Genomic DNA, 134,688 nt, shown 5'->3' on the forward strand with positions numbered 1-134,688 from the left:
TGTCCTGTCCCTGCTGCTGCCTGGCAGAGGGCACTAGAGCAGGCCATCTGGCCATCCTGATCTCATCTACATCACTAACAGAAGTATAGAGAGATGGGTTTTATTATAAATATTTTTAGATTTACCTGCCGCCATATAATGTTGGTCACAACTTACTAGTGCTGAGCGATATGTCGTTACATAGTTTAGCGCAGAAAACATGCTAATTAATTACAATGACCATAATCCATTGCGCGCCCGCATACTTGTCCGGTCTGTGTGGAGTAGACAGGGAGACTGACTGAGAGAAGAGAGTTTGAAGTTCATGTCAATGCTTAAATCACATCAGAATAACATAATAAAATGGAATTCCCCTTTTAATTGCGCATCTAGCAAGAGAGGAATGTGTCAGTCTAGCGATGTTTCTGCTGTCAGGCCTACTACTGCAGCACATGTCATGGCACAGTTTGTAAAACAATGGCCACCCAATTGATACAGATCATCATGATATAGTTCTGTCAGCTAGGCCTAATTATTTGCAGTTAACATTTAATTGAGAAGGTTTTTGTGAAATTCTTTGTCTACCCACATGGCGGTTATCATTAGCATCAATCAATGGCTACATATAGAGTGGTAAACAAACAATGCACCAAATAGACAGACATAGACAAACGTGCTGGAAATGTATTGGCAGAGGTTGTTACTTTTGCAGTGGCTAACCAGGGGTGAGATAATGTCACTGTGGCTTTGATTGGATAGTAGCCGGGAGATTTATGTTTTTGACAGTTTGCGATGGAACAAATGAAGAAATGCATGTACTTTCAGAATTGATTGGCGAGCCACTCATAGGTGAGCCACTCATAGGTGAGCCACTCATAGGTGAGCCACTCATAGGTGAGCTACTGGTAGCTCGGGATCTATCTGTTGGAGACCCCTGATCTAAACTGTTGATAGTTGGTATTCAGCAGTCATAAAAGTGTACCTTATTTACTTTGAAGAACTATTCAAATTGTGATTTTTGTCAGACAGAATAGGCTGCAGCTCTATAGATATGAGATGATGACTCGGAATTCAATTTTAAAAAAGTTGTAAAATAAAACAAATATTTTATTAAAGTCATGTGAATAAATGATGGTTAATAAGTGAATAGCAGGTAATGGGCAGTCACTATCATCATGGGACTTAAGTATTAATTGTTTTATTCTGTGGTGTTACAGAATTCAATATATATTCATAGTGCATTTAAAGCTACAATATGAAACTTTTGGGGCGAGCTGACCAAATTCCCATAGAAATGTGAGTTATAGATCAGTCATTCTCATTGAAAGCAAGTCTAAGAAGCGGTAGATCTGTGTGCATTATTTCAATGCTTCCCGTTCTTAAGTTTTGTTTTTGCGTCTTTCACCTTCGGTTTTGTACACCAGCTGGAAATACAATATTTTGGGTTATGGAAAAGATATTTCACAGCGGTTTAGAGTTATGTACACTTAGGTACAATGATTATCTACAAGAGCTTGTTTTGTCACAAACTGAAATTAAGCAAACTATTAACATTTTAGCAACCAGGAAATGGTGGAGCAATTTCTGCATAGTGCACCTTTAACGTCTAAAGAAAATTGTTGAAATCGAAAACTGACCACAAATCACTAATTGCTCAGCACAACTACTTGCGTATGTACAGCACCGGTCTAAAGTTTGGACACACCTACTCATTCAAGAGTTTTTCTTTACTTTTACTATGTTCTACATTGTAGCATAATAGTGACGACATCAAAACTATAAAATAACACACATGGAATCACGTAGTAGCCAAATAAAGTGTTAAACAAATCAAAATCAAATTATATTTGAGATTTGAGATTCTTCAAAGTAGCCACCCTTTGCCTTGATGACAGCTTTGCACACTCTTGGCATTCTCTCAACCACCTTCACCTGGAATGCTTTTCCAACAGTCTTGAAGGAGTTCCCACATCTGCTGAGCACTTGTTGGCTGGTTTTCCTTCACTCTGCGGTCCAACTCATCCCAAACCATCTCAATTGGATTGAGGTCGGGTGATTGTGGAGGCCAGGTGATCTGATGCATCACTCTCGTTCTTGGTCAAATAGCCCTTACACAGCCTGGAGGTGTGTTGGGTTATTGTCCTGTTGAAAAACAAATGATAGTCCCACTAAGCGCAAACCAGATGGGATGTCGTAATGCTGTGGTAGCCATGCGGGTTAAGTGTGGCTTGAATTCTAAATGAATCACAGACTGTGTCACCGGCAAAGCACCATTACCCCTCCTCCTCCATGACTGTGACTACCTCATTAAGAGGGTTGAGAGAATGCTAAGATTGTGCAAAGTTGTCATCAAGGCAAAGGGTGACTACTTTGAATCTCAAAGATGAAATATATTTTGATTTAACACTTATTTTGGTTACTACATGATTCCATGTGTTATTTCATAGTTTTAAGGTATTCACTATTATTCTACAATGTAGAAAATAGTAAAAACAAAGAAAAACCCTTGAATGAGTAGGTGTGTCCAAATGTTTGACTGGTACTGTACTGTATGTAGGTTTAGGTACATTATGATTACTGCGTTAATAGAAAATACTTTAACCTTCCTCTACTGGTTAACAATCATACTACAACATCTTACACCGTCCCAGTGCTGGACCACAACTTCTCATTTATTACATAGTTGAGCCTTTTAACACATAACAAATGGGCAACAGGATGTAACTACTCTAGATGTTACTAATCAGCTGTACTTTATTGTTTTAGTTCCCCTCCAATGGAAGCAATCATATCCATATCCCTGCCTTGAGTGTGGACGGCCTGTCGACTCCTGTAGTGCTGTCGCCAGGCCCACAGAAACCATGAGGAGAGTCCTGGAGTCCTTCCACAGTCCTGTGGACATTGATTCCCCAGTTCAGCCTATGGGACAGAAGGTACACTCCATGACCAAATCAAGTACTCCAAGCCAGAGTGCACTCATGAGTGGCGATCTGGTGTCCGGAGTGCTGTTGAATGAATGATTTTTTTAGCAGTTGGAATCTGCATTCAAAGAACCTCATGACGGGCTAGCCCAGAGGTTCTGGATCAAGGCCGAGAGGTGGTGTTGGCAACTTTGAAACTTAGAGGGGCTACTTTTTTTTTCTTTTTTTGTTGCCAGATAAGGAATTTTTGGTGCGTCTCTCTTTCTTTGTCGATTCAGATTTTTGCCTCAAATTTAAATTGATATTATATATATATTTAAATATATTTTCCTGTTTTATAATTTCCCCCATGACAGGGCACTTGACTTTATAGATTAAACTTTGTCCATGAAAGCATTATGGTAGTGCTTGCCCATTGCTTTACATGTAATTGGTTTCTTATTCTCTAGTACTTTTCAAATGACCAGTTACATGAAGAAGAGATGTAGTGGTACCATACCAAGTGTTTTACTTGCAGATGAACTTGGAAGGCATGTTGATGCTTGATGCTGTTTTTTTTTTAAGAAGCCAAGTCATGTGAACATTTTATAATCATGGTGAAGAAATGGCGCTTACCATTGATAATCTCATGGCTGGATTGGAACTTTTATTCTGGAAAAGTCTAGCTTTTTACATTTTTAACATGAAAACCAGAGAACTGGTGGATGTGTTTTAACGATTCAGATGAATACATTCAAATGTACTGTTTATTTTGATGGAGAATCAGGTGTGATCACGTTCTGTTGTTATGTGAATTTGATAGTCGGTCATGTTCACTGTCCATTCCAGGTTTTCTTTTAGGTTTAATTACTAGTTAATTATTTTGATGCCAAGATGGAACATTGGTTCTGGAGTATCATGTGAAACTTCACCAAAGACCAGCTGTATTGATTAAATCCTATGTCATTTTAGAGATACAGTGGTAGCCTTCATTCATGCAAGGGCTATAACACCTTATAATGCTACCAAAATCACACACAGAATACCCAGTTTACTTTCAAAATGGATTTAAAAAAGACTAGGTTTGCTAGCATAATTGTATATAATCATTATGCGACATGGTTAAAGACCAAGTATAACTTACAATAGATCAGGTTATCATTGAAAATAAAATAGTTAAGCTTTTGATCAGCTTTGATTTAATTGAGTTTTTACTGAAAATAACTTGGTTGATTTATAGAGATATTTGTCCACTGGCCATTTTTACATTAGCAAACAATTGGAAATGTTGACACAATTATTTTTAATTTATTTACACAATGCTTATAGCAAAAAGCTTAAAAAGCTTTGTTGGTTGATTAGCAATTGGTGTCCAACAATTATTTTTGTACATTAAAAGAGTACATATGTTACTCTTAAAGAGTGCATTTTATAAAGTTCTGACTCATGACATTGTTAGCTCAGTTTGCTCCTAGTTAAAGGAGATGCATTAGTATCCTTAACAACAGTCCAGCTTCACACCAAATAGCCTTTCCAAATATACTTACTGTACCATCTAATGAAGTAGTGTTAGCCTTCTAGAGTCAGTGGACTACAGTAACTTGTTATTGGCAGGGCTCTTTTGGTCTGTTACTGTACTGGAGTCTATAATGTATATCTGAATTCATTAATAATATCTGAATTCATTTAATCGTCTTTTGTAGTTTGAGAGCGTGTAATTATTGTCTAATCGGGGGCTTATTCAGGACATATGAGGCTTTTTGTTTTACTGTATTTTTTAGTGTTATGTCTACGGACAATATCTGAAATTGTATTTAATGAGGTGATTCAATCAAAACACACCTAGTTGCATTTGGTATTTCATTTGTAATGTTAGATTGGGATAGTTTAAATCATAATTGTAATGTGTATCTAAAAAATATATTTAAAAAAAAAATAGGAGTGCCTCAAGAATAAGGAATTGAACCCAACTGTTAACCAGTTAGTGTTTTGGTTGAACCCTCTCCCCAGAATGTAATGTGTGTCTCTTCAATCACTGCTCTGTGACTGTTTGTTTCTCTGTGAGCCTGTCTAACCTCTGGTTTTAGTTACAGGTGCCCAGCAGATCCCAGGCAATAGGCTTCATTCGATTACTAAGCAACCTTTAACCACTCAAAAGCACTTCAAAATAATCCTAGTGGATGTTTGGCTATTCTAAGTACCTGCTTCACTCCCTTACCCTACTTCTAGTCAAGTAAAGACTGTTGGCCAGTGATTTCATGCATAGCACTTTACCTTGAACTTAACATCACAATGTCAAAACCCTCTTTGAGGGACTGACTTTTTTCTACTTCATTCCTAGTCACAATTGGCAAAACAATTAGCTAGTATTGGAACGGTGTGTGCCACTCTCATCAAATCAGTTACCCTTCACTGTTTGGTGATCAGTCATTCATACACGTAATCGGTCACTAACGCCGATGTCATGGTGGTACACTTACCACAAGAATATGCCTTGTTATTATTCATCATGACATGGGTCTAAAAGTCATTTATAACGCTGATCACACTATTGCAACTGAACGGTTAGAAACAACAGTTCTAAATATAGATGCAATCTATTCTATGACAATGCGCTTAGCAATGCCTTGTTGGCTAGACTGTCTTTTTGTGCAGAGTGTATTTAACAACAAAATTGTAAACATCACGGAAACAAGAAGATTATAAATGCCTCTGTATATTTTAACATCCTACGCCCCAGTCTGTAGCTTTATACATCTCAGGCTGTGTTCTGTTCATGATATTGCTGTCTTTTAACAGTTGTGTGCTAATATTATTCGATTGTATTACCTGGGACTTAAAATGTACTTACCCCTTCTAATTCAAAAACTATAGTTTTGATAGTTTGTGTGTAATATTATGTGTCCGTGGTGTAACTCCAGTACCTTGTTGAAACTTCTGCCTGTGTATTGCTACAGTACTGGTGATACATCCTGCTCTAGCCTAGCATGTTTGTGTTGTGTAGGCAATTGAATGAAATGTGTTTACTATTGTCCAGTCACTTTTATGACATGAATGTTGATGGATTGCTCAAATACCTGGCCTATTTCTCAGTTTGACAGCTGGGGGATTTCCCCAGACCCATGGGCTGACAGTTTAAATCAGACGGAGCAACAGTGATGGGATAGTGATGTCATAGGTTAGTGAGGGATAAATGGCAGCATTTTACAGAAGAGAGAGACTGCTACTGTTTGCTCAGTGTTGGGGCAAAAGCCTTTTGATTAAAAAAAAAGTTGTCCGTTTTGGTCACAAATTAAAACTATTCTTGGAAATACAAGCCTAAATGATATACCTAAGAATACAGTATGTTTGTCTGCATATGAATAATTGTCTATACAGAAATGTATTGCTTTTGTAAATGTGTTATTGCAGTTTTATCACGTAGATACAGCGCTCTGCTACGTCTTCTATGATAAGAGGATCTGACTGTTGTGTGCTAGAGTTTATTCTACTGCATATATGGACATAAGCCTTGTAATGTGCTGTAAATATGTTCTACAGGCATCTATGTTTAAGCTCTTCAGATATGGATAACATGAAAATACTCACTTGATCCTTTCTTCATCCCAATTTTCAGATGGCACAAGACCCACTGGGCACAGACGTCAGTTCAAAGTCTAGTTTCGATTTACATTTGGTTGAGTTGTCAACTAATGTGAATTCAACAACAAAAAAATCACCATGTCATTGGATGTTGGTTAAAAGTTGGTTAAAATAAAAATTAAATGCCCTTTGACCTTTTGCAAATCCAATCAGTTTTTCACGTTGTTTCTACGTCCTCACAATGACGTGGAAGTGGAAACAATGTTGATTCAACAAGTTTTTGCCCAGTGAGGAGGAGGAGGAGGTTGTTCATCATGTGCTTGTCTTTAACATACTGGCCCTCTTTGTCCCAGTTCCATAGTCTACACATTTTAGCATTTTGCTGTCTCAACTCTCCTGAAAACTGTTCAGAAATCAGTTATTAATGCGAAGCAAGTTTAGCTGAACTAATAAACTATGATATCCATCAAATGTAAAATGGATATAAACGCACCAGGCCATTCTGAACCCTCTTCAGACTGTTAATAATATATAGCATGTATGAATTTGATCATTCTTTTTTGACTACCATGCAAATGAATTAGCCAAAGCCTTAAAGTTAAGTTTTCAGACAAATGGAGATGAGGAACATTTGGGTGTTAGGTATCCATTTATGCAAGTGAGGGATTTTTTGAAACGGGTGAGATGGATATTGTGAAGAAAAGCCATTTATTGGAACATATTTTCACCTACCAGAAGTGGGGAAAAGTATGAGCATCTTGAGTTGCTTAGAAGTTCGATAAACTTCAGTATTTGAGTTCACCACTTCTTTCACCAGCAAAAGATGTATTGATTGTCTTTTTTCAAATGAGGGATATTTTACTCTGCTCATGAGCGCTATAGTCTGAATGCCACACAGACAGGCCCACATTGTCTATCATCTCATTGTAACTTAAATGCTACATACAGTACATTTGTGTTTTTAGGTTGTATGAAAAATGCAGTTGTGTTTTCAAACGTTCTGTGGCTCTCAACTCTGACCAGAGATTTGAGCTGCATTTTGTTGTCTCTTTTTGAACGTTTCTGAAACATTATGGATCTACAACCTTGACATGTACTATTGTGTGATAGCTTTGTCATTGTGTACAGTTTTTTTATTCAAGAATGTTTAGGGAAACCTAAAACACTGTATATATGTTTGTGAAAATTGTCGTATCTCTTGCTGAAATAAGTACCCATGTCTTTGAGGTATTGGCTCTTGTTTGTTTCTGTCGCGTTTGGTTTCAGATGCGTGTAGCCTTTTCCCTTCCCCATGGGAGTGATTGTCTCTGGGGGTTTATTTACAGAGGGGAGGGTTTGCTTTTATTTTTTTGGAAATATCCAAATATATTATATTTACTGGAAGAGAGAGAGAGAGACAAACTATTTTTTATCTACACACTTCAATTTGTTTGTGTAAATGTTATAGATATTATTCTTGTTTTCTAAAAACAGATCTAGAACTAATATTAGGAGTTAATAAAATCCTATTTTGTTCTGTACGAGGTTTTGTTCTTCCTTTCTTTGAAATCACGTTGATGCTGTTTGTTTCTCTGAAGTGTATTGCAGTTTGAAGTACACCTCAAAAGTTGTATTTTAAATGATGCACAATGCTGAAAGGTGTGTGGAGTGACAGTCAAACTAGTATGCCAACACTGGAACTACACTCAACCAAACAGCATATGATCCTTTTCAGCACCATGTACGTTTCTTCTTTCTGAAATGACAGAAACCAATAATGCCCCAGTTGGGAGATATTCTTGACACCAAAACTTTACAACAAATGAATAAACATCTCTGAATATCAAAATGCAGCCTCTTAATTTAGAAATCCAACCACACTCATCCTTCCTGTTTTTGGTTGTGATAGCATCAGATGAAACCTGTGAGGGATTTAATACACAGTACTATATCCCTCAAAATATTCCAAAAGCACTCCCTGAAGGAGCTTCCGTCGCTGGTGTCATCATCCCTCTGGGGAGAGCAGGTCCTCCAGAGTACCAGGCTAGGTATTAATTAAAGAGGAAAGCAAGCAGAGGCACAGCAGGACTTTCACACAATGTACTGATTAACCAAACCCCAGAACACTCCCAGAAAATGTTCTTTGATAACACTTGGCTGGAAGTTGAGAGGGAATGATGGACGACTATCTGCTCTATATAGAGGTGGGCGGTGGAGAGTCTTTATTACAGAGGAGTTGATTAGGCGAAGAAAATGAGGCAGACTCCCTGGCCGTCTGCAGGCAGGTTGGGAGACGACTGATGCAGATGGTGAGATAGCTGATCCTTGTCATGGATCACAGAGCTGCCAAATGTTTCATTTCACCAAACTGATGGTCTTGTCTGGGCTCTGCTGCTGTTCAATGTTTATTGCTACACGCCCTCTGACCTCTTGGTAATGACACTTTGGCTTGTCATCAACACTCATTAACTCTTAATTACTCTACTGATCAAAGAGAGAAAAGTCACCTTTATTCGATGAGGTGGCTTTTCAAAACGTATCCTAACCAAGATGACTATCAAACTAAATGACTATTGACGTGAGGTGCAACCTATTAAAGGCATTATTTTATCAAAGTGCATAAGAAGTGTGTGAGATGTGAGGGAAGACAAGCTGATGGTTGGCGCTCGGCCAAGACTAAAATATTACCATCCCCTCTTCTTGTAAGAGATCTAGGGGTCTTAAAAAACCTTTGGGGTCATCTCATGCAAAAGTCCATCCTCCGTACAGAGACGTATCTACAGTCCAGAGACGTATCTACAGTCCAGAGACTTATCTACAGTCCAGAGACGTATCTACAGTCCTACAGTCCAGAGACGTATCTACAGTCCAGAGAAGTATCTACAGTCCAGAGATTTATCTACAGTCCAGAGACTTATCTACAGTCCAGAGACGTATCTACAGTCCAGAGACGTATCTACAGTCCAGAGAAGTATCTACAGTCCAGAGACTTACTACAGCCCAGAGACTTATCTACAGTCCAGAGACTTATCTACAGTCCAGAGACTTATCTACAGTCCAGAAACTTATCTACAGTCCTGCAGTCCAGAGACTTATCTACAGTCCAGAGACGTATCTACAGTCCAGAGACTTATCTACAGTCCAGAGACTTATCTACAGTCCAGAGACGTATCTACAGTCCTACAGTCCAGAGACTTATCTACAGTCCAGAGACGTATCTACAGATTCCAAACATAATAATGACAACATATTGCTGGTACATTCATAAGGGTAGAAACAAACAAGTAACTCATACTTCATTACAGTGGAATTACAATTTTACCAAGACTTACTTGTCAGTACATACCTGGTAATATGTGAACCATAAAATAAGGTGCAACCTACATAGGTTTCACAACTGACAAGCAGAGTGAGGGTCTGTACCAAAGCTACAGTACATTAGTAAGTGACTGGTGCCAACTGCTAACATTAAAACCTATTCCTCTAAAATGACACAGAACGTACTCTGACCTAGATATAATGGTGGGCGGCTATTTAAAATCTCAAATGGTCCCATAAAAATTCTGTGAAATGAGCCTCTCTGTACCCTAACAGTCCCTTTATCCATCAGAAGCAGACTGTATTTCAAACCAGTTCAGCAATTTTGTCTCCTTGAACATATTGAATTGTATTAGCCTATTTTTTAGCACTTTGTCCTTCACTAATGAGTAAGGTTACCACTAAATGCTGTGGGTCAAGACATAGTCCTAAGCATAATATGCTGAATAGGTACAGTAACACAGAGTGACTGCAATAGAAAGTTCACAAAATGCTGTGGCACCATTACAGAATTACAGTACAGCATCAGTGAATGTGTTTTGACTCAGTCCTCGGGCAGTGAATAGACAAAGACCACATGATAGAAATCTAGACTACTAAACAGACAGAAAAGCTAAGAGCTATATTAATTTGCATGCTTCTTTCCTGGTTAATGAGAATAATAATTCATATTAATTAATTACATTTCTATAGCACTTTTCATAGAATCTTAAAGCGTTTCAAGAGCAAAAAACAAACAACCAATATATCATGACAGGTCGACCAATAGAGGCCAAGTCTTTGAAAGCGGCATCCTCCGAAGATAGAGAGGGTCAGTTCATGGCTTGAGAGAAGGGATCTGGACAGAGGATGGTAGATGATGTTGTAAGAGTCTGGGAACCATCCTGACTCATATAGCCACTGGATTTCTCCTATTCCACTCTGTGTAACACCACTTAGGTGAGGCCTCAGCAGCTCTGGGCGCCAGAAAGATCACCACACTAAGTTCAGAATAGTAGCCAGTCTTCCTCACTACGAGCCCTCTGCCTCACCACTGCAGTATGCCTCCATCTTGCATTCCTCTCATGCTTCAGGCGACTCCTCAAATGATGTTAAACCAGAGGACAACAGAGAGTGGTGGAGGAGAGGAGAGAGGGCAGAATTCAAACACGTCAACCGTCTGTTGATGAGTCAGCACTATGCTCTAATGCTGGATCAATATCCTGACCTACAGTAAACAATAACAATTATAATACAACAATAACTAGCTCAACTAGGCAGAAATATACATGACATCACAGATGAAATCATAAAAAGGAAAAAAAAAATATCAAGATGAGCTTTGAATTATTACAAGTAAACTGTTTATAAAAAAACTGATGAATGTAACATCTTCAGTTAGTTTTCTGGTTTATATAACATTATTTTATTTCAAATCCAATGAGTTTGATTCCTCTAGCATTCAACATAGCAATGCTATCACTTCTCTGTCTAACTTGTATCATCCTACACTACACTAGTGTCATGTCTTTACTATCATTAACTGAAGACTGATCGTTTTTATCAAAGATTCTCTGTAATTAGTTACTGCACGATCAACTGATTAATCACGTAACTAATTAACTAGGAAGTCGGGGCACCAAGGAAAAATATTCAGATTACAAAGTATCTGATCAATTAGTCTTCGAATTAATGAATTATTTACTGTACCTCACGTTAGTCTCATTCCAAACGTCGTAAATTGTTGGTTATCTGCACGAACCCAGTCTTCACTATGAGTCATCCATACATCAATTGTCTTAAATCATTTATTTATTACTAAGTCATTCACAGAAATGCATAAACAAACAAACAAACAAGGTAAATGTAATGATAGGAAAATGCGCCCTAGTGGGCTAAACCGGCATGGCGGCTTGTTAGACAAAAAGGGGAAGTGGGGGTCGACTAATAAGTCACTACAGAGTGATAATTACAACAATTAAAATGTGAATCCTTTACACATGAACGCTCACTCATTCGAGAACAATTATAATCAATACATATATTTAGTGTGTCGTCTTGGTCGCTGTTGAAAAGTTTGTGTCTTTCGTTGAATTATCCGTCTCTCTCCCTCTCTCTCTCTGTCTTGGTTAGAGGGGATAGTTCAAAGTGACATTTGTTATAGAATGGATGATGTCGTTGTTCGCGTTCAATGATACCGAATTCCTAGCTGCAGACTAGCAATTAGTATCAAAGACTTGTTCTTATTCTGTCGGTATCAATAGTCTAAGAGTTTAACCACGTGGTATGGTTCAAAGATTCAGCAATGGTCTGCAACCTTTAGCCATCTCGTAATTGAGGTAAGCTCGGTCTGCTGATATTTTCTCAAAGTTGGGTTTTATTCGGAATGGCAGAAAAGGGGCTGTCCCAGGATGTCTGACCCTAACTGGGCTCAGGGGCGGTCCTCTGATTTAGTTCAAATCAAAAGGGAATTGTATTTTTCTTCATTAAACAGTCCACAATCATATTACACCATTATACAAACAGTATCATACTCACTCATTCATCTTATACAACAATTAGATGTAGACCTCATATCTGAGGCTATTATATAAACAGCGTTATGGTAATGTGGCCACACCGTCTCCCATGAGCTTCCCCAAGTTGTGACAAACGGACCAGTTCGTAGCTGGATTCTTCACTGATCTTTTACACTTTCTCCGGAACATGAAATGTGTTCGTACCTCAAGTTCTGTGAGGTGGAAGGATTTCCTTTGTCTTCTATGAAAGTTTACCCTCTCTCTACTATGTGGTCATGTGGCAGGGTCTTCTCAGGAATTTACGACCTCTGACCACAGCAGCCTAGTTGAAGGAGGCATGGGGGGGAGGCAGGGAGAGGGGGATGTTGTTGCTATACTCAAAGAGGCCATGTCATGACACTAGAGATACATACAGTGCCTTCAGAAAGTATTCATCCCTTGACTTGTTCCACATTTTGTTGTGTTACATCCTGAATTCAAAATGGATTAAATTGTTTGCTTTTTCTTACCCATCTACACACAGTACCCCATAATGACAAAAATAAAACATGTTTTTATACATTTTAGTAAATGTATTTAAAACGAAATACGGAAATATTCCATTTAAATCAAATCAAATCAAATCAAATTTTATTTGTCACATACACATGGTTAGCAGATGTTAATGCGAGTGTAGCGAAATGCTTGTGCTTCTAGTTCCGACAATGCAGTAATAACAAGTAATCTAACTAACAATTCCAAAACTACTGTCTTGTACACAGTGTAAGGGGATAAAGAATATGTACATAAGGATATATGAATGAGTGATGGTACAGAGCAGCATAGGCAAGATACAGTAGATGGTATCGAGTACAGTATATACATATGAGATGAGTATGTAAACAAAGTGGCATAGTTAAAGTGGCTAGTGATACATGTATTACATAAGGATGCAGTAGATGATATAGAGTACAGTATATACGTCTACATATGAGATGAATAATGTAGGGTAAGTAACATTATATAAGGTAGCATTGTTTAAAGTGGCTAGTGATATATTTACATCATTTCCCATCAATTCCCATTATTAAAGTGGCTGGAGTTGAGTCAGTGTCAGTGTGTTGGCAGCAGCCACTCAATGTTAGTGGTGGCTGTTTAACAGTCTGATGGCCTTGAGATAGAAGCTGTTTTTCAGTCTCTCGGTCCCAGCTTTGATGCACCTGTACTGACCTCGCCTTCTGGATGATAGCGGGGTGAACAGGCAGTGGCTCGGGTGGTTGATGTCCTTGATGATCTTTATGGCCTTCCTGTGACATCGGGTGGTGTAGGTGTCCTGGAGGGCAGGTAGTTTGCCCCCGGTGATGCGTTGTGCAGACCTCACTACCCTCTGGAGAGCCTTACGGTTGAGGGCGGACCAGTTGCCGTACCAGGCGGTGATACAGCCCGACAGGATGCTCTCGATTATGCATCTGTAGAAGTTTGTGAGTGCTTTTGGTGACAAGCCGAATTTCTTCAGCTTCCTGAGGTTGAAGAGGCGCTGCTGCGCCTTCTTCACAATGCTGTCTGTGTGAGTGGACCAATTCAGTTTGTCTGTGATGTGTATGCCGAGGAACTTAAAACTTGCTACCCTCTTCACTACTGTTCCATCGATGTGGATAGGGGGGTGTTCCCTCTGCTGTTTCCTGAAGTCCACAATAATCTCCTTAGTTTTGTTGACGTTGAGTGTGAGGTTATTTTCCTGACACCACACTCCGAGGGCCCTCACCTCCTCCCTGTAGGCCGTCTCGTCGTTGTTGGTAATCAAGCCTACCACTGTTGTGTCGTCCGCAAACTTGATGATTGAGTTGGAGGCGTGCGTGGCCACGCAGTCGTGGGTGAACAGGGAGTACAGGAGAGGGCTCAGAACGCACCCTTGTGGGGCCCCAGTGTTGAGGATCAGCGGGGAGGAGATGTTGTTGCCTACCCTCACCACCTGGGGGCGGCCCGTCAGGAAGTCCAGTACCCAGTTGCACAGGGCGGGGTCGAGACCCAGGGTCTCGAGCTTGATGACGAGCTTGGAGGGTACTATGGTGTTGAATGCCGAGCTGTAGTCGATGAACAGCATTCTCACATAGATATTCCTCTTGTCCAGATGGGTTAGGGCAGTGTGCAGTGTGGTTGAGATTGCATCGTCTGTGGACCTATTTGGGCGGTAAGCAAATTGGAGTGGGTCTAGGGTGTCAGGTAGGGTGGAGGTGATATGGTCCTTGACTAGTCTCTCAAAGCACTTCATGATGACGGAAGTGAGTGCTACGGGGCGGTAGTCGTTTAGCTCAGTTACCTTAGCTTTCTTGGGAACAGGAACAATGGTGGCCCTCTTGAAGCATGTGGGAACAGCAGACTGGTATAGGGATTGATTGAATATGTCCGTAAACACACCGGCCAGCTGGTCTGCGCATGCTCTGAGGGCGCGGCTGGGGATGCCGTCTGGGCCTGCAGCCTTGCGAGGGTTAACACGTTTAAATGTCTTACTCACCTCGGCTGCAGTGAAGGAGAGACCGCATGTTTTCGTTGCAGGCCGTGTCAGTGGCACTGTATTGTCCTCAAAGCGGGCAAAAAAGTTATTTAGTCTGCCTGGGAGCAGGACATCCTGGTCCGTGACTGGGCTGGATTTCTTCCTGTAGTCCGTGATTGACTGTAGACCCTGCCACATGCCTCTTGTGTCTGAGCCGTTGAATTGAGATTCTACTTTGTCTCTGTACTGACGCTTAGCTTGTTTGATAGCCTTGCGGAGGGAATAGCTGCACTGTTTGTATTCGGTCATGTTACCAGACACCTTGCCCTGATTAAAAGCAGTGGTTCGCGCTTTCAGTTTCACGCGAATGCTGCCATCAATCCACGATTTCTGGTTAGGGAATGTTTTAATCATTGCTATGGGAACGACATCTTCAACGCACGTTCTAATGAACTCGCACACCGAATCAGCGTATTCGTCAATGTTGTTGTCTGACGCAATACGAAACATGTCCCAGTCCACGTGATGGAAGCAGTCTTGGAGTGTGGAGTCAGCTTGGTCGGACCAGCGTTGGACAGACCTCAGCGTGGGAGCCTCTTGTTTTAGTTTCTATCTGTAGGCAGGGATCAACAAAATGGAGTCGTGGTCAGCTTTTCCGAAAGGGGGGCGGGGCAGGGCCTTATATGTGTCGCGGAAGTTAGAGTAACAATGATCCAAGGTCTTTCCACCCCTGGTTGCGCAATCGATATGCTGATAAAATTTAGGGAGTCTTGTTTTCAGATTAGCTTTGTTAAATTCCCCAGCTACAATGAATGCAGCCTCCGGATAAATGGTTTCCAGTTTGCAAAGAGTCAAATAAAGTTAATTCAGAGCCATCGATGTGTCTGCTTGGGGGGGGATATATACGGCTGTGATTATAATCGAAGAGAATTCTCTTGGTAGATAATGCGGTCTACATTTGATTGTGAGGAATTCTAAATCAGGTGAACAGAAGCATTTGAGTTCCTGTCTGTTTCTTTCATCACACCATGTCACGTTAGCCATAAGGCATACGCCCCCGCCCCTCTTCTTACCAGAAAGATGTTTGTTTCTGTCTGTGCGATACGTGGAGAAACCCGTTGGCTGCACCGCCTCGGATAGCGTCTCTCCAGTGAGCCACGTTTCCATGAAGCAAAGAACGTTACAGTCTCTGATGTCCCTTTACATAAGTATTCACACCATTGAGTCAAAAATTTGTAGACGCACTTTTGGCAGCGATTACAGCTTAGAGCTTTCCAGACCTGGATTGTGCAACATTTTCCCATTATTCTTCAAGCTCTGTCAAATTTGTTGATGATCATCCTCGCTAGACAACCATTTTCAGGTCTTGCCATACATTTTCAAGTAGATTTAAGTCATAACTGTTACTCGGTTACTCAGAAACATTCACTGTCTTCTTGGTAAGCAACTCCAGTGTAGATTTAGCCTTGTGTTTCAGGTTATTGTCCTACTGAAAGGTGAATTCATCTCCCAGTGTCTGTTGAAAAGCAGACTGAACCATATTTTCCTCTAGGATTTTGACTGTTCTTAGCTCCATTCCGTTTATTTTTTATCCTGAAAAACTCCTCAGTCCTTAATGATTACAAACATACCCATAACATGATGCAGCCACCACTATGCTTGAAAATATGGAGACTGGTACTAAGTAATGTGTTGTACTGGATTTGCCCCAAACATAACACTTTGCATTCAGGAGAAAAAGGGAATTGCTTTGCCAATTTTGTTTCAGTATGACTTTACTGCCTTGTTACAAAAAGGATGTATGTTTTGGAATATTTTTTATTCTGTACAGGCTTTCTTCTTTTCACTCTGTCAATTAGGTTAGTATTGAGGAGTAACTACAATGTTGTTGACCCATCCTTAGTTTTCTCCTATCACAGCCATTAAACTCTGTAACTGTTTTAAAGTCACCATTGGCCTCATTGTGAAATACCTGAGTGGTTTCCTTCCCCTCCGGCAACTGAGTTAGGAAGGATGCCTGCATCTTTGTAGTGACTGTGTGTATTGATACACCATCCAAAGTGTAATTAATAACTTCACTATGCTCAAAGGGATATTCAATGTCTATTTAAAAAAAAAAATCTCATCTACCTATAGGTGCCCTACTTTGCAAGGCATTGGAAAACCTCCCTGGTCTAAACAACTTCCATATACACTGAGTATACCAAATATTAGGAACACCTTCCTAATATTGAGTTAACCCCCCCCCCCCCCCCCCCCCCCATTTTGCCCTCAGAACAGCCACAATTTGTCAGGGCATGAACTCTGCAAGGTTTCAAAAGCGTTCCATGGGGATGCTGGCCCATGTTGACTCTGGCCCAATGCTTCCCACAGTTGTGTCAAGTTGGCTGGATGTCCTTTGGGTGGTGGATCACACACAGGAAACTGTTGAGCATGAAAAACCCAGCAGCGTTGCAGTTCTTGACACACTCAAACCGGTGTGCTTGGCACCTACTACCATACCCCATTCAAAAGCACTTAAATATTTTGTCTTGCCCACTCACCCCCTGAATGGCACATATAAACAATCCATGTCTCAATTGTCTCAAAGCTTAAAAATTATTATTTCACCTGTCTCCTCCCATCAGTTATGCTGATTAAAGTGGATTAACAGGTGACATCAATAAGGGATCATAGTTTTCACCTGATCAGTCTATGTCATGGAAAGAGCAGGTGTTCCTAATGTTTTGTACACTCAGTGTAAGTCAGTACATACAGTACCTTGTAATACACTACATGGACAAAAGTTTATGGACCCCCATTCTAATTAGGAAATTTGGCAATTTCAGCCACACCCATTGCTGACAGGTGTATAAAATCGGGCACACAGACCTGCAATCTCAATTGGCAAACATTGCCAGAAGAATGGCCTGTGAATTTCAAAGTCATTGGATGCCACCTTTCCAACAAGTCAGTTTGCCAAATGTATGCCCTGCTAGAGCTGCCCCAGTCAACTGTTAGTGCTGTTATTGTGAAGTGGAAACGTCTAGGAGCAACATCGGCTCAGCAGTAAAGTCGTAGGCCACACCAGCTGACAGAATGGGACCGCTGAAGTGCGTAGCCGGCGAAAAAAATTGTCTGTCCTCGGTTGCAACACTAACTACCGAGTTCCAAACTGCCTCTTGAAGCAACTTCAGCACAATAACTGTTTGTCGGGAGCTTCATGAAATGGGTTTCCATGGCGGAGCAGCCGCACACAAGCCTAACATCACCATGCGCAATGCCTAGCGTCGGCTGGAGTGGTGTAAAGCACTCCGCCATTGGGACTCTGGAACAGTGGAAACGCGTTCTCTGGAGTGATGAATCACCATCTAGCAGTGCGACGGACGAATCTGGGTTTGGCGGATGCCAGGAGAATGCTACCAGCTCCAATGCATAGTGCCAACTGTAAAGTTTTGTGGAGGAGGAATAATGGTCTGGGGTTGTTTTTCGTGGTTCAGGCTTGGCCCATTAGTTCCAGTGAAGGGAGATTTTAACTCTACATCATGCAATTACATTCTAGACGATTATGTGCTTCCAACTTTGTGGCAACATTTTGGGGAAGGCCCTTTCCTGTCTCAGCATGACAATGCACAAAGAGAGGTCCATACAGAAATAGTTTGTTGAGATCGGTGTGGAAGAACTTGACTGAACTGCACAGAGTCTTGACCTCAACCCCATCGAACACCTTTGGGATGAATTGGAACACCAACTACGAGCCAGGCCTAATCGCCCAAAATCAGTGCCCGACCTCGCTCATGCTCTTGTGGCTGAATGGAAGTAAGTCCCTGCTGCAATGTTCCAACATCTAGTGGAAATCCTTCCAGGAAGAGTGGAGGCTGTTATAATAGCAAAGGGGGGACCAACTCCATATTAATGCCCATGATTTTGGAATGAGATGTTCGACAAGCAGGTGTCAACATACTTTGGCAATGTAGTGTATGTGAACCATAAAATAAGGTGCAAACTACATAGGTTTCACAACTGACAAGCAGAGTGAGGGTCTGTACCAAAGCTACAGTAAGTGACTGGTGCCAACTGCTAACATTAAAACCTATTCCTCTAAAATGACACAGAACGTACTCTGACCTAGATATAATGGTGGGCGGCTATTTGAAATCTCAAATGGTCCCATAAAAATTCTGTGAAATGAGCCTCTCTGTACCCTAACAGTCCCTTTATCCATCAGAAGCAGACTGTATTTCAAACAAGTTCAGCAATTTTGTCTCCTTGAACATATTGAATTGTATTAGCCTATTTTTTAGCACTTTGTCCTTCACTAATGAGTAAGGTTACCACTAAATGCTGTGGGTCAAGACATAGTCCTAAGCATAATATGCTGAATAGGTACAGTAACACAGAGTGACTGCAATAGAAAGTTCACAAAATGCTGTGGCACCATTACAGAATTACAGTACAGCATCAGTGAATGTGTTTTGACTCAGTCCTCGGGCAGTGAATAGACAAAGACCACGCGATAGAAATCTAGACTACTAAACAGACAGAAAAGCTAAGCGTTATAGTAATTTGCATGCTTCTTTCCTGGTTAAGCCAGAGGACAACAGAGAGTGGTGGAGGAGAGGAGAGAGGGCAGAATTCAAACACACAACCGTCTGTTGATGAGTCAGCACTATGCTCTAATGCTGGATCAATATCCTGACCTACAGTAAACAATAACAATTATAATACAACAATAACTAACTCAACTAGGCAGAAATATACATGACATCACAGATGAAATCATAAAAATGTTATCAAGATGAGTTTTGAATTATTACAAGTAAATAAAAGACATGAATGTAACATCTTCAGTTAGTTTTCTTGTTTATATAAAATATTTGATTTAAAATCCAGCGAGTTTGATTCCTCTAGCATTCAACACAGAAATTATATCACTTCTTTGTCGAACTGGTATTATCCTACACAACCAACACTAGATGCGGACAGCATTAAATACATTTCTCTATGGCATACTGGAATTCACTTTGAGAATCTCAGTATCAGAATGACTCTGAAGTCCTAAGGCATTTGGATGTTTCTGTGTCACTTGCAACGTGACTGTCCCAGAGTGACAGACTGAGGCCGACCAAGCACAATAAAGTCCCGACCCGGGGGAATTAATATTTGCCTTCCTAATCCAACTTAATCCCGGATTTCAAGGGATGTGATTGTTTTTCATTCAGCGCTGGGGAGCTGAAAGACAGACACACAGGTCTGAGGTCTCACACATTAACCAGAGTGTGTGAAGGAGCCCTATAAACACAAACAACTTATTTGCTCTCATGACTGTGTACACTGAGGTTGAATTATCAGAGAGAGGTCTGTAATTTCATCATGGTAATGCAACAAAGATATTTCAACCCGAGATAGAAATGTACATTTTGAACATATGACCTTATCATACATTTGATATGTTCAGTCATTTCAATGATTATTTAATGTAGAATAATAGTGAAGACATCAAAACTATGAAATAACACATATGGAATCATGTAGTAACCAAAAAAGTGTTAAACAAATCACAATATATTTTATATATGCGATTCTTCAAAGTAGCCACCCTTTGTCTTGATGACAGCTTTGCACACTCTTAGCATTCTCTCAACCAGCTTCATGAGGTAGTCACCTGGAATACATTTCAATTAACTTGTTAAAAGTTAATTTGTGTAATTTATTTCCTTCTTAATGCGTCTGAGCCAATCAGTTGTGTTGTGACTAGGTAGGGGGGTATACAGAAGATAGCCCTATTTGGTAAAATACCCCTTTTTTCACCTTTATTTAACCAGGTAGGCCAGTTGAGAACACCTTTATTTAACCAGGTAGGCCAGTTGAGAACACCTTTATTTAACCAGGTAGGCCAGTTGAGAACAAGTTCTCATTTACAACTGCGACCTGGCCAAGATAATGCAAAGCAGTGCAACAAAAACAGCAACACAGAGTTACACATAAACAAACATAGTCAATAACACAAAATAAAAGAAAAATAGACATATACATATACATATACACATACAGTGTGTGCAAATGTAGAAGAGTAGGGAGGTAGGCAATTTAGCATTAATACTGGAGTGATAGATGTGCAGATGGTGATGTGCAAGTAGAGATACTGGGGTGTAAAAGAGCAAGAGGATAAGTAATAATATGGGGATGAGGTAGTTGGGTGTGCTTTTTACAGATTGGCTGTGTACAGGTACAGTGATAGGTAAGCTGCTCTGATAGCTAATGCTTAAAGTTAGAGAGGCAGATATGACTCCAGCTTCAGAGATATTTGCAATTCGTTCCAGTCATTGGCAGCAGAGAACTGGAAGGAAAGGTGGCTAAAGTAAGTGTTGGCTTTGGGGATGACCAGTGCAATATACAGTGGGGCAAAAAAGTATTTAGTCAGCCACCAATTGTGCAAGTTCTCCCACTTAAAAAGATGAGAGAGGCCTGTAATTTTCGGTACACTTTAGGTACACTTCAACTATGACAGACAAAATGAGAAAAAAAATCCAGAAAATCACATTGTAGGATTTTTTATGAATTTACTCCTCCACCGCAGGAGCCTCGGTCTGGCTCTGATGCCACGGTGCCAGGACCGGCTGGTAGCCCAACACGCACTGAAACGGTGACATGTTGGTGGAGGAGTGGGGGAGTGTGTTCTGGGCCATTTCAGCCCAGGGGACATATCTCGCCCACTCCCCTGGCCAGTCCTGGCAATACGACCGCAGAAAGCTACCCACCTCCTGGTTCACTCTCTCCACCTGCCCATTACTCTCCGGGTGATACCCCGAGGTCAGGCTGATCGAAATCCCCGGGTGACCCGACGAGGGTAGACTATGAGCCCACCAAATCAATTGATCACGAACAGCAAGCGACACGTACCTATGACCCTCCGGGCACTGTGGAGGCGCAGGCTACCCCCTTAGCGCTCGCTCGATGTCCGCGTCCACCTCCCATACTACCGGTGCCACCAGCCTAGCAGCCGGAATGATGGGAGCAGGATCGATGGACCGATCCTCGGTGTCGTAGAGACGGGACAGCGCGCCGGCCTTAGTGTTAAGGGAACCTGGTCTATACGAGATCGTAAATCTGAATCTGGTGAAAAACATGGCCCACCTTGCCTGACGAGGATTCAGTCTCCTAGCTGATCGGATATACTCCAGGTTGCTGTGGTCAGTCCAGATGAGCAAAGGGTGCTTAGCCCCCTCAAGCCAGTGTCTCCATACCTTCAGGGCTTTAACCACAGCTAACAGCTCCCTGTCCCCCAAATCATAGTTTCGCTCCGCCGGCCTGAACTTCTTAAAAAAAAAAAGCACAGGGGCGGAGCTTCGGTGGCGTACCCGAGCACTGTGAGAGCACGGCTCCAACCCCAGCTTCGGACACGTCCACCTCCACTATGAATGCCAAAGAGGGGTCCGGATGCGCCAACACCGGAGCGTCGTTGAACAGCGCCTTCAAACGGAGGAAAGCTCTGTCCGTCTCTGTCGACCACTGTAAACGCACCGGCCCCCCCTTCAGCAGAGGTAATGGGAGCCACCACTTGACCAAAACCCCGGATAAACCTCCGGTAGTAATTGGCAAACCCTAAGAACCGCTGCACCTCCTTTACCGTGGTCGGAGTCGGCCAATTACGCACGGCCTTGACACGGTCACACTCCATCACCCCCCCCCCCCCCCCCCCCCCCCAAAGTGGGAAATGCGATAACCCAGGAAGGAAACGGCTCGTTTGGAAAACTCACATTTCTCAGCCTTAATGTACAGGTCATGCTCTAGCAGCCCCCCAAGTACCTTGTGCACCAGAGACACATGCGCGGCGCGTGTGGCGGAGTAGATCAAGATATCGTCAATATACACCACCACACCCTGTCCGTGCAGGTCCCTGAGAATCTCATCTACACAGGATTGAAAGACGGCTGGAGCATTCTTTAACCCATACGGCATGACGAGGTACTCATAATGGCCAGATGTGGTACTAAATGCGGTTTTCCACTCATCTCCCTCCCGAATACGTACCAGATTATACGCACTCCTGAGGTCCAGTTTCGTGAAGAACCGCGCTCTGTGAAATGATTCCCCCGCCTTAGCAATGACAGGTAGTAGGTAACTAAAACCCACCGTAATGGAATTGAGACCTCGATAATCAATGCACGGACACAGATCTCCCTCCTTTTTCTTCACGAAAAAGAAACTTGAGGAGACGGGTGACGTGGAGGGTCAAATGTACCCCTGTCCCAGAGCTTCCGTGACGTATGTCTCCATAGCCAACGTCTCCTCGTGACTCTTGGGCAGTGCAGCGTTTACCTGGAGGTTTATTGCGCAATCCCCCTGTTGATGGGGTGGTAATTGGGTCGCCTTCTTCTTACAGAAGGCGATAGCCAAAACGGCATACTCAGCGTGAATGCGCCCGGTGGAAACCTGGTCTGGACTCTCCACCATCGTAGCACCGATGGAAACTCCTACACACCTGCCTGAACACTCCTCAGACCACCCCTGGAGAGCTCCCTGTCTCCACGAAATCCTAGGATTGTGACTAGCCAGCCAGGGAACCCCTAGCACCACCGGAAATGCAGGTGAATCAATAAGGAACAGACTAATCAGCTCCTTATGATCCCCCTGCGTAATCATCTCCAGTGGAACCGTGGCCTCCCTGACCAGCCCTGACCCTAATGGTTGGCTATCTAAGGAGTGCACGGGGAAGTGGGATCTATCTGTACTAACGGAATCCTCAACCTCTGGGCAAGTCCGCGATCTATAAAGTTCCCAGCTGCGCCTGAATCGACTAGCGCCTTATGCTGGAGAGAAGGAGAAAATTGGGGGAAACAAATTAATAAAAACATGTGACCAACAGGAAGCTCTGGGTGAGTGTGGTGTTGACTCACCTGGGGTGACCGAGAAGTGTTCTGCCTGCCCTCTCGACTCCCAGATGGACTCCTCCAGCACCGACCGGAAGTGTGCCCTCTCCGGCCACAGCTGGTGCAGGAGGAGCCTCCTCCTCCGGTCCCCCTCGATGCGGCCCCCCCTAACTCCATTGGAATGGGAGCGGGAGGGCCAGGAGGTGGAAGAGACAGGACCATTTCAGAACGTCTGTGAGCAGCCAGCAGATTGTCCAGACTGAATGACAGGTCTATGAGCTCGTCCAGGATGAGCGTGGTGTCCCGACAAGCCAGCTCCCTGTGGACGTCCTTTCTCAGGCTACACCTGTAATGGTCTATTAGGGCCCTGTCGTCCCACCCCGCCCCAGCGGCCAGGGAAGTAGGGAGACCACTCCTCTCCCATTGGTCCATCCTCTCCATCATCTGATCCATCGCCGATCCGATGCGATGGAGGATGGACGTATGATGAAGGACACGGTCCTCCATCGTTGGGGTTGCTGCTCCTGCTGACTCCATAGTTGATGGTGTGGGCTTCTGTTAGGTTTCGAAGAGTGATGGGTGTGGAGTCAGGCGCAGAGAGCAGAGAATTCGGAAAAAACATTTATTCCGCAACAATCACAGCAAACAAAAGAGGGTAACGCCGAAGACAGGCGTAAAACATTCCAAAATGTACAACACTGGTACATACGCTGTACAGCGGAAAATCAATGACAGGACACTCCTGAACCAAAACCAGCAAACAAGCCCGCACAAACACAGGCGGGCTAACTGAACTTAAATAACCCCAACCCAAAACCCCAAACAAGGAACAGGTGAAACCAATTAGACCCAACAAAACGAAAAGGGGAAAAGGGATCGGTAGCAGCTAGTAGACCGGTGACGACGACCGCCGAGCGCCACCCGAACGGGAAGGGGAGCCACCTTCGGTGATAGTCGTGACACAAATAAGTAAAGAGAAACAACAGTACATCATTACATTAAGACATCAAAGTTAGACAATCCGGAAAAAGTCAAGAATTTTTTAAGTTTCTTCAAGTGTAGTCGCAAAAACCATCAAGCGCTATGAGGACTTGGATTAGCTAACACAATGTGCAATTTGAACACAGGAGTGATGGTTGCTGATAATGGGCCTCTGTACGCCTATGTAGATATTCCATTAAATATCAGCCGTTTCTAGTTACAATAGTCATTTACAACATTAACAATGTCTACACTGTATTTCTGATCAATTTGGTGTTATTTTAATGGACAGAAAATGTGCTTTTCTTTCAAGAACAAGTACATTTCTAAGTGACCCCAAACTTTTGAATGGTAGTGTACATGACAAACAGTCTTCTGTAAATGCAATCCTTGGATCCTTAACCTCGATGGTACTACCTGGTTTAAATAAAGGTTAAGAGTGTCTGGGATATTAAATGGGTTTTGGGGATAACAGGCTTGGGAATCAAATATCTAATTTCATGTCATATCTAATCCTTTTGGATTCTTCTCAATCCACTTTGCTATTGTCTAGTTTTCATATCACTTACTGACCTCAGATAGTAATTTAATTGCTTTGGAATGTTGAAATACAGAGATGGTGAATAAATAAATCGTTGCAACTATTGCATGATGTATGAAACACATGGAACCTAAATGCATGACAATACATAGCCCCATATTAAACATACAATACCTAAGTAAGCAATATTATACTTTTAAGTAGGTAGGTAAGTAGGTAATAAAAAATGTTACATTCCATACATGATAAAAATAAAGGTAAAGATGCCATGTTTTTGTAGAATTGCTGGAAATTAGCTTTAAAACTTCAACAATTTCTCTCAGCCTCATGGAAAAATGTGTAGAATAGCAGGTTGGATTAAAAGTTTAGAATTGCCTGTCCATGGTATCTCTCTTGCCTGTGAGTTGTAGATCTTCATCACCAGTGATGAAGGAATTGGATAGATGCCACAGCTACACAAACTGACATGCAGGTTGTCATTTAGTGGCTTGGTGGAGGAAAAACCGTCTGAAATGGAAACAAATGGGTCGCTTTGACAGTGCATGTTCGTCCTTTAAAGAACCACTGCTATATGTCAACAAAGGATTAGCGGTTGCTATGTAGACGGTGTAAAGAGGAGAGTATGATGAGAACGCAAAACTACAACTCATATTTCATTCTGTAATATATCATTTGAACATTCATAATTTGATACAATAATGCAAGGTAAGAAAAGTACATAATAAATCCTAACAATATCATAATCCACCAATAACAATACTGCCATCAAAAATGCTCTGTGTTTGTGTACATAATAAATTACATTGTGTCTCTGTATCATGTTTGGCACATTACCTTTATACTGGAAAACATGACCTCACTGAAACTATTTCTCGTTTACAGAAAGTGAATGACCTAATCGATGACCGAATCATAACATGACTTACAATTCTGTCTCATTCTTTCTGGCGCATCGGTAAACATTAGGGCAGGATGAAAACTGAAGCATTACATCATTGTTTGAGCGAAAGCACGATAGCCTCCTCCATGTGATTGGAGGATACTCGTGGCCCAATAATTCTATTGGCTAATGATAGTAAAACAGGCGGACTTTAGCGACGTATTCTGTGGAGCGCGCATAGTGCTTCAAATACAGTGAGGAACGTCGGGCCAGGTTATAATGCACTGATGTTATGATTTTACAGAAGTCGGTTATTCTATTGTAATGCGAGCTTCGAGATAGCGAGAAAGGTTCAAATTCAACATCCGCAAGGTTATTACGACCGAAGATGTCGATATTGGTCATTTAATTTTCAAGGTGACAGCGAAATTCTTGTAACCAAGGAGTGGAAGACATCGTTCAATTGGAAGCCGCCTGCATTTGGTACAGAGGTAAGGGCGTTATCCAGTTACAGTAGACTACAGTAGACTAGCCTACTCTGTTCCTCTCCTCAGTGTGGCAATTTAGAAAAAGTTTCAAAATGCTTTATTTGATTATAATATCACATTTTGTCCGAGTAGCCTATGTATCTATCACATCCCTCTCTGTCTGTGACTGTGTGGTTTAGGTTACGGTGATACTCAAGTTTACCAATAATGTTGCCTCACAGTCAGCCTTTAACCTTGGAAATGCTTCTTATTAAGATTATCAACCATCCTCCATATTCATAATCTTTGCATGCATGTTTATAGGACAACACAAAGTAGCCTAAACATATTATCATAATGGAATGTATGTATTTTCTTTGCAGGTTTATAGATCATGCTCATCATTCCGATATGTTGTTGTACATTTTCTGGATTATACAGGTGCCCAAAATAATAAACAGCAACTACCTGGCTAGATAAATTAAAATACGTAAGACCCATTTTGAATGAATGCTTTCAGTTGTGCAACTTACTAAGTATCCCCCTTTACGGTATCCCATAAATAAGTAGCCTCCGGTAAGGTTAAACTGCTGCAAGTGATATACAGTATCATGATATGTAAATATTATTTTATTTCCGATCATTTGATTCAAAATTATATGCTTTGGCTGACAAGTCCAGAGGGTCTGTACCTAGGGCTCATTAAGCGTCTAATTGTATCTTATTTGACAGTTTAGAGCTTCAACTTGGGGAGCTATTCCCCAAAGGCATGGATGGTTATTTTGAAGAATTCATGCTCTTGACCTCCTTTTGCAACACAATTAGTTTTACTGCTTCTTGACTTCTTGAATGTCCCCCACCTAAATTGTTCTCCACAAATATAGGATCTGCAAAAAACAGGGCCGGATTATCGCATTTGGAGCCCCGGGGCACCGACCACCAGGGGTCCCCCACCAGATTATTATATATATATATATATTTTTTTAAATGTGTGTGTGGGGGGGGGGCCTTGCAAATAATTTTTTTTATAAACTTCCAAATTGAAGCCCATCCCCACCCCTCAGTTGTTGGAAACTTGGTCTGAAGTTAAAAGTGACTGATAAACTTACCCTTGCTCAGAGACATATTGGACCCAAAGAATGTGCATTGGACAGTATAAAGGATCTTGCAAAAAAAACGTAAATCATCATCAGCATCACTTTTCAGTGTTAGGGCTGCAAAAGAGAACAGATGCCACCAGATCTTTAATGCAACTCACGCTAGCTTCTCTGAGATGAACATACTGAAAGGGCAATCAACTGCTCTTTGATATCTTGCAATTAGGCCCATACAGTATATCTAATGAATCGCATGCTGTGCGAGACCCATGCATGTACTTACAGGCATCGTGCTGGAAATACAGTTGAATACGTTATTCACTCTCAAATATAAGTAACTGCCAAAATAAAGGAAACATCAACCTAAAGTGTCTTAATAGGGCGTTGGGCCACCATGAGCCAAAACAGCTTCAATGCACCTTGGCATATATTCTACAAGTGTCTGGAACTCTATTGAAGGCCTGCGACACCACTCTTCCATGAGAAATTCCATCATTTGGGGTTTTGTTGATGGTGGTGGAAAACGCTGTCCCAGGCTGCTCTCCAGAATCTCCCTACAGTAAGTGTTCAATTGGGTTGAGATCATTTTATACATGACCCTAAGCATGATGGTATGTTAATTGCTTAATAAAATCAGCAACCACACCTGTGTGTGGAAGCACCTGCTTTCAATATACTTTGTATCCCTCATTTACTAAAGTGTTTCCTTTATTTTGGCAGTTACCTGTATATCTATTTTCATCCTTCAAGTGGATGAAATTCAGGAGACACATGCCCCCTCAGTTTCAATGGGATTGAGGCCTCCTCATGTACTTACCCAGACATCATTGCAACAGGAGTGGGGCCAGAATGGTTGGTTGGTTGGTTGCTGTAGCTTTACATAATACAGTGAAACACAGTGAAGAAGCTCTGTGCATCACTTTGAGGAGATAATAAATTAACTTCACAGACTAAATCATTAACAGTCGACTCTGCACTGTGGGAGGAGAGTGCGTTGGTAGCTTTTATGTCCCAGAACAAATGAACATGAAAGCGCTCCAAGGCATGTCCTTGAGCAAGCCTTTTCTCCCCTGAGTGATGCTTTTTCATTCTAACTAGCCAGAGTAATATGTCTATTGATGTGTATCACTAGCTCTGTCTTAGCAGATTCACACTCTCACAGTAGACAACGCATCAGATATACACAGGGAGAGGGAGAGAGAGAGAAAGAGAGAGAGGGAGGGAGAAAGAGAGAGAGAGAAAGAGGGAGAGAGAGAGAAAGAGAGAGAGGGAGGGAGAAAGAGAGAGAGGGAGGGAGAAAGAGAGAGAGAGGTCATTGCAGCAAGTAAAATGGATCAGACTAAAATCTTAGGCTGCATACTAGTATAACCCAATACAGCATGGTATTAAGAGTGTTGTTTGCATAAAGCCTATAGCATGAATTGATGATAACATATTATGTTCCCTCTATGCTGAAATACAACTACCTGTACTTGAAGTGCTCTGGAAAATAGTGGAACAAAAAGTGGATAATTAGGAAATTGTTTCTGGTATCTCCGGAAATAATGGAGTGCTATGCTATGCATCTGTGGAAGTTTAAATGTCCTTTAAAACAATGCTTTAAAAAAGGTGTTAAATATGCACTCTCAAACGTTGTAATAATTTCAGCCAGCCAAAAAGGGTCCCCGTTTTTTGTGTACTACATCATCAAATTGTGTAACTACGTATGTTACGAATTCCATTCGTACTATATATTATGAATTTGTTGTGCTTAAGATCCTGGGGTGCATCTTTAAGTGATTAAATGGATCAATTTGGATTTTTTTTAAAAGACAGTGAATTTGAATAATGAATGCAGTCATATTTTAAAGATGTTACAGGTTTTTGATTGTTCATAACCTTAATACTTAAATTCAAGTTAACCCCAGGGGTTGAATATCCATTAGTTTGTTCAATAACTGTGAGGTCATTTACTGTGCATTTGCATGAAGACTGCAAGAAACGGTTAAGAATTACAATTTCAAGCATTTTGGAAAAATGCTTTCACCAGTGGTTCTTTTCAGAGACTAATTTTATGCATTTTCCATTTGTCATGTGCACATGTTCCAAACACCAACTGCAGTGACCATGTGTTAGATATTAAAAGGGGTAGAGATCATTTTCACGCTGCTCTGAATTACATAGTGCCAAAATCATTTTCACAGAAAGCATTGTAAGAAATTAACATATTTATTTTCCCACCAGGACCAGTGTTGATTCAGTCTGGCTGAGCTGAAATAAAATTATGATGAAATTAGTATAAAAACCTGTGCAATTAATTTCATTATCATTAAATGAGACATCCCACTGGGCACACACTGGTTGAATCAACGTCGTCGCTTTTTTGCTCAGTGCAAAAAAGGCAAGGCTGAAAATTAAGAGACATGCCTGCAGCCCTATCAATAATTCATAAAGCAGACATAAATGTTTTATCGTCTCCAATACATTTGCAAATGTGCAGAGATGTTGTATAACATTCAGGATTAGGGGAAAGAACATGTTTTAGAAGGAGCGAGCACAAGAGAGGGTATAATTAGAACTGCCCCCTAGTTGTGATGTCATCATACATATGTGTGGCTTCTGAATGACAAGGTAGATGACCAATACTGTATGATACATTGTCACACATTTCTTGCACTGCCACAGCCATTTTACATTATATAGTGATTTAGTGGTGGGCAACAGCGATATTATGTTCATTTGTATAATGTATTTTTTTTTTTGCGATTGATCTTTCATAAAGCACAGGCTGGTTAGCCAATAACTGTCACTTGAAAGCAGAGCTAGTGTATGTTGGGTTGATTTAACAAACAAAACAACTCTCCCCTGCCTGTAAGTAATGAAGTAGTAGCTCAACTTCACAATGGTAGTGTGAACATCTGGCGCGGTAATCTCTCTTAAATTAAAATGTGAGCCATGCAAAGCACCCTGCCTGGTCATGGCCCTGAGTGGCTCAACTTTGTATTAAGGGGAAGCATGGAGTCTAACATCTGTCTAAGGGTTGTGTTTCTAATGCCAGAAAGGGCTTTTCAGATACTTAGTTATTATCCCTCATTTCAACATGAGAGCACCTAAACAAGGTTGTTCATCGCAGCATTCAGAAAAACAATAACAGACCTTAGTTCCCAGCATTCCGTAAAATGTATAATGTCAGGTCTGGTGCAAATTGTTTATTCATGAGGAGGACTGTTATTTATTAACAACAGGGTGTTGTTGTCTTCCTACGACATTAGCTTACATGGTTACCAGTGCATTTAAAAAATATGAAATTACACTTGTAAAGCAAAAATTGGAGTGAGAGGTAATACATAGTGATTAGTGGTTAATTTGTTGTTTTGTGAGGTTGTCATATTAAATAGCCGCGTCCATCAAAATGAGACAGCTGCAAGCATCTGATGCCCTAGGTCTAGGAGCACAGTTGACAGCCTAAAAATAACACTAGACCTTTGGACAATTTATTAATATACTGTCTGGATTGGACAGACACATCACTCACGGTTAGGAGAGGAGGCAAGAAGTCATGTCTGAGTGACAAAGGATTGGAGAATGATGGGGACTGAGCATCCTGTTGACAAAGGATTGGATAATGATTGGGACTGAGCATCCTGTTGACAAAGGATTGGATAATGATGGGGACTGAGCATCCTGTTGACAAAGGATTGGATAATGATGGGGACTGAGCATCCTGTTGACAAAGGATTGGAGAATGATTTGGGACAGAGCATCCTGTTGACAAAGGATTGGAGAATGATGGGGACTGAGTATCCTGTTGACAAAGGATTGGAGAATGATTGGAACAGAGCATCCTGGATTGGATAATGGATTGGATAATGATGGGGACTGAGCATCCTGTTGACAAAGGATCCATTGTAGTTGGGTTCTTTAAACATGGCTAGAGGGGTTGATAATGATGGGGACTGTTGTTGGGTTCTTTAAACATGGCTAGAGGGGTTGATAATGATTGGGACTGTAGTTGGGTTCTTTAAACATGGCTAGAGGGGTTGATAATGATTGGGACTGTAGTTGGGTTCTTTAAACATGGCTAGAGGGGTTGATAATGATGGGGACTGTAGTTGGGTTCTTTAAACATGGCTAGAGGGGTTGATAATGATGGGGACTGTAGTTGGGTTCTTTAAACATGGCTAGAGGGGTTGATAATGATGGGGACTGTAGTTGGGTTCTTTAAACATGGCTAGAGGGGTTGATAATGATGGGGACTGTAGTTGGGTTCTTTAAACATGGCTAGAGGGGTTGATAATGATGGGGACTGTAGTTGGGTTCTTTAAACATGGCTAGACGGGTTGATAATGATGGGGACTGTAGTTGGGTTCTTTAAACATGGCTAGAGGGGTTGATAATGATGGGGACTGTAGTTGGGTTCTTTAAACATGGCTAGAGGGGTTGATAATGATGGGGACTGTAGTTGGGTTCTTTAAACATGGCTAGAGGGGTTGATAATGGGGCGAGGTATGTCTGCCTGGGTAGTGATATCAAAATGGAAATGAAGGAAAATGTACAGTGATACTGGAAAATGTACAGTGATACTGGAAAATGTACAGTGATACTGGAAAATGTACAGTGATACTGGAAAATGTACAGTGATACTGGAAAATGTACAGTGGTACTGGAAAATGTACAGTGATACTGGAAAATGTACAGTGATACTGGTAAATGTACAGTGATACTGGAAAATGTACAGTGATACTGGTAAATGTACAGTGATACTGGAAAATGTACAGTGATACTGGTAAATGCACAGTGATACTGGAAAATGTACAGTGATACTGGTAAATGTACAGTGATACTGGTAAATGTACAGTGATACTGGAAAATGTACAGTGATACTGGTAAATGTACAGTGATACTGGTAAATGTACAGTGATACTGGTAAATGTACAGTGATACTGGAAAATGTACAGTGATACTGGAAAATGTACAGTGATACTGGAAAATGTACAGTGATACTGGTAAATGTACAGTGATACTGGAAAATGTACAGTGATACTGGAAAATGTGCAGTGATACTGGAAAATGTACAGTGATACTGGAAAATGTACAGTGATACTGGAAAATGTACAGTGATACTGGAAAATGTACAGTGATACTGGTAAATGTACAGTGATACTGGAAAATGTACAGTGATACTGGTAAATGTACAGTGATACTGGTAAATGCACAGTGATACTGGTAAATGTACAGTGATACTGGAAAATGTACAGTGATACTGGTAAATGTACAGTGATACTGGTGTCAGAGTACTGGCTGCTGATTGTGCCTCTGATCCAGATAGAGGTCTGGTTGTTGTGTTCTCCCAACTGATCCATCCCTCATACTGTACATCCTGCTGTAAAAGCATTCTCACACACACTATTTTGTATATACCTACATTTCTATATTTTAGTTACACCCACTGATCTTTCAGCTCTGTGTCTATCCTGTCCTCCATTTGCATGTTCCAGTGTTCCACCCGTTAGAGCCCGTTGAGGTTTTAGAGATAAGGAACAGCTACGGAGCACCAGCCATTAAGAGCAGCCCAAGGGTTGGTGCCTTTGCTACTTCCTGTCAGGTTGCCATGGCATCAGGCAAGGTGGCCCTGTTTCCTGCCGCCCAGAGGAACTGTGGGGGTTACGTCCTAAGTGTGCCCCTGTTCTCTAATGTGATCAGACAGGCGTGGTGGAGACTGTCACACTTCCCAGCCAGACAGGGGCCCCAGCCCATCGCTGAGTGCTGCCAGCTCAGCGAGTACCACTCTGAAACATCTCCCAATGTAATATTAGGACTGGAGCTTGCCTCCACTGTAGCCTCCTCCATCAGATATATTTTAAAGCCACTAACCGTGCTCGGCTCTGCCCCTCTGCGGCTTAGCTTTCTCTGATGCAACTCTCCAGGGAGTCAATTTGTGTGCAGCGCTTGAAAGGAGCTGGGTAATTATTCCCATCTTGTTTTCATTTTCGTGTCTTTTCATTCTGGTTCTATTGGTGTAACTCTAGTGTGTCAATGTACCGGCTTTGTTCAGAAGATTTCAAACAAGGCTTTGTCATGCCAACGTTTCCAAAGGCTGAGCAAGAGAATATGTCTTGGGAGCGCCACAGAATACTCACACTGTGTTTTTGTGATTTGATTTGTTACCCACTTCTTTTTCTCCCCACACTGTACTTTGGTGAATAATTGAATGAGACTGTGGGTTTGCTGTCTCTTTGGTGTAAGCCACTGACAGCATGAGGTATGTGTCTATGGAGGTTTGTGGAGAAACAACAGATTTGGAGTGGGTTGACAATCGACCTCTTGACAGCTATAATTTAAAAAAATCATAGTTAATACATTGGATGTGGGCTAGAGTAGTCCACATGTTACTGGGGTTGAATGAGATACTAATGTTTTGTGCTGATGAATAAGTTACATTTGAGGAAAGGCGTCTGACCTAAATACCAAAAATGCCCCAGTCTACCTGTGCATCTCTCACATTTTAGAGCTATTTCTCTCATAAAACATCAAGATGGTTGAGCGTAGAAGAAACATCAAGATGGTTGAGTGGAGAAGAAGCAATTTCCTGACATTACGTCAACAGAGCTTGATGCTTGTCATCTTAAGGCATTCCAATCGCACTCTGCCAAAGTTAAAATCCTCTTTACTGTGAGGTCATTGGTAAACAGAGTCATTCTAATGTTTGGAGAAATCGGTGTGTGTTGACATTTCCCTATTGAAGCTGACTGGTAGTTTTCAAATAAGCTTTTTTGGATAGCAATATGAACTTCAATATGGCAGGTATGCTAGGGAGGCTTCAGTTCCATTAGTACGATACTGAGGTATTTAAAACAAGCAGTGGAATCAAAGTCTGTAATATAGAATTTAGGTGCCAGTTTTCAACATTTCACCCTTTTCTGGTTTCAGGTTTTCTTTTCATGTTGGTGTTGTTTCTGACCAGTGCGGAGGCAGAAGGGAATAACATTATTTAGCTTCCTGAGCAGTAAATGCTGTTCAACCCACTGATTCATTGTGTAACAATGCCTATTACCTGTCACCAGCCTCTCACTGCCTGCCACAGAACCCACAGAAACTAGTGGAGAGAGACATGGAGGCACACGTCTCAACGCCACACATAAACTGATCCTAGAGTTATTGTAACATGTAAATGATCGTCACAAACACATTACATTATTAAAAAGCCACATTCAAATTGGATATACACAGCTACCGTATTGATTTCTACATTTAGTTTCCTCAGGGTTAGAAGATAGATTTTGTGTCACAGATAAGAAAACAGCCCAATGTCTGCTGTGCCATGTGGAGGTTCGGTTGAATTTACTGTGGGTTCCATAAGCTGATGGACACCTTAATGCCTTTGGCTTGACAATATGTTTTCCTGCTGGGTCAGGGTGATTTACAGAGTAACAGGAGCTCTGAATCATTCATACTGCCCCAGTCTTCACATAGACTTTTATTTCTTATAGTTGTGGCCCCCTGAAGTAGCACAACATCACAGCTTTAAGGAAACCTTGTTTTCCACGACGTGTTCTACAATTACCATGAACGTTAAAAAGAGATAACTATGCATCACCCGTTTAAGTGGGCTGCCTCAGTATTTTTTTATTGATTTATTTGCAGGTGTGTCGTAAAACATAAACAAATACCTGATAGATGTATCTTTACCTTAAATAAATAACAATTTTCAAATAAATGATTGTTGACTATATTTACATGTGAAATGCATTATTGTCATGCAATATTTTTTACAGTATGTTTTATAATTTCTTCTTACAGGATTAAAGCTCCATCGGCATAGCAGAAGAAGTCACAGTTTAACCTGGCCCAGGGTTAACAGGGTTACCTCATTCTACTGCAACATGGGAGGATCTGGGATCTGTGCTCGGCTGATGATTGTCTTTCTAATGGTGATCTCATGCCAAAGTTCAGAAGCTAGTTCTCCCTGCCCAGCGCAGTGTGTATGTGAAACACGTCCATGGTACACACCTCAATCGGTATACCATCAGGCCAAGACGGTGGACTGCAATGAGCTCCATCTTAGTGGGGTCCCGTGGAATATTTCAGGTGACACTCAGGTGCTTCTCCTCCAGAGTAACAACATCTCCTCTGTGTCTGTGGAGCTCCAGAGTCTAGTCAACCTCACAGAGCTAGACCTCTCCCAAAACCACTTCACACAGATCCAAGACATTGGACTGCACAACCTGACCCAGCTTGTCACTCTCTACCTTGAGGAAAACCAAGTAAAAGAACTGCAAGATTTCTGTCTGAAGGATCTTGACAGTTTGGAAGAGCTTTACATCAACCATAACCAAATCTCCTCCATTGGGCCTAAAGCCTTCTCTGGGCTCAGAAATCTCCTGAGGCTCCATCTCAACTCCAACAAGCTGGTGGCCATAGACAGCCACTGGTTTGAGTCTCTCCCTAACCTTGAGATTCTTATGATAGGGGAGAACCCCATCCTGGGGTTACAGGATATGAACTTCCACCCCTTGTCAAAGCTGCACAGTCTGGTGCTGGCTGGCATGGGCCTCAGGGAGGTCCCGTCGGGAGCTTTCCAGGGGTTGGAATACCTGGAGAGTCTGTCCTTCTTTGACAACAAGCTGACAGCAGTCCCCAAAGATGCCCTCCGGGTCCTACCAAATCTCAAGTTCTTAGACCTTAACAAGAATCCCATTGGCCGTGTTCAGGAGGGAGACTTCCATGATTTCCCCCATCTGGAGGAGCTGAGTCTGAATAACATGGAGGGCCTGGTTGCCATTGAGAGGGGGGCGTTCTCCAACCTCCCAGAGATGGCAAAACTGGAAATTTATAACAACCCCCATTTAGCTTATATTGATCGTGCTGCTTTCATTGACATGGGCGGCCTGCGCACTCTGTTAGTCCACAACAATGACATCAGCCTCTTGTCACACGAGGTTTTGTCCTCTTTCCCTAGCCTGGATGAAGTGAGTCTCCACAGTAACCCTCTCAGGTGTGACTGCCTCTCTAACTGGGGCCCAGTCCTGGGGAACCAGTCCACCCTCAAGTTGCTGGAGTCCCAAATCACCCTCTGTGCCTCCCCTCCCCATTTGGTTGGCCACGCCCTCCAGGAAGTGGTCACCACCAGCTGGAATGTTGTCAGCAACACCTGCCTCCCTCACATCTCCCTGCACACATTCCCCCCACTGCTCAATGTCACTGCTGGACAACCCCTGACTCTGGACTGTTGGGCTGTTGCTGACCCTGCACCTCAGTTCTACTGGGTGACGCCAACAGGAGACAAGGTGACCTCAGAGGCTGTCTCTGCAGTCATGGTGGACGGCAGGAGCACAAAGAAACACAGACTGCAGGAACAGGGGGCTCTGGAGATCCTCCAGGTTGAGCCAGCTGATTCTGGTCTGTACACGTGCGTGGCGTGGAACACAGAGGGGGCGGACACGCGTAGTGTGTCAGTGTACGTGGAGAAAGGAGACTGGCACGGTGGCAGGCTGAATGTCGGGGGGCACACAGTAAACACCATAATGGCCCTGGTGGTCCTGGCTAAGATCATCCACTCCCAGTCAGTGGTCCTGGAGTGGAAACTCTACCCTCCTCACTTCCACAGCCATGAGGCATCTCAGCCCAAGTGGTCCAGCGCCACCATGAAGATTGACAACCCTCAGATCAGCTATACAGCCAAGGTTCCGGTTGATGTGCAAGAATACAACCTGACTCACCTGTTGCCCTCGACAGAGTACAGAGTGTGTCTGACCATGTCAGCTACAGAACAGCAGACGCAACACTCCTGCATCAACGTCACCACCAAGGAGGCCAGTTTTGCTGTGGAGATGGTGGCCCAGCCCACCAATGTGGCCCTTGCAGCTGTCATGGGCTCCATGTTTGCCATCTGCATCATGGCCCTGCTTGTATTCTACATGGGCCGGCGTATGAAGCAGAAATCCTGCCATCACTCCCTGAAGAAATACGTGCAGCATGCCACCTCCATCCCCCTGAATGAGCTCTACCCTCCCCTGATCAACCTGTGGGAGAACGAGACTGAGAAGGAGAAAGAGGGTCCAGTGGATCCCCAGAACTCTCAGATTGACACCTCAAAGACATACATGTGGTAATAAAGGTCAAAGTGCGTAGATGTAAAAGAGACATTTAACGACGTTTATGTACTGTACTGTATGTAATCTTAGTTACTGCTCAATCTTGAGATTTAAGAGTAAGATGTCATTGTGAAAGATAAGGTATTTTTAGACTGCAGATCTCTAGCTCAAGCACACTTAGTTGTCCCGTTGAATAAGGATCCTATTGTAATGCAGTTATGTTACATAAGGAAATATGCTGAGTGGGCCAGGTTTGAAGTATCCATGGCCAAACACACCTCCACAGAAGTACACTGTAACATCAAGCATGTAAGATATTTTATTGTTTATTTAATTCACTTTCTAGATTATATTTAACTAAATATGAAACGAAACCATAATACATTTCTGCCAGAGCACTTAGGTCAAGACCTGTTCACTGCTGCGTACTAATTCCAAATCACTGTTTAGGATTTTTTGCATGTCTACCTGCATGTTTTTCCTGTGCTCTGAGTATTTAGTCAAATACCCCTTCTCTCCTTTCCCTTTGAAATATACAGGTGTAAAGCTGACAACAAAATGTTTATTCTACTTGGGGGTCGTATCCTGTTGTTCTTTCTTCTTTAGATGATTACTCCTAACACAACGGACCCTGTTTCATAGCTTTAAAGGTGGACTCGGCGATATGACGTAGATGGAGAAAGTAAACAGCATAGTGGGTCAATTTCCGCAACAACTAAGAGCGTTGAAGCGCGAGGCTCAACTTCTCCGCTTATTTTGGTGCCATGGCTACCACGCTGTGAACCCCGTGCACATGCGCATATACTGTGTGTGACTGTGTGAGAGCGAAGTCTTGCTCATATCTGCGGTGCAGCTTGTGGCAACGTAATTTCACGGAGTCTACCTTTAACAGTTCATGATCATACAGGAAATAAATGCCATTCTTGTCTGGCATTGCATTTGTTGTCCATTTGTTACTGTTAGCCTGCACATGAAGAAAAAAAACAGCATTTGAATGTATGTTTATTTATTTGTTTGCTAACTTGTTTCATATATATTTATTTTCTCACATTTTATAATCGAAAAATGTGCATTATAGTTAACCTATGCAGGATAAATGAACACTACCCTCATGTTCTTTGACTTGTTCATTACCAGACCGAGATCATGATGAAGTCATGCAGAGTTGAACCTTTATTAAGTTTCTCTGCATGGACAGCTAAGGGGTATTAACAACATGCATTTTCCTTCACACACAATGCAACATTTAGTGCTATCTACTGTCTATCATGGTGGTTAATTACCACATACACGTGATTTATTTATGTTCTATTAAAAATAGATTTCTAGAATATAGCAATTTAAGGTTGCACACAATGGCCAGTTACTGCATGAGTTTGCACTATATTTTGTGGACTGTTTTTGACTGTTTTTTAAACCATGCCATACAGTACAAGTGAACCTATTTAAGATGGAATATTTACTCACAATACAATGCACTTAGTTGTTGGACTATGCTCATCCAAATGTCTCCCCTGTACCAAAATATTTCAACCAAGATTCGACAGCTTGAGCATATCTGGAAAATGTCTCCAGGATATACTGCTTTTTAACTCATAGATGTAACACAATATTTAGACACATTACATGGTTTTGCATTAGATGTAGGAAACTGCTTATTTTTTCATTTAATTTTATAACCTGATGAAACATCCAAACATTTTATTTATGTGCTTATTTGTTTATATATTGATTGATTGATTATGAATATGACACATATTAATCAAAAATCAGTTTTTTATATATATATATATATATATATATATTGAGCTATTCAAAAACATTAAGCCAAGGAATAACATTTCAGACACAATACATTTATTGTGTGTATAGTTCCATAACTAAGAGGCTGAAAATATCTTTTGATCTATCAAAATGCTGTATGTAGCAAAAGGCTGACTCTCAAAATGAAATGTTATTGACTAAAGCATGCCCTCTAGTGGCATTAGGTCCTTAATCAAAGTACAGTGTAACGTTTCAAATGCTGTAGTCTAGAATTTGATTAAACTTGACAGTGAATTGCAGGGTATTTTGTAATATAAAGCAATCTTGTTATATTTTAATTAAACCATTAATATTCCTCAACACTTTAGACGTATCGGTCTGTGCTTCTGTAGTTAATGGGAGATGACTGTGAAGAAATGTATTTCTTGACATGAATAAAATCATTATCCCATTTATTTGAATTTCCTGTATCCATTTTTTTTTTGTTACGGGAACATTCTTCTCTTGTAGTATGAAAGAGAAAACGTTGCAAATTTTAGAAAATGATAGGCAGAATCTACTGCACACCCACAGCTGATTAGTGAAGGTGTTGTAGGCAAAAGTGAAGAAACAGCAAAAAGTCTCTGCACACTTCTAGTCAGATGCAATTTTCTTTAATTGTGGCTTAGCTTTCGGTCAGCTGACCTTCATCAGCTGAGCAACAAGAATCTGAATGGAAATGTGAAGACTTTCCTGTTTCTCAAGTTTTAGTAAAAAAATCTTATAAATCAAATCAAATGTTATTTTTCGTACACATATTTAGCAGATGTTATTGGTCACATACACATATTTAGCAGATGTTATTGGTCACATACACATATTTAGCAGATGTTATTGCGGGTGTAGCGAAATGCTTGTGTTCCTAGCTCCCACAGTGCAGTAGTATCTTAACAATTCACAACAATACACAATACACACAAATCACTGAAGACTCAAATCACTGGAGACTCATATCTCCCGCATTAGCTTTAAGCACCAGCTGTCAGAGCAGCTCACAGATCACTGCACCTGTACATAGCCCATCTTTAAATAGCCCATCCAACTACCCCATCCCCATACTGTATTTATTTATTTATTTTGCTTCTTTGCACATTCATCTTCTGCACATCTACCATTCCAGTGTTTAATTGCTATATTGTAATTCTTAGCCACCATGGCCTATTTCTTGCCTTACCTCCCTTATCCTACCTCATTTGCACATACTGTGTATAGACCTTTTTTTTCCTCTACTGTATTAATGGCTGTATGTTTGTGTATTCCATGTGTAACTCTGTGTTGTTGTATGTGTCAAACTGCTTTGCTTTATCTTGGCCAGGTCGCAGTTGCAAATGATAACTTGTTCTCAACTAGCCTACCTGGTTAAATTTAGGTGAAATAAATAAAATAAAATAAAAAATCTAAAAGTAAACATATGGAATTAAGAAATATATACATATTAGGACGAGCAATGTCAGAGTGGCATTGACTAAAATACATTAGAATAGAATACGGTATATACATATGAGATGAGTAAAGAAGTATGTAAACATTACTAAAGTGACAATATATGTAAGGCTGCAACACAAGAAGGATGTGTACATGGCTACCTGTGGAGATGAGAGGGGAAGAATGAAGACCAAGAAATCCATTGAATTATTTTGGATATGATATAATTAATCAATAAGGCACCTCTGGGGTTTGTGGTATATGGCCAACATACCACAGCTAAGAGCTGTTCTTTTGCATCGCATAGTGACTAGACACAGCCCTTAGTCGTGGTATATTGGCCATATACCACAAACCCCAGAGGTGCCTTATTACTATTGTAAAATGGTTACCAGTGGAATTAGAGCAGTAAAAATAAGTGTTTTGTCATACCCTGGTATATGGTCTGATATACCACGGCTGTCAGCCAATCAGCATTCAGGGTTCGAACCACCCAGTTTAGGATGTATCACATCCGGCTGTGATTGGGAATCCCATAGCGAGGCGCACAATTGGCCCAGTATCATCTGAGTTTGGCCAGAGTAGGCCGTCACTGTAAATAAGAATTTGTTCTTAAACTGACTTGCCTAGTTAAATAAAGGTTAAACAAAAAATAAAAAAATAATAATTAAGCAATAAAGCATGAGGAGGTGTGGTATATGGCCAATATACCACGACTAAGTTCTGTTCTTATGCACAACGCAACGTGGAGTGCCTGGATACACCCCTTAGTCGTGGTTTATTGGCCATATACCACAAACCCCTGAGGTGCCTTATTGCTATTATATACGGGTTACCAACGTAATTAGAACAGTAAAAATAAATATGTATATGGTATATGGCCAATATACCACAGCTAAGAGCTGTTATTTTGCACGACGCATCGCATAGTGACTAGACACAGCCCTTAGTCGTGGTATATTGGCCATATACCACAAACCCCAGAGGTGCCTTATTACTATTATAAAATGGTTATCAATGGAATTAGAGCAGTAAAAATAAATGTTTTGTCATACCTATGGTATACGGTCTGATATACAATGGCTGTCAGCCAATCAGCATTCAGTGCTCGAAACACCCAGTTTATAATTGCTATTCAGTTTATAATTGCTATAATAAACTGGCTGGTTCGAGCCCTGAATGCTGATTGTTTGACAGCCGTGGTATATCAGACCGTATACCACGGGTATGACAAAACATTTATTTGTACTGCTCTAATTAAATTGATAACCAGTGTATACTAGCAATAAGGCACCTCAGAGGTTTGTGGTATATAGTCAATATACCACGGCTAAGGGCTCTATCCAGCCACTCCGAGTTGCGTCGTATGTAAGAACAGCCCTGAGCCATGGTATATTGGCCATATACCACACCTAGTCGTGCGTTATTGCTTAAGTAACTCTACCTAAATAAACACATTATGACTATATTTCCTCTTTTTGAGGAATGAAAGGATTGGGAAATTGTGAAGGTAAGGCAGGATAGCAACCCTAATTAAACTACTAGTTTAATTACTAGTTTAATTAGTATTCTAGTTCCTAATTCTATGTCAGCAGCATCGCCATTTGATCATTCCAAGAATTACAGCTAGTTTATCAACATTCTAAATGCTCTTCCCACAATGAATAGCCCATGAATTGGAAGATAAATCACATGACTTCATGCTTTAAATTAGGTGAGGTAGGCAATTAGAATACAGATGCAACATGTAATCTATATTATGTAATCTACATACATGTAACATGTAAATATAGATGCAACATGTAAACTGTTGGTCCCAGGCATTTTCCATACGTACCAAAAAAGGATGTATCTCCAATTTTGTGCACAAATGTGATTATTGACCATTTCTCCTATGCCAAGATAATCCATCCACATGACAGGTGTGGCATATCAAGTAGCTGATTAAACAGCATGATCATTACACAGGTGCACCTTGCACTGGGGACAATAAAAGGCCACTTTAAAAAGTGCAGTTTTGTCACACAATACAATGTCATACATTTCTCAAGTTTGGAGGGAGCGTGCAATTGGCATGCCGACTGCAGGAATGTCCACCAGTGCTGTTGCCAGATAATTGAATGTTAATTTCTCTACCATAAGTTGCCTCCAAAGATGTTTAGAACATTTGGCAGTACGTCCAACCGGCCTCTCAACTGCAGACCACATGTAGCCATGCCAGCCAAGGACCTCCACATCCGGCTACTTCAGCTGCGAGATCGGGGGGGGGGGGGGGGGGGGGGGGGGGGGCTGTCTGTAATAAAGCCCTTTTGTGGGGAAAAACTCATTCTGATTGGCTGGGCCTGGCTCCCCAGTGGGTGGCTGTATGCCCTCCAAGCAGTGGCGTTGGCCTTATTTCTATTACAGTATATTGGATGACTCTCATTAATTTTACATTCACCCAGTTCAATGTAACAGCAATGCGTTTAGGCTACTAAATGATACTCAAATTTGCCCTATACCCATCATGAGATTGTTACAACCTAGCCTATGAATTAAAATTTACAACGTAGGTGCACACAGGTCGAGAGACAAATGTGATACATGGACAAACAATGACATTCAATACAGCCTTGCACACTCTTGCCTGCATCTATCTGAAAATGGTGTAATCATTAGTCCAACAGTTGCAAAAGAGAGTTTCTGTTGGACAAATTCAGGTATGTTTTTTCCTGTTTTGTTCTGTTTGCTTCCGTCTAAGAAACGTTTTTCAACAGAATCGGCAGAATTAATACACCCCTGATCACACGTAAATACAGTTCACTTTCATAGCAGCCACGTTGTATTCCTTCTTGCATCCAGGTGCTCTCCTCCTCTCACCTCTTCTCACCTCTTGCATTTATATTGTTGTTTAGTATACTTTCTTTTTCCAGGAACAACTTCAGTTGATCAGAGATGTGATGACCCACCTCAACCATGTATTGTAGGCCCAACAGAGTAAATATAGACTATGCACATTCACAACATCAACAATACTACATACAGTAAGGTTTGTGCAGTGGGGCTTGGAGCATATCTAAACATCTTGGCGAAAAGTGAGTATTTAATTTGTTTTATTAGACCTACTATTTCAGAGGTGAATGCTGAAGCAATTGCCATCACATGGGGCCCCTATGCCCAATCACACAAATCAAGTAAAGAAGGCTTTATGAACGGAAAAAAAATAACAACTAATCATGACGCATGCCAATTGTTATCATATGGATTTTCCAAAATGCCTCTTCTTTTGAGGGTACATTTAATTAGGCTAAATTGCTGGAATTTGCATTAGGAATATGTGCATACAGATACTAAAATCCAACACACATTTTATCTAATTATTTTATTCATAATATGAGTCCAAAAATAGTAACACATGATTATTATAGAACAGCAGGTAGCCTAGCGGTTAAGAGTGTTGGGCCAGGAACCAAAAGGTTGCCGGTTTGAATCCCCAAGACAACTAGGCAAACAACCTGTCAATGTGCCCTTGAGCAAGGTCCATAACCCTAGTTGCTCTGGATAAGAGTGTCTGCTTAATTACTAAAATGTAATTATATGTTCAGCAAACATTTACTGTGGTCACTTTCAGGAAAAAACAAACACTTAATCAATGACATGTGGATTAATAAAGAAAAAAAAAATGTTAATATTTATATTTTCCATTATAATGTATACATTATTTGCATTTGTTCTACATTATCATTAAAATGCCACAAAGAGTGTTTCCATTAGTTACCACACCCAAAGTGGCTATATGGTAAACATTCATAAAGACTAAAATGAGCTTTTCAGTCTTAACTTAAGGTTGGGGTTAAGTATAAGGTTAGCTGTTTGGTTAAAGTGAAGGTCAAGGTTAGGTTTAAAATCCAATTTTAAGAAAATAAATGGTAGAAATGGGCAGGGTTTTGGACTTTGGGGCTGTGGTAACTGGTGACGACCCAGAAAGACCATTGACGAAGGAAAACGTCCAACCCTAACCTCCTAACCCCTATCCTACCCTACCCTCAACTATAAACCTTTCCTAACCGTACCTTAACCATTTTTAAACGTCAACTTCAATGGGTGTGGACGTTCCAAGGATCCCGAGTAGCACAGACCCTGAAAAAAAGCTCTTGCAAGGGAAGTGACGTTCCTGTGTCGTCAGATCTGTGTTGATGTTTTGTGGGGAATGGAGAGCTTGGAGGACGGGAAGAGGGAGACGGTTTGTTATTGTTCAACTAGCTAGCTATCCCCAGAAAACAAAGCCAATAACAGATGATATCGATATATTTTGTAACCTAAGTGATTAAGGTCGAATATTGCACAAAAACTGACGGCCTTAACGGCAAAGTAGGCCTACTAGCTACATTCTGGAAAGAAGGAATCGTCACCCCGTTGACCCCCTCCCTAGCAGACAACCATGACGATTCTTCCGAAGAAGAAGCCGAACTCGAGTGTCGGTGTTTCGGACCACCCGGACGAGACTGACAGAAGGAGTGGCTCTGACCCACATCAACATCCACACGGAGGTCGTACAGGTGCAAGGCCGAGGGCCTCGCCGCCACCATGGTCCTATCAAGCCGCTCCACCTTCGACAAGGGAGGATAGACGGAACGAAGCTAGCTCTCGGCCGCAGCAGGCCTCTCCCCCTCCCGTGGTTTCAGGGTCTCCTGTTGGACCTGGGGATGGTAATGGGACTGGAGGAATACCATGCGTTGCTGGGACACGCGGAGAACTGTCAGGCAGCGTTGGTTGTGGTGGGGGAATTGGAAGTTGTTGTTCGGGGCCTGGTCTGAGTAAAAGGCGACGACAAGCAACCTGCTCTGGGGTGGCCGGTGGTGGAACACCCGGCGTAGCTGGAGGTGGCGGTGGAGGTCCTAGTGCTGATTCGGAGGAAGGTGCGGGTTACAACAGTGAAGATGAATACGAGAACGCATCGAGACTGCAGTCTGAGGACCCAGCGACAGTGGAGCAGGTAATGCTGTGTAAAATGTAGTTCATTAGTTCAGCTCATGGCCTCCAGGGTGACCACTACCTTCGTCCCGCAACTAGCCATTTAAATGAACATTTATATTAAAATGTCTTACTGTTTATTTCACACACACTTTTTTTTGCAAAATGAAGCAATACCAGTAGCACATTGGTTTTAAATGGGCGTTCTAGAAATGACCAGTTTGGGAGTAGCGGGTAAAATGTGTATGTTTTGAATGTCACTAGTTATTTGCTTTTTCCATCCAGGTCTGTTCTGTCAACCACATCAATTCAGGCGTCATCTAAAATGGAATGTGAAAGTATTCAAAGTTTGGAGAAATAATGAGCTAGCTAGTTTTTTTTTGTATGCCAGTCATTTGTTTTTATTACATACCAGGTGTCATAATGCAGCACCTTTTCATTAAGCCTTATCATTAAAGACAGTCTCTGCAGGATGTGAATAATATCAGCGTCACAAACCATGGAGCAAATGCATCCCATTCTTTTTTCACATGCAAATAGCAGTTTGTTTGCTCTACTGCTAGTCAATAAATGGCGTTAGGCTACAGGATAGCAATATCTCTGGCTAAATATGATATGATGTGGTAGCATTAAAAGCTAGTGTATTCATCCATTAAAGAGGGCTAAGCTAAAATGAAATTTACAGATTGTAGTGTTGCTCAAAGATCTCAAATAAGTGTATTCCTGAAATTCATCATAGCTTCTTATTCTGACTGAATTTTCATCATTGTGAACATATCTCGGCTGTTTATTTTTTTTAAATGTTACCTTTATTTAACCAGACAAGTCAGTTAAGAACAAATTCTTATTTTCAATGACGGCCTAGGAACAGTGGGTTAACTGCCTGTTCAGGGGCAGAACGACAGATCAGTGACAAAATGAGGGATGCTATTTAATAAACCAGGAATTTTCAGTTGTTCTAGCGTCACAGAAAGTAGGCCTATTTAATTGTTCAATCAGCAATAGTAAGCCTACTTCTCCTTTTCAGTGGTCATGTCCATTATTGATATACATAGTCCTATTTGTTTCTTCAAGAATCAAAATGCCATGAACATACTCATGAACTTAGTACAGCTGTCTTGCTCCATCATAACCCAAAATATAGGCAAAGTTTGTTTTACACAATTGTTTATAAACTGTCTTTTTAAACCATGTCGCCTAGGCCTCTGCTTTTAAAAAGGATGAAATAATTGCAATAGGTTACACATCGATTTGAATAAGGTGAATAGACTAAGCCAAGGCTGTGTTTAATAGGCCTACTCATACGGTTGGCTTTGAAGACATTTGAGGATATTTGTATTTTACATCTTGATAAGAAAAGGGCAAACTTAATACTACAACTTGTCATTAATGAATTAGCCTACATAAGTTGGAAACAAACATGTTAATGTAATGGTGTGTGGTAAACAAGGATTTTCTTTAATTCAGTTGGACGTAGGCTTGGCAGATATACCATTTCGACCATATACCGGGGGATTTTAAATTACCGACCATAGGATTTTCAATACCGTTTTTTTGGGGAGGTCGGGGGCATCCCCGCCTCACGGGGGCAGTGGGGATGCATGCTACGCCACTGTTTAAGTATAAGTTTAAGTTAAGTATAACTATAAGAAATCTAAGATGTCAAATAAATGATATCTAGCTCAGGGTTCCAGCGACACATTTGGTTTGCTAACTTGCTAGCGAAGTGTCTAGATGTTGTGATCAAGCTTCATGGTTACAGCAGAGACATTCAATCCCCTTCTGGATCAAGATCCCTATTACCTAAATTGTTTTGTGCAGGTTTTTGTAAAAATAGCTCTCGTTGTGTGCACTTTCGGTAATATCGTATACGTGTGTGACGTGTGGAAATCTGGATATTGCCAGTGGTGGAAAAATTACTCAATTGTCATACTTTAGTAAAAGTAAAGATACCTTAATAGAAAATGATTAAAGTGAAAGTCACCCAGTAAACCACTACTTGAGTAAAAGTCAAAAAGTATTTGGTTTTAAATATACTTAAGTATCAAAAGTAAATAGAATTGCTAAAAATGTACTGAAGTGTTGAAAGTAAAAGTATAAATACTTTCAAATTCCTTATATTAAGCAAACCAGAAGGTACAATTTTCTAGGTACTTTTTTATTGACGGATAGCCAGGGGCGCACTCCAACACTCAGACATAATTTACAAACAAACAAGCATTTGTGTTTAGTGAGTCCGCCAGATCAGAGGCAGTAGGAATGACCAGGGATGTTCTCTTGATAAGTGTGTGAATTGGATAATTTTCCTGTCAAAATGTAAATAGAACTTTTGGGTGTCAGGGAAAATGTATGGAATAAAAAGTACATTATTTTGTTTAGGAATTTGGTCAAATAAAAGTTGCCAAAAATATAAATAGTAAAGTACAGGTACCCCCCAAAAACGACTTAAGTAGTACTTTAAAGTATTTTTACTTAAGTGCTTTACACCACTGGATATCTCTCAACCCTAGTTGGACGAAATGATTCAATGATTTGAGAAATTTTGGGCTGTTACCCATCTAGAGGGCGTCAACCTCGCACCTTGCTGGCACACAGGTCTGCTTTAATGTCATTGGAGACTTTGTAAACAAATGTGTAGCTAAAACTCTATTTTAGCCTAATCTGCACTCTTGAAATGTTATTCCGAAAATACTTCAACAAGCTCACTTGAGACGTTAATGTAAGGTTGCCTCCTATGGTAGTCGGATAGACCTGCCTGTATAACCCACTGCATTGAATTACAGATGTTCTATTTCTCTCAGCAGGAGCACTGGTTTGAGAAAGCGCTTGGGGAAAAGAAAGGCTTCGTCATTAAAAAAATGAAAGAGGACGGAGCATGTCTCTTCAGAGCTGTCGGTAAGTGGACAGCCTTCTCATTTGCCCTCCAATGGACCCAGGCCTTGTCTTTGAACTCGATCAATCCAACAAAAAACCTGCAGCAAAGATGTGCTGATCATTTGTTAAACCTTTATTTGACCAGGGAGTCATACTGAGACCAAGGTCTCTTTTTTTACAGAAGAGCCCTGAATTACAAAAATTACTCAACTGCATCAAATACGAAATGCAAACGGAAACTAAACACGGTCATAAATAAACAAAAACATTAATCAGTAATAAGGTCCTCAATCACCAGTCTAAATTGCTCTAGAGGCACCGAAACGTCAAATCAAATGTATTTATAAAGCCCTTTTACGTTACCAGATGTCACCAAGTGCAATACAGAAACCCAGCCTAAAACTCCAAACAGCAAGTAATGCAGATGTAGAAGCAAATTTAAGAGAAATTTTAACATTGTTCCTCAAATACAGTGCAAAAAACCCCTAAAAGCTGATTTACCTAACTCAGTGGAGACCGAAGGAATTTACAGAGTTAGCCATCCCTGAGACTGGATGTGGTAATTCATATGCTTTAAGATTATTAATGATTTAAGGTACAGTGGTAGTTTTTGTAAAAGGGCTTTATAAATAAAGAAATTAATGAATCTACCTACACGATGTCAAAGATTACCAACCTACTTTCTGGTAAAGAATGCAGTGATGTGAAATGCTCCAATGAAATGTGGAAAGAATTTTGAAAGAATGTCAGTAATGGACTCCATGGAGGAGCTTGAATGTTATGTACACGTTTTTGACATTGGTATGGTTAGCCTGCATTTTGTCTACCAGACATTGAACTAAATCAAGGTATAATTTGGTAAAGAGCAATGCCAACCAATTTCCGTTCATGACACTAGATGGCGCTACTTTATCATAGTGGATTCAGTGACGCGGTGACTGTATGAACCCTGTCAAAAAGCACAGGGGCAATTTTAATGCTTCTAGTTCATGTGTTTTTTAAAAATTAATTACTTATGTATACTATTTCTTGACCCAAAAAACGTTGTTTAGGCCTACTTGTAAGGTTTTCATTTTTGTCATTATTTTGTCACATTTCTTCATGAATTGTTGTGAAAAAATGCATTGTTTCCCTGAATGTGTTATGTCGATTGAGCATACCCATGACCTGGCCACCTGCAGGTGTCAGAACGGACTGAGAATGGCTCCTCTTATCTGGGTCTCATAGCTTTGTTATTACCCTTAGGCATGGATGGATACCACATTCATATTGACCTACATCTATGAATTCACGCCAGTTACATTTCTCTTCACACTCCCGGTACTTCTTGTATGAAATCAATCCATTCCCAAACAATTGGGATAGTTGAACAAGAATGGAGTTGTATAAGAGCAGTCCTGAAATGAGGCTAGCGCTTTCCCTTTCAGCCAGGTGCTCAAAAAGACTGGCCTAGTTTCTTCTTACTCCATGGGAAAACATGACACTAAATTATTTGGGAATCTGATGGAGGTTTGTTATTTTAGTTTAAAGCCTTCAGGTGTTTGCCTTTGTTTTTCTGGTTAATATTTTTCTTTGATCTGGATAGAGGCCTAGCTAAAGAGAAGATTTAAACAGTAAAACAACCTGTATTCTTATGCATCAACTGTGTGTGCTTTACAACTGTTTACATATCACTCAACTGAATGAGGGTTATTGTAATGTTGCATTCTTCCTCTCCCAGCAATACGCAACCACAATACCTAAAGCACTCTCTTCTTAAACATAATACAGCTCTTTTAGACACCTCACTTAACACTAGGGTTCTCAGGTGAAGTCATGAAGGTCTCCATTCGCTTCAGTGTAAAGTTTTGCCTTAAACTAGTTTCATTTCATAGAAATGAATTTCGCCATCAAGGTGTAACAATAATACACAGACGACATGCTGGTGGGTTTTCCTACATCAGTGGTGTGAATGTGAGTTGTATTTGACGGTAATTCACCCCTGTCCACACCTGATGTGTTGTGGTGGGGATTTCTCAATGCTGTAGTTTCTGCTCTGGTTTCAGATGTGGCCAGATCACATTTAGTGTTCCTGAGAAAAAGCATTGGCCTATCTAACCCACAACACACTTTTTGTAAACCGGTATATCTCCCCCTGTCCACTGAGTATAATTTACCTAGATGTTTAAAGACCTAGCATCATTCATTACTGACTTCTGAACTGTGATGTATTATGGCTTAACTAAGCTAAGCTACAGTGAAAAATATATATACATGCAACAATTTCAAAGATTTTACTGAGTTCTAGTTCACATAAGGAAATCAGTCAATTTTAAATACATTCATTAGGGCCTAATCTATGGATTTCACATGACTGGGAATACAGATATGCATCTGTAGGTCACAGATACCTTTAGAATTTTTTTTTGGGGCGTGGATCAGAAAACCATTCAGTATCTGGTGTGACCACCATTTGCCTCATGCAGCACGACACATGTACTTTCCATAGAGTTGGTCAGGCTGTTGATTGTGGCCTGTGTAATGTTGTCCCACTCCTCTTCAATGGTGGTGCGAATTTGCTGGATATTGGCAGGAACTGGAACACGCTGTCGTACACCTCAATCCAGAGCATCCCACACATGCTGAGTGGGTATACAGGCCATGGAAGAACTGGGACATTTTCAGCTTCTAGGAATTGTGTACAGATCCTTGCGTCATGGGGCTGTGCATTATCATATGAAACATGACGTGATGGCGGGAGATAAATGGCACGACAATGGACCTCAAGATCTCGCAATACTGCACATTTTAACAAATCAAATTAGTGACATTTTATTGTCCCCAGCACAAGGTGCACCTGTGTAATGATCATGCTGTTTAATCAGCTTCTTGATATGTCACACCTGTCAGGTGGATGGATTATCTTGTCAACGGAGAAATGCTCACTTACTGGGATTTAAACATATTTGTGCACAAAATTTGAGAGAAATAAGCTTTTTGTGCATATGGAAAAGATTGTGGATCTTTTATTTCAGCTCATGGAACATGGGACCAACACTTTACATGTTGCGTTTATATTTTTGTTCAGTATATATTAGGCAATATATGTACATATTTTTTTAAGAGTATCCTAAATACCCTCACTCCTCCTTTCATTTATTTTAGATTTCAGTCACTTTGTTCCCTTCCTTGCTCTGTTGGCAGAGAATAATGCATACCGGAAATCGACTTGACATTAGAGCTGTGTGTAAACTTTGTGTGGACATGTGGGAGTGGGCCACTCTAACCCAGGCAGCTAATCACCTGGTCAACCATCTAGGTTATCTGTTAATATTTTCCTGACACAGGCGCCAGAATAATAGAACTTCATTGGTATTGTTTTGGTTGATACATTTAATTGATATCCGTGAGATTAAAATGGTTAATGGGGCATTCCACGAAAATAGTGATATTTTAAGTAGAAATTGTGCACCAATGTTGAATTTTAAAAGCCTTTTATATTAAAACAAAGTTTTCTTTTAGATAACATGGAGAATTCAATCAATCAGATTTGTAATATTAATAGACTTTTTAAAGTGCACCCTCTGTGACTTCTAGGAAGACTTTAACCCACTTAATCCACACAGTTTTCACCATCATTGTAAAGTCCTAGTTATTTTGTTGCATTTCTGAAGATCATTATTTATTTAATGTGATTAGTGATTCATTTATCCCTCATTATAAAGTCAACCCTGTTCTGTGAACTGAACTCTTGTTTTAATATGGTGAAACTATGCCTTTAAAAAAAAAAAAGTCAAAAGCAACATTGAACATGTAATAGTCAAATCATAGTGTAAAAGCAGTTTAGCCGGTCATGTATTTGTTTAGTGTTTTCTGGTGGAAAACTGAGTGGTGGAGCAGAACATGTCAACCCTGTTACCATAGACGGACAGGTTCCAAATGTTAATACATTTTTGGGGGTGAAGCTTGCATTCAATTGCAACTCCTTGTTGCACGCAACAAGCTTCCATTCCTCCTGTCACAAGGGGATTCATGACTGATTTTAAGATGAGATCGTCAACCCTGGTAGTTTTATTTGGCACTTAATAGGCAATTACTGTAGTAATTCCTTTTCCCTTTTAACCTGCTGAAATTAGAACGTGTCTTTTATTAAGTTCAACAGCTCTTTATGACAGAATGTTAAAAAAAATAATTAAACATGTAAACACTTCTCAAAATGCACTGAATTGGTGCAATGACCCTAATATTGAGAGGACTTATTGGAGAAATGAATTGTCACTGTCTTTCTCTCATCAATATCGAGCCTGTTTTGTGATAATTGGTTGGTAGTGGGACACTACCAAAAGGAGCTCTAGTCTAGACACTTTGTGCTTTTGATCCCTACCCTTTCTTGATTAACAGACTGGAACGCACACTGCCAATGAGCCAGAACTAACAGTCCCTGCCTAGCACTTATCATTCCCAGGACTATCTCTTCTCTATACAGCCCAATTCCACTAACTATTATTAAAACACTTTTTTTGTGTGTGTGTGCCTAAGATGCATACAAAAGTTAGTATGTTTTTGTTCGTTGCCAAGCACAAGAGAATCAAACATCAATCAAATATGTCTGACAATTCACATACCATGGAGCATTGCTTTGATCAGAATGTCCTACTAATTCTATTGCCATGGTTTCATACCAATTAACATTCCAGCAGTATTCTCGCCAACCTTGTGGCATTCTCAGGTATGAGTGATACTATCACTAGTCACAATCCTATACGGTCTGTAAGTAGGAATGTGAATTACACATTAACATGCTAGGGCTGAAACAAGTTAAACCTGTGTGTGTGGAGACTGTAGGTCATCTCATTTCTCAGGTGTGTGTGTATGAACCTGTCGGAGAAAGCCTCAAATTATGCAAAACACATTCCAGCTGCATGTGACTCTGGGTTGTGTGTGTCCAACGAGTTGTGTTCAATGTTTCTCTGTCTGTGGTAGTAAACAAAATGATTGAGATTATTTCTGTCTGGCATCCAGAGAAAAGACAGGTGTGAGTTAACATGTCCTTTGTTTGTGTTTTACACTGTGAATGTATTTTTGTTTAGCATTGTCTGTCCATGAATCCAAACATGGATACTTGCTGCACAACAACAATGATGTCATCCAGAGAACCAGGCTTGATTGATAGACCCATAGCCTCTTCTCATTTCCTACTTTTTCCCCATGACAACATTGATGGGTTCCCCTCCATTAGGACCCTGCAGGGCCTGTATATTGCTGCTATCATTTAGGCCTTAGTTATTGACTTCTGTGCAGTCCTCTCCCCAGTCCTTTGATTTCATTGTGCGTTAAGGTGTGGTTGAAATTCCTTACTGCCAATGTTGACACGGTAACGGGGTCTCCACTAAGGAAAAGAGTCGTGTGCATTGTCATGGTGTTTAATAAGCCCAGAGGGGCTTTAAAATAGTCTAAACTTCTTAAAGAAAGTTCCAAATCCACATAGCCTAAATGAAGTTTATGACTGGTCTCTCTGTTTTACAAAATGTATTAACAACTTGGCCTACAATCTGAGGTAGAAGCCAGTTAATATATTTTCTTTGCTAAGTGAGTGAGTGTCCCAGGAGGCTCAGGATTTGTACCTGCGACTCCCCAAGCCACTGAACACACAGCCTGAAGGCTGACAAGAGCATCTGGATATTATGCTCTCACATTTTCATAGTAATAAAATTACTGGCATGAAGGCTACTGGCTGAGCTTTGATAACATTGAAGCTGCTCCACTAAGGATCTCATTTTATTTGTCTATTCAAAAAACGTAGAGCAAAGTTTGAAGCTAAACTGGAGTTAAGATTTTCTGTGGTGCATTCCAAAGACGTCGATCATTGTGTTGACCCTGTGCTTCTTCCAGGCCTCAGGACTACACATTTCATAAGGATCACTAAACACTACCCATGTAACCGGTCAGGACAGCACGTTTGGTGGCCTTTGACCTTTCACAGTGAGGTCATGAGCGAAGCTAGTTGTACCTATGTAAATGAAACTTCAACTGGCAAGATCTTTTTTTTTTTTTTTTTTTTAAGCGAGAGAAAAATAAACACTTATCTTAATTTTGTATGTGAAGGCACACTGTACTGGTGAACTTAGATATGGTGCCCTTTGGCTTAATTACAGTTACAGTGCGTCTACACATTTTCGTCTGTCTGGTCTGAAAAAGCGGAGTTTTGCAATAATCCCAACCAGCATAGACGACTGTCTGAAAAATTGAGAAAGATTGGAGATCACCCCCCACTATCATTTTGAAATGTTACCCAGAGTCAGTCTGATCACAATACACTTCATGATCTTAAGCCATACTATGATTCAGAAGTGATGCTAATCTTAAGTAATAATTGTTCATTTGGACTTTTTGAAGTTCACACATTGCTCACTTTGCCCTTTTGCCCAATTGCACATTGCTCTTATGAGTTGCAATAGTACAGACAACACACACCCACACAACACGTGGGACGCCCCCCCCCCCCCCCACACACACACACGCTGGGCTTAGTAATTCAGAGCTAGTAAGTTTGAACTTTTCCATATTGAAATGCTTCTGAACTGTTAGATGAAGGTGAAGACAGTTAGAGATAAAGGGGTGTAATGACAGAATAAGCCCTTACAATTGAGGCTTTAAGCAATCTTTCATCCAGTTTTAGGCCTAGCAGCCTGATTGAGGAAGTCTAATTTGGGTAAGAATTACACTGAAGCGAGCATTGAGGCCGCAGTGTAATTTTAGCTCAAAAGATCAGACGGTAGCAGGTAGGCCTTATCTGTGATTAGATGTTGAATGCAGTTGACATAGGTAGGGGGCTATTGATCTGTTTATGTTTAAAGAGCAAAGTTCAAGTTGGAGATGTCCGGTCAAATACAACAGGTCACTGGAACCTGGCAGTATCATTGTCAAATAGGTTACACTGCTCTGCCTTTGACTGTGACAGTGGTGCTCATCTCTTCCAGGATCATTCAGTGGGTCAGTATTCAGTAGCAAAACATCAACAAGGGTAGCCATGATTCACCTGCATCTGACTGGCTGGGCTACCTTACCCTAAAACGTTCTTCTTCTAGTTTTTTTGTATGTCCACTCAACTGTGGTGTCTGAAATGGTATGAATACAGGGCCATTCATATTATTCAATATCTGCTCTCAACTCATCTTCTTGAGTTGATTCTGCCCTCAGCCCTTATTACTTTGTTTCCTGGCCAGAGTAGCGTGAGTGAAGCAGTCTCTAAGGATCTTTTAGTAGCATGTCTTATTACAGCCTACTCCAATACTGTTTTGAGTTGGCAAAACACTGCACACTGGGTTTTTTCTATCTTTCCACAACTCGCTGCATGAAGACACAATGGGAGCAACGTCAGGCCTTGCTGATATGATTCCAGTGAAGAGCAGATTTCTTTATTCACGTGCTTGTTCTCCATTGACGGGTGACTTAAGAGTAATTTATGCATCATTTAGATAAACTTTATCAACCGTTGACAGACCAGCAGGGTAGGAACCGAACTAATCTGCCTGTCTCTAGATCTGCATAGAGCCCTGCCCCTTTCTTAGAAATGCACTCATTGGTTACTTACCAGCATTGCATTATCGCTTGGTTGTAGCTAGCATGCATGTGGTTTCTGGTTCTCTGTGTGGTGTTGGTCTCTTCTTGTGAAATGTAGCCTATCTATTCAGCTCTTTTCTCAGTAATCTTGCACATAGAATTTCTTCCTCTTCCGTTTTTCTCGTCAGTCTCCTCCTCATTGACCAGTTGCCTGGTCATGTTTTCTGACAGGCATCAAACCCCACTTCATCATATTCACCAACCCTACCCATAGAACACTGATAGGTTGCTTTGGGGGGATATTCTTGGTACAATATCTCAGATTGTTCTGGCAATTCTCACATAGAAACTTCATTGGGAGGAAGGATGTTTTTTTATTTTACATTTGTATTACTTTTTTTTCTGTTTTTATCATGATGAAAGTGGCCATTTTAGGCCCCTTTTCAGACCTCTTCATTCTCCTGTAAGACCCTGTGATCCGTACATGATACATCCTGGTGTCACTATAGTTCTTATATGGAGTATGTCTAGATTCTGAAATACACATTTACACATGAATTTATTCAACATGAATGATATATCTCAGACTACCCTTTTTTAGATTGTTCATTTTTAGAGGTTTTGTTTAGAACAATATACTCTACAAGTACATCACATTTCCGGAGTGGGCTCTGCAAATTCCGAAGTTCTAATCCATTGTATGAGCACCGTGAATGGTAAATGGTAGGCATGTGCCGAGTACTCGGACAAAACAAGTATCGTAACTGATATGAATTTTCCGAATATGATTATGACACAAGTCTATTTAAAAAAATATATAATTATTGTCCATGATCGGAAGAAGAACAAAAAAACTATTTCAGCTCCCAACACACCTCTCTTTCATTCAAACAGTGTGAAGCACTGTGTGTGCTAAATGACTGTTGGCTATTTCTTCTGTCTGTAAAGAAACGGGCGGGGTATCGGTTGAGCCTGTTGCAACGATTGGATTATAACAAAAGCCGCTCTTCCTCTGATCTCATTCCCAAGACAGACACGTGACGATCTCTTTAACTCACTTACTCATCTCCAAACATAATTTAGGAATCCGTAGCTAGTCATTGTTGTTCAATCTACAACTGAGGAGTGCTTCTTTCTGTCATAAAGCCCTTTTGTGGGGGAAAACTCATTCTGATTGGCTCCTCTGTCAAGTGAATTTACCGATCTTCATCTAAATCTGTGTCTGGATTAAATGCAGGCAGTAGTAGCCAGCCATGCATTAAGCTATTTATTAACCAATTTCGTTGATAATTGAATTGGACTAAGTAAGTAAATGATGTGCATTTACATTTGTCAGGGTACTTTACCTTTGCAACTCAATATTAGGAAGGTCTTCTTAATGTTTGCTATACTCGGTGTGCATTCTATGGTCAAAATGGGGCATATCATTATAAGTACCAGAGAAGTCACTCTGAAGTTTGAAGACTATATTCTTCCACAAAAAAACAAACAAGTTAAATCAAAAAGGGTTGTTTTATGATATTCATACTAATAGTTGTAATGTTGAATAAATGAATGTGTATTTCAGAATGTATGTTGGAGCCCACTATAAGGGCAGGGGTCCAACCGGTCAGTCTTCAAGGCATTCCTAGTTGATCACCAAACATTTCTGTAGAAAAGCCAACGATAAAGGAGTTGATAAAAGGCTTGCGCTCTTTTTGAAATTGTATTTGTGTTGCACTGTTGGCGGTAGGTGCACTTGATTCAGAAGCCCTGCGCAAAGTGTTCCTATTTTGAACCATTTAATTTGTCTGAAAAAGACTCCACTTACCCAGTGGACTGGGAGATCTGTGGCTAAATGAAGTGCTCCTACTGCCCTGGCCAATTGGATAGCTCACCGTCCCAACAGAGCTTCCACAACCCCGGCCACAGCAAAGTTTGATACTAACTAACTAAGATTGAATAATTTTCAAAACCATGACCACAGAGAGACTCTCAAAGAATACGGCAAAGAGATGCAGTATTTTATGAGTGAGTTCATGTTAAAAAATGTGTTCAGCACTGTCAACACTGTTCTTTTTCAACACTATTACAAAACATAAAACATACTTCTCACTACTTCCACTCACGCTGCAATGAATCAGTAGCCAAGAGTATCAATTGTCCTGCGTTATTATTATTAGCAGCTTGTCCTGTCTATTTTAATAGCAAGGAATATTTCACATTATTTGGTCATAGGAACAACATGAATTTGTGCATGAGGCACATGCGGTGCGACTAGAGTTCACCATCAGGTGGAAGACGCTTTCCCCTCTCTCTGGTCAGTCTCACCATAGGAAGGAGAGAGCAGGGACCGTGAGAGGCGGACCCTCTGCCGCTCTCGCCCGCCCTTCCGCTGAGACTAATGTCGTGTTCAAGTAAACTGGGAACTCAGAGAGGGGGGGGGGGGGGGGGGGGGGGGGGGGGGGGGGGGGGGGGGGGGGGGGCGAGATCCGACTGGGGAAAAATGGTTTTGAATGGTCATCCAACTCGGGAATTCAATGTCGGAAACTCTGGCATCTTTCTAGACCTCCGACTTGAAGATCACTGACGTCATGATTTGACCTTGTTTTTTTCAGTTGTCTTGAAAGCACCATGACCATTAGATGCAGGTACCATCAGTCCATTAAAAATAAAAAAAGGTAATTATTTAAATTTATGCTCAGCTGTGCCTTGCAAGTGCTACACCAACTGATCTATTTTGTAATCAAAGCTTGAGTTTTGAAATATGGTTTGAGAAGAACAATATTGTGTGGCCAGGCAAATAGCCAATATGCTGTGATAATGTATTAGGCCTAATGCACAAACCTCATTCACATATAACTGTTTTATTAGGTTAATAGTAATAAATAAATAAAATGTAAGTTATGTTTAAAAAAAATCTGAGCGGTAGATCTCTGCTTGCTTTTTGACTGAGAAGGTGATCTTGACTCAGAAAAGGTTGGTGTCCACTGCCATAAGGAATATAATGACACTAAGATGTCTGTATCGTGTACAGTTCACAGATCAGAGGGTCTTACAGGAGGCATGTACAGGTCTAAAAAGGGCTTAAAATGGCCACTTTCATCATGGATTTTCTAAAAAAAATGGTTTGTGATACAAATTTAAAAAGCATTTCAAACATCCTTCCTTCTAATGAAGTTTCTATGTGAGAATTGCCAGAATAATCTGAGATACCAAAAATGTTTTCTGCTCCTGCTGGCATGGAATCACCCTTTGTACTCCTCATTGATGATTTTGGTTATTTTAGAAAATGGCTGAAGGCTATATGACAAATCAACCACATAACTAAATGAGGTCCTAGCATCTGTTTTGTTCAGAACTGAAACGTGCAGTGGAAAGATCACATGAGAATGGGATTTTTGGCAGATGAGTCAGATTTACACCAATGGGTTTTGGGGTAATCCCCATCTCAAACAGCCCTCCTACACCTGTCCAAGTCATACTTCACTGGAGTTCACTTGGTTCATAGACCATTACATCTCAACCTCATCAGGGGAATTGGGTACTGAAAGCAGTCAAACATGTGACTCGTCTCCTCTAGCCTAATTCTCCACCACTTCTTTAAACCAGTAGGTCACAGGCTGCTGAATGATATTTAAACATCCATACATCTGTACTTTATGTATTGTAGGCCTATTTGTTTGAATCTGACTCTGTCAGAGTGACAGTGAGGAACATGTTGAAGGTCAGGAACACCATGAGCAGCTCATTCAGGCGTGTTGCTGAGGCATAATGACAAACTGGACCTGCCAGAAAATGTGCCCTCCATCCAACACTAGCCACTTGGAATGTTGCCAGTGCCACATCTTGCCATGAGAACATTCAGTCACAAGGGAACTAGAATATTTTGTGCTAGTCATACACAAGCTTCAAAACACTTATGTTTTGTTTTTTGTAGTAAAATTCAAGACTACGTTGTCAATATTGACATTTTGGAACTGACATTTTTCAAAGACTTTAATATAACCACCCTTCAGGTTAAAACATTGAGTCTGTTTACTCTTTTTAGTTTGCGTTATAGATATCTTTATTTAGTTAAAAAATATGTTTGGTGGTGGGAAGTAAGATAGGTTTTACTGTTATTCTATTTCCATAACCATTTTTGCTAAATGTATTTCTGTTAAGCAGGTTGATGCTGAGAAAGAGGAAATTGACTAAGAGTTTCTCAGAATCTTTGCGGCCTACATTACCATGTGACTTGCTGGAATGAAGACTGAAACGGGTGCTCATTTGCATATTTTGCGCTGGTTGAGGAAAGGGGGGTCTGTGGAGAAGAAACCTTTTAGTTTTGTTTACATATGTGGATCATACAAGTGACTCAACTCATCTCTCTATATAGATCACGTATAGCTGGGGATGCAACCACAGAGAAAGCCCGCCAAAATAACCCTTTATAGTCAATCTACCATCTTATGCAATCAAATGTGCAATACTGATGATAAAGCATTTGCACCTGCTTTAATAAAATAGTCCGAAAGATCCATATTGATAACAGTACCAGTCAAAAGTTTGGACACCTACTTATTCAAGGGTTTTTCTTTATTTTTTACTATTTTCTACATTGTAGAATAATAGTAAAGACATCAAAACTATTAAATAACACATATGGAATCATGTAGTAACCAAAAAAAGTGTTAAACAAATCCAAATATATTTTATATTTGAGATTCTTCAAAGTAGTCACCCTTTGCCTTGATGACAGCTTTGCACACTCTTGGCTTTCTCTCATCCAGCTTCATGAGATAGTCACCTGGAATGCATTTCAATGAACAGGTTTGCCTTGTTAAAAGTTCATTTGTAGAATTTCTTACCTTAATGCATTTGAGCCAATCAGTTGTGTTGTGACAGGGTAGGGGTGGTATACAGAAGACAGTCCTATTTGGTAAAAGACCAAGTCCATATTATGGCAAGAACAGCTCAAATAAACCAAGAGAAACGACAGTCCATCATTACCTTAAGCCGGGAGGGTCAGTTAATTAGGAAAATATAATGAACTTTGAAAGTTTCTTCAGGTGCAGATGCAAAAACCATCAAGCGCTATGATAAAACTGGTTCTCATGAGGACCGCCACAGGAAAGGAAGACCCAGAGTTACCTCTGCTACAGAGGATAGGTTCATTAGAGTTACCAGCCTCAGAAATTGCAGCCCAAATAAATGCTTCACAGAGCTCAAGTAACAGACACATCTCAACATCAACTGTTCAGAGGAGACTCTGTGAATCAGGCCTTCATGGTCGAATTGCTGCAAAGGAACCACTACTGAAGGACACCAATAAGAAGAAGAGACTTGCTTGGCCCTAGAAACACGAGTTATGGACATTAAACAGGTGGAAATCTGTTGTTTGGTCTGATTAGTTCAAATTTGAGATTTTTGATTCCAACCGCTGTGTCTTTGTGAGATGCAGGGTAGGTGAACGGATGATCTCTGCATGTGTAGTTCCTACCATGAAGCATGGAGGAGGAGGTGTGGGGATTTAGAATTCTAGGCACACTTAACCAGCATGGCTACCACAGCAATACGACATCCCATCTGGTTTGTGCTTAGTGGGACTATCATTTGTTTTTCAATAGGACAATGACCCAAGACCAAGAAGGAGAGTGATGGAGTGCTGCACCAGATGACCTGGCTACATTGAAGAATCTCAAATATATTTAGATGTAACACTTTTTTGGGTTACTACACGATTCCAAATGTGTTATTTCATAGTTTTGATGTCTTCACTATTATTCTACAATGTAGAAAATAGTTTTAAAAAATAAAGAAAAGCCCTTGAATGAGTAGGTGTGTCCAAATGTTTGACTGGTACTGTAAATGACATACAACTGCATTAATCGTACTTTGTTATACTTTGTCAGTCATATGCTACTTCATACGTATTCATTTGATCTAGGCTTCGTCAGAAAGATGTATGTTGCATTTTGTTGTAACACCTAATTCCCTCTTGTTTGCAGCTGATCAAGTATATGGAGACCAAGATATGCATGAAGTTGTCCGTAAACACTGCATGGACTACTTGGTAAGTTTTCTTCTTTCTTTGGTTACCAGGCAGATTTCACCTGTTGGGATTTTTCATAATGAAAATGTGTACTCTAATTTCAGACGAAAAATGCAGACTACTTTTCGAACTACGTGACAGAAGACTTCACCACGTACATCAACAGGAAGAGGAAAAACAACTGCCACGGGAACCATATCGAGATGCAGGCTATGGCAGAGATGTACAATCGACCAGTGGAAGTTTACCAGGAGGGCACAGGTGTGTTTTTCAGTAGTGGGCCATGCCAGGTGCATTGTTATCAGAGCTAATGACCCTCTGGTAGGTCCTCTGTAACTCAGTCAGTAGAGCAATGGCGCTTGAGACGCCAGGGTAGTGGGTTCGAATTCCAGGATCACACATACGTAAAGATTTATGTAAGCATGACTAAGTTGCTTTGGATAAAAGTGACTGCTAAATAGCATATATTATTATTACTGTACACAGTTTGTAGTTTTTGAGTTTTATGGCCTTTGATGTGTAGGTCTACTTGAAAGAGATTACTAATAGGTACTCCTGTGACTTATTGGACTGTTTTTCAAACAGAACTGACATTTTATTATTGATTAAAATCTAGACCATTTGGGCATTTGTTGTGTTTAAATCTAATTTCTTCTGAATAAGTGTGGACATAGTAGTGCACTACATTGATCACGTAGTTCTGTTAACTCTTTTTTTCCCTCTGTTCCAGAACCAATCAACACGTTCCATGGCATTCATCAAAACAATGACGAACCAATCAGAGTCAGCTACCATCGTAACATTCACTACAACTCTGTGGTGAACCCCAACAAAGCGACAATTGGAGTAGGCCTTGGGCTTCCTGCTTTAAAACCAGGGGTGGGTACCTACATCTTGTCTATGGGATTTAACACTGAAGTGGGCAATATATCCTTGTGGTTGTTACATTACTAGAAAATAAAAACAGTATTTAGATGTATAAAACATGCCATTTGAGGACAACTGGTAGAGTGTTATGTAGGCTCAGCTATAAGATACCTTGGTCTCAGCATGGCTCCCTGTCAGAATAAAGGTTAAATGTGTGTTCTGGAGAATTTCATTAGGTTCCCTTGATTCTAATTGATTCACCTTGATTTACGATGCTAGAGATGTTGGCCCGGTTTACGACGGTGTGACTGTCTTCTTCCTGTGTGTGACTCAGTTGACCCCTCTGTCACGCTAAATGATTGTTTGAAAGCACTGTTGCCTAATTGTTGCTTTTCAGTGCATTGACATGTTCCAGCTGGCAGCCTGCATTGCCTCTGAGTCACAGACGCATCTCACATTGCAGTGTCATTTCAGTGACGAGTAGTTTAAGTTGAGTTCATGATTATTTGATTTATTGACATTAACCAATTAGCAGCTGGCTAGCATTGCTGTTAGTGTTGTTATCTTTTCCTGTCTTAAACAGGTGGTTGTTATCAAATTTGACTTAGTTGATTAGCCGTATAAAGTTATAAAGGCTTTTTTGGATGCTGCGTTGGTTGTGTAATAGTGCAATTGAAATCTTTCATAACTGAATCATTCAGAGATCTTGTGACTTTCCCCTGACGAAATGGATGACGTCCATGGGTCCATCCAGACACAGTCAGGCAGCCAGGCACACTCAGTCAGAGTGGAAAAGTGGGAGAGAGGTGACAGTCTTTGGGTCATCATAGCTTAAGATCCCTGCGAGACGGGAGCGTGTGGCTTGGAGTGTCCCACTTTCAGAACACATACACATCAAAGGAAGGGAGGCTGAGCTCAGAGAGGGGCAACATTCCACATGTCCCCGTCTCCCTGGAGGAGCCTATTAGCAGTACACTGTGTTGTTTGTGTTGCGATGCCTAATGATAACACTACCATGATCAACAAGCAGCGCATCATGGTGAATGACCCCACAGTAATTAGAAAACACTAGCCTGGGCTCCTTGGCCAGGAAAACCACTGTAGCACTCAACAGAATAGCTGTTTGTTGATGTATATTGTATTTATTGAAGATTCCTGTTTTGTATTGTTATTGGTTGAATGTTGGCAGATGTTTGAGCCAGTTAGAAGCGACAGTGTTTTGATTACAACACATTAATGAGGATGGAGAGTCTTATCTACTTTTTTTTTTTTTTTTACTTTCTAATTTGTAAAGGAAAAACATATTGTCTTAGTGTCATTGGTTGTCAGTAAACAGCTTCACATTGCGGTTGTCATGGAGTGCTAGCTAGATAACGGTGGTACTGTTGAGGTATCTTGGGTACTCAAAGTGCTTTAGAAGCACATCAGATGTTATTGGTATGCCTAAGGAGTTGTTGTTAGTTGGGACTTTGTGCATTGGTCTCATTCATCATATTGAGCAGGGCAGAGGACCATGACGTTATGGGGAACAGACTGTGCAGTTGGATTGTTCAGGCACTAAGGACATGTTGTCTTCCATGGGCGGAGCTCCCACATAGAGGGCCACACACCTAGCCATCTCCATTAAGCCTTAGATTAGGAAACGGGCATGCTTTCCCAGAAAGGCTAGAGGCAGTTTTTCCATTTGCTAAATTCTGAGTGTCCTGATTGTCTCTTACTAATGCGCGCATGGACAAACAAATCAAAGAGCTGGAGTCATTTCTAGACGGATAAGGAAACATTCTCTTGATAGCCAGCAGACTAAACTTGTCAAATCTCCTTGATAAGGTGTGAAGGATCTAAAGAGTTTGTCTTTGTCGTTACACATTGTTACTTGGTCGTTACACATTGTCCCCTAGGCCTGGGAATTGCCGGGGACCTCATGATACGATATTATCACGATACTTAGGTGCCAATGCGATATGTAATGCTATTCTCATGATTCTATATGTGCATATTGCTCACCATATGTCTGCTGCAGAGGGACAAGAGAGAGAGAGTGAGAAAAGAGAGTGAGCCATGAGAAAATTAGTTTGGATCCCTATGTTAAAAATGTAGTTTTCATGCAGGCCCAGCCAACTAGTGCAAAAATGATATTGTCGATATTATATATCATCAAAAATAATATCCCGATATGTAACTATCGATTTTTTTTCAGTTTTATGTCCAGTTAGTGACCTCTGTCCTCTCCCTCCCTCCCAGCAGTATGTAGACCAGTCACTTATGAAGAACGCTATAAAGACCTCTGAGGAGTCATGGATCGAGCAGCAGATGCTGGAGGACAAGAAGAGAGCCACGGACTGGGAGGCCACCAACGAGGCCATTGAGGAGCAGGTGGCCAGGGAGTCCTACCTGCAGTGGCTCCAGGACCAAGAGAAGCAGGCACGCCAGGTGAGAGAGAACTTGGAAGTACATGGCAGATTAAAGAGCAATTCAGTGACATCCTTCTTAGAAAGACAATAGTACCACATTTGGTTCAAATGAATCTAGTGTCCAGTATTGAAGTGTTGCAGCAGCTGGCATGTGTTTTAATGAGGTCCATGTTTCCCTCTCCTCCCAGCCCCGAAAGGCTAGTGCCACCTGCAGCTCGGCCACCGCAGCATCTTCTAGTGGTCTGGAGGAGTGGAGTGCCCGCTCTCCCCGGCAGCGCAGCTCAGCTCCCTCACCGGAGAACACTGACCCCTCTCACTCAGACACAAGCAACAAGCCTCCCTCCCCTGCTGGGGCAGCCCACATGTCTAAGCCCCCTTCACCTTGTGCCCCAGGTTCGTCACTGCGACAAACCATCAGAAGCGTCATGAATCAACTGAGAGGGTTGTGTATCAAATGAACATTGGAATCATAGGGTTTCATTTTTATCTCATGATGGGAATGTCTCTCTGCCCCCTACTCTAGGTCCCAGCAACCAGGCTTGTGTTGGGCCTGATAGACCCACCTCCTCTCTGAAGTCTCTGTACCCGGCCCTGGAGTACCGTGCTATCATGAAAGAAATGTCACCCACCGCCTTTGGTAAGATAATAACTTGCTCTTTCTTTACTTAAAGACTTACTCAATTGAATGCATTCAATTCAGTTGAAACAACTGTAGTACTCCCCTTTAGGGCAATTACTGCTGTTGTATGTTATGTTATTTATATGTTATTCATAGAATGGGTAGTATGTTCAGTTTGAGATGTAATATTTTCCTTGGGATAGTTTTCAACACTAGCTGCAATCCTTAACATAAGGCATATCAATCACAGTGTTCTAGACAGTGTTATTACACATCCTCTGTTGTGAAAGCACGGTGCTGTAGCTGCTGCTGGACTGAAGACACTTGAATAACAACATATGTATGCTAGAGATTAGTGGACATTTTTGTTTTATTTTACATAACTTTCAAATGTTAATGATAGGATAGGTTACAGTGTATCATCATAATGTTTATTTTTTATTCGATTTATTAGGATCCCCATTAGCCAACGCCAATGGCGAAAGCAAATCTTACTGGGTTCCAACACATAACGAAAAATACATTACAGACAAAATCATTTCAAATGTACATAATGTACATTTAAAAAAACTGTGTGTGTGCACCTATCAGTCACTTGCGAAAGTATTCGGCCCCCTTGAACTTTGCGACCTTTTGCCACATTTCAGGCTTCAAACATAAAGATATAAAACTGTATTTTTTTGTGAAGAATCAACAACAAGTGGGACACAATCATGAAGTGGAACGACATTTATTGGATATTTCAAACTTTTTTAACAAATTTAAAAACTGAAAAATTGGGAGTGCAAAATTATTCAGCCCCTTTACTTTCAGTGCAGCAAACTCTCTCCAGAAGTTCAGTGAGGATCTCTGAATGATCCAATGTTGACCTAAATGACTAATGATGATAAATACAATCCACCTGTGTGTAATCAAGTCTCCGTATAAATGCACCTGCACTGTGATAGTCTCAGAGGTCCGTTAAAAGCGCACAGAGCATCATGAAGAACAAGGAACACACCAGGCAGGTCCGAGATACTGTTGTGAAGAAGTTTAAAGCCGGATTTGGATACAAAAAGATTTCCCAAGCTTTAAACATCCCAAGGAGCACTGTGCAAGCGATAATATTGAAATGGAAGGAGTATCAGACCACTGCAAATCTACCAAGACCTGGCCGTCCCTCTAAACTTTCAGCTCATACAAGGAGAAGACAGATCAGAGATGCAGCCAAGAGGCCCATGATCACTCTGGATGAACTGCAGAGATCTACAGCTGAGGTGGGAGACTCTGTCCATAGGACAACAATCAGTCGTATATTGCACAAATCTGGCCTTTATGGAAGAGTGGCAAGAAGAAAGCCATTTCTTAAAGATATCCATAAAAAGTGTTGTTTAAAGTTTGCCACAAGCCACCTGGGAGACACACCAAACATGTGGAAGAAGGTGCTCTGGTCAGATGAAACCAAAATTGAACTTTTTGGCAACAATGCAAGACGTTATGTTTGGCGTAAAAGCAACACAGCTCATCACCCTGAACACACCATCCCCACTGTCAAACATGGTGGTGGCAGCATCATGGTTTGGGCCTGCTTTTCTTCAGCAGGGACAGGGAAGATGGTTAAAATTGATGGGAAGATGGATGGAGCCAAATACAGGACCATTCTGGAAGAAAACCTGATGGAGTCTGCAAAAGACCTGAGACTGGGACGGAGATTTGTCTTCCAACAAGACAATGATCCAAAACATAAAGCAAAATCTACAATGGAATGGTTCAAAAATAAACATATCCAGGTGTTAGAATGGCCAAGTCAAAGTCCAGACCTGAATCCAATCGAGAATCTGTGGAAAGAACTGAAAACTGCTGTTCACAAATGCTCTCCATCCAACCTCACTGAGCTCGAGCTGTTTTGCAAGGAGGAATGGGAAAAAATTTCAGTCTCTCGATGTGCAAAACTGATAGAGACATACCCCAAGCGACTTACAGCTGTAATCGCAGCAAAAGGTGGCGCTACAAAGTATTAACTTAAGGGGGCTGAATAATTTTGCACGCCCAATTTTTCAGTTTTTGATTTGTTAAAAAACTTTGAAATATCCAATAAATGTCGTTCCACTTCATGATTGTGTCCCACTTGTTGTTGATTCTTCACAAAAAAATACAGTTTTATATCTGTATGTTTGAAGCCTGAAATGTGGCAAAAGGTCGCAAAGTTCAAGGGGGCCGAATACTTTCGCAAGGCACTGTACATACATGTAGCTTTAAAGTATTTGGGTCACCATAGGACATGTATTTTTTTTTATGATAATTTTTCATGATGGTATATTCTATCGCTTAGCAACTCTGTATCTGAAAGGACAACAAACAGGAAATCAGAAGAAGAATTGTAAAAACGTAGAGTAGTAGAAACATGAAACAAGGTTGTGGTGCCGGAGCAAAGCTGAAAACGGATGCACTTCACCTGAAATTTCCTCCCTCTCATATTGGCTGGGTTGTGATTGGGTGCATATACTGCCACATTTGTATTTGTGTACAAGCTTTTTCTACCCAAACAAAATCTATGTTAACCACTGTCACTAATGTGCAGAATATACACAGCAACTAACAATATTTTATAAACTAGTAATTCCAATACCCGTCTTGATTTCAAATAACTACCAGATTTTTTCCCCCTCAAAATCCTCTTACATTAGAATGCTAGAATGTGTATTTTTCCCTTTCTCTATGGTGTAGGCTTAACAGACTGGGAGGATGATGAGATTCTGGCCTCAGTCTTGGCCGTTTCACAACAAGAGTACCTCGACAGCATGAAGAAGAACTCAATGCATAGAGAACCCTCTCCAGACAGCAGTTGATAAAGGGGATCAAGCACACACACAACGTCCCCTGGAAGGAAGGTGGCAGAACGGGGAAAAATCCAAACGTCATCATGTAACCATCCAGTCTTCTCTCCTCCTTCTCCCTATCATCCATCTCTGCCTCTCCACACTTACCAATAAAGATCCAGCATAATCAGACTCCACCCCCTTCCTTTCTAATACCATCATTGGACTTATTTAGTTGCATGTTTAATTGAACACAACCAATATCATCATAGAAAACAAGAAGAAAAAATATATAAAAATGGTCATACTTATCCTCTTAATGATTGGTTAATATAAGTTTGTTTTATTTTCTTTTCTTGTTTGGGATGAAAATACATTTTTTTTTTCTTGGAATAAAAGAGGAAATCTTTCTGAAAAACAGCATTTTTGTGTATTTATTTTTGCTATAACTGTACTTATTAATTTTATAGCCACTCGAAATGATATACACTTCTAAATATTGAATTGCATTTTACCTGAATAATTGATTGGATTTGTACATAAATGGTAATTCCATTGCATTCGTTATGTGAGGTTTTTTCTCTCTGTTATTGCCGCCCACCAGCGCCCACCCTTCACTGTTTACTTGTGGGCACAGTTTTTTACTCCCACCTAAAATTAACGTTAACCTCCCGGCAGCATTTCTTTCACAAATTAATCTGAAAGGATTATATCCAAACAATAACAGACATATGTGCTGAAGGAAATTTGGCTGCAATAGTGACAGGCAGACAATACTTTGTTATTATTAATCTATTACTATACTGTCGACGATGACAGAGCTGTGTGCAATTTACTTCAGTAAAATGTTAAATATTATGTTCATGCCATGAGCACACACCTATGCACAGTGAATGCAGACACAGCATCAAGCACATTATGCACTGTAAGAAGAAGAGATGTGCGCGCTAAAATTAAAAAGTACCACAAGGAAGGTGCTTCTCATCAAAATACCGCTCATTTACTGGAATGTAGCTAATTCGGAGGAAAGTAGTGGTGGTATATGAATAGTAATATAGTTAAATCATGCTACATTGTGATTGGACCACAATTCGAAATACTACCGCTAATGCAGCGATGATTGGATAGGTGCTTCGTGTGGGCGTGTTCACCGCTTTAACCTTAAAAAACAGCAACAAACTTTCTTTGGCCAGACGTGTCAGTTTGTTGTGCAAATTGGTCTTTCTGGGAAGCGCATCTGTCTACAGCAACTTGCTCTGCGTTGGATATTTTGAAAACTGAAGATTCTTCACGGATTAAAATTCGAAATGGACATAACCTTGAACTAAATCTACACAACTGTTTTTACTTCGGATACATTCAATTTATAAAAATGTTGGACAAACGTAGTGTTGAGCTGCAATTGGATCAGGAGGATGTCAAAGGAAAAAGCGGTAAGAATTTGGAGGTGCAAGTGCCATATGTTTTTCATTTAATGGCTCATTATGTATCATTAATGTATGGTTCACGTTTGACTGGAATATCAAGGTTGATCAAGAAAGGAGGTAGAGCCAGTACATATATTTGCTTTCACAACAAGCAAGACACATACCTAGTAATGACACAATGTAGTGGACATAGAGACAGTTTCTTACATAGCCTACCTACATGACCTACATTCATTACAACTTTGACTATGTTTTGATGTATGTTATTTGACACCACAGGTAAAGAGTCCTTTGAGAAGCATTACCAATTCGGTGCGCTTCTTGGAAGTGGTGGATTTGGGTCCGTCTTTGCTGGTCAACGCATCTCAGATGGTCTGCAGGTACTTACAGCAAAATATTGTATTTCATTTTTTTCTTTCAAGTGACGAGAAAATAGTCAATTAATGACAATAACAAAAATTCAAAACGTGTTTTTAGACTAATTTAAACAAAAATGGATATATGAACACTTGTTTTTTTATCCTTAGGTGGCAATTAAGCAAGTTTCAAGTGACAGAGTGCAGCAATGGGCGCGATTGGTAAGTTAAAAAAAACTTTATATGATTTAAGATGTGCGTTTATGTCTTGTTGGGGCTTCTGCCAATTGTATTTTTTTTTTTTGTGGTTACCATTCTTGTACACCTGACAGTCTTGTCATGTGTGGATATTTCGTGCGGGTATTTCGTGCCCTCTGCTGGAAATCGAAGAGAAACCACATGTTGTTTTTTCATAACCGTGACGTAGTTGTAATATTGTGGAAATTACGTGGTAGGGTTTTTCCTCAAATATATATATATATATATATATATTTTTTTTGAGGAACTTAATATCAGTACTTACCCTGTCTGGACCAAAAAACAAATGTCAATATATGTAAAAAAAATACTATTTTTATTCTCATGTGTTTTAGGAACAAGTATATTGATGCTGACCTACTCTTAATAAGACTAATCCTCCCTCTGTCTCTCTCTGCCAACAGCCAGATGGACCCAACCTGGTACCCATGGAGATAGCCCTGCTCTTACAGCTGGGGGGTGGTGCAGGGGCAGGACCCTGGCACCATGGGGTGATCAGGATGCTGGACTGGTTTGAGGTGCCAGGACAGGGATTCCTCATCGTGTTCGAAAGACCACAACCCAGTCAGGACCTCTTTGACTTCATCACAGAGCGGGGAGCCCTGGATGAGCCACTTGCACAAAGGTATATGACTGTTTCAAGTCAGTAGACTTATTTCACTCACAGGTTGATCATCTCCACTAAGTTTCCATGTTTGGGAGGCTGCTGGATTTTCGGTGCTCATTCATGTGATTTTATATTATATTCTAATGAAGGCTTCTTTTTCCAGGTTCATGCTCCAGATAGTGGAAGCGCTGCGGTTCTGTCAAGCACAGGGGATCGTGCATAGGGATGTGAAGGATGAGAACATTTTAGTCGACACTCGGACAGGAGATGTTAAGATCATTGACTTTGGCTCCGGTGCTCTGCTCAAAGACACTGCTTACACAGAATTTGAGGGTGAGTGAAAAACACTACTTATGATATCCATATGTACCCTTCTAAACTTATTTTAGAAGTATTGATGACTCTCATTTTTTTTTTGTTAGTAATATAACCATCCCTTTCTCTCACTAGGCACCAGAGTGTACAGTCCTCCTGAGTGGATCCAACATCAACACTATCATGCCCGGTCTCTGACTGTCTGGTCACTAGGAGTGCTTCTCTTCGACATGGTTTGCGGGGACATCCCCTTTGAGAGGGACAGAGACATTGTGCAGGCCACGCCAAGTTTCACCAAACGCATTTCAAAAGGTACATTACTACATAGGCCTATTCTTACTATCTGACAACATTTCTAGGGCAATGACAGAACAAATTATGGATTTCATTTCTAAATACAATTCATCATGACTGAAAATCCCCCCCCTCCCCTCCCCTCCACAGAGTGCCAGTCTTTGGTTCGTTGGTGCCTTGCCTACAGACCAGAAGATCGGCCAAGCTTAGAAGAGATTTTACTCCATCCCTGGATGGAGTCATCTAACGACAGTGGAGACTTGCATGGGGATCACAACTCTTTGCCAAGCCAGTCAAGCCTATGATTCCTGGATACTATTGGGTGGCTAAAGAAACTTCAGATGCCTTTTAAGATCACACTTATCTTATATTCTCTGTGCTTAACTTATCAAGTCCCCCTATGGAAAGCTATTTATTTATAATTTTGTGGTGTTGCAATACTATTTTATTTTAATTTGACAAGTATTATACAAAAAATTCTGCACTAATGTACTACCTTAGTACAAAGAAATGTATCACACACTTATCTTGAGCCAAGGCAAACTATATCTAAATTATCTTCATAAGTGTTAGAAAACAGCACATTCCATAGTAATATAGACCATATTGGGAAGAGATATGTATGCTTTATTTAAAAAAAAAAAATCATTTATGGGTATTTATTTAAATGACTATTTATTCATCTTTAGGGTTGGACTTTCTGTTTACATCAGTTATACTGGAGGCATGTCGAAGTTTCTGATGCCATTTGATTCTATTATTTAATGTGATTTGGTTGAGATCACATACTTTTCCATGTGAAGACCTGGTTTTACAGGTTATTTAAGTTACCTCGTTTCAAGAGGAATAGAGGACTACAAAACAACAGTAGTCCGGAGCACTATGGATATCTTAAATTTTCCATGGATTTTGTCCTGATGGTTTGGTAGTGACACAGGCAAGGCAACATTTCTATGGACACGCAAGTCAGGCTCATACGCCTCATACAATGGACTTATTCGCTGGAGCTGAGTAGTCTTGGGAATGGGACATTGACACTGTTTTCTCTGCAAAATAATATTTGCATATTATTTTGGAACTTTAACGCATTTAGAATGTCAAATAGTATCCAGGATGTAATACTATCCTTCAGGATTGACCTTTAGAATGTCATTTTTGTGTAATTTTTTGTGATGGGCAGGCCTCCAAGGGTTTGTCAACACCACAGCAATGAATCATCCAAGAATGTGTCCAATCCAGAAACTAAACTGGGTGATCTTTATCTGGGAGGGAAGTTAAAATCTGTGCTTCCATTTTCCTTCCAAGGACGTATGTTCTTGTTTTCTGTGGAGTTTGAAGGTTTACCTGAAGTAAATGCCTCAGTGTTTTAACCAGTGACTGTTGTTCAAGGCAATAGACAACGTTCAAAACTGGGTGATTTTGACTTTTGTGTTATTTATTTACTTTTATTCTATTGTTGCAAGTGGAACCCACATGACCAATTGTATGTATGTATGTATGTATGTATATATGTTGTTGTTTAAATGTTGGTGAGACTTCATCATATGCCTTAATCTAAATCCTACCTTAATGATGGGACTGTAATGACAAACATTTTCTCATTCATGACTCAATTTACCCAATGGAAGAGTTAATACATTGAAATCTTGTCATGAAAATTGGATAAAAAAAAAAAACATAATTCTTAACAATTAAGTGGAATTATCATTGACATAATCATAGTCAATGAGCTGAGGTAGCATAGTCATATTTGTTGTAAATACTTATGTATTGTTTTATACACTGTCAGTTGTCACAAATCTCTTTACATTAAATGAGAATTTCAGGAGACACATTCTGTCAAATTCTTGATTCTTAAGTGTACATAAAGGCTGTCAATGTTTATCTGTACTGTTTGGTTTTCATTAATCATGATTTCACAAGATTAGACTTCACTCATTTAGAGTGCCTTTGTGACAAGTCAAACACGTGTAGGAAGGATAGGCCTCCATTTAAAGGGCTTGATAGCAGTTGGAAGTTTGAACCAACCAACAGTTGTTATATCAAAACGAATGACAACATCACTCATAAACAGGCAAAGGGGTGTCCCTGACAAAAAAAGATTACCGTTTTGAAACTGCAGTAATGGCAGTCGACTATGGTATTTTGGACACAGTAATTGCAGAATAACTGCAGTGTACTGCAGTTATAATGCACTGTAACTGCAGTTACACTGCAAAACTACTGCATTATATACAACTGCGGGATCATACTGCAGTTATACTGCTCTGTAACTGCGGTTACAATACAAAATTTCAGCAGTAAAAAAAACTATGGGATCATACTTCAGTTAAACTGCACTGACTGCAATATTTGTTTGTAAAAGGGAAGGCAACCACAGGGCAGAATGGTTTAGTACCTCGCCCCGTGGGCAAGCACCAGTACTATGTGTGAAAGGAAGTTATGTGACTGTTGGTTGACACTTTTGGGATATTTAAGAAGCTTGAAGATCGTATAAATTGGTATGGGTCCATTAGAGGATCAATTTTAAGATCCCAGTCTGTCCTGGCTGTACAATGATCAACCAACCCTATACAGCACATCAAACTTGGTTTCTCTCATCAAAGACAGGCGGACCATTAGTTGATACTTTCTTTCACAGCTCGAGTGCAATGCTGCCGTAGCCTATAATTTGAGTCTGGCGTAATCGTTTTAGGCTAATGTTGAAATACAGTAGTCGTCTTTATGGTCTGCAGAAGATGAGGACAATAATGGCGGTTAATTGGCGAGTTCGTTTTGTTTGCATCGACGGGATTTGCACATTTTAGACCATTCGATTGGTCCTATCAGTACCACCGAACGACGGAGAGGCTGTCCCTCAACTCAACAACCAATAGGATCATCTGTACTGGAAGCTCTGGGGGTTTTGTGAATGTGCCAGCGAACAAGGAAATGATTGTGAAGTAAAAACAACACATCAGTGTTTTAATCGTAACGTGGAATGGCTCAGCTAGTGGGGTTGGGAATCCTAGCACTCGTTGTCAGTTGACGTGTGAAAGGGGCTGCAACAGCAATTGGATGCAAGCTAGCTACCAGTGCTAAATTAGCTAACATTAGGTGAAAGTCAAAGGCAAGGAATTAGCTCACTGGCTAGGTGACAACACATTCCAGTTCACATAACGTCAATGCCAACATGGCAGGGGGCAACAACAACGGCCAAGGGACAGGAGTTGGAGAGGAGAAGACAGCCTCTCCTAGACAGAGTGAAGGTACAACTATATTTTGTTCAGCTGCTAGTTAGCATGATGTTTAGCAGACTGTACTGTGTTGATTTGCTATCCATGTTAGCTCATTTAGCTAACGTTAGCTAACTAACTATACAGCTACAGCAGTGTCAGTGGCTCGTATCTAGCTATTTTAAAATAGCTACCTAGTTCATTAATAAAGTATCCAGGCAGAGGATATGGCCTATTATTCAGCGTATATATATGTGTTTGTGTGACTCTGAAAGTTGCATTCAAAACGTTAGCTATAGCCTCTTTCATGCATTGAGCCTGTGTGTGTTGTAACTTTGGTGATGTGGAACTTGTCTTTCTCTTTTTTTTACAGCCAGGTGAGGGTGGGGTCAGAAACTCCTCACACCTGTTTGAGTTAACTGCGCCTTAATGTAACTAATATGAATCAACCAACCATACAAGTCAGACAACTAGTAGGAACATGTGAAAATAGTAGTCCTTTATCGTACAGTAGGCAGATATTAATAATTGTAAACTGGGTAGTTCGAGCCCTGAATGCTAATTGGCTGACAGCCGTGGTTTATCAGATCTTATACCAACGGGTATGACCAAGCATTTATTTGTATTGCTCTAATTACATTGGTAACTAGTTTATAATAGCAATAAGCCATCTTGGGGGTTTGTGGTATATGGCCAATATACCACGGCTAAATGCTGTATCCAGGCACTCCGAGTTGCGTCTTATGTAAGAACAGCCCTGAGCTGTAGTATATTGGCTGTATACCACACCCCCTCGGGCCTTATTACTTAAACAATGAACGGTTTAAATCAGCACAGTAGTTTATTATAATAATAATAATATGTTCTGTTTGCTTTTGAAAGTAAAAGTCAAATTTAAAACATTGGCATTGTTGAATTCAATTTCCATAATAGCAAGCTAGGACTGATGTTTTGGTTAGCTAAACTAGCAAGTAATTTTGTTTGGATACAAAGGCAACAACTGTAGCTATCTGGTAAACATGCCAGCTATCTACTTCAGTGCATGTTGAACACAGTTCTAGCGGCAAATGTGTTAAATTCTAGCCATGGTATTTAAGTGATAACGCCTGAGAAGCCAGTGTTTGGAGGATATATTGGCACGGGTGTTGTTACGCCTGAGATGGCAAACCGTACCAATATATCCTCCAAACACCGGATTCGAGGGCATTATCACTTTTATACAACATATTCAAATAACAATTGACATATTTTCATAAACGTTATTTGGATTAATATCTTCCTTCCACAAGTTATAGTCCCTATACATCTAGGGTTGCAACCCAAGCCGGCTGGTCGTTTGTTCTATCAGTTCAGTTGCCAGAGACGGGACCCACTCTTTTTGTTCTGCATCTATGGATGTGACCCAGTCGTCCATATTGGCTGGCAACGTTCTTATCCCTTGCTATCAAATAAACGTAACAATCCAAGTTTTGTCCTAACCACACCATATTCCTGCCGAGTTAGACAGCAGGCTGCCATTAGACCACGCAAGACTTCTTAACACATAATCTACGACTGTTTACACAGCAGGAATATGGTACAGTTTGGACAAAAGTTGGATTCAGATGTTTATTTTATTTACATTTTTTCATTTAAAATTGTACCCCCTTTTCTCCCCAAGTCCGTGGTATCCAATTGTTAGTAATTACTATCTTGTCTCATCGCTACATCTCCTGTACTGGCTCGGGAGAGGTGAAGGTCGAAAGCCATGGCTGCACTGCTTCTTAACACAGCGCGCATCCAACCCGGAAGCCAGCCGCACCAATGTGTCTGAGGAAACACCGTGCACCTGGCTACCTTGGTTAGCCTGCACTGCGCCCGGCCCGCCACAGGGGTCGCTGGTGCGCGATGAGACAAGGATATCCCAACCGGCCAAACCCTCCCTAACCCGGGACGACGCTAGGCCAATTGTGCATTGCCCCACGGACCTCCCGGTCGCGGCCGGCTGCGACAGAGCCTGGGCGCGAACCCAGAGTCTCTGGTGGCACAGCTAGCGCTGCGATGCAGTGCCCTAGACCACTGCGTGACCCGGGAGGCCCAGATGTTTATTTGATAGCTAGGAACAACTTTACGTTATGTCTGATAAGTAAAATCCTTAGAGATTATACATATGGTTTTGTTGACAGGAAACTTTTTTGGGGGGTGACGACGGAGGGGTTCCAACCAATACACAGACTCCCGAAGTTGTCCCAAAGCTATGCTCTGCCTATGTCTTGTGAGAATAGATTTTCATCTGGTTCAACTGACTTGGATTTTCAGCTATGCAATGCAAAGTAGTCTAATGATGTCATCTGATGTTGTCTTCTTACTACAGTGAACAGAAAGCTGAAATACATCAGTTTGGCCATCCTTGTTGTCCAGAATGCCTCTCTCATCCTCAGCATTCGCTATGTCCGTACGCTGCCCGGTGATCGTTTCTTCACCACCTCTGCAGTGGTTATGGCAGAGGTGCTCAAAGTACTTACCTGCCTTCTCATCATTTTATTCCAGAGAAAAGGTAAGCCTCAATTATTGAACATTGAAACCCCCTAAGGTCGATGTCCGCGCCTTTACAGAAATTTAATTAGCATAATACAAAATCCCCAATAAAAATCTGCCCGTTTAAGCTCTAGATATGTTTGTTTTTGCATTTGATGCATCTAAATCCCCTACTGTCTGTCGCACTTCCGCATCTGCCGGCAGAGCTGGAGCGGTGTTTGTCAGACCATGAGACATCACGGAAATCGGTGTTCTCATAATTGTCTGTAGCGTCTGAACAGTTTGGCCTACAAACTATGGTGAACAGATGAGACTCAGGAACACAAAGGGTGTTCTCTGTTTTGCTCTACGACCCCCACAAGCGTCTTGAGACTTATCTGAAGTCGGTACAGCCGATCTGCCAACTTCTGTCTGAACAGTTTGGGCTACAAAACTAATATGACGCCTCTGGGTAAAGGTGAGACTCACACATGTGCAGTGCATTCAGAAAGTATTCGGACCCCTTCCCCCTTTTCCACATGTTGTTATTTTACAGCCTTATTCTAACATGGATTAAACAATTATTAATCTACACACAATACCCTATAATGACAAAGCAAAAAGTGTTATTTTTTTAAACATTTTTGCAAATGTATTAAAAATGAAAAGATACCTTATTACTACATAAGTCCCTTTGCTATGAGACTTGAAATTGAGCTAAGGTGAATCTTGTTTCCATTGATCGTCCTCCATTGATCATATTTCTACAACTTGATTAGAGTCCACCTGTGGTAAATTTAATTGATTGGACATGATTTGGAAAGGTCCCACAGTTGATAGTTTTTGCTCTGACGTGCACTAAGCCATGAGGTTGAAGGAATGGTCCGTAGATCTCAGACAGGATTGTGTCGAGTCACAGATTTGGGGAAGGGTACCAAAACATTTCTGCAGCATTGAAGGTCCCCAAGAACACAGTGGCCTCCCTCATTATTAAATGGAAGAAGTTTGAAACCACCAAGATTCTTCCTAGAGCTGGCCGCCCGGCTAAACTGAGCAATCGGGGGAGAAGGGCCTTGGTCAGGGAGGTGACCAAGAAACAGATGGTCAGTCTGACAGAGCTAAATACTTCTCTGTGGAGATGGGAGAACATTCCAGATGCGCAACCATCTCTGCAGCACTCCCCCAATCAGGTGTTTATGGTGGAGTGGCGAGATGAAAGCCACTCCTCATTAAAAGGCACATGACAGCCCCCTTTGAGTTTGCCAAAAGGCAGCTAAAGACTCTCAGACCATGAGAAACAAGATTCTCTGGTCTGATGAAACCAAGATTGAACTCTTTGGCCTGAATACCAAGTGTCACATCTGGAGGAAACCTGACACGATCCCTACGGTGAAGCATGGTGGTGGCAGCATCATGCTGTGTTTATTTAGTTTTGCGGCAGGAACTGGGAGACTAGTCAGGATCGAGAGAAATATGAACGGAGAAAAGGAGAGATCCTTGTTGAAAACCTGCTCCAGAGCACTCAGGACCTCAGACTGGGGCAAAGGTTCACCTTACAACAGGATAACGACCCTAAGCACACAGCTAAGACAATGCAGGAGTGCCTTCGGGACAAGTCTCTGAATGTCCTTGACTGGCTCAGCTAGAGCCCGGACTTGAACCCGATCGAACATCTTTGGAGAGACTGGAAAATAGCTGTGCAGCGACGCTCCCCATCCAACCTGACAGGGCTTGAGAGGATCTGCAGAGAATGGAAAAAAACTCCCCAAATACAGGTGTGCCAAGCTTGTGGCGTCATACCCAAGAAGACTCAAGGATGTAATCACTGCCAAAGGTGCTTCAACAAAGTACTGAGTAATTTCTCAAATTTACTTCAAGGGGTCTTAAAATTCTAAATCAAATAGCAAAATTATGCTTGGTTTGACCAGTATTAAACATTCCATATAGCTTACTAGAATGGGTTAATGTGTGTAATGGGGATTTTCGGTGGAACCAAGGAGCGAAGTCATTGTTAATATCAAACAGAAATGTTTTACAAAAATTCAGGGAGAACACCTCCAGAGCAGAAGCAAAGAACATGAATTGGAGACAGGCCCTTATTATTCTAATCAGTACCCAATGTTCTCCAAACATCAGCCTGAGAATCTTGTACAAAGTCAAAACAAAAGACAGTGACTTTGCCAGCTGCTGTAGAATCGGTGTTCATAATGTCATCAATACAATAATAATCAGTGTGTCCTGGGTCCTTGTACCTTCAGTAGCCCTGATGTCAATCACTATCAAACGACATAACAACCCATAACATTCGTTAACAATTCTGCTACTGACCATCAACCAGTACACAAATGAATATAGCCCTGGAAGCATTGTTAATTGCTCTTAACTGAATATGAACTTTATTCATCTTAAATATTTCCATTTACATTGTGTTTACTGCAGAAACATTTTGGCTTTGTTTTTTAAAGTTCAATACTTGGCTAATTTGTGTTGTCAATACACATGACCTACCTGCAAAATGTAAATGTGGTGGTCTGCATTTTCACCTGTCTCTTACAATCAACTCGCTCTCTCCCTCTCCCAGGAAACCTAAAGGAGTTTATTGTATTGCAGTACAACTCCATTGTCATCCAATACAAGGACACGCTTAAACTGGCTGTCCCAGCCCTCATCTATACCTTGCAGAACAACCTCCAGTATGTGGCTATCTCCAATTTACCCGCAGCTACTTTCCAGGTTAGTTGCTCTGGCTGCCTGGTAATGAGATATGTTTCTTCTAGCGTCGCATCCTTGATTATGATATCTCATAGCAAATCACTTTACCACAAGCATAAACCCCTTGAGTACCCCACAATAGCCTATAATGCCATTTTTTGTTTTGTTTCCCATACCCTCCTGTAAGTTTAAAACTTTTTTTTAAAATTTTTTTTATTTTTTAATGATTTTAGACTGCAATATGCAAAATGTATGTTGTTAAATGCTGTTTGGTTTAATGAATGTTGTGGTTATTTCTCCAGGTGACCTACCAGCTGAAAATTCTGACCACAGCTCTTTTCTCAGTGCTGATGCTGCGGAAGAGCCTATCACGGATTCAGTGGCTGTCCCTGCTCCTGCTGTTCGCTGGGGTTGCTATCGTACAGCTGGAGCAGGAAGGAAAACAGAAGGAGACTACCGTCACTGGACCGAGCCAGAACTATGCCAAAGGACTGGTGGCAGTGATAGTGTCCTGCCTCTCCTCTGGCTTTGCTGGAGTGTACTTTGAGAAAATCCTTAAGGGCAGTTCAGCCTCTGTGTGGATGAGGAACATCCAGCTGGGCATATTTGGCACTCTACTAGGCCTGTTGGGCATGTGGTGGAACGATGGCCTTGCCATTGCAGAGAAGGGCTTCCTGTTTGGGTACACACCCATGGTATGGGGCGTCATCTTTAACCAGGCTTTTGGGGGTTTACTGGTGGCGGTGGTAGTGAAGTACGCAGACAACATCCTGAAGGGGTTCGCCACTTCCTTTTCCATCATCGTCTCCACTGTCGTCTCTGTCTACCTCTTTGGGTTCCACGTGGACCTCCTCTTCACTCTGGGTGCTGGTCTGGTCATTGGAGCTGTCTATATGTATAGTCTGCCCAAAGCAGCTGCTCCCTCCCCGTCTACTGCTACCCTCTCCTCTTCCAGCCACAGTCTGGCCGACGGCGCTGGAGACTCGGAGACGGAAGCTTTCCTCCCAAAGTCAGTCCTGGTGAAATGAGCGCTCTGCAATCCTGTCTGTCCTTCTCTTCTTCCTTTCAAATCTCATTATTTTTCCATCTGGACTAAAACAAACTTTGCCTTCCATCTTTATCTTTCTGCTACTTATATTTAATTTGGGAACTTCATATCAATAGATTTTTTTGATACAAACGGAAGGGGTACGGCATCGCTGTATTTTAGTTCTGTAGATAGCCCAAGGTTGTTATTCCTCAGACTACCCATCAGTGTATTCTGCCTATAATGGAATGGGTAGCCAGAGATTTTAACTCCGTTTTCGTGCAGTAGTCTGCTAAGTTTCAATACTTTTTGAAAGCACAAGAGGGTGAAGTATGAAAACTTGTGATATTCTGTTCATGTTAATCATGCCTCTGGGAATATCTTTGCTTTCAATACTTAGTTCTCTACAGACCCCTCTTTGCCTTAAACAATGTATTTTTAATCAAAAGAAAGCCTTACCACATATCTAGATGACTTGCCAGAGGACATAAAATACAGCTGCAACTTTAGTTGTTTTTTTTAAATTGAAGTTATGTTCTTCAAGAAACCTAGTTACTTGGATACAACTCTTTAGACAGAGAGTCTGGCCATTCTACCATAAAGGCCTGATTAGTGGAGTACTGCAGAGATGGTTGTCCATCTGAACTATAATGGAATATAGTTGAAAGACTTCCAATTGGCATGGCGACTTTATAAATGTCTATAAACCTAGAAACTGAAAAGGAGTTTGAGGTGTTCCGGAATTAATGTATTTCTGTCTGCTCTCGCTTGAGCTCCTCGGGTGTAGACCCAACTAATCGAATCCCATCCTAACGGCGCCTAAAATGGAGGCCAGTTTAGGGTGGGCCGGGCTAGTTTGGGCACCACCTGAGCTAATGGTCATGCTGTGCCTTTTCTCTTTCATTTGTACAGTAATGATATCATTTGTTGACAAAAGTTGAAAAATGCATAAATAATATCACATTTATAATTTCATTTTTTGCTTTGACTAATTGTGACAGGTTTGTGGAAATATGCTCATGCTCATATTTATACAAACTGTTCTCTGAGATGTCTTTTCTTTTTTTTTTAAGATATCAACTGGAGTTGATGGAATGTTTTCATGTTTTTTGTCAAAGTGGAAAGTGTTTGTCCCTGAGCAAAAAACACAGAGTAAACTGGACAAGTATCAAATGATAAAGCATTAGTTGTGGGTGTTTTTTTTTTTACACTCAAGTCTGCTTTATTATCATATTAAATGAAGGGGCTTTTCTCTTTAAATCGAAGTTAAATCCCAATGTTACCAGAGAATATTGAGCATACTTGCTTAGATTTTGCAAGAATGGTTTCTTTAAAATCATCAAGCTGACAAGGACAATATACTGTATTTTTAGGCAGCTAAAATTATTTTTTGTCATGAATTGTTTTATTTAGTTTTTGTTTACCTTCAGGCTGTTGGTGTTGGATTGGGTTAGAAATTCAGATACAGCTGCTCATAGTCTTTTGACCTACAGCCAATTCATATCATTTAAAATGCATAAATAAGTAGGCCTGTATATAGAATTATATCTTAAGTCTGGGTTAGTATCATTGACATTAAACAAATGAATTGATAGACTTATTAAAGCCAGTTTGAAAATGCTTTACAAATGGAATTCAGAAGGGAGGTGATATTTCTCACAATTTGTTTTTCAGTGTGAAATATCAGGGGGAAAAACTAATTGATACAGTTTAGATCAAGAAAAGTATTTATCTGACATTTTTTACTATGTTCATGACTTAGCTATTTCTGTACACTCTCAGACAAAAGCATATTTTATTTAGTCATCAACATTTTACTACAGTATCCCCAAGCCTTTTGGCCTCTGAGAAATGACCTGACCACCATATGCTGGAATAATTAATGAACACTTACATGTTACCTATTTAAGTTACCTAAGAAATAGTATCTGGTCTCAGTATGATGAGGTTATCGTTGTGTTCCTCCTCAGAAAGACTATTAGCAGCTGTTCAATATGGGATGAATTTGTCTGCGTTCATTGCCTTCAATGTTGACACAGAGCCACTGGCTTCTACTTGGTGTCTTATTGTCCCACATCACTGTTCAGCGTTGGATGCATTTATATCTGTGTGATATGAAATTAACTTATGAAGAAAAAGATAGTTATCATGGTTAGTTTGCACTTTTTACGAATGCCTCTGTACAAATAATACTTCTTTTAGTAAAACTTTTATAAAACTGGAGCTGGTTTCCATCCCTCTGGATTTTGTCTTAATTCATGTATACTGAACAAAAATATAAACGCAACATGCAACAATTTCAATGCTTTTACTGAGTTACAGTTCATATAAGGAAACAAGTCAATTGAAATAAATTTATTAGGCTCTAATCTATGGATTTCACATGAATGGGCAGGGGCGCAGCCATGGGTGGGCCTGTGAGGGTGTAGGCCCACCCACTGGGGAGCCAGGCTTAGCCAATCAGAATGAGTTTTTCCCCACAAAAAAAAGGCTTTATTACAGAAAGAAATGCTCCTCAGTTCCATCAGCTATCTGGGTGGCTGGTCTCAGATGATCCCGCAGGTGAAGAAGCTGGACGTGGAGGTCCTGGGCTGGCGTGGTTACATGTGATCTGTGGTTGTGAGGCCGGTTGGACAAACTGCCGCCAAATTCAATAAAATTACGTTGGAGGCGGCTTATGGTAGAGAAAATAATTCAATTCTCTGGCAATAGCTCTGGTGGACATTCCTGCAGTCTGCCTTCTAAATGCACGCTCCCTCAACTTGAGATATCTGTTGTACGATGTTGTGTGACAAAACTGCGCATTTTAGAGTGGCCTTTTATTGTCCCCAGCACAAGCTGCACCTGTGGAATGATCATGCTGTGTAATCAGCTTCTTGATACGCCCCACATGTCAGATGGATGGATTATCTTGGCAAAGGAGAAATACTCACGAAGAGGGATAAAAACAAATTTGTGCACAAAATTTGAGAGAAAAAAGCTTTTTGTCTATATGGAACATTTCTGGGATATTTTATTTCAGCTCATGAAACATGGGACCAACACTTTACATGTTGCGTTTATAATTGTGTTTAGTATAATTGTAATGCAAGTACAAAATCCTGTGTCCCTTTATAAGTAGAGCTAACAGAATGTTAACATTGTAATATTACACTTGGTGCAGAGCACCACCAGGAGTGTTATCACCGTGATCCAGTGCACTATTGCATCCGTTTAAGTCATAAGGCCGTTCTTATCCCTGCATCTTTTTCCAACGAAGAATTATCGCCTGTAGTGACAGAGATGTCGAGAGATGCTATTGTCCATCAATGTTAAAAGACAACTATCCCAGTCAAACCAGTAACATCGGCTTGCCTACAATTTTTTCATGATAAACTGGGAGTGAGAGACAAGTGAATATCAGGGGAGGAAAAAATCAGGATAAACATCAAGTCAACCATTTTTGTCGGAAATGATACAGTACACTGCCTTTAAGAGTTTTTGACTTACAGTACCAGCCAAAAGTTTGGACACACCTACTCATTCAAGGGTTTTTCTTTATTTTTACTATTTTTATTACTACATTGTAGAATAATGGTGAAGACAAACTATGAATTAACACATGGAATCATGTAGTAACCAAAAGTGTTAAACAAATTAAAATATTTTAGATTCTTCAAAGTAGCCACCCTTTGCCTTGACAGTTTTCCACACACTCAGCCAGCTTCATGTGGAATGCTTTTCCAACAGTCTTGAAGGAGTTCCCACATATGCTGAGCACTTGATGGCTGCTTTTCCTTCCATCTGTGGTCCAACTCATCCCAAACCATCTCAAATGAGTTGAGGTCGGGTGATTGTGGAGGCCAGATCATCTGATACAGCACTCCATCACTCTCCTTCTTGGTAAAATAGCCCTTACACAGCCTGGAGGTGTGTTTTGGGTCATTGTCCTGTTGAAAAACAAATGATAGTAACCCTAAGTGCAAACCAGATGGGATGGTATATCGCTGCAGAATGCTGTGGTAGCCATGCTGGTTAAGTGTGCCCTGAATTCTAAATAAATCACACAGTCACCAGCAAATCCCTATCACACCACCTCCATGTTAGGAACCACACATGCAGAGATCATCTGTTCACTGACTGCATCTCACAAAGACATGGCGGTTGGAACCAAAAATCTCAAATTTGGACTCATCAGACCAAAGGACAGATTTCCACCGGTCTAATGTCCATTGCTTGTGTTTCTTGGTCCAAGCAAGTCTCTTCTTATTGGTGCCCTTTAGTAGTGGTTTCTTTGCAGAAATTCAACCATGAAGGCCTGATTCACGCAGTCTCCTCTGAACAGTTGATGTTGAGGTGACTGTTACTTGAACTCTGTGAAGCATTTATTTGGGCTGCAATTTCTGAGGCTGGTAAATAAATGAACTTATCCTCTGCAGCAGAGGTAACGTCTACCTTTCCTGTGGCGGTCCTCATGAGAGCCAGTTTCATTGTAGCGCTTGATGGTTTTTGCGACTGCACTTGAAGAAACTTTCAAAGTTCTTGAAATATTCCTGATTTCCTGACCTCCATGTCTTAAAGTAATGATTGACTGTAATTTCTCTTTGCTTATTAGAGCTGTTATTGCCATAATATGGACTTGGTCTTTTACCAAATAAGACTATCTTGTCACAACACAACTGAATGGCTCAAACGCATTAAGGAAAGAAATTCCACAAATTGACTTAACAAGGCACATCTGTTAATTCTAATGAAAAACGGTGGCTAATTTGAAGAATCTCAAATATAAAATATATTTTGATTTGTTTAACACTTTTTTGGTTACTACATGATTCCATATGTATAAAGAAAACCCCTGGAATGAGTAGGTGTGTCCAAACTTTTGACTGGTACTGATATATATATATATATATATATATATATATATATATATATATATATATATATATATATATATATATATATATATATATGTATATTCAGTGTTTGAGCTTTTCGCTACCCTATTTTCAGAGCTGTAAGATATACAGTTCTAAAGTTCTCCCTAGGGAGAATGTTTATTTTCACATTAGTTCATGTGAGACAATAACATGTTCTTTGTTTTGATACGGTTGTTATAGTATTTGCTTAGGACAGAACAAAGATCTCTTCTTGAAAACAATATCTGACTGGTGCTTTGTGTTCCATTTTCTCTCTGTTCCTAGGGCCTCTGAAAAGGAAAAAGGATGCTAAAGAAAGTGCTTCACGTCTGAAGGCATACCATGCCTGCATCTCATGCCAAAGTGATGTTGAAAGGAAAATTATTACAAATGCCTTCTATTAATTTAATTGAAATTCCTATACTAGCAGATCTGTTGGAGATGTTTGCCTCGGTTGCGAATGGGTATTGTATGAAGAGAATTACATTATCTTTTAATCATGCTTAGTTTACATGTAACAGATCAGGAGTTGAAACTTCCTTTGCAGAAAATATTTCCTTACACTGTTGCCTTACTATTTATCTATACAACATTAACATGAGTTCTTGTTAAAAAATATTTTTCTGCTCCGTATCTACCCATTTATAACAAGTATTATTTAATCCCCATAAGATTGTTGAATAGTGTTTAATTATTAGTTGTATTATGTGTGTGATGCATTGAAACACTAATATCAGCCTTTAATGTAAATCTATCACAGCCTATATTTCACTTTTTTTTAAAAACGTTTGATGTGTTTGTTCAACACCCAACTAAGCAAAAGTCGTTTAGAGGGTTGGGCCAGTAACCGGAAGGTCGCTGGTTCGAATCTGTAGCCGATTGGGGGGGGGGGAATCTGTCGGTGTGCCCTTGAGCAAGGCACTTAGCTCTAATTACTCCTGTTAGTTGCTCTGGATAAGAGCATCTGCTAAATAAATGTATATGTGTTGACTTTTATTTGGGTTGAAGACAGTCCATGATCATTTGGCGCCCTCTACTGAACAATATTTATTATGTCAGCTTTGAATGTTTTTTATTTAACCTTTTATTTAAATAGGTAAGTCGGTGAAGAACAAATTCGTATTTACAATGACGGCCTACCAAAAGGCAAAAGGCCTCCTGCAGGGACGGGGATTAAAAATATAGGACAAAACACATCACAACAAGAGAGACACAACAACACTACATAAAGAGAGACCTATAAGACAACAACATAGCATGGCAGCAACACCATATTACAACATGGTAGCAGCACAAAACACGGTACAAACATTTTTGGGCACAGACAACAGCTAAAGGGCAAGGTAGAGACAACAATACTTTACACGAAGCAGCCACAACTGTCAGTAAGTGTCCATGATTGAGTCTTTGAATGAAGAGATGGAAATAAAACTGTCCAGTTTGATTGTTTATTGCTGCTCGTTCCAGTCACTAGCTGCAGCGAACTGAAAAGAGGAGCGACCCAGGTGCTTTGAAGACCAAGCACTTGTATGAGGTGACTACCTCAAGCTCTAAACCCTGAGAGGTAATAATCACACCGGTGGTTAATGCGCATGTGTAACAGTACAAATTTAGACCGTCCCCTCGCCCATACCCGGGCGCGAACTAGGGACCTTCTGCACACATCAACAGTCACCCTCGAAGCATCGTTACCCATCGCTCCACAAAAGCCGCGGCCCTTGCAGAGCAAGGGGAACTACTACTTCAAGGTCTCAGAGCAAGTGACGTCACTGATTGAAACGCTATTTAGCGCCCACGCTAACTAAGCTAGCCGTTTCACATCTGTTACACATGACAAAATCATGATTTGGGAGACGTGTGTGTAATTATTGCCTAATAACTATGTATGAAATTAAATAACTGTCCTAGTTTGTCATGCAAATTGAAATATTTTACAAAATTGTCAATGTTGGTTCAAGCTTTCTCAGATAAACATGCTTAGATGTCAAAATATTTTATTTGCCTTTTATTTAATGATATGTAATGTATTAGTAAAAAACAACAACATATTTCTTCACTTACCAGACCATTTTAGTTGACAGAGGGCCCACTAGCATGTTATTATGGAAGGATACAAACCTCTAAAATGGTCGTCACTAGTTACCACAGCCACAAAGTCATAATTCCCGCCCATTTCTACAATGTATCTTCTTAAAATGTGATTTTAAACCAACCTTATGCCTAACCCTAACCTTAAATTATGACCAAAAAGTACATTTTTGTTTTCATGAATTTGTACGAAAAAGTATTTGTGGCTGTGGTAAAAGTGGAAACCTTCTAAAATAGATTAGATTGCCCAACCTCGTTTTATGGACTTTTGATCTGTGCCCTCTTTCACCAAGCAGATGTGAAGTCTTGTGCTTTAACTGACCTTAGACAAAGATGATCTATATCAGTATCTGGAATGCATCTCTGACTCAACTATACTGTAGTATGGGGCAATTTAACCTTTACCCCCGTCTCATGATGAGATGAGCTGGCACCGGAAGTAGGAAGTAACTAGCTAGGAAGTCTTCAAGAATGCATTTTGCTAATTAGCGCTCAAGCGAACTACGCGTCGTTTCTGTTTTGATATACCTCAGCGGTCGAGATCCCTATAGGAAGACCAGTCTCCGTGCATCCAATAATTGAAGTGTTGAAGGTGAGTACTGCTAACCGTTGCATAAAGTGAGTTTTATTAGGCCTGTGCTGAACATTAGCAGGTAACTTAGTCACAACCATTGCTCGAAATCCAGCTAGCATGCTAGTTAACTAGCATATTTAGCTATCTACGTCATTATTTCGTGTTTGCAAGGTCTGGTCTTTGTCCAAACTTCCAGCTACTAGTAATTTATACGTAATGTCCAGCCAGATATTACAAACAGTTGGCTGGTTAGCGAAGCACGTGTGCGTCACATTTGGAAGCACAATGAGGTTTGAGTTAATAAAAGCCTAAATGTTTTTCTATGCGCGCTGGAGCTCCTAAATAAAACATACCAGGTCGCACAAAAATATTTAGGCCCATATCTGAGTAAAGTGGTTGCACTGTAGAGACCTTTGTTAGTTAGCAGCTATTACCAACTTGTATAATTAACTAGCCATCATTGATGAAAGGGAGGTAGCTCGTCAGTTGTACAACTGAATGTCTTCAACTGAAATGTGTCTTCCGCATTTAACCAAACCCATCCTGAATTAAGAGGTGCGGGTGCTGCCTTAATCCACACCCACGTCTTCGTTGCCCTGGGAACAGTGGGTTAACTGCCTTGCTCAGGGGCTGAATGACAGACAGCGTGACAGGTTTCTTAAAGTTAAAATGTTTTACTTTTTGGGCGACGGTTCTCTACACGGTTGCTTGTTTTGTCACACTGCAATTAGGCGAACGACAAAAATGTTAGCAACCAGAAAATAGCGGCGCGATTTCTACATATTGCAAGTATTACCAGTGTAGTCAAAGATGTTTATAACTAACCAAAGATGGACCACAGCCTGTCGTTTCCAATGGGAACAAATTAGTCACAATGGGAACAGGCAAAGAGGGGGCGGAGCTAGCGAGATCATACTGGCGCGCTGTCGCATTTTTTTTTGCATATTTCCGTTAGTTCGATTCCAGGCTGTATCACAATCGGCTGTGATTGGGAGTACCATGGGGCGTCGCACAATTGGCCCAGCGTCACCCGGGTTAGGGTTTGGCCGGGGTAGGCCGTCATTCTAAATAAGAATGTGTTCTTAACTGATTCATTAAATAAAGTTAAATAAAAATTAAGTAGTCCATGGGCAGCAAGACACCGCCTCTTTTTAGAATATGCGAGTGGAATCATTTTAACTTACTTTACCTGTTGTCCGCTGATTTTGTCCGTGTGTCGGAGGTAATCTGAGACAAAATATCTACAGGGAACTGTTATTAACCCGACTTCCAGCACGCTGGTCTGTATATCGGTTTGTATTTACAATACTGATGCAATTCGCACGTGACGAACACCTTGCACAATATGTAAACCATGGCTGGCCTAGCTTAACCAAACCACAGATCGAAAGTTGTTCCACGCGAACAGCTGGCAAATTTCACTTATCGCTTCCAGCTAATTTGCTTGGAAATGTGCTTCGGTCAACGAAGTTTAGTTACATTCGGTTGTTTACATGTTGTGCATCACGTGCAGAGTATCAGGATATTAAATATACAAGCGACAGAATCTACCCTCGGGTGAACAAAAAATATCCACAGGAAAGTCATCTCCACTTCCTGCTGCCAAAAGGACCAACAGCATGTACAACTGGTAAAGTGAAAATATCATTTTATTCACCATTGTCTTGTTGAGACTCTTGCGTCTTTAGGGCAACTTCTTTCAGACTGAATATAAGTCTGTTTTGGCAGGGGTGGACAGCAGGTCACTCAGCTTTCCTAGCAGTAGGCCTATCTGTCCTGCTGTCTCTTTTCCATTCTCCTTGAAATTATGTGAACATTTTGTGCCAGCATTAATTCAAGGATAGAATGACCTGATTTAGACTGTCGTGTTCAACTGTCCAAAAGTATGTTTATGGTAATGGAAGATGTTAAAATTCTTGAAAGTTTACAGCAAGCACACTAATAACCTTGAATTATGTTGGATAACGGTAGTGTTGTTGTTTTCAACAAGAGCGTTACTTTCTTATGTTTTATTTGCTTAACGAATGCATTTTTTTTCTCTCACAGAATCTTATCTGATCAACATGAGTCTACAGTGGACAGCCGTGGCCACATTCCTTTATGCGGAGGTCTTCTTTGTTTTGCTTCTGTGTGTGCCCTTCATCTCCCCCAAGAGGTGAGCCACCCTCTGCAGTCAACTGGTCAAAACAAACCGTCTCCATGCACATAGTCTAATTCCACTAGTGCAGTATCTAATTTGCCATAAAAAAATAAAAAAAACATGTATTTCGTCTATTGCTTAAAAAGATTTGATCACATAATCACTGAATTATTTGCGATCTTGGCAAGTCTTATTGCAAAGTGGGAATTGCAAACATTAAAAGATATTACCCAATAGCCTTTAGTCAAAATGTGAATTACCTTGAGATTTGGTTGGGTTACACAACAGTAATTTTTTAATGGAGTGATTCTTTCTTGCCATTCAATAACCGGTCTCGGTATAAGATGAGTTGTTTCAAGTCTTGTGTTCACTTTCAAATGTTTAATGAATGTATCTTTGCAGATGGAGTAAGATCTTCAAATCTCGTCTGGTTCAAACTATCGCATATTATGGAAACACCTCCTTCATTGTAGCCATTGCCATTCTAGTTTTCTTACTAATTGGTAAGTGTGTGTGGTCTACACCCAACATATCACATCAACTTATGTTCACAGGTTTTGATCATTTATTGTTAATTGTACTCACGATCACAAATTGTGTAGTGGCCGAGGAAAAACCCACACCACTTTAGTCTTCCATAGTTTTCCCATGCTCTTGTCTCTGTTTCTATGTAGATGCGTTCAGGGAGGTGCGAAAGTACAGTGTGACTGAGAAGGTGGACCTGACCAACAACCCAGTGGCTGTAGATCACATTCACATGAAGTTGTTCAGAGCCCAGAGGAATGAGTACATTGCTGGCTTCGCCCTGCTCCTGTGTGTGTGAGTATCCATGCCTGCCCACCTCCCCCGCCCGGAGCACACCAACTGGCTCCAGTCTGTTCTTGTTCTAGAATGGTTTCTGAGGAAGGGAGGTTGCTGTTTAGCTACTCTGACTTTTCACTAGCGCTCCTGGTTTCTTAGTACACAATCACTGTAGGCATCTTCTGTACCTTTCAGGAACCAACCATTTGTCACCATATTTCTGATTGAATTATGTTTATTTGACCTTTTATTTAACTAGGCAAGTCAGCTAAGAACAAATTCTTATTTTCAATGACCGCCTAGGAACACTGGGGTAACTGCCTTGTTCAGGGGCAGAACGACAGATTTTTACCTTGTCAGCTCAGGGATTCAATCTTGCAACCTTTTGGTTACACGTCCAATGCTCTAACCACTAGGTTACCTTAACTTTACAGTTTAAAATAACTGCCATTCATGTTCTTTATAGAATAGCTGGAATCACTTGATAGTAGGACAAAAGACATGAAGATGAAAGCTTACGTTCTGTCATCAGCCCAAACGATTGCCCTTATGCTAGTGGTGAGTAGGTGGTGTGTATACTTTACTAATCTACTGAGATTTTACAGTAGCTATTGAAGGAATGTCCGGTGGGAGGGGGAGCTAGCTAGCTAGACATTTTCCATTCACAAGTCTCATCCGAAGTGTAAAGTCTGGTTAACATGATAGGATGAGCATTGTCTGACGTAGTGTATATTCAACTATTATTTTTTTTAATGCCTGGTTGTGACCAGTCTGCATATCTTCTCCATACAGGGACCCTGTCATATTCCTCTGAATGGTATGCTATAAATAGACCTTCGAGTGGCTACTACAGCTATTTGTGCTACTTCTTTGCTCTACCTCTGCTTCCAGGTTTGGGTGTTTGGACGTGTAATCTTTTGGGCAGCTGCATCTGAGAAACGAAATGACATGTGATCAAGCAACTGGTGATGAGATTTAAATTTAGCCTCAATGCCATGCTTGGCTGTAGACCTATAGCTCAGGATTCACATTACTAGCTGCCTAGTGTTACCTCTCACACAGGGGCTGGCAACTTAAATGGCATCAAAGTAACTCATTTATGGCGTTACAGAACAGTGCATAGGGACATCAAATATACCCTTTTTTATTTAAAAATGGCTGAAATGTCGTCTACTCCTTTTGTATAGACAACACATGTTAGATTGTTTATAGCATGTTATTTGCATCATGTTAGATTGTTTGTGGCATTGTTGGACATAAGACTGTTAACACTAGGAAATTGACAGCAAGTTATTTAATTTAGGAAATTTGCTCAAGGATTCCCATGCATAATCCACGCTAGACTTGGGCGGTATCCAGATTTTAATACGGTCCTTCTCTCATCCTGGGATTTCCGGTATTACCGGCACAGCACACAATGGGGTGCTAAAAATGGAAGAACAGCCAATTTGGCCTCTTACCAGAATGCTAACTAAATTTGGACAATCTAATAGCAAAATCCAAAACACTGTTAGCTAAATGCTAACGAACGAGAACTAACATGACCATTTGCAAAGATGGGCAAATCCAGCTCATTATACAGTGAAAGTGAACCAGAAATTGTGCAAATTAATGAATTTGTGCAGCATGGGGGGGGGGTTAAAAATGGCAACTGTACAGGTAAGATCTCTGGATGCGTTGACTTATGGCCAGGGTTTCCGTTAGACGGTAAAGCTGGCTTTTAGCCGGGGAAAAATTAGCACACTATGAGGCATGTTTTACCTTGCTTCAAAGTAGCCTAGCCAAAATCAGACCCTATCTGTAGAGGCAATTCATTTATATCAACTTTCTTTCATTGTCCAGTAGCCAAAGGCACAATCCTAGTCATATTAGCAACCCGTGCTAGTTGATGATAATCCTAGTCATATTAGCAACCCGTGCTAGTTGATGATAATCCTAGTCATATTAGCAACCCGTGCTAGTTGATGTTAATCCTAGTCATATTAGCAACCCGTGTTGGTTGATGATAATCCTAGTCATATTAGCAACCCATGCTAGTTGATGATAATCCTAGTCATATTAGCAACCTGTGCTAGTTGATGATAATCCTAGTCATATTAGCAACCCGTGTTGGTTGATGATAATCCTAGTCATATTAGCAACCCGTGCTAGTTGATGTTAATCCTAGTCATATTAGCAACCCGTGCTGGTTGTTGCATATTTGATCTCCCCTCTTTCTAAATTCCTAACAGATATTTTCTTATGTCACATGAAACCTCTCGAATGTGCAGTGCGCTTTTGAAAACTATTTTTCCGCTAATTGCTTTATGGAATGAAAATCGTGTGTAGCCTGCTGCGTTGTGCACGTGTCAAGAAATAGTTGATCAACATTTTGAAGCTAAATGTTCTTATCTGTTGCATCATACTCATTTTGCTTTTCAACAAAACATTTTATCCTAGTCCTACTGGTTGTATGAATTTGGGATCTATCAACCCACAACTGTCCGTGTCTGTTTGGAATAGGCTATTTCTTTCTCGACAAGCTGACCAATAGAATAGGTTAACTTTGCTACTATGCGTTATTGTAGATCGACAGGCTAGTGATTTTGCTGTTTGTTACTCGTCTTGTTGGCCGAGGAAAAGTAATGTGGACAGTTATTCTAACGTCTTCAAAGTGTGCATCAGAATGAGGTAAAGAGGACCGCACATTGTTCCATCCTTTACTTACACGTTCTGTTAATGAGAGTTACCATAATATAAATGTGATTTCTGTTATTCTGAGCACGGTGGGTGGATGTCCTAATCAGGTTACGCATCCAATGCATAGGGGTCCGGTACATTTTAAATGCTGCCAGTCAAAAAACCCACCTGGTTCTTTCTGGTAGGAAGCCATCGTAAGAAATCAGATGGCAAACATTTAGTAATGAATTGCGTACAAGTTTAACTATACCTTGTGTGTTGCACAACAGACTCGCCGATAGATGTAGAACACTATGGACTCACCATCTCCTGCTTTCTCCTGTTTATAACTCTACTGTTCTGGGGAACTATATGGTAAGCTTCATAATGTAAAATAATATTTACCTTTTATTTAACTAGGCAAGTCGGTTAAGAACAAATTCTTATTTTCAATGACAGCCTAGGAACAGTGGGTTAACTACCTGTTCAGGGGCAGAATTACAGATTTGTACCTTGTCAGCTCGGGGGTTTGAACTTGCAACCTTCCGGTTACTAGTCCAACGCTCTAACCACCAGGCACCCTGCCGCTCCAATATGACTGGTGAAATTAACACAATCTGCTTTATCTCTTAACGTAATGCACAAGTTGAACACAATCTGCTTTATCTCTTAACGTATTGCACAAGTTGACTGCGGGTAGTAACTTAAATAGTAGCTACAAAGATTCACATTTAATTTTTAAAAAACTTGTTTGAAGAACCATCCTGTGGCTTTTCTTTAATAGACTGATGGAGATGTGGTTTTATACAAATGTAAGCAATTGTTTATAATGATTGTTTTAGTCAAATATATCGATTTGGGCTTCTTGCGGTTAATTTACAGTCTACAAATGATTAGTAAATATGTTCCGGCCCCTGACCATCCTCTCAATAAATATCACCCCATAGCTGAGTCTAGTTGATGATCCCTGATTTACAGCATATCAAATGCATTGTTAGATTACTTGCAGCCATATTTCCTCCATGTGGAAGGGGTTGCTCCAGCTTTTGTATTAGGCCTGCAGAAGGCAGCAGGGAGGTGTCATTTGTGATATTAGTATCACATCCAGCACTTCTGCATATCTAAGAGAATTACAACAATGATATAACTACAAATCACATGACTTTTGTTTACAAATATGGTATTGAAACTGGCCCTGACTATAGGTTATTTTTCCTGTTTTTATTTCTTGCGCGTTTTTGTTCCACCTTGTTATTTTTAGTGCTATCATTGATGTTGATTTCGCCATTGTTGGATTTAGAGCTGGCAAGATAGGCATTTCACGACTTGTTCACGTGACACCAAAAAGCCTATACCGTTCAAGTGCAGTGATACCTATTTTCTAAAGGTCAACAACCACTGCAGTAAACTAACGAGTAGGAATATCAAAGAAATGTCAAACATTTTTGTGAAAGTGTTGTGAAATGTGCTGATGAAGTTTTAACACAGTGACTGAGCTGTGGTCCGTTTGTGTGACATGAGCATGAGAGCAAACTAGGCGAACTGCATTCGTCTGCCCCCTGTGTAACTCTACAATGCTGACGCTTATCTTGTGCATGTGCCCCTTGCCGAATACAGTGACCTCAACTTAAGCATGCCAGATATTGCATATACTATTTGAATGTAAAGAGAATCCACCACCACAGTTTGTATAAATGCTGCTATAGTTGATTTTTATGGCAGGATTTACATAACTATCATGCAGTTCCTTAGCATACAATTCTTCACTTAAATCTCCATTACATTTTGAAGTAGCATATAAACTCAGCAAAAAATAAGTCCCCTTTTCAGGACCCTGTCTCTCAAAGATAATTCGTAAACATCCAAATAACCTCAGATCTTCATTTGTAAAGGGTTTAAACAATTATTGAACATGCACCTGTGGAACAGTCGTTAAGACACTAACAGCTTACAGACGGTAGGCAATTAAGATCACAGTTATGAAAACTTAGGACACTAAAGGGGCCTTTCTACTGACTGACATCTTTGCCCAGGGTCCCTGCTCATCTGCGTGAACGTGCCTTAGGCATGCTGCAAGGAGGCATGAGGACTGCACATGTGGTCAGGACAATAAATTGCAATGTCTACTGAGACGCCTAAGACAGGGAGACAGGACGGACAGCGGATCGTCTTCGTCGTGGAAGAGAACGTGTAACAACATCTGCACAGGATTGGTACATCTGAACATCACACCTGCGGGACAGGTACAGGATGGCAACAACTGCCTGATTTACACCAGGAATGCACTATCTCCATCAGTGCTCAGACTGTCTGCAGTAGGCTGGACTGAGGGCTTGTAGGCCTGTTGTAAGGTAGGTCTTCATCAGCAACAACCTCTCCTATGGGCACAAACCCACCGTCGCTGGACCAGACGGGACTGGTGTGGAAAAGTGTTCTTCACTGACGAGTCGCGGTTTTGTCTCACCAGGGATGATGGTCGGATTTGCGTTTATCGTCGAAGAAATGAGCATTACACCGAGGCCTGTACTCTGGAGCGGGATTCATTTGGAGGTGAAGGGTCCGTCATGGTCTGGGGCGGTGTGTCACAGCATCATCGGACTAAGCTTGTTGTCATTGGAGGCAATCTCAACGCTGTGCGTTACAGGGAAGACATCCTACTCCCTCATGTGGTACCCTTCCTGCAGGCTCATCCTGACATGACCCTCCAGCATGACAATGCCACCAGCCATACTTCTTGTTCTGTGTGTGATTTCCTGCAAGACAGGAATGTCAGTGTTCTGTCATGGCCAGCGAAGAGTCTGGTCACGTCAACCCCATTGAGCACATCTGGGACCTGTTGGTTTGGAGGGTGAGGGCTAGGGCCATTCCCCCCAGAAATGTCTGGGAACTTGCAGGTGCCTTGGTGGAAGAGTGGGGCAACATCTCACAGCATGTTAAGTTTGCTGAAAATCAACGCAGTTGACAGTGAGAGGATGTTTATTTTGCTGGGTTTACATCATGCAGATGAGATTAATGTAAACATAACAGCTAGCAAGCTGACTTTAATACACCTTATGTATGTTAAAGCAACCTGGTCTCAGAGCATTTTGTATTCTGTATGTAAATCCACAATTCCATTTAGATGTTACAATTCATATGGTATGTATTCATTTGTAGATGTCCATCACCCTTTTCTATGATATGTTACAAATTTAACAGAAACATTTTAAATGTTAAGAATTTGCTAAATGTATATGTTACGAATTCTGTAAAAAACTGTGGCGGTCGCTGGCTGAGGGCGGGTGGCTGGCTGGCGGTCGGTGGCTGGCTGGCTGACGGTCGGGGGCTGGCGGTCGGTCGCTGGCTGGCTGGCGGTCGGTCGCTGGCTGGCTGACGGTCGGTCGGTCGCTGGCTGACGGTCGGTCGGTCGCTGGCTGACGGTCGGTCGGTCGCTGGCTGGCTGACGGTCGGTCGCTGGCTGACGGTCGGTCGCTGGCTGGCTGACGGTCGGTCGCTGGCTGGCTGACGGTCGGTCGCTGGCTGGCTGGCTGACGGTCGGTCGCTGGCTGGCTGGCTGACGGTCGGTCGCTGGCTGGCTGACGGTCGGTCGCTGGCTGGCTGACGGTCGGTCGCTGGCTGACGGTCGGTCGGTCGCTGGCTGGCTGACGGTCGGTCGCTGGCTGACGGTCGGTCGCTGGCTGACGGTCGCTGGCTGACGGTCGGTCGCTGGCTGGCTGGCGGTCGGTCGCTGGCTGGCTGTCGGTGGCTGGCGGTCGGTCGGTCGCTGGCTGGCTGGCGGTCGGTCGCTGTCGGTCGCTGGCTGGCTGTCGGTCGCTGGCTGTCGGTCGCTGTCGGTCGCTGGCTGTCGGTCGCTGTCGGTCGCTGGCTGGCGGTCGGTCGGTCGCTGGCTGGCTGGCGGCCGGTCGCTGCCTGGCTGGCTGTCGGTGGCTGGCTGGCTGACGGTCGGTCGCTGGCTGGCTGGCTGGCTGACGGTCGCTTGCTGGCTGCCTGGCTGGCTGACGGTCGCTGGCTGGCTGGCTGGCTGACGGTCGGTCGCTGGCTGGCGGTCGCTGGCTGGCTGGCTGACGGTCGCTGGCTGACGGTCGGTCGCTGGCTGGCTGACGGTCGGTCGCTGGCTGGCTGGCTGACGGTCGGTCGCTGGCTGGCTGACGGTCGGTCGCTGGCTGGCTGGCTGGCTGGCTGACGGTCGGTCGCTGGCTGGCTGACGGTCGGTCGCTGGCTGACGGTCGGTCGCTGGCTGGCTGACGGTCGGTCGCTGGCTGGCTGACGGTCGGTCGCTGGCTGGCTGGCTGGCGGACGGTTGCTCTCTTGCTGGCTGGCTGACGGTCGCTGGCTGGCTGGCTGACGGTCGGTCGCTGGCTGGCGGGCGGTCGCTGGCTGGCTGGCTGACGGGCGGTCGCTGGCTGACGGTCGCTCGCTGGCTGGCTGGCTGACGGGCGGTCGCTGGCTGACGGTCGCTCGCTGGCTGACGGTCGCTCGCTGGCTGGCTGGCTGACGGTCGCTCGCTGGCTGACGGTCGCTCGCTGGCTGACGGTCGCTCGCTGGCTGACGGTCGCTCGCTGGCTGACGGTCGCTCGCTGGCTGACGGTCGCTCGCTGGCTGACGGTCGCTCGCTGGCTGACGGTCGCTCGCTGGCTGGCGGTCGCTCGCTGGCTGGCTGGCTGACGGTCGCTCGCTGGCTGGCTGGCTGACGGTCGCTCGCTGGCTGACGGTCGCTCGCTGGCTGACGGTCGCTCGCTGGCTGACGGTCGCTCGCTGGCTGACGGTCGCTCGCTGGCTGGCTGGCTGACGGTCGCTCGCTGGCTGACGGTCGCTCGCTGGCTGACGGTCGCTCGCTGGCTGACGGTCGCTCGCTGGCTGACGGTCGCTCGCTGGCTGACGGTCGCTCGCTGGCTGACGGTCGCTCGCTGGCTGACGGTCGCTCGCTGGCTGACGGTCGCTCGCTGGCTGACGGTCGCTCGCTGGCTGACGGTCGCTCGCTGGCTGGCTGGCTGACGGTCGCTCGCTGGCTGGCTGGCTGACGGTCGCTCGCTGGCTGGCTGACGGTCGCTCGCTGGCTGGCTGACGGTCGCTCGCTGGCCGGCTGACGGTCGCTCGCTGGCTGGCTGGCCGGCTTGGCTGACGGTCGGTCGCTGGCTGGCCGGCTTGGCTGACGGTCGGTCGCTGGCTGGCCGGCTTGGCTGACGGTCGGTCGCTGGCTGGCCGGCTTGGCTGACGGTCGGTCGCTGGCTGGCCGAGGGTGGGTGGGTGGGTGGGTGGGTGGCTGGCTGGCTGGCTGGCCGGCCGAGGGTGGCTGGCTGGCTGGTTATAGGAATAACATGATATGCACAATGATGTCATTTTACGTAAGATCTTAAATATGTCACAATTTGATTTATTTGAAATTCATGACTAGTTCAGATTGACGGGGTTTATATTTCGGATTTGTTTCTGGTCAACTGTTCCTAGAAGTGTGATGTGCTTTCACAAAGTAATGTGCTGTAATTTTATCTTGGGTCCAGTTTGACCTTTTCAATAAGACTGGGGCCATCACTCACATAAATGTCTTATCATCTGATACTCTGAAATGCTGCCATTTACCTCATCATGATTCCTTGGATACTGCTTAAACTACAGGAAATGTGCAAATCTTGGGCCTAAGCCATGGGTGTCTTGTAACGGTGATTGCAATTTCTAATGCGTTTTTGAATATGCTCACATTTTAAAAGTGACTTGTTTGCTAACTCCCCAGATTTCCGTGCTGCATGTAATGTGTTGTCTATTTGTATACTGATGTCAATCTATTTCCACTTAAATGGACCAAGTATACTGTATCATAAATCTGTTTTGAAACACTCTTAAAAGTTGGAAATTAGTCAGTGACCCTTTAACCCCTTCCCATGTCCAGGTTGCTGAGGCGACTGGCAACCCTGCTCTCTCAGCAGGCCACTTTGATGGCTTCCAACGAGGCCTTCAAGAAGCAAGCCGAGGGAGCCAGTGATGCTGCCAAGAAGTACATGCAGGAGAATGAGGATCTGCAGGCGGTGAGCTGGGGTTGGGTGCTATACAAGACACTGTTGTGCTTCTGATGTCAATCGTGACCTTTACTTGGCTTTCTCCGTAAGGTCAACACATAAGACATCCTTAGATATGAGGTAAATGCTTGTACGTGATTTATGTGGAACAGGATGTTATCCTACGCTTACTAAAGTCTTGTGGTTTACTGTTTGAGTGTCCAACATTCCTCAGAGTTAGGTTCACGGGCAGAACAATACAAGTTTAATTAAACCAGTGTTCTGCTGCTGTTCCTTTGACAGCCACAGGGGGCAACACTGTACTTCAAGCAGTTAACAATTTAACAATTTAAACAGCTTCATCGTCACCTGATACAATCAGTGTTTATTTGAATCAGTCATCCAAGAGATTAGCAAAAAAACAACTGTAGCTTGACAGGTTTGTATTTTACATCATAATTATTTAGTTTTTTACCAACTTATCCCAATTGCTATGATGGCTCAAAGTCCCTTGTTATTGCCATATTAAGTGTTTGAGATGAAAAACAGTATGCTAGTGGAATTGGGTTACTTGAAAGTCACAATATAGGCCTAGTGTGTACTCCCTCTGCTGATATCTTTGTGGTTGGATGTTCTGCTAGATCAGAACTGCCACTTTTTTCTGAGGTTTCTCTTTGCAGCTCACTTTATTCAGAGTATTATAGGGATTAGGTCCAGACCATATAATATTAACAAACTATTAGTGTTTGGAAAAGGCTTAATTTACTCCAATGCATTTATAAACACTTGGAATATTTTCCTAGTATTGAATTAGAGTGAGCAAACATATATTCTCGTCCTTCTATGGGCTAAGTGTTTGAGTTTAGATTTAATCAACAAACTGGTTTCATTTGGTAAATAAGCACTGTGGCTGAAGCTTGTAATGCACCTCAACTACGGAAGGTAACAATGTAATCATTCAAAATATGGATCTCGGGTCTGCAGAAGGTCACCATGCATGTGGGTGCTCCATAAGCCAAGGCCCTGAATATGCCATTATTTATGACCAGCAAATGGGTGTAATGCTCTGAAGAGTGGAATCATAAGCCAGATAAAATACAACCCTGCAGCAATGTGGGGATGGAAATACTTATGTTTAGATAGATGGAGAGGTTTTATTTAGACATTTGGCCTGCCAGCAAATTGTCTCCCAAGTGATATTAATTTTGGAAATCTCTTCCCAAATATTCCTACGCATAATAGAGAAGTGATTGTATACAAATGTAAGCGAGGTTTGAAATGATTGTTTTAGTCAAATATTATCAATCAAATGTATTTATAAAGCCCTTTCTACATCAGCCGATGTCAAAGTGCTATACAGAAATCCAGCCTAAAACAGCAAGCAATGTAGAAGCATGGTGTCTAGGAAAAACTCCCTGGGAAGAAACCTAGAGGAACCAGGCTCTGAGGGGTGGCCAGTCCTCTTCTGGCTGTGCCGGGTGGAGATTATAACAGTACATGGCCAAGATGTTCAAGTGTTCATAGATAACCAGCATGGTCAAATAATAATCGCAGTGGTTGTAGAGGGTGCAGCAGGTCAGCACCTCGGAAGTAAATGTCAGTTGGCTTTTCATAACCGATCATTCAGAGTTACAGGTTTCTTACGGTCTATTTGCAGTCTACAAATTATTAATAATTATGTTCTGGCCCCCTGACCATCCACTCAATAAATAATTGGCCCGCGGCTGAATGAAAGCTGATGATCCCTGGTTTACAGTAAAGAACTACATTGCAGTGCAGCTTACATAAGAAAAAGGAAGTGATTTATTATCTATTTTATCCCTCACCGAAGCCAGAGGCTTTAAATGTATTGTGACTAGCTTGTCCTCAGAAGGCCCAGCCCCTGTTAGGTATGTCCTTTAAATCTTTAAAACTCTGGGCTCCCTCTACCCAATCACTGAGTAATGGCTGTCCATATTGCTATTGATTCCCTGCACTACCTATCTGAGCCAGACTCTGACTAACCCAACTATTGATCTATTTAAGCAATACGGCCCGAGGGGGTGTGGTATATGGACAATATACCAAGGCTAAGGACTGTTCTTTGCACAACGCAGAGTGCCTGGATACAGCCCTTAGCTATGGTATATTGGCGACGTGCCAGAAACACCTGAGGTGCCTTGTTGCGTAAATAAACTGCCTACCAATGTAATTAGAACATTATTATTTTTTATATATTTTTTGCCATACCTGTGGTATACGGTCTGATATACCACAGCTTTCAGCCAATCAGCATTCAGGGCTCGTACCACCCAGTTTCTAAACTAGAATGAGTATCTTCTGTAGCTGACTGAGCTTAAAGTGGACTCCAACTAGGTGATATGGAAATGTTTATTCTCTTTGATCTAACCAAGCTTGTGTATGAGGCTCCTTGCTATAAATGTACAATCTGAGCCACAACTAGGCTAGCTACGTGTTTTGTGTTTTCACTTGCGTCATCAAACAAATACACTGTAACGGCTTGATTTATTTTACAGCACGCAGCATTTCTTAGCCTAGATTAGTACATTCTGTCTGGCCCTAGAATCTGTCTGTAAGGAACATCACAAATCCTCTGCCCTAGTTACAAGGTCTGTTCCCTCTTAGGGAAAATCCTAACCCAGATCTGTCTGATATTATTTAGATATAAATCTATTCTCCTGTTAGACCTAGAGTTGGGACTCTTCAAATGGCAGTCCTTAATCGGGTCCTAGTGACATCAGTGACGGCTCCTAATGTCCCTCTAGGACAGATTCTGTGTTCCTGGTAATGTGTGTGTGTGTGTGTGTGTGGCGTTTATCAGTGGGTTTTGGTCTGAGGTCTCAGGTGGCCTTGAGAAATATATTTTAAATTATTTGTACCAATGTTGTTTTCGCTGGATGTTTTTGATACACACTACTTCACAAACACAATTTACTTAAATGCAGATGGTTTAGAGGGAGCTAATCGAAGCAAGGTATCAAATAAGATCATAGTTCTTTGCTGTTCCAACTAGCTACACGTAGAGGGGCAGCTAATCATACCAGTTTGTGATAAAAGCACAACATGTTTCATTCAAATATTTAGATATCGGGCCATCGCAGGTTTGACACCTGTTAGCCGCACCGGCAATTAGTTTGATTTTTATATATATATATATTTTCTTTTTTTTAAATGATAATGCTAAAAGTTTCCACAAATTCCCACAATTGAATTTTTTTTCTAAAATAATACCCACTCTGATACTAGCACCTGCTCTCTAGCCTACAGTGCGGGTCGGCTAGCCTACATTTTGAGATTATTATGGCCAAATGAGCTCGATTTGTCAAATTGCAGCCAAGCATGTCACCAGAATAAGACCCTCGATATTTATTGGCGCATCACGCTCAACTTGCACGTTCACCACTCTGAAGTGAATCATAATTTATTTGATGTGTAGCCTAAAACGGCATGCTTTCTCGAGTCTTAGTGGGAGGACCACATGTCGTCATGTGACTTCAAGTTGACGTTGCCCATTAACAGCGTTCCACCGTCATTTCTCCCATAAATTATTTTACCGACACAAAGATCCCACCTTGTCTAGCGTATTTTGTTTCCATCATGCCTGACATTACTTTTTATATGACTTGTACTTGCATTAAAGGGCTGGGTGGGAACCTGGTTTCTGTCGTTATCCATCTCCGGTTTTAGCTAGTGAAGAGCCAATGTCTTCAGCAAATAACATCACAATCCGTTCCCTGGTTTTTGGCCAGCATATCAGGAAATTGACCTAATCAAATGTATGTTTTGCTTAAGACTGTGATACACCTCAAATATGAGTGGTGTGGTGGATGATTCTGTGGAAGGAGGTTTTGAGTCATTGTTGCAATCCAAGAGGATCAGGGCCAAGACCAGCAGCTGGGTGGTGGGCTTGGTATGAGCACCTGTTCTGAGGCTGTTGGCTGGATGGAACCAGTCACACTAGCTTTATGTAGGCTAATGGTCATTAGGGCTGTGACGGTAACGGTATCGCAATATTTTTGTCCATGGCAAAAAAAGAACACAAAGCAGACCAAACCCTTTAGTCCTTTAATAACCTGATGTATGTCAAATGTTGTGTGCTGTAGCTTGGAAAATAAATCCACATGACTGGATGACAACCATGTTTTTTTTTTAACATTACATCTTCTTTTTCCTAAAGAAGTGAAGTCCACTTCGTGTTTCCTTGTCAGGATACTGAGTATCGCGATACTAGTATTGTCCGGGCCCCAAGTCATGCAGCTGCAGAATGATTCTGGTGGCCATGGAATGGGGTCATTATGGGGTGGTCTGACCACACCTCCTACAGTAATATTAAACAGGCAACAATCTTAGTGCAAATGCCATACTTTCCTAGAACTTTTTTTTTTTTTTACACAGAACAAAATTATCAACACAACATGTAAAGTATTGGTCCCATGTTCCATGAACTGAAATGAAAGATCCCAGAAATGTTCCATATGCACAAAAACCTTATTTCTCTCATTCTTTATATATTTGTTTACATCCCTATTCATTAGCATTTCTCCTTTGCCAATATAATCCATCCACCTGACAGGTGTGGCATATTAAACAGCATATTTTGTGATGGGGGTAATAAAAGACCCATCTAAAATGTGCAGTTTTGTCACACAATACAATGACAGATGTTTTGAGGGAGTGTGCAATTGGCATGCTGACTGCATTAATGTCAATCAGAGCTTTTGCCAGAGAATTGAATGTTCATTTCTCTACCATAAGCCATCTCCAACGTCATTTTACAGAATTTGGCAGTACATCCAACCGGCCTCACAACCGCAGACCATGTGTATGGCGTTGAGCGGTTTGCTGATGTCAACCATTGTGAAGAGTGCCCCATGGTGGGGTTATGGGTATGGGCAGGCGTAAGCTACGGACAAGGAAAACAATTGCATTTTATCAATGGCAATATGAACGCCCATTGTCGTGCCCTTCATCACCTCATGTTTCAGCATATGCACGGCCGGCCCCATGTCGCAAGGATCTGTACACAATTCCTGGAAGCTAAAAATGTCCCTGTTCTTTTACGGCCTAATGAATACATTTCAATTCACAAATTTCCTTATGAACTGTAACTCAGCAAAATCTTTTTTAAATTGTTTCATGTTGCGTTTTTATAATTTTGTTCAGTATAGTCAGTTATCCACAGCCCGTAATCAGGGGTTAAAGGAAATTCTTAATTTTTATTTTTAGAAACTGAAGGATGCCGGCGTCGCTGTCCCAGAAGTGGGCAAGAAGCCATCTGGAGTTGGAGTGCAGGAGGAAAACAAGACACTGAAGGCAGAGGTGCGCTCTCTGAAGGATGAGCTGGAAGCCACAAAGAAAGGTGACTAACTTTTTATTTTTCCTAGTAGAGGTTCTCTCTACCAAATGGTGATGGCTGGATGAAAATGGGGAGAGAACCCCAAAATGTAATTTGATCATCAGTGAAATGTACAGTGGCCTGCCCTCTTGTCCTGACTGTATTGTGTGTGTGTGTGCCCCCCCCCCCCCCCCCCCCCCCCCCAGTCCTCCTGAAGTCTGACGGTGACGTGAAGGCAATGAAGAAGCAGGCGGAGAACCTGACTGTGGAGTACGACCGCCTGCTCAATGAACATTCCAAGCTGCAGGTCCGTACTGGGAACACGCGCGTGTACACACACACACACACACACACACACACACACTCACACTCCCACAGAGGCACAAACAACCACACCAGGGTTTCCATTAGCCGGTAATAGTAATAATAATAATAGTAATTATACATTTTTTTGAAAAGCCGATAAATAAAACTGGCACCGGCCAATTGTCCGGGAGAAGAAGAAAAATCTATGCTTTCCACCCTATTTATTGATGAAATACATTGACTGGTCGTGCTTATTGGTCTATAGGTCAATTTGCATAATTTAGTGGATTTAATTGCAGCGTGTGTACAGGTATATTCATTATGCGTCTTTGTCACGCGGTTTAAGACGGATACAGGGCCTTTGAGTGGAGAATCTGTCAGGCAGCACGAGAGCTGTCCCAGACCAGAGTCTGTTTGGAATGGGCTATTTCTTTCTCGACAAGCTGACCAATAGAATAGGTTAACTTTGCTACTATGCGTTATTGTAGATCGACAGGCTAGTGATTTCGCTGTTTGTTACTCGTCTTGTTGGCCGAGGAAAAGTAATTGTGGACAGTTATTCTAACGTCTTCAAAGTGTGCATCAGAATGAGGTAAAGAGGACCGCACATTGTTCCATCCTTTACTTACACGTTCTGTTAATGAGAGTTACCATAATATAAATGTGATTTCTGTTATTCTGAGCACGGTGGGTGGATGTCCTAATCAGGCTACGCATCCAATGCATAGGGGTCCGGTACATTTCTAAAACGGCTGGTAAATTTAAAATGTTGCCGGTTAAATGTCCAGCGCCACATTTTCCTAATGGAAACTCTGACACACAGACACTGATCTGAGCAAAACTACTACAATCAGGTAACGATCTCATTGAGTAACAATGGATGTCATCGTGTGTACGTGCTGGGAAGCATGGATCTGAGCTAGTTTAAGACACACCCTATCGCAGTATCAGTCATTGTACATGTTGTAATGATTAATTGTCTCTTAGTGCGCTCTACTGCACTCATACAGTATGTCTGTAATACGAGCTGCTGATTAGAGGAGTAATGATATCACAACCGTACAGGAAGGTAATTCATGACAACTAAAACCTGTCAATGGTCACGGAGGCAGATGTTTGCGTTGTGAACTCTTGAACCTAGAGTGATGCACCAAGACACTGCACTAACCCTACATCATGTTGTGGCCATTCAAGTCCCACGGGTATATTGACCTGAGCAGTGACTAATAGCTTAGTAATGCTGAACATATCCCAGTCCCACCTCAAAATAGTGTGTGGGGCTGTCTCATGGCTGAGGCTTGAGCAATAGTCTTATGATAAAATGAACACATCCCACTTTTACTGGCGGGGGAGTCAGCCGCATGTCTTGCAAAAAAATTAAAAGGAAGACACTTACTCTTCTGCAATGAACATGTCTCATGAAGACGTTTGACAAGTTGAAGAAGCCTAAAATTCTACCAGGCGTTTAACACTTAAAAGACATGTTACATTTATAGCACTCGGGGGGCATATGCCACAGCTTCTTGAATGACCTCCCACACGTTGTTGTCTCGTGTTTAAGTGTTTTTGTTTGTTTGTTTTTTTGCTGTCACTCGAGGCTCTAGACATGTCAGCAGGCAGGTGGTCTGGTACACGTGTGGCGAACATGGCTACTTAATGTTTGTATCCGTGGGTTTTGGAATCCCTCTGAGCTTGTTGCACCTGATCACATGGGGCTACTCTGGTTTCAGGGACTTCATTTCCCTGGCACAAGGCTCCTGCTCATTTCCCTGGCACAAGTCCTTTACCCTGCTGCTTTAAGCCTGCCCACTTCATTCAAATGTAAACAGGAGAAAACCCGGTTATGTTTAGACCGTTTTCATTCGCGTTCCCTGGCCAGTGGCCCGATGTTCGTGTAACCTATACACAAAGGTTAAATCGTGTTACTTATTTAGACCAGAGGTCACGTCGGCTATCAGCTCTCAGGATGAGCAGTGCGGAGAGACATGCTGTAATTTGAGATTGGCCTTTCAGTAATACAAGGAACTAAAGGTTAACCTACCTAAAAACTTGAGATTTTACTGCCTTATCTGTAAATCCCTGTGTAGATGTTTAGGTAGGTTAACCTTCAGGCCCTTGTATTACTGAAAGGCCATTTGATTTTCAGAAAAGGCCTATTTTCAATTCTATAATAAACTGTGCCAATGCAGTGGCTATTACTTCGTTGACTTGTTTAAATTACAAAATGGACTGTACTAGGGTTGCACATTTTGGGGAATATTTAGTGGTCGAAACTTTCCGTGGGAGTTAACGAGAATATATTGGAATTAATGGAAATATCTGAAAATTAATATTAATACCATTTAAATGTAGATGTTTTTTGCATTGGATATATTTACCATATCATATGGAAACATCAACCTTTTTACCGTATATAAGTAGACAATTGCAAATGATTATATCTTCCAATAGAAAACAAACAAAACAATTTGCTTACGAATTAAACTTTTGAGTTGATTGTTCACATGGGACGATTTCACCAAACAACAAAAAGGGAATATTGAATGATCATCGCGTCTCGCAAAAACGTTTTCAACACACGTCTGTGGAATTATAGTCTAGAAACTAAATCTTTGGTTGACTTCCTCTCAGGCTTCCATGTCTTCTCCCTGGACCTCCTCAATGTCCACCTCTTGAACGTCAGACTCTGAGGCCTCATCTTAACTGTCACTTTCCAACCTTGTTGAGGATGGTTCGTTGTCATGCTCAAAATGACTTACATTTGCCCGGATGGCCACCAATTTTTCAACCCTTATATTGGTCAGCCTGTTGCGTGCTTTGGTGTGTTCCCAAAAAAGGACCAGTTGCGCTCTGAGGTGGCTGATATTGGTGGGATTTGGAGGATAACAGGGGAAAGAGCCTCAGATCCACAAAGTCCCTTCCACCAGGTGGCTGATGAGATATGTTGGCATGACTGCCATATTGCATCTCCATCCCAAAGCCCTTGCTTGGAAGTGTACTTCGCCAGACTGCCAAGAACCTTGCCCTCATCCAGACCATGCATTCACCTCAAATAGAAGTAGAGGGACTCTTGTCAGAGGTTCCTCGACGTGAGCGCTGAAGGAACTTTATGCACTTGGCCAGATTATGCATCTTTGTTGCATTCTTCACATATGTAGTGTAGTCTATAGCTCACAGTCTAGTCGTGTGGGCTCAATAGCATCTCATTAGTGTGCAAGATCTTGAGAATCAGCTGCACGTGATGGAAGAGTGCACTGCACACCTAGAATTGCCTTAAGTGTATCCCACAAAAAAGTTCACTGTTATAAACTAACTTCTTTCCCCAAAATTTTTTCATGAATTTAAGCAAAATTCCCGGGCTAAACTTCCCATGGAAAATGTCCCGGGAAAATTCAGGGAAATTTCCCGTAAAGTTTCCGACCCTTTGCAACACTAGACTGTACAATGTTTTTACCTTCTATTTAATGCCTTCAGTTTATGTATAAATGAACAGCTATAGTAAGTCATTGTGTTTTTATATTGAACACAAATATAAACCCAGCACAAAAAGCTCTCAATTCTGTGCACAAATTTGTTTACGTGTTAGTCATAATTTCTCATTTGCCAAGATAATCCATCCACCAGACAGGTGTGGCATATCGCAAACCTGATAAAACAGCATGATCATTACACAGGTGCACCTTGTGCTGGGGATATTAAAAGGTCACTCTAAAATGTGCAGTTTTGTCACACAACACAATGCCACAGATGTCAAGTTGAGGGAGCGTGCGACTGGCATGCTGACTGCAGGAATGTCCACCACAGCTGTTGCCAGAGTATTTAATGTTAATTTCTCTATCGTAAGCCACCTCTAGTACGTGCAACCGGCCTCGCAACCGCAAATCACGTGTAACCCTGTCAACCCAGGACCACCTTCACCTGTGGGATCGTCTAAGACCAGGTACCTGGACAGCTGATGCAACTGTGGGTTTGCACAGCTGAAGAATTTCTGCACAAACTGGATGAAACTGTCTCAAGGAAGCTAATCTGCATGCATGTCGTCCTCACCAGGGTCTTGACCTGACTGCAGTTCGGCGTCGTAACTGACTTCAGTGGGCATATGTTCTCCTTCCTTGGCCACTGGCACGCTGGGAATACGAGGAGGAGTGTGCTCTTCACTAATAAATCCTGGTTTCAACTGTACCGGTCAGATGGCAGACAGTGTGTATGGTGTTGGCAAGCGGTTTGCTGATGTCAACGTTGTGAACAGAGTGCCCCATGGTGGGGTTATGGTATGGGCAGGCAGGCAGGCATAAGCTATGGACAACGCACACAACTGTGTTTTGTCTGGCAATTTCAATGCACAGAAACACTGACTAAATTCTGAGGCCCTTTGTCTTGCCCTTCATCCACTGCCGTCACCTCAGGTTTCACCATAATGCATGGCCGTTCCCATGTCGCAAGGGTCTGTACACAATTCCTGGAAGCTGAATGTAATTTCTTATATGGCCTGCATACTCGCCAGACATGTCACCCGTTGAGCATGTTTGGGATGCTCTGGATCGACGTGTACGACAGTGTTCCAGTTCCTGCGACTTCAATCCATTGAAGAGGAGTGAGGCAACATTCCACAGGCCACAATCAACAGCCTGATCAACTCTGTGAAGGAGATGTCACGCTGCATGGGGCAAATGGTCACACCAGATACTTACTGGTTTCTGATCCACGTCCCTAACCTTTTTTTATTTATTTTTAAGGCATCTGTGACCAACAAATGCATATCTGTATTCCCAGTTGTGAAATCCATAGACTAGGGCCTAATTTATTTCCTTATGAACTGTAACTCAGTGAAGTCTTTGAAATTGTTGCTTTTATTTTTGTTCATTTTATGAATACATTTTCTGAATCCCTTTTCTACAGGCAAGCAGTGATGCTCAATCGCAGGACAAAAAGTCCAACTGATCGGGAGAGAAGTGTTGACGTGCTCGTACCATCCACCGTCAACAACAGCCACCCATCACCACTGCTTTACACAGGAAGTCATTAGGTGCTGAATGTGCAGACCTGCAGGAGGAGGATTTGGTTTATTTGCCTTCAAAGCCTCGCTACTCTGTTGTGGCGTACAATGGATAGCCATGTTTTTTATATGGTTTGCCTCCATTTGTGAAACCACCATGTACTTTATATCTGTACTTAGCTGTTTTCATTCCATTTGAAATTAAATGAACAAATTGCACATCTGAACAGATGATCCTCTTTGTATTTGAGAAGGCTATGTCCCCTGTTTGGCAGTCTGATTTTACTACTTTAGTTGTTCAACCAATGTATCTATTCTGAGGGGACCTGGTAACAGTTGTCCATGTCACAAATATTCCGATATCTGATAGAAAATATGTAGTTGCGAGTCACCTTTGGACTTACTGTAAGGTGTGGTTTAACATCTTATTCCTATTCGTCAATTCTTCATTCTTTTTTTGAATGTAATCTCTGTGTTACCTGTTACAGTATGAGGCAGACCCTACTGTCATTAAGGGCATCATATTGTATGGTTGGGAATCTGCATATGCTCCTTTGATGGAAAGCAGTTCATTTTCACTCCAGTAATTAGGCCCATTTCATGCTTTTGACTGAACAAATCTTTGATTTGGCACATCTTGTTCTTTGAAGCCCTTATCCTCTTGCTTTGTTTGAAAATTAATAAGTTCCTTTTACCTCGTCTGACTGCACACTTCTGTATTGGAGAAGTGCCTCAGGCACATGGTGTGACGAACTTGTACCACTCAAATCACTAAGCCTGCATAACATGATATGAGATGAGCTATATTGGAATGTAGGGCTTCATGGCGTCCTTCCATTTGAAGTCAGTTTGCGCCTCTCATTGGTTGGCATTTAAAAACACGGTTGGTTCAGTCTTTCAAATGTTAGACATGATGTAGTCTTTAAATTCTGATATTTGAAAGAATGTTGGAAATTTGTTTATTAAACTTCTTTGCGATCTCACACCCTGTCTTTTCTTTCCTGTTTTCCCACTTGCTGATCATAGAATGGTCTATTTGGAGTGCTTCACCCGCCATTTTGAATTTAATTGGAGGGGAAATTTTATGAACTGCAGAACAAGCTTTCCCTGCCTGTAGATCCAATTTGAACAGCGAGGGCTGTAAATAAATGTCCCATTAAGCAACAACCTAAAGAATTGTAGAACTTTCAGTAATTAAATAGTCAACTGGCCTTTCACCAGGTGACAGTGGAATATATTATATATATATATTAATATATTATATATATTATTAATATATACATTATTTATATATATATTATTATATATATAATATATCCTGGTAACTTGCTGAAATTAGTGCTTTGGGTCATCTGAGGAATTACATCATGAATTGTTGCACCAGGTAAAAATAGGGACTTGTAGAAAGTCACTGTCATGGCCACTCTGACCAGGGGAGATGGTAACCTGTCGGGGTCCGTCTGGTGTTGTACGAGAAATTCTTAGTTTGTGGTAATATTAACATGCCTAAGAACAGGCATGAGTACACTATTCATCCATGTTTATATGTAATATCAGTGTTTAGTTACCTTCACTTATAATGCGTCCTTTACAAGGTCGCCGAGCAGGCCTAGTACTCGAGGTGAAGGTTCTATGTATTTGACGATTTCTTTTGCTTTCATCTATTTTCTTGTGGGCGAGGGGTTTGTTTTGATGAACTATTTACAGTAGGTGGTAGATGTCTGTAAGCCATCTGATTTTACGCGCCACTTTTTTCCCCTCATTACATTGTCAGTTTTTCCATTTTGTCAGACACTGGTGATATTCATTCCTTAGTCCAAGGGCTATTGAAATTTATATTCTCAACAGAGAAGATGAGTCTCAAAAGGTTTTGCAGATTTTCTCCTTGCTGTTTAGTCATTGACTCTTGACGTTATTAATTCTATTATATAATCTCATTTGGTGGCCTTAAAAGTGATGTCATTTAACTGACCTATTTTTGCATGATGACTTTCTCACACTGCATTTACACATCGTATGATCTTCTACTGTCCTTTCAAGAAATGTTAGCTAATTATGTCACATCAAAGTTTTCCCTTTATCTTGGAGGGAAGACGTTTGCTGTTTCATTATAACTAAATGTATTTCTTTGGATTACAGCATCTATGTTTGCAGTCAACTACATGTATGAACATGGTCAATGCTGTTGGTGTGTAAATGCAAAATAAATATATTTCTCAACAATGTCTGACAAGAACTAGGTTTGGTCATTTGCAGTATGTTTGTCCGCAATGTGCCCCACATGCTGTATACAAATCGTTGAGTTGTTCCTCTATTGCTCTTTTACTAAGTTATAAATTGCTAAATATGGATGGTTAGGCTTTTGCTAATCAGGTTTCTTCATGACATCGATTTTTGTTCTAAAACAGCCTCCCACAGAGACGGTTTGTTCTAGAACAGCCTTTCAAAGAGTTGTCTCTCCGAGACAGATTTTTGTTGTGGAACGGTCTCTGGCAGATTTTTGTTCTAAAACAGCCTCTCACAGAAACAGATGTTTGTTCTTGAGCATCCTGTCACAGAGACATAGACTTTTGTTCTGGAACAGCCTCTGTCAGATTTTTGTTCTAAAACAGCCTCTCACAGAAACAGTTTGTTCTAGAGCAGCCTCTCACAGAGACATAGATTTCTGTTGTGGAACAGCCTCACAGAGACACAATTGTGTTCTAGAACAGCCTCTGAGGCATGATTTTTGTTCTAGGACAGCCTCTCACAGAGACATAGATGTTTGTTCAAAAACCGTCTCTCAGACAGATTTTTGTTCTAAAACAGCCTCTCACAGACAGATTTTTGTTCTAGCACAGCCTCTCACCGAGAAATAGATTTGTGTTCTAGAACAGCCTCTCAACAGACACACAGATTTTTGTTCTAGAACAGCCTCTCACAGAGACACAATTGCATCATCCTTGATGATGATCCAACCATGATTTGATGAAACAGCTTTCTGAATAATTCCCTTCATGAGCGATTGAAGACCAGGCACCCTGTCTTTCCAGTCGTATGACACTAAGCATGTTTAATTGGCTTTTAAATATTTTTTTTATACGAGTAATAAGTAGTCTTTTAGCCACTATCAATGGTTGTGCTCATGCAGTAGGGTTTCCTTCCCTTTAAAACACTATAGACGGGTTGGCTGACATCACAAATGATGCAAAGGCCAAAAGGTGTGCGTTTATGATTCTGAACTGAACGGTCAGATACCTAGCAACAATGACAAGAACCTGCCTTTTGAGGAATCATAGGTGGCTAGTTTCAGCTCATCTTGTTATTGTTTATACCATGTTTTGTTTGGACTGATGTCATGCCTATGCTAATATGGCAGAAACTCGCTAGCTAACCAGCAACTGTAACAATGTATTTGAGACAAGTGCTCATTGTGCAAATGTATTTGTTTTCAATAAACATAGAGACTAAATATACAGTGGGGCAAAAAATATTTAGTCAGCTACCAATTGTGCAAGTTCTCCCACTTAAAAAGATGAGTGAGGCCTGTAATTTGCATCATAGGTGCACTTCAACTATGACAGATAAAATGAGGGGAAAAAAATCCAGAAAATCACATTGTAGGATTTTTTATACATTTATTTGCAAATTATGGTGGAAAATAAGTATTTGGTCACCTACAAACAAGCAAGATTTCTCGCTCTCACAGACCTGTAACTTCTTCTTTAAGAGGCTCCTCTGTCCTCCACTCGTTACCTGTATTAATGGCACCTGTTTGAACTTGTTATCAGTATAAAAGACACCTGTCCACAACCTCAAACAGTCACACTCCAAACTCTACTATGGCCAAGACCAAAGAGCTGTCAAAGGACACCAGAAACAAAATTGTAGACCTGCACCAGGCTGGGAAGACTGAATCTGCAACAGGTAAGCAGCTTGGTTTGAAGAAATCAACTGTGGGAGCAATTATTAGGAAATGGAAGACGTACAAGACCGCAAGATCTCACCCCGTGAGGTCAAAATGATCACAAGAACGGTGAGCAAAAATCCCAGAACCACACGGGGGAACCTAGTGAATGACCTGTAGAGAGCTGGGACCAAAGTAACAAAGTGTCATGTACTGTCATGTTGTGTCTTGTCTCTGTCCTTTCCCTTCACCCTGTCTCCCTCTGCTGGTCGTTGTTAGGTTACCTTTTCTCCCCCTCTTTCCCCCAGCTGTGCCTTGTCTCCTCCTAACCACCTCGTCACCCCTTTTCCCACCTGTTCCCTTTTTCCCTCTGATTAGGTCCCTATATCTCTCTCTGTTTCTGCTCCTGTCTTTGTCGGATTCTTGTTTGTTGTGTTTCATGCCTGAACCAGACTGTCGTCATGTTTGCTGTAACCTTGTCTTGTCCTGTCGGAATCTGCCGGTCCGTCTGAGCCTACCTATGTTTGGTAATTAAAGAAGCTCTGTTTAAGTTAAGTCGCTTTTGGGTCCTCATTCACGCACCGTAACAGAAGAATCCGACCAAGAATGGACCCAGCGACTTCGGATCCTCTCCACTCAGCCGTCGGGATCCAGGGAGCGATGCTAGGCAGACACGAGCAGGAAGTGTCTGCTGCTCGACATGCCGTTGAGACCCTGGCCACCCAAGTCTCCAACCTCACAGAACAGGTTCACCATCTCCGCCTCGATCCACCGGCCACTTCCAGGGCTTTCGAATCTCCGGAGCCCAGAATCAATAACCCGCCGTGTTACTCGGGGGAGCCCACTGAATGCCGCTCGTTCCTCACCCAGTGTGATATAGTGTTTACTCTCCAGCCCAACACTTACTCCAGGAGCACTGCTCGTGTCGCCTACGTCATATCTCTCCTTATTGGACGGGCTCGTGAGTGGGGCACGGCAATCTGGGAGGCAAGGGCTGAGTGTACTAACCAGTATCAGGACTTTAAGGAGGAGATGATACGGGTTTTTGATCGATCTGTTTTTGGGGAGGAGGCTTCCAGGGCCCTGTCTTCCCTATGTCAAGATAATCGATCCATAACAGACTACTCTATTGAGTTTCGCACTCTTGCTGCCTCCAGTGGCTGGAACGAGCCGGCTTTGCTCGCTCGTTTTCTGGAGGGTCTCCGCGCAGAGGTAAAGGATGAGATTCTCTCCCGGGAGGTTCCTTCCAGCGTGGATTCCTTGATTGAACTCGCTATTCGCATTGAGCGACGGGTTGATCTTCGTCACCGAGCTCGTGGAAAGGAGCTTGCGTTCTCCGTTGCCCCCCTCTCCGCATCACTACCATCTTCCTCCGCCGGCTCGGGTGCTGAGCCCATGCAGCTGGGAGGTATCCGCATCTCGACTAAGGAGAGGGAACGGAGAATCACCAACCGCCTCTGTCTCTATTGCGGTTCCGCTGGTCATTTTGTCACTTCATGTCCAGTAAAAGGCCAGAGCTCGTCAGTAAGCGGAGGGCTACTGGTGAGCGCTACTACTCCTGTCTCTCCTTCAAGATCCTGCACTACCTTGTCGGTCCATCTACGCTGGACCGGTTCGTCAGCTTCCTGCAGTGCCTTAATAGACTCTGGGGCGGAGGGCTGTTTTATGGACGAGACCTGGGCTCGGGAACATGACATTCCTCTCAGACAGTTAAAGGAGCCCACGGCCTTGTTCGCCCTGGATGGTAGTCCTCTCCCCAGGATTCAGCGTGAGACGCTACCTTTAACCCTCACTGTTTCTGGTAATCATAGTGAAACCATTTCTTTTTTAATTTTTCGTTCACCTTTTACACCTGTTGTTTTGGGCCATCCCTGGCTAGTTTGTCATAATCCTTCCATTAATTGGTCTAGTAATTCTATCCTCTCCTGGAACGTCTCTTGTCATGTGAAATGTTTAATGTCTGCTATCCCTCCTGTTTCCTCTGTCTCTTCTTCACAGGAGGAGCCTGGTGATTTGACAGGGGTGCCGGAGGAATATCACGATCTGCGCACGGTGTTCAGTCGGTCCAGGGCCACCTCTCTTCCTCCACACCGGTCGTATGATTGTAGTATTGATCTCCTTCCGGGAACCACCCCCCCCCCGGGGTAGACTATACTCTCTGTCGGCTCCCGAACGTAAGGCTCTCGAAGATTATTTGTCTGTAGCTCTTGACGCCGGTACCATAGTCCCCTCCTCCTCTCCCGCCGGAGCGGGGTTTTTTTTTTGTCAAGAAGAAGGACGGGTCTCTGCGCCCCTGCATAGATTATCGAGGGCTGAATGACATAACAGTGAAGAATCGTTATCCGCTTCCTCTTATGTCTTCAGCCTTCGAGATCCTGCAGGGAGCCAGGTTTTTCACTAAGTTGGACCTTCGTAACGCTTACCATCTCGTGCGCATCAGGGAGGGGGACGAGTGGAAGACGGCGTTTAACACTCCGTTAGGTCACTTTGAATACCGGGTTCTTCCTTTCGGCCTCGCTAACGCTCCAGCTGTCTTTCAGGCATTAGTCAATGATGTCCTGAGAGACATGCTGAACATCTTTGTTTTCGTTTACCTTGACGATATCCTGATTTTTTCACCGTCACTCCAGATTCATGTTCAGCACGTTCGACGTGTCCTCCAGCGCCTTTTAGAGAATTGTCTTTTTGTGAAGGCTGAGAAGTGCACTTTTCATGCCTCCTCCGTCACATTTCTCGGTTCTGTTATTTCCGCTGAAGGCATTAAGATGGATCCCGCTAAGGTCCAAGCTGTCATTGATTGGCCCGTCCCTAAGTCACGCGTCGAGCTGCAGCGCTTTCTCGGCTTCGCGAACTTCTATCGTCGTTTCATCCGTAATTTCGGTCAGGTGGCAGCTCCTCTCACAGCCCTTACTTCTGTCAAGACGTGCTTTAAGTGGTCCGTTTCCGCCCAGGGAGCTTTTGATCTCCTCAAGAATCGTTTTACATCCGCTCCTATCCTTGTTACACCTGACGTCTCTAGACAGTTCGTTGTCGAGGTTGACGCGTCAGAGGTGGGCGTGGGAGCCATTCTTTCTCAGCGCTCCCTCTCTGACGACAAGGTCCACCCATGCGCGTATTTTTCTCATCGCCTGTCGCCGTCGGAACGTAACTATGATGTGGGTAACCGCGAACTGCTCGCCATCCGGTTAGCCCTAGGCGAATGGCGACAGTGGTTGGAGGGGGCGACCGTTCCTTTTGTCGTTTGGACTGACCATAGGAACCTTGAGTACATCCGTTCTGCCAAACGACTTAATGCGCGTCAGGCGCGTTGGGCGCTGTTTTTCGCTCGTTTCGAGTTCGTGATTTCTTATCGTCCGGGCTCTAAGAACACCAAGCCTGATGCTTTGTCTCGTCTCTTCAGTTCTTCAGTAGCCTCCACTGACCCCGAGGGGATTCTCCCTGAGGGGCGTGTTGTCGGGTTGACTGTCTGGGGAATTGAGAGGCAGGTAAAGCAAGCGCTCACTCACACTCCGTCGCCGCGCGCTTGTCCTAGGAACCTTCTTTTCGTTCCCGTTCCTACTCGTCTGGCCGTTCTTCAGTGGGCTCACTCTGCCAAGTTAGCCGGCCACCCTGGCGTTCGGGGTACGCTTGCTTCCATTCGCCAGCGTTTTTGGTGGCCCACCCGGGAGCATGACACGCGTCGTTTCGTGGCTGCTTGTTCGGTCTGCGCGCAGACTAAGTCCGGTAACTCTCCTCCTGCCGGCCGTCTCAGGCCGCTTCCTATTCCCTCTCGACCGTGGTCTCACATCGCCTTAGATTTTGTCACCGGACTGCCTTCGTCAGCGGGGAAGACTGTTATTCTTACGGTTGTCGATAGGTTCTCTAAGGCGGCTCATTTCATTCCCCTTGCTAAGCTTCCTTCTGCTAAAGAGACGGCACAAATCATCATCGAGAATGTTTTCAGAATTCATGGCCTTCCGTCAGACGTCGTTTCGGACAGAGGTCCGCAATTCATGTCTCAATTTTGGAGGGAGTTTTGCCGTTTGATTGGGGCTTCCGTCAGTCTCTCTTCCGGCTTTCACCCCCAGTCTAACGGTCAAGCAGAACGGGCCAATCAGACTATTGGTCGCATCTTACGCAGTCTTTCTTTTCGCAACCCTGCGTCTTGGTCAGAACAGCTCCCCTGGGCAGAATACGCCCACAACTCGCTTCCTTCGTCTGCGACCGGGCTATCTCCTTTTCAGAGTAGCCTCGGGTACCAGCCTCCGCTGTTCTCATCTCAGTTCGCCGAGTCCAGCGTCCCCTCCGCTCAGGCTTTTGTCCAACGTTGCGAGCGCACCTGGAAGAGGGTCAGGTCTGCACTTTGCCGTTATAGGACGCAGACTGTGAGGGCTGCTAATAAGCGTAGAACTAAGAGTCCTAGATATTGTCGCGGTCAGAGAGTTTGGCTCTCCACTCAGAACCTTCCCCTTAAGACGGCTTCTCGCAAGTTGACCCCGCGGTTCATTGGTCCGTTCCGTATTTCTCGGGTCATTAATCCTGTCGCAGTTCGACTTCTTCTTCCGCGATACCTTCGTCGCGTCCACCCGGTCTTCCATGTCTCCTGCATCAAGCCCGTCCTTCGCGCCCCCGCTCGTCTTCCCCCCCCCCCCCCCCATCCTTGTCGAGGGCGCACCCATCTACAGGGTCCGTAGAATTTTGGACATGCGTCCTCGGGGCCGTGGTCACCAGTACCTCGTAGATTGGGAGGGGTACGGTCCTGAGGAGAGGAGTTGGGTTCCCTCTCGGGACGTGCTGGACCGTGCGCTGATCGAGGATTTCCTCCGTTGCCGCCAGGTTTCCTCCTCGAGTGCGCCAGGAGGCGCTCGGTGAGTGGGGGGGTACTGTCATGTACTGTCATGTTGTGTCTTGTCTCTGTCCTTTCCCTTCACCGTGTCTCCCTCTGCTGGTCGTTGTTAGGTTACCTTTTCTCCCCCTCTTTCCCCCAGCTGTGCCTTGTCTCCTCCTAACCACCTCGTCACCCCTTTTCCCACCTGTTCCCTTTTTCCCTCTGATTAGGTCCCTATATCTCTCTCTGTTTCTGCTCCTGTCTTTGTCGGATTCTTGTTTGTTGTGTTTCATGCCTGAACCAGACTGTCGTCATGTTTGCTGTAACCTTGTCTTGTCCTGTCGGAATCTGCCGGTCCGTCTGAGCCTACCTATGTTTGGTAATTAAAGAAGCTCTGTTTAAGTTAAGTCGCTTTTGGGTCCTCATTCACGCACCGTAACACAAAGCCTACCATCAGTAACACACTACGCCGCCAGGGACTCAAATCCTGCAGTGCCAGACGTGTCCCCCTGCTTAAGCCAGTACATGTCCAGGCCCGTCTGAAGTTTGCTAGAAAGCATTTGGATGATCCAGAAGAAGATTGGGAGAATGTCAGATGAAACCAAAATATAACTTTTTGGTAAAAACTCAACTCATCGTGTTTGGAGGACAAAGAATGCTGAGTTGCATCCAAAGAACACCATACCTACTGTGAAGCATGGTGGTGGAAACATCATGCTTTGGGGCTGTTTTTCTGCAAAGGGACCAGGACGACTGATCCGTGTAAAGGAAAGAATGAATGGGGCCATGTATCGTGAGATTTTGAGTGAAAACCTCCTTCCATCAGCAAGGGCATTGAAGATGAAACGTGACTGGGTCTTACAGCATGACAATGATCCCAAACACACTGCCCGGGCAACGAAGGAGTGGCTTCGTAAGAAGCATTTAAAAGTCCTGGAGTGGCCTAGCCAGTCTCCAGATCTCAACCCCATAGAAAATCTTTGGAGGGAGTTGAAAGTCCGTGTTGCCCAGCAGCAGCCCCAAAACATCAATGCTCTAGAGGAGATCTGCATGGAGGAATGGGCCCAAATACCAGCAATAGTGTGTGAAAACCTTGTGAAGATTAAGAGAAAAGGTTTTTTTTAACCTTTATTTAACTAGGCAAGTCAGTTAAGAACAAATTCTTATTTTCAATGACAGCCTAGGAACAGTGGGTTAACTGCCTGTTCAGGGGCAGAACGACAGATTTGTACCTTGTCAGCTCAGGGATATGAACTTGCAACCTTTTGGTTACTAGCCCAACTCTCTAACCACTAGGCTACCCCTTGCCCTCTGTCATTGCCAACAAAGGGTATATAACAAAGTATTGAGATAAACTTTTGTTATTGACCAAATACTTATTTTCCACCATGATGTATTTAGTATTTAGTCAGCCACCATGATACCTATGATGAAAATTACAGGTCTCTCTCATATTTTTAAGTGGGAGAACTTGCACAATTGGTGGCTGACTAAATACTTTTTTGCCCCACTGTAGTTGACATGTTGCCAACCACGTCTGTTTTGCCCCATTGTTGTGCACGTGTCAGTTTTGTTGATAAACAACCAACCTGTCTATGTCCATCAAGAATGTGTTCTGTCTGGGATGGGTATGTCCATGTGACAAGTGCATCCAAATAAGCGATGAATATAGGCGCTCAAATACTTGTGTTGCATATGTTTGATTCTATAAATGATAGTCAATAACTACTAGTACACTTTAGGAACTGAGTGAAGTGTTCTCCACAACTGTTTGACAACCAATTAAAATAACCAAAGAGTAATTGAACTTTGACCAAAAGTAAAACATAAACTATTTTCCTGCCAATCAGTAATCTGACCCTGAGCTGAGATTGGTGCCAAACCACTCACTGATAAACTATCTGCTTCAGTTTTTCTGGGTAAATCATCTGACATTGGTTGGTCCTTTTTTTGCATTCAAATATTCTGTCCGTTATGGTAGACCTGGTAGACCGGCAATTAATTATTTTCTTACTAGCTGACGGCTACTTTGACATAAAATGTACTTACTATGCCTGTGATATGTGGTTGTCCAACCTAGCTGTCTTAAGATGAATGCAGTATCTGTAAGTCACTCTGGATAAGAGCGTCTGTTTATTGACAAAAATGTGAGTTAGAACAGACTAGCTTGTAAGTGAGCAGGGAGACGTTTCACCTGCCGTTGAAACATAACCTCAGAATCTCTACTAGAGGAAAGAATCACCCTCTCAGCTGACGATGTGATCTGTAACAGCTAACCTCAAGGCCTCAATGCCAGTCAACCCAATGTGATCTGTAACAGCTGGCCTCCATGCCAGTCAACCCAATGTGATCTGTAACAGCTGGCCTCCAGGCCTCCATGCCAGTCAACCCAATGTGATCTGTAACAGCTAACCTCCAGGCCTCCATGCCAGTCAACCCAATGTGATCTGTAACAGCTGGCCTCCATGCCAGTCAACCCAATGTGATCTGTAACAGCTAACCTCCAGGCCTCAATGCCAGTCAACACAATGTGATCTGTAACAGCTGGCCTCCATGCCAGTCAACCCAATGTGATCTGTAACAGCTAACCTCCAGGCCTCCATGCCAGTCAACCCAATGTGATCTGTAACAGCTAACCTCCAGGCCTCCATGCCAGTCAACCCAATGTGATCTGTAACAGCTGGCCTCCATGCCAGTCAACCCAATGTGATCTGTAACAGCTAACCTCCAGGCCTCCATGCCAGTCAACCCAATGTGATCTGTAACATTTAACCTCCAGGCTTCAATGCCAGTCAACCCAATGTGATCTGTAACAGCTAACCTCCAGGCCTCCATGCCAGTCAACCCAATGTGATCTGTAACAGCTGGCCTCCATGCCAGTCAACCCAATGTGATCTGTAACAGCTGGCCTCCATGCCAGTCAACCCAATGTGATCTGTAACAGCTAACCTCCAGGCCTCCATGCCAGTCAACCCAATGTGATCTGTAACAGCTGGCCTCCATGCCAGTCAACCCAATGTGATCTGTAACAGCTAACCTCCAGGCCTCCATGCCAGTCAACCCAATGTGATCTGCAACAGCTAACCTCCAGGCTTCAATGCCAGTCAACCCAATGTGATCTGTAATAGCTGGCCTCCCTGCCAGTCAACCCAATGTGATCTGTAACAGCTGGCCTCCATGCCAGTCAACCCAATGTGATCTGTAACAGCTAACCTCCAGGCTTCAATGCCAGTCAACCCAATGTGATCTGTAACAGCTAACCTCCAGGCTTCAATGCCAGTCAAACCAATGTGATCTGTAATAGCTAACATCCAGGCTTCAATGCCAGTCAACCCAATGTGATCTGTAACAGCTGGCCTCCATGCCAGTCAACCCAATGTGATCTGTAACAGCTAACCTCCAGGCTTCAATGCCAGTCAACCCAATGTGATCTGTAACAGCTAACCTCCAGGCTTCAATGCCAGTCAACCCAATGTGATCTGTAACAGCTGGCCTCCATGCCAGTCAATCCAATGTGATCTGGGGTCTGCCCCATCACTATTGGGTGTCTATGGCTTCCTGCTCTGGGGATGTCTTGGGGTATCTAAGGTGCTGGGAGGGGGGCAGCTGTCCCTCTCAGATACAGTTTGGGACTGAAGGCCGACCTGCTCTAGACTCCAGACAGAAATAGCCCAGAGCTCAGAGGGCACTGGCTAAACATAGCCAACCAACTTTAGCATGCTGGAGCCCTGGCTTAATATGGCAGCTGCACTTCACTGACAAACTGGGCATTTGTCATTAAAACCGGTTTGAACTGCATTAACTATCCCATCGCCTCCCCTTACTGTGGTGACCATGGTTTGAGTTGAATTAGTGGGTAACGTACTGCTGCTGTTCGCTAATGCCTACAGGCTCCGAGGTTCATACCTATCAATTTCTGTGAAAATAATTTTCTGGATTAATAAAGTGATGTGAGCTTGAATTAACCTCTTGATCATAAAATGACTTTTCCCACCTATACACAGTGGAAGCACAGAACCATGAACCCATTACAGGGTTACCAGGTAACAAGGTGGGATTCTAAGTGTCTGCCAGTTGAAAATATGGGATAAAACGTAAATCCTTTTGGATTCAAATGAACAATTAAACCGGAGATGTTTCAAATGGTAATTGTTGAAAGTTGGTTCGACAATTTCAAATGTATTCACAAAGACAGAATCTTTTTATTGAAGTAAGTTTTATTGCCATTTTGTTATTTTGAATAGGGCGAGTGGATTTTTAGCACAGAATCACAGTGGTATTAAGCATGAATCCCTTCATAAATTGTGAGGGACAAGGTTGATGGAACACTTGGGATGTCAACATAGGTTTACAGTCATCTCTTTATCACTATTCTATGTTATGAATGGAAGACTGATGTTAAATCTTACATGATACAGAGTACAATAACAGTTAGATGAAGTCAACAGTGTTACTATATCTTTTTTCAAGACAGTATCCTTTGCCAAAGTACTCAGTGGATGATGAAATACCATTTTCTCAGGCTTGATTGTACCCTTCTTTCCAGGCCTTTGTGTAGGATTTGTGAAAACAAAACTCAAAATGACATTGTGGAAAAGGAGAGGGGATGAGGAAGAGAGATAGCTGTGTAGGGGAGAGTTGTGGCCCCATTCGCACTACTATCTGTTCACTGTCAATCATACAGCAGATGCCATAAGAACTATTCAACTGTCAACTGTCGCAACAAGTGTTTCTTTACAGCTTTGCATAGTTGGTTAGCGTTAGTCTTTATCAGCTAATGATGGATATTCCAGTTTAATGTACTGTATACAATCATTACAGTACAACATATTCCATGGTAACTATGGTAATTGGTCTGTATAGTTTATGAAAATAAACAGAACATTTTAAAAGACTTCATGTAGATTTTAAAATAAACAAATCATATTCAGCAACGGGGAATGAGTATTTTTTCATATCTATTACATTTTTGACCATTTCGTATGATATGGAATAGATCCACAAAGCTTTCATTATCAATTCAACACTTCCCCTTTGTGAGTCATACTTTGGATTAAAGATACTGTCAAGAATAATTTGGCAGAGCGCAAAAGATGACACCATACATATGATTTTGCTTATGTATATTTCATTTAGATTTTCTACATTTAATGACTACGTTTAAATGTTTCACCTTTCGACCAACCCAGGCTATAATCTATGAGTATTATAAGGAAGGCCAATGTAAAAAAATGTTGTTAAAATAGATTCTTAACTTTAACATTTATTTGACCATAGCCTTGCTATAAAACTTCCTTGTGTCCTCATCCTTACATATGTCCATAAACCAACAGTATGAAAGGCGCATTTAGTTCTAGCACTACATTTAGGAGGGAATGTTTGTTCTGTCTCAAGGTTTCATAACCAACAACCAAACTCACCACTTTTACCATGCGGTTTTCAATTTTGAAAGGTGGGAGAGCATTAGAGTATTTTCTATATGCCAGGTTTAGTGTAGGAGGACCGTGGCAGATAGTCAATAGGCATATACAGAAAGAGAGTTTAGTTTTCTTGTCAAATTCTGTAATATCTGCCACAAAAAGGACCTTTTAATCTTAATGATTATTATTTTTATTTAATTTTTTACAAATGAGAGCACACTGCTTCTAAGTAGAGAACATAAATTACACTTGAAGCCAGACGTGAAATATGTTGAAAATGATGAAATCCCAAGTAAAAAAATATTCCAAAATCTTTTAATTCTTAATCAAATGAATCCTCCTGTGTTGTGTGGACCAAATTAGAAGGTCTTTCTGAGAAATATTAACGTTTAACTGAGCTCTGGGTGGTCTGAGGGAAATACTGTAATTAAACACACACAAATAATCTATTAGGCTACTTAACACTGGAGCACTTGATATTTGAAACCAAAAATCCCTTCTGTGTGTTATGAATCACACAAGCCTTTTGAGGAGTACTGCATCGCAGCATCTCAATGGCGCATGCTCTTCCCCTTAGAAATCTTCATCAAAATTACATACTGCATCAAACTCTTTAAAATATAACACACAAGATATTCAATATATTTTTTTATACTGTATGTATAAGCAAAATAAAAGCCTTCACAAAATAAAATCTCTGATTTATTTTACAATATGTAAAACAAAACAAAAATTGTTATTCTAACACGATTTTTTTTTAAAGTGCTAGCGAGATATTTTACAATGTGCAAATGTAGTTTTTAGCATTGCATTATTTAATATATTTTACATTCTAATGATCTTTTCAATATCGAAATAAATCATATGTTATCCATATCATGGTAAATGGCAGAATTTCCATTTGGTTATCTTCAAGACTGTTCCTCAGTGGACCAGGTAAGAATATGGCTAGTCAGAGTTGACATATGGGCTCTAGATTTAAGACAAACAACATAAGGCAATGATCTACGTGTCCAGCTCCTGTACGGCTGCAACATTAATACTGTGTGTGTGTGTAATACTCAAGAGGTAAACTCACGATATAACACCTTACAGTTAGTTACTCATCACCCTGTTCCAGTCACTGGCAAATGGCACAGCAGCTACTTGTTGTGGCAATGTTGTAGTTAGATCCAAATACTGTCCTCCTACATGCTGCAGAGATGTACTTGTCTTCGTAACAATAGGTTGGTTGAAATATGAGGTAAATCCTTACCACTTGGCCAAGTGATCATTTTGCAAGTTAATGCCAGAGGAAGTATCGGATCATTTGTTTTTAATGGCCATTACGAACAATATATCAGCCAGTCACCTTTTTGAATTAGAGAAGAGTGATCTTAGATCTTACAGAACAGTTCAATTTAGTGATTATTGTTGATTCAAAAATATATATCTGTAGACACACTTATCAATGAAAATGTTTCAAGGCATCTAAACTGCTTCATGAGTAAGAGCTGCATTGTTTGCTTTCAAGATGTTCCCAAACATCAGACAGTTAAATCGGAAGACACAATATATATCAGACTGATCTAGGCAAATAAACATAGATAGTGTATATGGCAACCAAAACCATTCTCTATCAATAACAAGAGAATGACAAGTATGCTCCATTTTGGCACTGAATCAATCTTTAGTTTATGTCTAAAGTTCTGAGGACTATTGTCACCATGAAAGACACATTACACAAGCTCAATGATCAAAGATGGTCATTTTTACAGTTTGGCAACTACATAACTTCAGGGGCCTAAAGAAGCCAGAATATTGAAGTCAATTGGAAAGAATTCTGTATTTTATGTATCAACTCAGCCAAACCGACAAACTGTAGTGTATTATACAGTATATGATATAATATCAATTGAACAAATGCTTTTAATTATATATTCATATATCAAATCAAACTTTATTTGTCACATGCGCCGAATACAACAGGTGTAGTAGACCTTACCCTGAAATGCTTACTCTCAATGTGTAATACATATATTTTCATGTATCAAATTAGCCAAATAGATTTTTATGCAAGATATCTTTAACTACACCGGTTGATACACAAACCCTCCGTACCACATGATTGGTCTTGCAGTAATGTGTAATTTCAAGGAATTCCATATCAGTCTTAAAGATAGCCTGTAAAAATTCTGCCATACTGGGTGAGGTGGTGGGCTACACATTGGTAGACTATGGCTCTGGCCTGATGGAGTCACAGACAGGGAGGGACAGTTTGGGTATCAGATCACCCCCCCCCAAAGACTATACGGCACCTGTTTATAGAATGGACCAATCAGGACATTGATTATCAACATCCCAGGTGAAGATTATCGACTGTCCAATAGACCGTTGTGAATTGATTTTGTATAGGTGTAGAGAACCGTCTGTGTACATTATCTGCATCCTCTAATTAATTGCACATAATTACCAGGCGATTCCTTTTTGATTGTGTCATTAACCCAAATGAATACATCAATTATTACATAAATTATCATCTGGTCTTTAGAGTGTTGTCAAAGGCTTTCCTGTAGGCTATAGCCTACATACCACTTTCAAAGATGATAACCTTGTTGTCTTCTGTGCTGGCAGAGAGGGAGGCCAAGCTCTTTATGTCAGTATCAGGCGCCATGTATTCAAGGTGATGGGGACCCCATTGTGGTTTGGTCAGCTTCTCCCAACGCTGAAGGAGGAGAAAACATGTTCCTTTAAGACATGGAGACCCATACTAATCAAACTGCTGTATTACTCATTCTGATGGGTGAGAATGAAATTAAAATGGAAAAAAAACTATATTAAAAGAGTAGGCTACATGCTGTCAACTGTCAACTGAGGTTTCCACGTTCCGATTTTCCCTTAACTATTTACACTTTCGTATGTTATGCATTTTATTTTTGTCACGGCTTATACAGTAAATTCCTTTCCACCCTCCCTTACTCGATGCTAAGTCTTTATCATTATTTTCATCATCTAATAGAAATATTCATGTTGACCAATGTTTCAAAAAGAGCATTCAACTGTGTTGAGTGTTCCACAGGTTTTGTGAGGGCATGTGTGTTACAGTGAGGGAAAAAAGTATTTGATCCCCTGCTGATTTTGTACATTTGCCCACTGACAAAGAAATGATCAGTCTATACTTTTAATGGTATGTTTATTTGAACAGTGAGAGACAGAATAACAACAAAAAAATCCAGAAAAACGCATGTCAAAAATGTTATAAATTGATTTGCATTTTAATGAGGGAAATAAGTATTTGACCCCCTCTCAACAGAAAGATTCTCCCAGGTGTCTTTTATACAGGTAACGAGCTGAGATTAGGAGCACACTCTTAAAGGGAGTGCTCCTAATCTCAGTTTGTTACCTGTATAAAAGACACCTGTCCACAGAAGCAATCAATCAATCAGATACCAAACTCTCCACCATGGCCAAGACCATTGAGCTCTCCAAGGATGTCAGGGACAAGATTGTAGACCTACACAAGGCTGGAATGGGCTACAAGACCATCGCCAAGCAGCTTGGTGAGAAGGTGACAACAGTTGGTGCAATTATTCGCAAATGGAAGAAACACAAAAGAACTGTCAATCTCCCTCGGCCTGGGGTTCCATGCAAGATCTCACCTCGTGGAGTTGCAAAGATCATGAGAACGGTGAGGAATCAACCCAGAACTACACGGGAGGATCTTGTCAATGATCTCAAGGCAGCTGGGACCATAGTCACCAAGAAAACAATTGGTAACACACTATGCCGTGAAGGACTGAAATCCTGCAGCGCCCGCAAGGTCCCCCTGCTCAAGAAACCACATATACATGCCCATCTGAAAATTGCCAATGAACATCTGAATGATTCAGAGGACAAATGGGTGAAAGTGTTGTGGTCAGATGAGACCAAAATGGAGCTCTTTGGCATCAACTCAACTTGCCGTGTTTGGAGGAGAAGGAATGCTGCCTATGACCCCAAGAACACCATCCCCACCGTCAAACATGGAGGTGGAAATATTATGCTTTGGGGATGTTTTTCTGCTAAGGGGACAGGACAACTTCACCGCATCAAAGGGACGATGGACGGGGCCATGTACCGTCAAATCTTGGGTGAGAACCTCCTTCTCTCAGCCAGGGCATTGAAAATGGGTCGTGGATGGGTATTCCAGCATGACAATGACCCAAAACACACGGCCAAGGCAACAAAGGAGTGGCTCAAGAAGAAGCACATTATGGTCCTGGAGTGGCCTAGCCAGTCTCCAGACCTTAATCCCATAGAAAATATGTGGAGGGAGCTGAAGGTTTGAGTTGCCAAACGTCAGCCTCGAAACCTTAATGACTTGGAGAAGATCTGCAAAGAGGAGTGGGACAAAATCCCTGCTGAGATGTGTGGAAACCTGGTGGCCAACTACAAGAAACGTCTGACGTCTGTGATTGCCAACAAGGGTTTTGCCACCAAGTACTAAGTCATGTTTTGCAGAGGGGTCAAATACTTATTTCGCTCATTAAAATGCAAATCAATTTATAACATTTTTGACATGCGTTTTTCTGGATTTTTTTCGTTATTATTCTGGCTCTCACTGTTCAAATAAACCTACCTTCAAAATTCTAGACGGATCATTTCTTTGTCAGTGGGCAAACGTACCAAATCAACAGGGGATCAAACAATTTTTTCCCTCACTGTAAGTGCCTTGCCCAAGGGCACGATAAATTTTTCACCTTGGCGGCTCGGTTATTCAAACCAGCGACCTTTCGGTTACTGGCCCAACCCTCTAACTGCTAGGCTAGCTGCCACCCATGTTGGTAAGGAGCACAGTATGATATTGATACTGACCTCCTTGAAGGTTCCCGTGGCCCTGCAGAGCTTGTACAACACGCTGACAGGGATACAGAGCATGGACATCAGAGCCATGCACCAACCAATCACCTCACCCCACCATGGGTACACATACGTATTGTTGTAGGTAAGAGGCTTGTAGTTGAACAGGTGAAATAGGAAGATACCCTTTGGAAGGACAAAAAAAAACATGATTATTTTACCAGGCAGGTCAATTAGGCACAAATTTATAATGACATGCTATGTAGTCATGACTAGAGGTGTATTGGTGTCTGGAAAAGTGTGTATTATCTAATTTGACAAACATTTCTCAAACGGCCCGAAGGAAAGCTGCCTTGTGTGAAAAATTCTATGAGAAACAGTGAACACTCTGAATGACCTAAAATGATCAATCCCATATTGGTCTTTCACAGTCAGGACAACCCAAGCTGTACTGTGCAAGTAGGCTAATAGTAGGCTTACTATTGACACTGATGAATGAGCCTGTCAACTAAGTCAGGTTTTCACTCTCAATCACATTTTTTGTTGTTGTAGAAAAACTAAATTGGATGTTCTAAGTCCATCACAATGCTCTAACCACATCAGGAGAACACTTTGGAGGTCTGGGAAAAATCTAAGTCGTTTAGATTTTTTTGTGTAGTTGCCCTTTAATCCTAATATGCATGCACCTAGCACTGTTGTTTAGTTAGAGGTGTTTTTGTAACACATATGAGATGGATTTTGCAAAACAAATGGCAACTGGATTGATTAAAATAATCATGATGTCATTCTGACACGTAGGCATAGACCACTTTGTAGTTAACATTTAATAGAGAAGGTTTTTGGGAAAACCTTTCCATCAAACAGATGTTCCTTAATTATTTGGAACTTGCATGTTTTACTTCATATTATGAGTCATGTCTTACTTTGCTTCAAAGTAGCCTATAGCTAAAATCCCACCATCCCACCAAATGTGGAGGTATTATTTAATAAAGACTTCCTCATATGCTTTCTCCTGTTCTATTGGTTTTCTTTCAACTGTATTTGATCCTAATCAAATGAGCAACCTATGATCGTTGTTGCATCTTTAGATCTCCCCTCTATCTAACAGATACTTCCATCTCTGTCCATGAAATCACGAGCATTTGCTGTGCGCATTTTAGAACTGTATATTCCCGCAGATTGCATTTTTGGAACATTTGCCCGAAGGCCTACTGCCGTGTGCACGTTGCTGTGCCTAAAATGTGAAGAAATAATACTTGACCAACATTTTAAGCTAGACATTCTGATGTGTTCCATCGGCCTTATTAAATGATACGGTGTTCACCTCCACTTCCCCATTTTGCTACGCATCGTGGGGATTAAGACTTGAGTGTACACGATGCCCACTGAACTATAAGTGGGTATACGGCGTATACTTGCGTACGCCCTCCACTACACCACTGTGTGTGTATAGTATTGTACATCACTTACCATGCAAACACATGGAGTAATAAACGACCAGCACCACTTCATCCAAGGAAAAGGCCGGTAACCAATCATACGAGCAATGTCATCCATGAACCTGTCAGCACCTGTACACACAGAATGGCACGGTTAGAGACTCGAGATGTCTAAGAATGGACGACAAGCACAACTACAAATACTGGTATACGGTATATACCATGTGTATCCTGTACATACGACTAATAAAACTTGTATTTACTCTTTATAGGACGGTAATACATCAATTGTCACAAAAGTGAATGTTTCTTACCGTAGACCCAGCTGACAACTATGCATTCCCAGAATGCTTGCCATAACAGGGTCATACCGCTGGCGGAGTAATAATCAAAAAGCTGGAAGACATACATCCCTCCCTGTTGGCACACATGAGAAATAATGAATCATTGTGAATCATTTGTGATTACCATCTGATATGGATGTTACACAATATGGAATCGGCACCCGTCAAACGGTAGTGGCTTACCTGTGTAACCATGGAGAGATCTATAATAAAGCACATTAAACAGCAGATTGCCACAGAGATTTCACGCTTATAGCGCATGTAATACTTTCCAGGAAAGAGATCTAGAATCCCAGTTACAAAACCTTCCACTCCAACAAACTGTGGATAGAAGAGGAGAAAACACAAATATAATTGTACTCAGTAAGCTTCCCACTGGGCACAGACATCAGGTCAACGTCTAGTTTTGATTTACATTGGGTTGAGTTGTCAACTGATGTGAATTCAACACAACATGTTGAATTTAGGTACACACAACATTGGATTTAGGTACAAAGTTAAGTGAAAAATACTAGGAAATGCTCTTTGATGTCACATTGATGACTTCTTACAAATCCAATGAGTTTTCCACATTGATTCAATGCCATCTCATTGATTTGTTGGGGGGGGTTGAAAAGAGGTAGAAACACTGTTGATACAACCAGTTTTTGATGGATTGAGAGTAATCTGGTCCAGATACTTTAAGTTTGTAACAAATGGCAACCATTTAAGTGTTGTGTCCAGTCGTGTAAAGTTGCTCCTACCTGACTGTCAAGACCCAGTACGAGCAGCATAAAGAAGAAGAGAGCAGCCCAGACCGGGGGCATTGGCATCAGAGTCACAGCTTTAGGATACGCAATAAAGGCCAAGCCAGGACCTGTAGAAGAGAAGTAGGGATGAGAGACTCAACCCTACAGCTCAGACTAAGCCCTTAACACAGACACACTCTACACACATACGTACAGTACAGCAAAGAGGGAGAAGGAGATAGAGAGATAGAAAGAGAGAAAGAGAGGCACCTGAGTGAGGTGCTATTGTGCAAAAGCTGGATGTGACAATGTTGGCTGCCTTTTTGTCTCCTGTCTAATTCTATTGTTGTGTTGTTGTGCATTCCGTCAACGCAACAGTAGTGCGGCTTTAGTTGTTAAATACGTCATTGCAGTAGCTAGATATAATTATAATTTCAGTGTCTAACAACAATGTGCAGTGTATAACGTCATGCTTTCTAGCTTTTTTTTTTGTATATTGTTAGTGAGGTACTTTCAAAAGAATCAATGATGCTCATGCCTTATGATGCTCAAACAAACGTTTTATTAATGCATATGAATAAGTAGGGGCTATAGTAACATTAATTTAAGCCAGGTGAGCGTCACACGGCTGAATGTGCTGACTACTGTAAATACTCGGTAGTGTATAGTCAACCAAGTTTAAATAGCAGATTTAAACTTGTGTAGCCTTAACTATGGTAGTAAAAGTAAAACAGTTGCACTACCTATAAAAACGCATCTATAATAGCGACCTCACAAACTTACGGTCATGGTACATATTTGCATTATAAAGAGATTTTCGCTGTACTCCGCTTGTACTTGGTTGTAACCATAATTTAGATTGTAGTTTATAGACACACTGCACTGAAGTAGCAAAGAGAGAGGTGGTCAATATTTGCTTTACAGTTACAACTGCTTCAACTATACAAATTTCACTAGATAAATGAGAATTTGAGTTGTGTCATTATAAATAGGTCCATGTTTTCATTGAAGATGAGAGGGATGGAACAAGTGAAGATGTATGACACTGTACTTTCACCACCAGAACTAGTCCTGGTATAGCAACTACTGCAAGGTTCATACACAAAAAAATAAGAAAATAACTTGAAAACACATATGTTTTGCAAATTGCTCTGGATATGTTTGCAGATTATGGGGCTATGGGGCTGCTGCCTGGGGTAGAGAATTTGTCAGGTGTCTTGTGTGTACACACAATTATCGAATAAGTTAGTTCTACCGTTAATGTTTTTATTGTGTTTGGGTTTAGTAAAGTTAGATTTGGGAATTTGGGCCTACGCTTGGAAAATGTTGTCATGTCACTGCTTTGATTTCTCTAGCCCTGTCCTCTGCTGCGGTCGGTAAATGCAGTCATTGGTTCTGATTTTGACTAGGCTGGATTAAGGTGTAAATGCTGTCATTAGATAACAGATGTTTACCTTCAACAGTAGTCAGCTCCAGGACCCCTCTTGAAAGCGAGATGTGCACATCTCAAGAGGCAAAGTTCCTGGTTAAATAATCCTTAAATTAATACTTAAAAAATCGAAAATATAGATATATAGAGATATAGATCAATGAACTGATGTCAATCACAAGTCATATAGAATGGGACTGAGGAAAATAAACCGAAACCCTGTTAAAAGGATAAGAAGATTCATGAGGAAGGGGAGTTTTTCTCTTTCGTTCGTACCAACTTGCAAAAAAAACAGGAGTCTAACGCTGAACCAAAATCAGGGCCTAGATCCATTAATGTACCTTCTCACAAAATCACACTCCTATTGACACTCTCACAGGCAGTCCTGCACAC

General features: G+C 41.7%; 7 protein-coding genes and 1 long non-coding RNA gene across 12 annotated transcripts in view; 6 read left to right on the top strand and 2 right to left on the bottom strand.

The window, feature by feature from the left end:
- Window positions 1-7,982, top strand: part of elk1 (ETS transcription factor ELK1) — a 22,030-nt gene extending 14,048 nt beyond the window's left edge. For both annotated transcript variants that reach the window (XM_021566983.2, XM_021566984.2), the window contains exon 9: window positions 2,746-7,982. In XM_021566983.2, the coding sequence (XP_021422658.1) occupies window positions 2,746-2,844 (99 nt within the window). In that variant the 3' untranslated portion in view covers window positions 2,845-7,982. The remainder of the gene's footprint in view (window positions 1-2,745) is intronic.
- Window positions 7,983-26,223: 18,241 nt separating this feature from the next.
- On the top strand, window positions 26,224-39,845 carry si:ch211-180f4.1 (uncharacterized protein LOC100144405 homolog). The gene is made up of 2 exons (XM_021566987.2): window positions 26,224-26,474; window positions 35,327-39,845. The coding sequence occupies exon 2, from the start codon at window positions 35,410-35,412 to the stop codon at window positions 37,636-37,638; it is 2,229 nt and encodes a 742-aa protein (XP_021422662.1). The 5' UTR covers window positions 26,224-26,474; window positions 35,327-35,409; the 3' UTR covers window positions 37,639-39,845.
- A 5,154-nt stretch (window positions 39,846-44,999) lies between these two features.
- otud5a (OTU deubiquitinase 5a) lies at window positions 45,000-69,349 on the top strand. 3 transcript variants are annotated; one of them, XM_021566988.2, is made up of 9 exons: window positions 45,000-45,823; window positions 48,603-48,696; window positions 62,190-62,254; window positions 62,338-62,494; window positions 62,964-63,112; window positions 65,342-65,530; window positions 65,700-65,904; window positions 66,035-66,148; window positions 68,837-69,349. In XM_021566988.2, exons 1-9 carry the CDS (start codon window positions 45,269-45,271, stop codon window positions 68,956-68,958), a joined length of 1,650 nt encoding a protein of 549 aa, XP_021422663.1. In that variant the 5' UTR covers window positions 45,000-45,268; the 3' UTR covers window positions 68,959-69,349. The 3 variants fall into 3 exon arrangements, with proteins under 3 accessions (XP_021422663.1, XP_021422665.1, XP_021422664.1); XM_021566990.2 differs by having other exon boundaries at window positions 48,606-48,696; XM_021566989.2 differs by having other exon boundaries at window positions 45,057-45,823; window positions 65,345-65,530; window positions 68,837-69,346.
- Window positions 69,350-70,096: 747 nt separating this feature from the next.
- Window positions 70,097-74,067, top strand: pim2 (Pim-2 proto-oncogene, serine/threonine kinase). The gene is made up of 7 exons (XM_021566991.2): window positions 70,097-70,361; window positions 70,635-70,735; window positions 70,883-70,933; window positions 71,374-71,594; window positions 71,740-71,909; window positions 72,027-72,203; window positions 72,336-74,067. Exons 1-7 carry the CDS (start codon window positions 70,301-70,303, stop codon window positions 72,488-72,490), a joined length of 936 nt encoding a protein of 311 aa, XP_021422666.1. The 5' UTR covers window positions 70,097-70,300; the 3' UTR covers window positions 72,491-74,067.
- A 985-nt stretch (window positions 74,068-75,052) lies between these two features.
- On the top strand, window positions 75,053-87,661 carry slc35a2 (solute carrier family 35 member 2). The gene is made up of 5 exons (XM_036947586.1): window positions 75,053-75,433; window positions 77,754-77,936; window positions 80,478-80,629; window positions 80,911-81,617; window positions 86,819-87,661. Exons 1-5 carry the CDS (start codon window positions 75,358-75,360, stop codon window positions 86,844-86,846), a joined length of 1,146 nt encoding a protein of 381 aa, XP_036803481.1. The 5' UTR covers window positions 75,053-75,357; the 3' UTR covers window positions 86,847-87,661.
- On the bottom strand, window positions 84,629-92,247 carry LOC118939570. The gene is made up of 2 exons (XR_005036590.1): window positions 91,921-92,247; window positions 84,629-85,564 (listed from the first exon to the last, which is right to left on the bottom strand). It is a non-coding gene; the product is annotated as an uncharacterized LOC118939570 (long non-coding RNA).
- On the top strand, window positions 89,044-112,407 carry bcap31 (B cell receptor associated protein 31). Of its 2 annotated transcripts, none has more exons than XM_036947588.1 (8): window positions 89,044-89,213; window positions 91,242-91,350; window positions 91,738-91,838; window positions 92,010-92,154; window positions 100,682-100,817; window positions 106,014-106,146; window positions 106,329-106,429; window positions 111,328-112,407. In XM_036947588.1, the coding sequence occupies exons 2-8, from the start codon at window positions 91,259-91,261 to the stop codon at window positions 111,367-111,369; spliced, it is 750 nt and encodes a 249-aa protein (XP_036803483.1). In that variant the 5' UTR covers window positions 89,044-89,213; window positions 91,242-91,258; the 3' UTR covers window positions 111,370-112,407. The 2 variants fall into 2 exon arrangements, with proteins under 2 accessions (XP_036803483.1, XP_036803482.1); XM_036947587.1 differs by lacking the exon at window positions 89,044-89,213 and adding an exon at window positions 90,310-90,825.
- An 11,909-nt stretch (window positions 112,408-124,316) lies between these two features.
- The window catches only part of slc6a8 (solute carrier family 6 member 8), a 28,711-nt gene continuing 18,339 nt past the window's right edge, over window positions 124,317-134,688 (bottom strand). Inside the window, exons 8-13 of the mRNA XM_021566996.2 lie at window positions 132,882-132,994; window positions 132,322-132,459; window positions 132,109-132,211; window positions 131,826-131,926; window positions 130,371-130,541; window positions 124,317-128,241 (exon numbers count right to left, since the gene is read on the bottom strand). Coding sequence (XP_021422671.1) covers window positions 128,101-128,241; window positions 130,371-130,541; window positions 131,826-131,926; window positions 132,109-132,211; window positions 132,322-132,459; window positions 132,882-132,994 — 767 coding nt within the window. The 3' untranslated portion in view covers window positions 124,317-128,100. The remainder of the gene's footprint in view (window positions 128,242-130,370; window positions 130,542-131,825; window positions 131,927-132,108; window positions 132,212-132,321; window positions 132,460-132,881; window positions 132,995-134,688) is intronic.

The sequence above is a fragment of the Oncorhynchus mykiss genome, chromosome 16, assembly GCF_013265735.2.
Source record: "Oncorhynchus mykiss isolate Arlee chromosome 16, USDA_OmykA_1.1, whole genome shotgun sequence".
Taxonomy (NCBI): Eukaryota; Metazoa; Chordata; class Actinopteri; order Salmoniformes; family Salmonidae; genus Oncorhynchus; species Oncorhynchus mykiss.

Bases quoted from the DNA above. Each gene is read 5' to 3' on its own strand.
- slc35a2 (XM_036947586.1), top strand. From the start codon at position 75,358: ATGGCAGGGGGCAACAACAACGGCCAAGGGACAGGAGTTGGAGAGGAG. The intron at 77,937-80,477 runs GTAAGCCTCAAT...TCCCTCTCCCAG, and splicing joins CATTTTATTCCAGAGAAAAG to GAAACCTAAAGGAGTTTATT. The intron at 80,630-80,910 runs GTTAGTTGCTCT...TTATTTCTCCAG, and splicing joins TACCCGCAGCTACTTTCCAG to GTGACCTACCAGCTGAAAAT.
- bcap31 (XM_036947587.1), top strand. From the start codon at position 90,507: ATGCAATTCGCACGTGACGAACACCTTGCACAATATGTAAACCATGGC. The intron at 91,839-92,009 runs GTAAGTGTGTGT...GTTTCTATGTAG, and splicing joins TCTAGTTTTCTTACTAATTG to ATGCGTTCAGGGAGGTGCGA. The intron at 100,818-106,013 runs GTGAGCTGGGGT...TTTTATTTTTAG, and splicing joins AGAATGAGGATCTGCAGGCG to AAACTGAAGGATGCCGGCGT.
- pim2 (XM_021566991.2), top strand. From the start codon at position 70,301: ATGTTGGACAAACGTAGTGTTGAGCTGCAATTGGATCAGGAGGATGTC. The intron at 71,910-72,026 runs GTGAGTGAAAAA...TTCTCTCACTAG, and splicing joins TGCTTACACAGAATTTGAGG to GCACCAGAGTGTACAGTCCT. The intron at 72,204-72,335 runs GTACATTACTAC...TCCCCTCCACAG, and splicing joins CACCAAACGCATTTCAAAAG to AGTGCCAGTCTTTGGTTCGT.
- si:ch211-180f4.1 (XM_021566987.2), top strand. From the start codon at position 35,410: ATGGGAGGATCTGGGATCTGTGCTCGGCTGATGATTGTCTTTCTAATG.
- otud5a (XM_021566988.2), top strand. From the start codon at position 45,269: ATGACGATTCTTCCGAAGAAGAAGCCGAACTCGAGTGTCGGTGTTTCG. The intron at 62,255-62,337 runs GTAAGTTTTCTT...CTCTAATTTCAG, and splicing joins AACACTGCATGGACTACTTG to ACGAAAAATGCAGACTACTT. The intron at 65,531-65,699 runs GTGAGAGAGAAC...CTCTCCTCCCAG, and splicing joins AAGAGAAGCAGGCACGCCAG to CCCCGAAAGGCTAGTGCCAC.